The sequence below is a fragment of the Ascidiella aspersa genome, chromosome 6 (assembly GCF_963924565.1).
Source record: "Ascidiella aspersa chromosome 6, kaAscAspe10.2, whole genome shotgun sequence".
Lineage (NCBI taxonomy): Eukaryota > Metazoa > Chordata > Ascidiacea > Phlebobranchia > Ascidiidae > Ascidiella > Ascidiella aspersa.
In genome coordinates, this window is record NC_139452.1 from 23306739 (window position 1) to 23450917 (window position 144179).

At 35.5% G+C, this 144179-nt stretch overlaps 11 protein-coding genes across 13 annotated transcripts in view; 7 read left to right on the forward strand and 4 right to left on the reverse strand.

Annotated features, from left to right (window-relative positions):
* Positions 1-3587: 3587 nt before the first annotated feature.
* LOC146140867 (cytochrome P450 2B19-like) lies at positions 3588-8270 on the forward strand. Its single transcript, XM_083391581.1, has 7 exons — positions 3588-3666; positions 3741-3850; positions 4797-4918; positions 5803-5927; positions 6486-6630; positions 6783-6946; positions 7214-8270. Exons 2-7 carry the CDS (start codon positions 3840-3842, stop codon positions 7532-7534), a joined length of 888 nt encoding a protein of 295 aa, XP_083247707.1. The 5' UTR covers positions 3588-3666; positions 3741-3839; the 3' UTR covers positions 7535-8270.
* Positions 8271-9346: 1076 nt separating this feature from the next.
* On the reverse strand, positions 9347-11179 carry LOC146140868 (C-type lectin mosGCTL-1-like). Its single transcript, XM_083392727.1, has 3 exons — positions 10909-11179; positions 10553-10688; positions 9347-9925 (listed from the first exon to the last, which is right to left on the reverse strand). Exons 1-3 carry the CDS (start codon positions 11177-11179, stop codon positions 9634-9636), a joined length of 699 nt encoding a protein of 232 aa, XP_083248853.1. The 3' UTR covers positions 9347-9633.
* A 5246-nt stretch (positions 11180-16425) lies between these two features.
* Positions 16426-18215, forward strand: LOC146140869 (cytochrome P450 2J6-like). Its single transcript, XM_083392728.1, has 4 exons — positions 16426-16545; positions 17008-17152; positions 17506-17669; positions 17898-18215. Exons 1-4 carry the CDS (start codon positions 16426-16428, stop codon positions 18213-18215), a joined length of 747 nt encoding a protein of 248 aa, XP_083248854.1.
* A 2562-nt stretch (positions 18216-20777) lies between these two features.
* LOC146140870 (cytochrome P450 2B1-like) lies at positions 20778-25170 on the forward strand. The gene is made up of 9 exons (XM_083392729.1): positions 20778-21062; positions 21440-21510; positions 21791-21890; positions 21956-22065; positions 22397-22518; positions 22959-23083; positions 23643-23787; positions 24184-24347; positions 24853-25170. The coding sequence occupies exons 1-9, from the start codon at positions 20778-20780 to the stop codon at positions 25168-25170; spliced, it is 1440 nt and encodes a 479-aa protein (XP_083248855.1).
* A 5488-nt stretch (positions 25171-30658) lies between these two features.
* On the reverse strand, positions 30659-39853 carry LOC146140871 (cytochrome P450 2C8-like). Of its 2 annotated transcripts, none has more exons than XM_083393045.1 (9): positions 39480-39853; positions 39250-39395; positions 38905-39004; positions 37456-37511; positions 36611-36732; positions 34887-35011; positions 32866-33010; positions 32551-32714; positions 30659-32008 (listed from the first exon to the last, which is right to left on the reverse strand). In XM_083393045.1, exons 1-9 carry the CDS (start codon positions 39759-39761, stop codon positions 31691-31693), a joined length of 1458 nt encoding a protein of 485 aa, XP_083249171.1. In that variant the 5' UTR covers positions 39762-39853; the 3' UTR covers positions 30659-31690. The 2 variants fall into 2 exon arrangements, with proteins under 2 accessions (XP_083249171.1, XP_083249172.1); XM_083393046.1 differs by having other exon boundaries at positions 37402-37511.
* Positions 39854-51289: 11436 nt separating this feature from the next.
* Positions 51290-53992, forward strand: LOC146140872 (cytochrome P450 2C2-like). The gene is made up of 5 exons (XM_083392730.1): positions 51290-51399; positions 51786-51839; positions 52510-52631; positions 53371-53495; positions 53945-53992. The coding sequence occupies exons 1-5, from the start codon at positions 51290-51292 to the stop codon at positions 53990-53992; spliced, it is 459 nt and encodes a 152-aa protein (XP_083248856.1).
* Positions 53993-60270: 6278 nt separating this feature from the next.
* On the reverse strand, positions 60271-77416 carry LOC146140873 (uncharacterized). Its single transcript, XM_083392731.1, has 16 exons — positions 77340-77416; positions 75057-75121; positions 74517-74629; positions 72478-72615; positions 71761-71959; positions 71218-71335; positions 70543-70677; positions 69667-69786; positions 68499-68739; positions 67686-67850; positions 66603-66759; positions 63824-64044; positions 62268-62355; positions 61667-61749; positions 60895-60973; positions 60271-60449 (listed from the first exon to the last, which is right to left on the reverse strand). The coding sequence occupies exons 1-16, from the start codon at positions 77414-77416 to the stop codon at positions 60271-60273; spliced, it is 2178 nt and encodes a 725-aa protein (XP_083248857.1).
* A 29158-nt stretch (positions 77417-106574) lies between these two features.
* Positions 106575-111521, forward strand: LOC146140874 (cytochrome P450 2C42-like). 2 transcript variants are annotated; one of them, XM_083392065.1, is made up of 7 exons: positions 106575-106714; positions 107261-107360; positions 107738-107847; positions 108796-108920; positions 109552-109696; positions 109847-110010; positions 111067-111521. In XM_083392065.1, exons 3-7 carry the CDS (start codon positions 107844-107846, stop codon positions 111382-111384), a joined length of 756 nt encoding a protein of 251 aa, XP_083248191.1. In that variant the 5' UTR covers positions 106575-106714; positions 107261-107360; positions 107738-107843; the 3' UTR covers positions 111385-111521. The 2 variants fall into 2 exon arrangements, with proteins under 2 accessions (XP_083248191.1, XP_083248192.1); XM_083392066.1 differs by lacking the exon at positions 106575-106714 and adding an exon at positions 108511-108680 and having other exon boundaries at positions 106903-107360.
* A 4662-nt stretch (positions 111522-116183) lies between these two features.
* On the reverse strand, positions 116184-125493 carry LOC146140875 (trypsin II-P29-like). The gene is made up of 7 exons (XM_083392732.1): positions 125390-125493; positions 123654-123869; positions 123118-123221; positions 119808-119969; positions 118456-118579; positions 117380-117567; positions 116184-116260 (listed from the first exon to the last, which is right to left on the reverse strand). Exons 1-7 carry the CDS (start codon positions 125491-125493, stop codon positions 116184-116186), a joined length of 975 nt encoding a protein of 324 aa, XP_083248858.1.
* Positions 125494-132017: 6524 nt separating this feature from the next.
* On the forward strand, positions 132018-133923 carry LOC146140876 (protein cornichon homolog 4-like). Its single transcript, XM_083392091.1, has 4 exons — positions 132018-132113; positions 132566-132747; positions 132926-133066; positions 133292-133923. Exons 1-4 carry the CDS (start codon positions 132042-132044, stop codon positions 133329-133331), a joined length of 435 nt encoding a protein of 144 aa, XP_083248217.1. The 5' UTR covers positions 132018-132041; the 3' UTR covers positions 133332-133923.
* Positions 133924-138938: 5015 nt separating this feature from the next.
* LOC146140877 (WD repeat-containing protein 26-like) overlaps positions 138939-144179 on the forward strand; it is an 18026-nt gene continuing 12785 nt past the window's right edge. The window contains exons 1-4 of the mRNA XM_083391099.1: positions 138939-141717; positions 142297-142453; positions 142595-142731; positions 143999-144096. Coding sequence (XP_083247225.1) covers positions 141494-141717; positions 142297-142453; positions 142595-142731; positions 143999-144096 — 616 coding nt within the window. The 5' untranslated portion in view covers positions 138939-141493. The remainder of the gene's footprint in view (positions 141718-142296; positions 142454-142594; positions 142732-143998; positions 144097-144179) is intronic.

Consider the following 144179-nt stretch of genomic DNA (forward strand, 5'->3'; position numbering starts at 1 on the left):
TTCAGCCGCAGGTATAGCACTAATGGTTCAGTCGCAAGTATCACTAATGCCAGTTGAATAAATAATTTGTTTTGATATATGTTCTGCTGTGTTTTGTTCTAAACATACTTTACAGTTATTTCTTTCATAAAAAATTAGTGGGACACAGAATTTGTTTGCAACGTAAAAAGGCCACGAAAGAAAAAAGGTTGAGAACCACTGTTATAATATAACGACTATCAAGAGTAAGCCTCGTTCTTTTTGTTGAAAATGAGTCTAACTATAATTTTATTTAAAATTTAGGAAAGCGTTCGGGCGAAAAAAGGCGTTAAGCGAAAAAATGCGTTTACGCATGGTCACCATGAAAGGTGCAATGGAAATACATTGAGTTAAAGATACCTGGACAAGATAAGAGCAAAGCGCGAAAAAATTACCTTTACGAATAGTTAAAATGGTAAAATACGAGGAATGGTCTTCTACCCAGTTTATATATTTATGTTTTGCTTTTTAATGTCAAACGCTCATATTTTTTGCGCTTTTTAATGTTTCTATAGATCCCTATATTTTATGCTAAATTAAAAATAATCCTAGATCCGCGCCTGTATTACAAACATATACAGTGTGGTTTTATTTACAAAACTAAATAGCTAACAAAAATGGTACTGCAACTATTTTAGCAAACTCAAAAAGCAACAATCAAATATCACACTTAGACCCATGCTGTTCATCGTTTATTTTTATTATATAGGGCCAAATCAACAAGCGCAGCACAGAACAGAACACACAGGAAAGTATCAGCCGTTAATCAACTTTACAGTCGGGTATGCATTGTCACTTCCACTAACATTAACCTATTGCAACAAATCTAAGCGTCGCTCTGTGTATGCACGATTGCATCAATTTACGCCGATTTGTCACAAAATACGTGTAGCCCACATAAGCATAACTAGGTAAATGATTTTGTTTACTGTGCTCTCTAACGGCACATGTTTCGAGGGCTAAAATATTGTATTGTCTGTTTTATTTTAGGAATAATGAGATTTTACTTCTCGATATAGTTTTTGGTCTACAGTACGATCAAAATGCAGCAAATCACGAAAGTTCTTTCTACCTTGTGCACAGTCGATGTTTGATGTTTTATTTGTTTACTGTGACATCACATTGAACCACTTAGTAAAAATACTAGTAACGGTACAATGGTCAAGTTCGCACGTAAGAGTTATACATTGTGTTAATTTTCGTGATTGGTATTCTAAAAATTAAATTGTTGCGTCATGTAAACGTCATTAGACGACTGCTTGCTTTTTAGTGTGGCTATTAGCAGTGATGGGATTCAGCCAGTGGCACCATCGCCGGAACCTGGGGTTGCATCCTTTTCTTGCAACTATTTTAATTTTAAGAATAGGTTGCTAGATAGTTTGGTTTTAAAGAATGTGATAGTGAAAGAAAGCTTTTGTCAGCAAGTCCTGGAGTGATAGAAAATAAGACTTTTTGTTTCAGAACTGGCTAAAAAGTATGACTTTTTGGCGCTGGTCTGGAATCCTACCTCGACGCACATTATTTGGGTTAGGGTGGGTCAAGTATTATTAATAAAGAATGAATATAACAATACCTGAACCACCCGCACCCAAACACTAACTCGCCCCCTAACTCAAATTTTCTGCGTTTATTTTATAACTGTGGTAGGATTCTAGACCAGCGCCGAATTTTGTGATAAAACCAACTGACGAAAAAAATTGAATCCACCGGTTAAGAACCACTGGTGTAAGCCTTCGCTTTGAACAGGTTAACTTTGCAATATAAGAAAAATGGAGTTTGAAACGTTGCACTTAAACGTGTTAACGTGGTTGAGTGCAAAAAGCGCATTGCTGATGTTTCTACCATTGTTGTGGCTCTACTGGTACAGAAGACCGAATTCGAGATTTCCTCCTGGACCAAGGGGTGTTCCCATTTTGGGAGCCATACCCTACCTGTCTAAGTATCCAGCGAAAGACTTTAAAAGATGGAGTTTAGAGAAAGGGGAACCTGTCATTTCTGTTCGCCTCGGTCGCGAAGAAACTGTCGTGTTAAATACATTCGATTCAATTAATCAAGTAAGTACATGTTTGATTCAACGAGGACGGATTAATATTGTGTGCAATTTGCTTACTGTGGTGTTGAACACATTTACTGTTATGTTAAACACATTTGATTCAATTAATCAGGTACAGGTAAGTATACGTTTGACTCAATAAGGATGGATTAAAATTGTGTGCGAATTTATTCTGTTTTTTCAGTGTTTTGTCAAAAACAGCTCTAAAAGCTCGGGTCGGCCGCGTAACGAGGTGTTCAATATAGTAAAGCAGGGAAAAGGATTTGTTAATTTGGATTACGGCGAAGTCTTCAAAGCTCAAAGGAACTTCGGATTAAAATGTTTGAAAAAGTAAGCATTTGAAAACTTTTAAACAAATCTTAAGAGATGACAAACGTTCAAGCACCACTTTTAATATAGTTTGTGTTATTTGTCGGCAACTTCACAATTCGAGAAATGTTGAACTTACAACAGTAAAGTTTTTTACCAAAAATATTTTAGAATATAAATTTATATTTGTAAGATATACTAATTATTTTTTTGGAAATTAAATATGTTTAATATGCTTTTATAAATTACCTAAATGCCTGGCACTATGTATGTCAATGGCGACCAGCGCAGTCGCTATGCTGTACCTATCAGTACCACTGCTATAGTCAATTATTGAGCATTAGTTTTACTAAGACGTTCTTTTAATTTTAATAGAAAATGTTATTCTATATTACTAAATAATCCTTGACCTTCACACCTAACAGCACCAATTAAGAAGAAATTAAAACTTATCTAGACGGAATTTTCGTATATTTTTCGCTGTGATTTACTTGCTGAGACTATACTCCAAATCCACGAGTCTCAGTTAAAAAACGCAGCTGTCCAATTTTAAAATAAAACGCTTCTCCTTTTTTATTTTTTAAAAACTAAATATGCTTTGCGTGGTGATAATCCGACACTTTTAGACTAGGGGCCGCATGAGAAACAAAAAAAATGTTGCGGCGAGCCAAACCAAAAAGAGAAGCTAAAATAAATTAATAATATTTGTACAAAACATTAAACATATATGTATTTTATTGTTTAAAAAGTTGTAAAATGAAGGCAAAGATGATTTTTCCTTACAAGTGACAAACATTCAATAAAAAATAAATTCAAGGTAACAAAACGTACGTCGGCCTGGTTTTACAGAAAAACACATTAAGAAAAAAGTCATGGCGCGGGTTTTTTTGTTTGACGTACCTCCCGCAAGCCATAGTTTTTTATAGTCGAATGTCATGCTCTGTCCAGATATTAAACTCTATTATAAACAACGTTTTCAATATCAGTCACGCAAGAAAGCAGTTAGAAAATCAATATCTCTATTGACAAAACTTGCTAAATAAGTTTGTCCTTGACATACGTGACGGGATGGTACCTAACAAACGCTTAGGTGCTTCTCATAGTATCGTTTGCTCCTCTTCAATAACCATTTACTCACTCACACGTTATGTACTAACTTAAATCTAATTTAGTCATCTGTTTGCAGCAAAGGTTTGGGAAAGAAATTGCTCGAAAATGAGGTAAACGCGGAAGGAGACATTTTCGTTGAATATATAAAAGAAATTAAAGGACCAGTTAACTTTAAGGTAAACACAAACATTCTCAACTAAGTTTGCTTCGTATGAAATAGAATGTTCAATAAACGCGATATGCCTTTCAGAAATATCTTTATTTCGCAACGGCAAACGTGATATCCAAAACAGCGTTGGGTAAAAGATATCAGTATGACGATCCGGATTTTCAAAAGCTCCTGTTAACGATGGGCCATCTGTAAGTTTTCTTGTAATATTTTTACTTGCTTTGAAATATTTCATTACGATAATTATTCCCGATATTTTGGGTATAAGTCGTCCGTTCAGATACCACATCACGTTTTTAACATTAGCCCGTCAGATATACCATGTTACTAAACTTGTTTAGGCAAACGGTATGTTTTCCAGGTGACACGCCAAGATTTGTTCCTGGGCTAGAAACGTAGGCACGTTGTTGTTTTCAAATAAACCGTTTTAAAGTGAAAATCTATACTGTGATCGTAAGCCATAAATGAAATGCACGCATCACAACCGATATCCCCTTATATGGAACGAATTCTTATATGATTACTTGGCATTGTAGGTTTAGGCTTTGATTCTATATTATCTGACATATTATCTGATGATGTTTTTTAGTACTTTAATGCAGTAAAAACAATAGATCATAGAAAATGTTTGAGATCACGTTTTCACATGTTTAAACCTATCCAGTTTTGAAATTACTAAAAAAACGTTTTCCGGAATAATGGAAAATGTTTAAGCCTTTTGGTAAGAAAAGTTTATTTTCAAAAAAGTTTACGGGAAATTTTTTTATATTTTCTCACCGGAAAGGCTTGAAACTTTTTTTTAGTAATTCTAAAACTGATTGCGGAAAAAAGTTATACTATTCTTGGGAGATGAGATCATAAATTTACGCAATAACAGTTTAAAAAAGCAACCCCAGGAAACCTGAGGCTGTCGTTTGATGTCGTGCATAAATATGCTACTTAAATGTTGGTTTAAATATATTCAATGGCTCAATGGCTTGGTAAAACAACACTATTTTTTACGGGCACGGTAATCTTCCAAAAATTGTTTATTTTACTGGAACGAACACAGCATTTCTAATAGCTGAACGCCGTTCCGGACCCTTTCGGCTTACTTTCACCAATCAATATGTCCCATCGTAATATTTTTATTTTTAGATTTTCTCACCCCAATGATTCCCCGAAAGTGGCATTACTCTCGAGGTTTCACTCACTCCGCTTCTTTTCTTCCTTTTCCGCTGCGTTACATCGTCACAGCGAAAGAATGAAACTCCTATTTGGTATAAATCAGGGGTGTCCAACTCAAACATGCCGGCGTGACAATTTTTATTTTATAACTTCTTCCCGTGCCAAAGTTTCGTAACCGAACCAGTTCTTTTTAATCATAAAAGGTCTTTTTTACCAAAAATAAGAACGTTTATTTAAACTTGAAAATATATTGTGAACAAACAATGGTATATTGTGAACAAACAATGGTATATTGTGAACAAACAAATTGGCTGTATAACAATTTCTTTGTTCACAATATACAATTGTTTGTTCACAATATACCATTGTTGGTTCACAATGTCGCGTGCCACATTTGACACGCGTGCCGCTTGTTGGACACCCCTGGTATAAATAGACACACGTATTCAATGTCGTCAATTGGTTTGTTCGTTTGTTAATAAAAAGTTTTGCTACAATTAAATGGCGTGGCAGACTTCAAAGTTCCATGAGCATCTAATCTCAAACAACTTAAATTTGGGTAGAAAATATAAGGCTGTTATATTCTAACGGATGTTTAGAATAAAAATGGTATGAATAAATAATTAATTTTAAAACAATTCTAGTAAACTTGAAAAAAAAATTAAAAAAACGTGTCGCTTGTTAAAAATAGTTCCGAAGCTGCTGTGCTGTAAACTTATAGTTGAAAAAACTTTGCTGGCTGCCAAAAAGTAATTCTCGTGTATTGTGTAACGTACCATTGCACAGGTTGGATATTAAACTAATTACAAATATAATTACTGTAGATGTATACAGCCGTAGGTTCATGTTCCGAAATTTGGATAGGGCCTAGAAAATATCCCAGATTTATGATATAGAGATTGAAATAAGAATTAAGGTCTGTCTATCCTTATACGAAATAATACCACGTCGATCGTGATCTTGTACATTTTTGCAGACGTAATGCAACAGAACATTGAAGAACATAGGAGGAATCTTGATGAACATAACCCTGGTGATTACATTGATGCTTTTCTGGTAGAACAAAAAACTGGACAAAACTCAAAAGAAAGAGGATTTACTGTGAGTAGCCTAGTTTAATACCTTTTTTAGCGAGACATCAGAATATACTACATTACTACGCGCTACTCAGAACACCATTTAAATCAATGTTACACCCTTTCAGTCCGCGACCGACTTTCAATTGTCATTTCTTCTATTACTAAATCAGTAAACCCGTTTCATTGTAAGCTAAATTTCGCATAGCAAACAATGAAAATATATGAATAGTATGTAATAGGTTTTTGTGACTATTATTTAATGTGATTAAGCCGATTTGGATGAAATATATTTCATTAAAGCGCTTCAGTCATTTTTCCCGCTTTCAGTCATTTTTTTTCAAACACTGAACGGCAAATTTCGTTAAAAACAGTCACTTAGGGGGGCACTTAGGTCATTTCTCTGCAAAAGCGTAGAGAAAAGAAAACTTAAATTGTTTGTCAAAATAAAACGTAAAGAGTTGCGAAAAGAATAAAATATTTTATGACTAGGTTTTGAAATACCTATATTGTATAGCGAATAACCACCTTGTTGATGGCGTGTAATGGTTGGCGCTGTGTTTAGCCTGTTGTCTATTCGCAGGATCACCAGCTGGCAATTGCCTGTCTTGATTTGTTTATTGCTGGATCCGAGACATCCAGCACAACCCTTTGCTGGTTGTTTGTATATTTCCTAAATTTTCCGAAATATCGCGAATTGATTAAAAATGAGACTCTAGAAGTGTTAGGTAAGTACTTAGGGTCAAAATCAATCATTGAGTGAATCAGTAAACCAATTAAAGATTGTTTTGTGTCATGAATCACGTAATATGCAACTAAACTGAATGAAAAAGAACAGCTGGTTCAGTGATCTCAATTGACTGTAAGCGTGACTTTTTAGGTTTATCAGGTTTACCAACCATGGAAAAAAGAATCGACATGCCAGTGACATGTGCTTTTATCCAGGAGGTTATGAGGATTAAAACAATCGCACCTTTGGGAGTTCCTCATAAATCAACGGCGAGCATTGAAATAGACGGATACGTTATTCCGAAAGAAACAAAAGTAATAAATCAAACCTTTTCACGACAACATTTCGATAACAAACTTAGCCAAAATTCTGAACAAAAGTCTCTGCGAGTTACAAAACATAATATAATTTCCGGAAGCTGATTGTAAACACGACATAACATAGCCTTTTTTCGAAAAGTTGGACAGTTTTGCTGGACTGCAATTTTCCTTTGGAGTTAAGTTTACTCAATATCTCATTTAAAAATCGTTGGTTACAAGTTGTGGTACACTGAAGGGTTGTCATTCATAATTTTTTTTCAGATATATTCCAACTTGCATGGAGCACACATGGACCCGAAAACATGGCCGAACCCAGAAAGTTTTAATCCGCATCGACATATCGACGAAAGTGGAAAGTTTGTACCGTCAAACAAAATTATACCGTTTTCTATTGGATCTCGTTTCTGTCTTGGAGAAAGTTTGGGACGAGTTGAAATTTTTGTGTTCTTTGTAAAAATCGTTCAAAAATTTAACGTACGATGCCCTAATGAGGACCGCTTGCCGCCAATCGACGAGGAAATTATATCATCTTCCCTCGTTACTCCATTGGAATGTATATTGTCACTTTCATCAAGAAAATGAGTGGTGGTTTAATATATAAAGAACTGTATGTTTTCTTCTGAAGTAAATTGGAACATAATTATTATTATTAATATTATTGTTTTTGACTTTTCCTATATTTATTATATTACTATCGTATTATCTTATTATACCATATGTTTTTTGTCATTATCTTTGTTGAGAGTTCCGCTGTGCTCAAACAACTCTTTGAATATTCGTTCAACTATATAGTGTAGAAATATACTATTGGATAATTCTTATTAAATTTACTGCTAACATCCTTGACGTCGAACACAATTATAAACATAACGTTCGGTGTAGCTCTCAAGTATAAAACTGATATGTGATGACGTGATAGCCTGGGGAAAATGGGACATGGTAACAAAAAACAGCATTTTTTAGAACGTATTTTTACCGGTTCGACATACTTGCAAAATTTATCTATACGGAACGACGTTCCAAAATGTGCCGGGTTTATTTTTCCTACTATGTCTAACAAATCCTTTAACTCAGGGGTCGGCAACCTTTATGGTCCTGCGGACCGGTGTGAAACTTGAAATTTTTCGCGGACCGGCTTTAAAAAACAACAAAATGTAATTTATTACAACCTTTTTTCAATGAACTAATTTAAATGCATACGTTTGTTTCTTTTCTGTCTGAACATCAAAATAATAAATCATTTTGACACACAGGTGTTTTTTCGTTTTTTTTCACAGAGCAGTTTTGAACGCGAGAGCTTGATACTAATTGCGATTTTTTCTCATACCAATCAATCATGGAGAATGTTTAAACGAAAGTTAATGTGTTTATATAAAATAACTACATTTAACTGTTTTTGACTTATTTCTTAGATTTTGGGTTTTTTACGTACTGTTTAAGTTTAAATAAAAGTTTTAATCTGGCAACCCTGCTGCGGTGGTCGGCAACCGTTGGTCCGCGGACCGGTGCCAGGTTGCGAGGAGTTCGTTACCGGTCCGTAGCAGGGTTTAGATTTATTTGTTTTTATTTAAACCCAAAATGTACGTAAAAACTGGAAACAAGTCAAAAACAACTAAATGTATTTTTATATTGAAAACACATTAACTTTGGTTTTAATTAAAAAATATATGATAAAAAATCACATTTAGTATCAAGCTGTAATGAGGTTCAAAATAGTAGTGTGCTGTGGCCGCATAAGCTATACAGCACGTCACAACATCAAAAATGCATATTAAATTGTCAAATCTAACATCTCGTAATATATCGAAAAATGGGCTAAAATATCATCTTTCTTTGATGTTCAAGCGTGCTCACCCTAAAGTGCAATAGAATAAAATCATGGAAATAATGTTTATAAACAATGTCCCACAATAAAATGATTGATTATTTTGATGTTCAGGCAGGAAAGTTTTAGAAAATAACGTATGCATTTCAATTGGTCATTGAAAAAAGTGGTAGTAATTTCCTTTACTGAACATTTGTTGTTTTTTAAGGCCGGTCCGCGACAAAATTTCAGCCCTGCTTTAACATATAATTTATAACCTATTTTATCAGGGTTTAATTATTCCACAATTGTTAAATCGTTTTATTTCCTTAACTCCTGTAACTTTTTTTATAACTTGTATTCAAGCCATCGTAAAGTTCCTTCCACCTTTTGTAATAATGAAAGGTTTCAAACAAGTTCCATTTAACACGTTTGCTAAAACTCGAAATGCTATTTTTTTAGCTAAACAAGGCCAATGCTATGCTGAAATGTCAAATTGTAAGTTTCAAAAAAGTATTATCATCAACTTGAATGCAAAATTACGTTTTATAACACCAAGGATATATTTTTAATACATGTTTTAATACCCCAAACAATTTGAATACATCTATGCCTATACGGCCCAATCTGTGGTAGTTTAATAAAATTACGAATTAAATATTTTAACAGTTTTCTGGTTTAAATACAAACACGAACTTCGTTGTTCATATGTGATAGATTATTTAGGCAATAGATAACAGGTTTAATTTATTTAGTAAGATAGCTCATTGGCCTTATAAATGCTATTTACAAAGATGACACACATGCCACAGGTTCATAAATGAGTTTTGTTAAACCAAATATCAAAACGAACCAATCAACATCGTGTAAAAGTCACTCAATTGCCACTACACGGACAATTATATTCGCAAATGACACCTTTTTTTCGTCTTCTGCAATTGTTGTCATCTATCCCGTAGTACCGGTACCCATCATTTCGATAGATGAAGGCACAATCGGCATTACCACCACCGATGTTGTTAGGTTCTCCAGGAAAATAGATGCTGTTTTCGGGAGTGGACGCGACTCCGTCAACCCAAATCCAAGTTCCCTCCTTAGCAGAATCGGTTAGTCCGATCCAATAGTGATGTGAAGTTCCCAAGGGGCGTAAAAGATTGTCAAAAATGTACCTGTAACAAAGCAGAATAAGGAATATATAGTGCGATGTTATGCCGCTAGAGATTTGGAATTTCCTTAAATGTGAGAGTTTACCATAACTTAAAGCATTGAACCATTTTCTTTGCTGCTCGTACCCCTTTATCAGGCCAGAGCGTTCTTCGTACCCAAAAAAACTTCTGATGGAATTTTTCAGATATATATTGCTAAATTACATTGATTTAATAACTTAATTTAAAGTTAAACCGGTAGTTCACTAAGAACTGCAATAATAAAACAAATGTAAATATTAGTATTCTGTTTGTCACTGCTCAGTGAGATATTTGTTGCTGCTTCTTTGATAAAAAGGCAGCACGTACATCATTCTCTGCAGTTGAAAAAACGCATTGCTATAAGACAATGAGGTTGCTTGACATGAATTATTTCTAGCTAATTGATTGTTTTTTCAAAGCAAAGATTGTAATGGCATAATATCAGTTACATCTCCAAAACAAAACTGTAGTGTGAAATCTGTTATTAGAGGGAATCCGTGGCCGAAGGGTCTTTCGTTTAATCTCGTACCCCCAAGGGATACTAGTACCCCCAATTGGGAATCCCTGCACTAAACTGATATCGAAATTGTATAGGCTAAGATTCTTTACTTGCGTATAACTGGGTTTCTTAGTCCATGTGTTGCCAAATCGGCTCCAATCGACTTGCAGTAAGCTCTTGCCGCCGACCAAGTTCTTGTAGAAGTATCGACGTGGTATTGTCGAGATATCATTCCCATTACAAGGTCTGAAAGAAAATGAAAACTAAAGGAATTTGTAGTTTTGCATAAACACGGATGATGGTCAGTTCACGAGAATCATATTAAGCTATTTTCAAGCTTGAACGTTCCAAACAAAAATATAGCTTGCATTTTGTTGTCAAATTAGTTATTGTGCAATTGGTCGTCTATATTTCAGCAAATTTTAGTCTCAATAATTTTTGGGAATTGCACAATTTTATGTTTTACCTGTTAGTGACTGAATCTTCAGATTCTGTTGTTCGAGTTCCGTTCGGTTTTGTACCCCAGGGGATCCTGGAGGACCCCTCAAACCATCGAAGCCCCTCTCTCCTTTCGGTCCTTGCTTTCCTGGTCTTGCCACTGAACTTGTGTTGGGACAACTGGATTTCCACAATGATCGAGCAGGTTTGCATAGTAGGAGTTCATCATCACTTTGACCACTTATTGCACATCCTATGTATAAAATGCACAACACAACTGACACTATTGGATGTTGCATGATTTACGCTCAGCAATTAAATGAAGGCTTGATTCATGCAACAAGTGCTTTATGGCCGCTTATTGCAACACAATCGTTTAACTGCTTCCGGGCATTAGGCTAATTGCCAGTAAAGCTTATCGCTCCCATTCAGCAGCTTTATGTTCGCCTTTAGCCTATACTTGTGATTGCTTTAGAGTTCATTTGGCGCTTACGATATTGCCTGCATTTTATGACGATGCATGTATTGCTAAACAAACAAAATTATATTTATTTTAATAAAGACCCGATGTGTGTTTCATTTATATAAATGTGTACTATAGCGAAATTCGTATAACTTTGTGTTGCACAATATGCAACATTTTGAAATATTTAACAGTAAAATAAACAACAACTACCCTAAATCACCGCGCATGGAGAATACACATAGACGCCGGTCAACTTTTTTTGTTTGAGGTATTGACGGCGAGCTTTTTGTGACGCCACTAAAACAACAGGGGTGGAACTTGATTCTTGTTCGTAGGGCTGTTAAAATTGAGTTACGTAATGTCATAAAACAATTAATCTTAAACGTGTTGCTTTCGAGCGAAAATCGTGCGCAAATATGCAGTAAAACCCAGGCCTTTAATTTGCGTATAACCTTTTTCTATCACGCCCTCATTTTGAATTGTCCTATGCCTGTATCATTTAGAACAATGTTTCGTATTTGTCGATTTAGTGAGATAACATAAAAATACTAAAGTCGATTCCCAATCGCGCAAAGCACAAAACTGAAGCAGGCGGTTTAATTGCAAGTCTCATTGAACTAATTTGCCTCGGCCAATCAACCTCGCTATTGCTTCAATAAGTATTGTTGTAGTCTGATTACAAATCCACAAAGTTTTTGTTGGCTATTATGGACAAGCCGGCAAATGCCGGCAAGCACAACCACTTACTGTATTGTCTAGACAAGACTGGTTATATTGATATAAGGTTTCGCATATATAAGTTAAAAGTTTGCATGAAAGAGGAAAGGCGACACCAAAAAGCGGAAATGATTTATAATCCAGCGCCTTTTTGGCAGCCTGGAACTTTAACAATAACGCGTTCACACAGGTGAAATACTTTTATCTATAACGGAACTATGTGTCACGATATAACATTATTCATGTGTGAAACAGCCGAATGCTTTGTTCTCAGTGTAACAGCGAGTGTTTGGTAAAAGGCGTGAAAAAGTGACAAATCATAAATCGTAACATATTTGATAAATACACAATACTATAAATTCCAAATTATCCACTAATTATTACCTATGACGCTACAAAACAAATTACGAATATTTGGTTTAAATTAACCCAAGGTTAATTTTTATTAATTAACCCAAGGTTAATTTAAGACAGAGCACGGCGCATTTGCCTTCTAACCAGCTGATTTTCACCAATATGTTTTGAGGGCCAAAAGCTCCACGGCTCTAAGGCTACATAGAAACTGCGTAAACAATTTAAAATCTACATTTAGTTTATCTTATTTCACAAGGTGTTAAACACCTTAATACAATTTTCATATACATAAGAGATTCGTGCGAACGGCAGTAGTGGAACCTATTAACGCTAGCCTTTTGACACACTAAACAAATATGTAGAATCAATTATTCAGGGACTTTTTGTCAGTTATCCAAGTTCTCAATTTGTAGTTTAAATAGTTCCGTTATTACAGCCCGTTTCAATAAAATGTTTATTTTTAATGGAAAGAGAACTTGCAGTGGTATATGCAGAGAGAATTTAACTAAAAATGTCAACAAACAGGGAAACAACAAAAATTCGCCGAAAACGTGGGAATTTTCGAAGTAAATTGTGAGAATTGGCAAGGAATATAGTTTAAGGGAGGGCATGGTCTGCTGCCGAACAATTCTGTACAACTTTAATATCCATTAAGGGTACCTGGTTATTTATTATAACATAATTTAAATCGGTAGTAAAATGTAGCCTTCATAATTAAAAGGGGTTCAAACACCGTATAATCTAGTAAAACTTAAAAACTTGTAAATGACAAAATCGTGAACCAATTGTGCAGTTGCTTAACTACACATGGGTAATTTGTATGTAAAGTAGCCTAGACGACAACACAGGGCAGCAAAAAATAATGGAACCATTAGAAAAAAAATAATGTGCTCAGAATAAGGGAGCACACCCTTAAGGTGGCGAGCCTCCCGGTTAACAACCACTCGTATAATTTAACAAAAATTGGACTTTGTACAGTTTAGGATTCACGTGGTGAAAAATAACATAGTAGCTTAAGCATATGCATAGTGCCTAATTATGACCCTAATTATGAAGAAAAAAAACACATGTTTACAGAATGAAGAATTCCTTACCAGTGAAAGACCTGTCTCGCAAATGTTTCTTTGCAAAAATAAGCTCATGCGTTTTTTCTTCATATACAGTTGGTATACGCTTTGTTAATGGGCATGTTTTTGTCAATTAGATCTTGTAATGGGAATGATATCTCGGCAATATCACGTCGATACTACAGAAAGAACTTGGCCGGCGGCACGAGCTTATACTGCAAGTCGATCGGTACCGATTTGATGACACACGGATTAAGAAACCCGATTATACGCAAGTACGTTTCAAGTTTTTTTTGACTTACAGGGTTGGGTGTTTGTATGTTAATAAACCAACATTTCGTAACAAACTATCAACATTTTTGTTTATTGCTTGTTTTAAATTATGTTTATTGCTTGTTTCAAGTTCTTATTTGCCACACATAGGTAGATCTGATCAAGTACAGTTGTGAGAAAGCTTGGCAATGTTAGATTGCCTTTTGCCGTCTAATGATACAAGCATTTATCACAACATTATCCGATTGTGTTCCAAAACCGAATCAATTTTCCATTTTAAAATGGTTCTTTATTTAAAGGTATATAAATAAATGATTGTTTATCAAATGCAACAGCTTGCGTATAAGAAGTTTAACTGCAACAGACTTGATAACCTCTCCATTTTTTCCCTTTAATGTTTAACTTTGAAACCACAAACACACATCCTAACTCACTTAACCCTTACGCCAATCAGTCAGTCAGTCAACGCATTGCGTTTCAACAGACAAGTATGCAGCTTGAAACTTTAGAATTGAATTTATCAACGTGGGTTACTGTGCGAACCGCATTGCTAATGGTCGTACCATTGTTGTATTTCTTCTGGTACAAAAGACCACATTCGAAGTTTCCTCCTGGGCGAAGGGGAGTTCCTGTTTTTGGAGTAATTCCTTTTTTGTCTAAATTTCCAGCAAAAGACTTCAAAAAATGGAGCCTAGAAATTAATCAACCAGTTTTATCGGTTCGACTTGGCGGCAAAGAATGTGTGGTTTTAAATACATTTGAGTCCATCAATCAAGTGAGTTTGTCGGCTGGTAATAATGACATAGTTTTGTGAACCTTTTGTATTTTTATTAAGTTGTTTACTTTACAGTGTTTCGTAAAGAATAGTCTTATTAGCTCCGGTCGACCGAATATCAAACCGTTTTCTACAGTAACGCGAATGAATGGGATTATAAATAAGGACTTCGACGAAATTTTTAAAGCCCAAAAACATTTTGGGTTGAAATATTTGAGAAAGTAAGTTAAAATTTAATTTAATGGCACGCATATGAATGTTAATACAACAGTTTTTCTTTTAAAACGTTCATTTTCAATTTTTCTTGCTACAAATCTATAAGCAAAACTATTTTAGTCGATAAATTTGTAATATTATTATTATTTTTAAATTGAATTTCGGGTCTAAGCTTGTTCCAGCACTGTCAGTTGTTGTTCTTTCATCTATATCGTAAGATTAAGATCTAAACAAACTTGTTTCAGATCTTTTTACAGTTTTTGGGGTCTGTTTGAATTAAAACTACGTATTTACAAACGCGGTACCTTATGACAAGAAAGGGGATTTACCGATGTAATTTGCATGTTCGTTGTCAGAAATGCAATTTTAAATAAAATAAACGCACTAACTTAGGTATAGTTAATAATGTATCGTTCAATTTTGGAAATAATTTTAACTTAGCTCTTTCGGGTTAAATTTTCCAATTTAATAAATATTGAGGCAACTTCATTTAAAATATGTAAGCCTAAATTAAGGACGGATTAACCTGAAACACTACTGACAGGTTAGCATTTATCCTTCCATTTTCAAGCCAAAACAAAGAAAAAAATCCGTTCGGCTTAAGGTTCCGGTTTCTATATTCGAAAGAATCTAAATTAGTAATAAATCAGCGTTTAGTTTTGTTTTGTTAACCTTGTTGCTGACAACCTTAATATGGTGCTACATTGCGGTAGGTATAAGTTTATGTAGAGTTTTTCCACTTTGGTGGTCAGCAAGCACTTTTTTATGGTTTTTATCCTCAGCAAGGGATTAGGTAAAAAATTGCTAGAAGATGAAGTGAATGCTGAGGGAGACATTTTCGTTGAACACATGGCAAATATGGAGGGTCCTGTCAAATTTAAGGTAAATACAAATATTTTCTTAATTTTTCGCTGCATAGGCTATTAGTAAGAATCTTAAGCAAACATGACATGCATGCTACATTCAGAAATACTTATACCTGCTGACTGCAAATGTGATATCCAAAACAGCTTTGGGTAAAAGATACGATTATGACGATCCAGAATTCCAAAAGCTTCTTTTTACTATGAATCAATTGTAAGTATGTTATAAAGTAAAAATGTTGATGTTTAATTCTGGTAAAATTTGGTAAGTTTTCGCACAATGCTTATATTTTAAATCTAAAGAGAGTTCCACAACACAACAAAAAAGTGATTACTGTTACGTTAAGTAACGTCTTAATTTATAATGTCGAAGGTTACAAGTACAGGGACACTTATATTGTTTTCTTATAAGCACTTTGTTTGTTAACTAATAGTCATATAATACAAACAAACCGAGGGCGTTTTGCAGATTTTCTGACCCAAATGATTCTCCCAAGGTTGCACTTATGGCGTTGTTCGCTCCACTTATGTACATCCCCCCATTTTCTGGTGCCATGCGTCGGTTTACGGAAGAACTGAAGTATATATTGGGTGATAACGCTATAGCAAGCGATTAATAACACTTTCTTCAGTAAATTCAAACAAAATTTTGGAAGATTACCCATTAAAAAAAAAGGATTTTATGAAAGCTATTGTAATATTAATTCTATGTAATTCATATTTGCTCAAACATAGTACCATCGTACCATTTGATAAAATATTAGACGTTTCAAATCCGTTAACGATTCCCCACCGTGTTAATAATTCAGACGTAATGCAACAAAATATTAACGAGCACAAGAAGAATTTCGATCAAAACAACCCCAAAGATTATATTGATGCTTTTATGCTCGAACAAAAACTTGGGAAACAGGCAAAAGAACTGGGATTTACAGTGAGTAACTTTTTATAAAAAATGTAAATATACATATTAGAAGTAGAAATACATATATTTTTTTTATAATTAATACAAGTGTTTTGACATGGCTGTATAGGTGTTCGCGACAAGCGAAAACATAACTCGACATGCAAAATTTCTTTAACTATAATTGAGTATACCAACCCGAATGTATCACTCTTCGAGAAAATGTATTCTTAAATCTACTTTCCTTTACACTGAACGTTTAACCATATTTGCGAGGCATGACTATGCAAAAAGTAGAGTTGAAGTTGTGGTTAAGCCTGGCTTATCGCCATGTTCAAGATAACACGACCTAATGCGTCATTTTCTGCTGCGTTCGTGCTACTTCACGTGTTATACGCCTGCGAAACTAGATGATGTGGTGATTTGTACCTGCACCAATACACAATAAAAGGATGGTTGGTACAATTTAACAAACTTGTTATTTATCCGCAGGATTTTCAGCTGGCCGTGGTCTGCCTTGATTTGTTTGTCGCTGAGTCAGAAACGTCGAGCACAACACTTTGTTGGCTATTCGTTTATTTCTTAAATTATCCAAAATATCAACAGCTAATCGAAAACGAGATTGCAGAAGTTTTAGGTGAGTTTCACCGATTTACGATAACCACAGAAACCTTCTGCTTGCGCTCTTATTCAATCCATGAATGATGAACGACAAATAACTTTTAAAGATCACTGGAATAAAGACTGACATCAAAAGCCTGGCGACAAAATAATTATATTTATTAGTTTTAAATATACTTCCATTATTATGACAAAATTATTTCATTTCCGGTCGTGTAATAAACGTCTTATGTCGTACATTTGTAGTTGACTTTATTCAAAGCTAAAAAAATCTATGGTTCTTGAAGTTAGAGTATAATGATTTTGTCAGTAGCCGAGGAATTTTATTTTTATATTAACTATTTTTAGTTTCTAACTTTTATTTTTTAGGTTCATCAGGTTTGCCAACTATGGCCAAACGATTGAATATGCCAGTGACATGCGCATTTATCCAAGAAGTTATGAGGGTTAAAACACTAGTACCCTTGGGAGTGTCCCATAAATCAACAGCAAATATCGACATGAATGGATGTGTTATACCAAAAGGAACACAAGTAATACTTGTAAAACCTAACATTTAACAAAAATTTACTTTTGTAAAGTATAGATAGATAAATAAATATATAAAACGCCTAAGTTTAGTCGAAGCTGGATATATGGTTGCCATCTAAAAAATATCGCCAATATTCATATTGAAAAAGAGATAATAGCAGTTGGTTTACTGAATATTTGCTTAACTGTTTATTTCAACTTAAAAATATTAACTATTTAACGAAATATAGATATTTTCCAATTTGTACGGAGCACACATGGACCCGGAGACTTGGCCAAACCCGGAAAGATTTGATCCACATCGACATATCGACGAAAATGGAAAGTTTGTGGCGTCGAACAAGATCATACCGTTTTCTATTGGATCTCGTTTCTGTCTTGGAGAAAGTTTAGGCCGTGTTGAAATTTTTGTTTTCTTCGTAAAAATTATTCAAAAATTTCACGTTCGGTGTGTCGATAAAAACCGCTTGCCGCCAATTGACAACGAAATTTTAAGTTCTATTGTCGTACCGTCAGATTGTACAGTTTTGCTTTCTTCAAGAGAGTAGTGCGACATTTAATTTTAAATTCGTAATTTGGAGGAGTATTATTGCAATAAAATATTTTGTATAAAGTTTTTTTTTTCACAAATAAATTTGTATCGTGGTAACCAATGTTAACATTAATTCCTTATCTGTTTAACAAAACAATCGTTTGAAGTCGTCGTAAATATAGCATCAGTTTTGGAAACGGCGATTATGCTAAATTCTCTATATCAGGGCTGACAAAAAATATGAGCCTATTCCTATAACACTTAGCTTACTGTTGTAATCGAAGGGGTCACATATCTATCACCACGTTTCTTTCCTATGTACACACATAAACCTTGCTTATAGTTGATTATGATCAATGGTGACAGAGGCGTAGCTAGGGGGGTGCGGTGGGGTACATATGTCCCCGGGCGCCATAATGAGGCTTTCAAAAGCCAAAATATGGCCGATTCTTCTTTAAATATACAATGTTGTATCAAAAAGTGAATCGTTTTTTCGTATAAAGTAAAGTATATTATGTTATTGTTATAGAAAATTTGATTAAACATGGAGGAGGGGTGCCAATTTTATAGTTAGCCCCCGGGCGCAAAATACCCAAGCAACGCCTATGTGTACAGATTAACCACACTTAGTAAGCTATATACATAAACGAGAACGGGGTTAAGCCAAGTAATCGCTATAGAACGGAAGTAAAATTAAAATGGAGAAGTCAAATTAATAAAAAATGCTATGTAATTGCTGTAAATAAACGTCTACTGTACAGCTAGTGTTGTAAAGAAACATAAAAGGATACGAGTCGAATCCTGCAAAAACAGTGACAGATCTGAATTGTCACTGTGAAACCGATTTCAAAATCGCATACGGCCTGCGATGTTCGTTATCGGTAACTTGAGCCAATGTATTTCAGGATAAGAATACTAAAGAGTATTTTAGGTTAAGTTACAAATGAAATATACCATTTTAAAACATGACATATAACCCTTTTTCAGAATTAATAAACGTTGGTTTTTACCGGACCTTTCCACGAGGCATTTTTTTAAGTATAGAGTCTATAGTTGATAATAGAAACAAGATTAACCGTTTTATGAATGGAAATTTATAAAAAAAAATCGGAAGTCACAGGAAGAAATTCAGAAGTCACGTAAAACAAACCTATAATATACCGTATAAACCGCAGTGTTATAAACAAGTCATTCTTAAATGACTTTAAATAAATACCTTGAATAAATAACTCAAGCCTCAGTCCAATCGAGATTTGCCCAAGTCAGGTCCCAGTCAAGTCATAATTAGAAGAAATCGATTCCAAGTCAAACCCTTATCATAAAAAAACGTCAAACTAAGTTAGTCAAAAGTTAGGCTACTGTTTTAGGGTTAAGAAAATATTTCTTTAGTTTTGGAGTATTATCCATGAAAAACAACAAATAAGGCATTCTACATGCATGTTCTTTAAGAAGTATTGCCATCTACATGAAACCTTAAAACAAGTTGACCTTGAACGATTTAATTATCTTCGCCAGTTCTGAAAACAATGCAGTTAACTTTTGCAGGAGTAATAGTTGTTTCTTGAAAAGAAAGAGAGTGCAGTAGAGAAATAATATGACGACCGGTGGCTCTTTTGATTTAAAGAAATTCTCCAATAGGCTTAGTCGGAACGAAACGGCGTTCTGGTAAATAATTGCAAACCGATTGCGCATGTACACCGTTGCGTTCTGGCTATTATTCATCACTGCCCTAAACAGAGAGCGGTTAATCGGATCCAGGCGGCTGTCCTGATAATTAAAAAAATAGTTACGTAACAGAAAAACAACCGTTTTGTAAATGTTGAAAATAGGACAAAAAAAGGATTGGAGTAAAAAGCAGGACATTTTATAAAAATAAGTACAAAATGACCCCGTTCTAAAACGCTGCCGCCCTTTAAAATAAGTACAAATGCAAGAAATAAGGACGGTATTGCAAACCTGTCTATAACGCACAATATTCACCTTACCAGGACCTGTTAATTATTAATCAAATTTAAAGCCGCCCTACAGCGCAGCGTGCAATGCAGAAAACTTACTCAAAGGAAATATGTATTTTCCTAACATCTCTATTTGCTTTTTAGCGAGTGGTGGCTATTTAAAGTTGACACAGACCCCGATAAAGCTAATGTACCATGGACAGCGAAGGTTTCACATTGTTCTGGCGGTTATATTAATCCGTTGAAATTTATTGCTCATTGTACAATATCAGAATAAGTTTAATGAGTTTGAGTTAAGTTTATAACAGAATGAGTTTAAGTGGAGTTTATACCCACTGTTTAAGCCAATTACTAACTACAAGGGGTTGTTTATTAAACCACTCAGCGAAAACGCTACCAATGGTGACTTTAACTGCAACTACAAATTTATATAGGGTGTCATCAGCTGTTTTGAAAAAGTTTGGTCAGAAAGTTTAAGCACCTGTATGTTACCAGGATGTTACAACACAGCATATTCTAAACCTTACCTTGCCTTCTTTTCGTCTATTTAAATGCGAAAGCATGCATGGTGTTTAACAACGTCATATGATTTAGTCACTTAATGCAAGCAGCAGTAAGTAAATATGGAGATTGAATTTTTGTTTCTGAACGTATCATCGTGGTTCATTGTGCGGAGCGCACTGCTAATTGTTCTACCATTGTCGTATTTGTTCTGGTACAAAAGACCTCATTCCAAGTTTCCTTCTGGGCCAAGGGGAGTTCCTGTTTTCGGAGTCCTTCCTTTTTTGTCTAAATTTCCAGCAAAAGATTTAAAAAAATGGAGCCTGGAAAAAAAGGAACCTGTTATTTCGATTCGGCTCGGAAGCGACGAATGCGTGGTTTTAAATACATTTGATTCCATCAATCAGGTAATATTCACCTTTTGATAGTTAGGCTACATCTTTAAAATATTATTAACTTTCGATATTATTTTACAAAATGCATATTAGATCACAACGGTTTGGAGAGAGCTTCTGTGTTTAAAAGCGAAAATGCTATAAGTGTCCGACATTATCATATTTTGATATATATGAATGGTTTAGACTATTTTATATTTCTGTTTGATTTTCAAACTTCTGATATATAACATCAATTAAAAATACAATGATATAGCAGGCGTGGATGCCGAACGAAATTGCGATTTTATGAATATTCATTAATCATTTTGCAGTGCTTCGTAAAAAATAGCCTCATCAGTTCTGGTCGACCTTATATCAAGATATTTTCACTAATAACACGAATGCAGGGAATTATCAATATGGATTACGGCGAGGTTTTTAAGGCGCAAAAACACTTCGGACTGAAGTACTTAAGAAGGTGAGCAATATAAATTACAAATTTATGTCTTCTATATATAAATAAAAAAATATTTAATATAATTATTGCCAAACTTTCGTCGTGAAAACTTATTTAAAATCAATGATTACCATAGTTGCGTTTCTAAGAATTGTGAAAGGCCAATTTTTTTTTAAAATACTGTTCATTTATCAAAATACAATATTACATTTTTTTAACCGCCAATGCCTGATAAAAGTACTTACATAAAAAATTAGGAAAATTTAAGTTAAACATATTTTATTCGATTTTCTTACCCCAGCAAGGGTTTAGGAAAAAAATCACTTGAAGATGAAGTAAATGCCGAAGGAGACGCTTTTGTTGAATATATTGGAAACATAAAGGGTCCGGTAGATTTTAAGGTATAAACCTAAACCTACTCCTAATATGAATACAAACGCAGTAATAAATAAATTTTACATTTTAGAAGTACCTTTACATGGTAACAGCAAACGTCATATCGAAAACAGCTTTGGGAAAGAGATACGATTATGACGATCCAGACTTCCAAAAGCTCCTCTATATCATGAACCAAATGTAAGCTCAGAATAATATATTTTGAATTTTGAAATTATACTAAAAAATGTCATAAACAAAATAATAATTTAAACACTAAGATCAATTTATTCATAAATAATGCAGAAAAAATGCAAAAAAAGTAACAAACGAATATATAACCATGGCAAAAAAAGTATTATTATGGTTTTCCTGGTAAAATGATATTGTATTCAAATAGATCCTAAAAATCACGTTCACCATAATTTCGAACTTTATAATGTGATTGTAATACTTTATTAATAATTTTACTTTAGTGTACACTTAACGAAATATTACTTAAATTTCACACACAAAATGTAAACTTGAGCAGATTTTCGGACCCTAAAGATTCACCAAAGATCGCTCTGATTGCGATGTTTCAACCTCTTGAGTATATTCCACCCTTTTCGGGTGTAACACGTCGGTTCAACGAATCAATTTTATACATACTAGGTATAATTATATTATTCTCAAACAATTTTAAAATACGTCAATTGTTTTATTATATTCTTCCATCTTATTTTAAATTCGCGCTTGATATTAAGAAAGATTGTATGACAATTTTTACGAAAACTTTCGATACATTATTCAAATTCTTAGATTTTGATCAATAGGCTCGTCTGAATAATCTACAGCTATGGCGATTGTACTTCAACTTTAAGGTGTATTAATAAATAAATGTGAAATAACGAGATTTTAAATAGCTCAAAACTGATCCGACTTGAAAAAGGATGTTAGTTTTACTGGAAAAACGACGAACACTTAAACCAATTTTTTACCTGACGTCCATTTACGTAAAAATGTATTATACTTGCATTTTCTCAAACGTTACAACGTAAAACGTAAGGCTTGTAATAACGCAAACTTGACGTTTTTTTCGACAATTTACGCAGACGTAATGCAGCAAAATATTGATCAGCATAAAAAGAGATTTGATCTAAACAACGTGCAAGACTACATTGATGCTTTCCTGGTCGAACAACAAATTGGAAAACAAGCAAAAGAACTTGGTTTCAATGTACGTCCGACGATTTTCGGACAACTTTAAGTAATTCGAAACTAATTACAGTTTTTTTTAAATAAATGCTGCCTTGTTGACAGAGATGTTAAAAAAAAGTTTATGTGAATTTCCCCTTCTTATCATCGGATTGTAACAAATAATTTCCAAAAAAACCAACACATTTAAAAAAAATATTTTATGATTTTGACACCAACTCTAATTAAGAGCGTATAACGTTTAATGAATTAAATACTGAATGAAGGCCATCCTATTAATATCGGTTCATATATGAAAATGTGTTATTGCTATTTTGTATGTAGGCTATTAAGCAGATTTATATGTTTTCATGGTATACTGTGCAACGAGTCTTACATATACTCGGATCTAGTCTTGCATGATTCCGTGTTTATGTGGGATGCACAACTTTCGTTAAAGCATGTTTGCGACTGTGTTACACTTGTAATTACACTACTTCACAACAGTTCACGGGATGCGGCATTATGGCTTGCTTTGAGTTGCACCTACGCGATGAAAAGTTCGCTACTATCGATGTAATGAACTTGTCAAATGTTTGCAGGATTTTCAGCTAGCTATGGCTTGCTTTGATTTGTTTATTGCTGGGTCGGAAACTTCCAGCACGACCATGTGTTGGATGTTCGTTTATTTTCTCAACTACCCTAATTATCAACGGTTGATTGAAAACGAAATAAACGAAGTGTTAGGTAAGTTTACTTAATAAACTGTAAACATGTTTTTTCTGTTGCGAATGAGGCAACATTATACAGTTCACTAACTTGTTTGCATTGGAAATTATTACAGCTCACTAACTTGTTTGCATTGGAAATTATTACATCCCATTATATGATTTGCTTTAAAATGTTTTACACCCCGTAAACTGACTTGCATTATATGTAGGTTATTACTATCGTTGTGATTTGTAGAAACGTTCATCATTCCCGTAAAATGTCGGAAACAAGAGAACACAACTATATTACACTGTCCGCACAACTATTTTACCGAGATGTGTCTTTGACTTATTTTTGCAGGGTTTCCTCAAACATGTAAAAAATTCAAAACTCCATAACATTTGTATTCATTGTAAACTTTTGCATGTTGAGGTTCATCAGGTTTGCCGACTATGACTAAAAGAAAGAGCATGCCCTTTACCTGCGCTTTTATCCAAGAAGTGATGAGAATTAAAACACTTGTTCCGTTGGGATTGCCACATGAATCAACAGCCAACATCGAAATGAATGGGCATGTTATACCCAAAGGAACAAAAGTATACTTCTCAATATCTTGGGCTTGTACTCTTTGTTGTAAGGAAAGAACACAGCAATAATAAAACTAAAAAAACTTCACTCACCCTTACTATATATTTAATAAATTTTTAAATGGTTTTAATGATGTATAAACCAATAAATATCTTGTTAAGGACAGTTATGTTTTATTTACTACTTTTAGAAGTCCCGAAAATCCTACAAACTTCTGGATTTGAACTATTTTTTGTTTTGTTAAATCACTAATTAAATCTTCTACGACTCTGTTGCCGATTTCGGACTTTGAATAATTATAAAAGTTATGCACAAATAGTTTCTTCTTGTAAACTTTAAACAACACTTTAACTATTATTTTACCATTATGGGTGATAAATATACATAATATCATCTTTCGTAATGCTTTTATTTTCTGTAAAATAAATTTACACTGCAAAATCAATATAAATAGTATAAAAAATAACACATATACATTATAATTGTTTCGCATATTATTTTACTACCTGTTAGATATATTCCAACTTGCATGGAGCACACATGGACCCGGATACTTGGCCAAACCCGGAAAGGTTTAATCCGCATCGACATATTGACGAAAATGGAAAGTTTGTGGCGTCGAACAAGATTATACCGTTTTCTATTGGATCTCGTTTCTGTCTTGGGGAAAGTTTAGCGCGTGTTGAAATATTTGTGTTCTTTGTAAAAATTATTCAGAAATTTCATGTTCAGTGTGTTGATGCAAATCGATTGCCTTCAATCGACAAAGAAATTGTATCTAACTTGGTACTTCCCACAGAATGCTCAGTTAAACTTTCCTTTCGAGAGTAGTAGTAAGACATTTACGCCTAAAGTTGACTGTTTTAATTTTACTTGTTTTAATTTTACGTGCAAACTTTCAATATTTTATAAAATGTACGTTCCGGATCAACTGTAGAATGCGTGATTAAATGCTTCCAAGTAAACTGAATCGCTTCTATGTGCTGAATAATAATAAAAAAAGATTTACAATCTGGTGGATATTTGCTTGGTCATGTGATCTGGTGACTCACATATATAAAGCGATATAAAAATCGGCAAAAAAATTCAGTTTAGCAGTTATCCACATGTCAATTCCTTTTGATAAAACATTTTAGTTTTTAAAAATACGAATTATCAAAATGTGAAATTTGAACAACTTTTTGTCTACATGTAGGCCAGTAACCAAGATGAAAAAAACCAAAAAAAAATTCAACAGAAGTGTTTTTTGTTTGCTCATCACTAAATAGGTGTTAAAAGTTTAAACCATGCCATTATTCTCAGGTTTAGTAGCTTTTCACTTAGATTTAATAGACTAATGTCCTTTTTTACGACTTGTCCTTTTTGAAAAAGCTTACATGAATATTTCACTAAATAAATATGTTTATCAGGCCTATATTAAACAGTGATAAAAATTGAACAGTGATCATATCGCATTTTCAAAAGTAAATCATTCCAAACAAGGCAACAATGTTCTCCACTCTACTGAGTTATTGCTTTTGTTACCGTGTTAGTATTAAATACATACAGTATAGCAATAGTGTTAAATCATGGATGATTCAATATTGAGGGAATACACAGCACAAAAAATTTAATAGATCGGCAACTTTGTCCGGCCAAACGCAGTCAGCTCCTTATTAATCAGGTAATCAAACAATATATGCTGTCTTTTTGATGTTTTTCAGGGTAAAATCGGCGCAAAGTGCTTAAAGGATGTTCATTGTTCAATCTTGAGTCGTTTTCTAGATCTAAAGCATAGCCTCAATTAGGTCGTTGCTTCACAATTGCCTCTAATGAGTTCTCTCGTTTTATATATGGATATTTACAAGCGAATAAAGATAAACTGCTTTGTAGCAGCAGTACCCCATAGCTTTTGCGCAACTCATTTGCCGACTGTCTAAACATCTTTATGTGTTTTGTCCAAACGGCAAACATGTATCTAGTTTACTTAGGCAGTTGTCCATTCAGTCGGTCAATTCATTAAATTTCCAGCGTACAATATGGTTCCCGAAGCCCATGAACGGCGGAGCGATTTCAGGGCACTTGAGGTGACTTTTTTGGGAAGGGCAACATAGACCGCAGGTGAGCGTAGCGAGCCGACATATTGGGGGTCCGGAAAAATTTTTGAAAAATTTTTGCGGCCACGCCCTCTAGATTGACTTAAAATGGTACAAAAAATTTTTTAACAAATGTCAACCATGTCATTTAACGATTTTTTTGCATTTTTCCGTAGCTCAAGCCCTACTCCTGTCGGCCCTGTGGGCTAGTAAAGGTTACTTGAATTTTCTAATTTTTCTATTTTTACGTTGTGAAAGCAATATATAATTTTTCATGAAAAGGGCACTTTTGCCCCCCCTTTTGATAGTCCTTAGGTAATATTAAAGCAGTAAATACTTTTTTGTGGAGAGAGAGGATATCTATATAGGTACATGTTGAAAGTTAATTTGATTAATTTGGTTCAGCGTACTGGCTAGCCATGAGTGTTTTTCTTAAAAATGGCGATTAGAGGACCTTTGGAACAGTCTGTTCCATTGGTCTCTCGATCATTTTGTGATCGTATCCTTAGATTTTAAGGATAGTAGGCTATAGTATACCAACTTTTAAGACAAGAACATCTAATAAGGGGTTGTTCACTGAGGACCAGTGCTGCGGAGTCGGACTCGGGACTCGAAGGAGTCGGACTAGAGACTCGAGGAAGACCACGTAAAACTACCAGAGTTCCGAGTCCGACGTGCGCAGTACCAAAAAAATACCAAAAATTGATATTGTCGTCAATTGCAGTTTGTAATAGCGAAATAGCATATTGTGGATGTTTTCGAACCAGTTATTGTAAGTGGATGAATTATATGATATCCCTATGAGTGGATTGTTAAATATACACCGTATTTAGTTACGTAAATTGGCGGAACATAGGCTGTAAAGTCAGAGTCGGACTCGGGACTCGACGAAATCGAACATTTGACTAATATTATATTTCCAGATATGTTTTCATAAAAAAGAAAAACAATTGGTATAATAAACCCGGGTTACAATTCTACCGGAAATAAAAAAATATCATTATTTTTTTTTGTGGTTTTACTTTATTTCTTAAAATAAATTTTCTTATGCCACTATTTCTACACCATTACCTGAGTAGTTATGCACTTAATGAATACTCAGCGCAGTGGTTTTACATGCAGTCATGTACTGTTCCATAGGTCTCATGAGGTGCTCCATAGGTCCTGTGGGGTGGAACCGATGGAACAAAAAGTTACGTTTTTTATATTTAAAAAAAAACTTAGAAGGATATGTCGGATTTCAAATATTTTTTTCATGGAGGTACCCATAGTTGTAAGCTTTCCAAAGAAAATAACCGGGAGTGTTTTTGAATTGTATTTCGAAAGATATTACCGAAAAAAAAAACCGTTCCATGGGTCCAGCACTTCCTATGCAAGGGTTTCTCAATATAGATAACACCGAATGTGTTTAGGGCGCAGAAACATTTTGTGATTAAACTTTTTAAAAGGTAAGAATTTCACAATATTGTTGTATTTCAAGCGTATACAAACGTTTGTTAAAAGCTCTTTCGTCAATTAATTTAGTTCTTTTTAATGATCTTTTATAAGCGGCTTATTTTATGTGTCTTTTATTCAATAATTTAGATTTGAAATCTTTAAAAATAAAATTTACGCAAAAGATAATGTTTACAAAACAATTTATTAGAACCTTGTTTAAATATGCCCATGCTAGTAGGCAGACACTAAAAACAATACGCAAAGCAAAACGCAAATGAAAAGCTATAAGGATGACGACGAACAACTCAGTTGTTATATAAGTTATATAAACAGGTGTTGTTGCATTCCCTAAAGAAGGCATCTTGTATTATACAGTATAGGTAGCCAATACGTTGAAAAAAATAATAAGTATAGGCTACCGGAAGGGTTTATTTTTAGTTGAACTTTGATTTTTATATATCTATTAAAAAATGATAGCTATAAGATTGTTGTTTCTCCACTGCAATTATAGCCTACTGTAATTTACGAAATATGTGACATTTAAGTACTAAGTCTTCTCTTTATACCATTTGTAAAACAAATGGGAACTCTTCATGTTTTTTTTTTGTTTTGTTTTTTTTCTGCAGCAAAGGATTGGGAAAGAAATTCCAAAAAGACGAGGTTAACGCCGAAGGGGACAGATTTGTGGAGTATATAGAAAACATGAGAAAACCAGTTTACCTAAAAGTAAATTCAAACGTTCAAAACCGTATTGATGACCAGTCAAAATCTTAAGCAAACACAATATGTTACTTTCAGAAATATCTTTACCTTCTAACAGCGAACGTGATATCTAATGCAGTGTTGGGTAAAACATACGACTATTGCTAACCATGAACCAACTGTGAGTTTTGACTTGATAAAAATCTTTAGGTGATTTTGTTATTTAGAACATTTAAACCTTATTAAATAACTGTTTTTTACAAGTTTATATTAGTAGCCTATTTATTCGAAGGTTTTAAGAGGAAATTTGTTAACCTAAGTGATCCTGCGAAATAGTTAGTATTTTATGTTTTCAATTTATGGTTGTGCAGATTTTCCGATCCCAATGATGCGCGCAAAGTGGCATTAATTGCTATGTTTTCCTCTTACGTAAATTCCTCCGTTTTCTGGTGCATCACGTCGGTAAAACGAACGAATGGCGTATATAATGGGTATAGTATTCATTTATAATATTTCCTGTATATTTTCTAGCGATTTGAATTATAATAACATGAATCGAAATAAGCCTACTTAAATAAAGGTAGTAAACAAAACTAGAATTAAAACTATACATAGTTAGACCAGTGGTGCTCAACCTTTTTCTATTACGCTTCTTTTTGAATCGTTATGTGCCTTGCACCCCTCGTAGCTATTGAATAAACTTATTACTAAATTCTTTTAAGAATTGGTCGAATATACGTCGGTTAGATATTTGACAAAGCCTCCAGGACTAGAGTTTTTGAGCAAGGTATTATACCTTAGAAAGCACAACCCCAGTAAAGTTCATGATTTTTGCTTGGAGAAAAGGAAAGGAAATTTACAAAAATTAAATCAATATGTTTTGTAGTAACGCGACATCCCAACAAACAAGTCATTATAAAACACTGCTGTTCTCAAGCGATCGCAAATCGTGCACTAAGCTTGAACGATAATTGCGGTGAGTGCGAAATAATTGCATTTATCACGACTAAATTAGCAAAACATGTAGTAAAAAGAGGCCTGTCGTGATTGGCAAATCAAATATCGGCGTACTGCTCGGTATAAAGCATTTAATATAACGATTTGGAACAAACTGCACAAATATTAATTTAAATATGGTCATTATAAATTTCGACAATATAATGTGTATTTCAATTTTATACTACACGCACGGGGAGCCAAACAATTACATTGCTAACATTGGAAATGTGTAATTAAGGGGCAGGCTATGGTCTCCCACAATGTACAGCGTAATGTCTCCATCTATATAGCCTAGTTTGGTCCGATAATTCTCAAATATCATTCGAAAAAGTTAAAATGACTCTTAAAATTGATTAAAAAAGTCAACCCATCAAACTTAAAAATCGCAAAAATAAAAACCATTTTTCTTTGCATTTGATGTTAAAAAGACTGTTTACAAAAACAGGTATATAAACATAAAACCATTTCTTCAAATTTTACAGAAATAGGCATCATCAGTTTCTTATTCAAAAGGAATATGTAAAATTTTAAGAAATGGTTTTATGTTTTATAGCTGTTTTTTATAAACAGGCGAAAGTAAGAATCTGTGTTTTACATTTTATTGTCTGCGGAAGACTCTTTACTTCCGAAAGTGTTCAAGCCATTTTTGTTTACGTAAACTTAATTTTTTTACGTAAGGTACAAGTCAACTTAAAACAGACGAAGCAGCAAGAGTAGAGTAAATTACCACAGAATCGTTTGCTAATTTATACCACGAAAATAAAACCGTTACGTTCTAAAGGGGTTCTGAAAACTTTTTTACCGCAGACCCTAAAAATATTTTTTGCTTCGGACCAATGGGTCACTTTTGACGTTTTTGCATCTGCAGGTTTTTCATTTACCTCGTAAAAAAGGATTTTGAGGTCATAACGTGAAGTTTAATCTACCCTTCAACATACCACAGCATTTAACTCAAAATGTAAGAAGAGAAAAGTTAAATAAGTGCACCTACTTTCAAATTATTTAACAAATCAATCGCTTTAAATTAAACTAAATTAGTTTTGGACTCCGCCGAAGTATTTTTTATATTTAACTCTGTTTTGTCACTACATTCGCCGAGATGATTTCTAGATTTTAATTTGCATGAAGAAAAAAAGGGCGACGGAAATGTTTCATAACACGAAGCCTCTTTGGAAGCCGGGAACTGTGACAGCAACGTGTTCACACAGGTGAAATACTTTTATCTGTAACGGAAATATGTGTCACACAAAAACATTTATCTTGTGAACCGTGCCGTGGCTCATTTCACAGCGAAAACGGAAAAACCCAAAGGCTGAGATTCTTCGTGACAAAGGCAATAGAACGCTATAAATATTCCATTACACGTGATTATACATTAATAATCATACAACTCTTTGTAGATACTTCCCTACAGCTTCAAAAAATGGCATAAACCCATATGTAGCAGAAAATCAGGATACAAAAATCATTAAAATTAAACCATGGAAGTTGTTAAAGCCTGTTTAACATATGTGGGAATACCCCAAGGAAATACCGGAGGAGAATCGTAAAAATACCAACTTTTTTGGCGCTGCATTTAACGTATTTCTAGTAGGCTATACAAAAAACACAAGTTTGGGTTATATTTTTTAAATATTGGACATACAAATAGTAGAACAATTTGTGAAACACGTAAAATAAGAGTATAAAACAATATAATACAAATATTAATTACAATAGTATATTGCGATTGGTCCGCAGATTAATAAAATAAATAAATGCGCTCTTAAAACTCTTTTAATATGGAAACATGACAGTAACCCTAATGAGGCAGAAATTGTTGCATGAAATTAGGAGTTAAGCAACACTTATATGTTTCAACAGGGGAACATGACCATCGTACTATCACCTGGAACGACAAAACCCTTATCCAGAGGTACTTTTTTGCTTCATATTATGCCTAGAAGCAACAATACATGATGCTTCAATTATTTTTTATACAGCAGCATTTAAATATTTGCATGCAAAAAACATACAGAAGATAAAACGCTATATTTTTGAATTGGTATTATTTAAGCTATACTTACAATTTTATACAATTGAATTGACTCCTGATGGACAATGTTGCACAAAAAGCGAAACTGATTTTTAAACGGCAATTAATCTCTTTCAGAAAGTAATACCGTACAGTCTAGGGGACTTGCAAGCGAACCAATAATTTCCTTATTAGTTGGCGGCAAATAATTTTCATCCGCACATCGAACATGAAATTTCTGAATAATTTTAACAAAAAATACAAATATTTCAACACGGGCTAAACTTTCCCCAAGACAGAAGCGAGATCCAATAGAAAACGGTATAATCTTGTTTGACGCCACAAACTTTCCATTTTCGTCGATATGTCGATGCGGATTAAAACTTTCCGGGTTTGGCCAAGTATCCGGATCCATATGTGCTCCATACAAGTTGGAAAATATCTAACGTTGCGCAAAAAAGCATCGTTCATATTGCCAATATATCTACGTTACGACTTTTTTTATCAAAGTTTTTCGTAAAACTATTCATGTTTAGTATATTTTTTATAAAGATGTAAATCACCTATATATTAAACACATACACCTTAAAGTTAAAATATATCTGATTGAGATCATTTTCATTTGAGCATTGTAAGACGAGCTTACTTCCTGTTATATATACTACATTGTTCTAAACAACGCATTTTGAATGACAAATCATTCTCAAAATAACTCTAGACGAATTTATACCATTTGTAAACTAGCTTATGTCTATGACAAATCATTTTTAACAAGTTCAAGTAATTAGTGTTGTAATGACGGTAAAGAATGGTAAGGCTAAGTCTTTTGGGCAACATGACTTTACTTAAGTCATATCAATAAATACCTTTACTTTAGAGTAAGTCATTTTGCCAACACACTAGCAGGAGCAATATGCAACATACTGGCGATGCTTGGCAAAGTTCAACGAAATACAGCAATTAATAAAAAAAAAAAACACCAACTTTTGTTCCTTTGGGTAGAAAACATCCATTCAGTTCGATGCTTGCTGTTAGCTTATGAGGGACTCCCAAAGGTACAACTGTTTTTATTCTCATAGTTTCTTGAATAAAAGCACATGTCACTGGCATGTTCATCCTTTTCTCCATTGTTGGCAGACCAGACGAACCTAAAACGGACGATGTCGATTATTTAGAGGAAGTTTCATACGTGAAATATATCATATCATACTTATTACATGATCGACAATTTCAATTTTATGACAAACAATTTTTAACAAGGCCTGGCATCTTATATATATCGGGCACGGGGAACCTTACCCAGAACGTCTGCAATCTCATCTTCAATAAGTTGTTTGTATTTCGGAAAATTGAGCAAATAAACAAACAACCAACAAAGTGTTGTGCTGGAAGTTTCAGAACCAGCGACAAACAAATCAAGACAAGCAGCTGCCAGCTGAAAATCCTACAAATATTTATAAGTGTTACACAAAATGAAGTATAGCCAAATACCTGTGATTTCCACAATAAAAACTGCTTGTTTAGAAATTTAAAATTAAATTTAATATATACCATTTTTATTTGTATTTTGGAGCAACAGCTTTTTAACATAGTTACGTCAATCGCATTAAGTAAGCTTAGTTTCCTTTAAAAGTAGCCTACATCGTTCTGGGTCACTTGTCAGGTATAGTGTACGAAGTAAGTTTTTCCACATGTTTTTAAAACCATTTGCGTTTCCCGAAGTAAATTTTTGTAAAATACAATATGGCGGCATGCGAACTTGCCCGTTTTTTTTAAAACAGATACTTAGGTTTGTTTGCTTAGTGTTGAAAGTTGTAACCGCTAATTTTTACTCATTTACAGAAATTAACGTAAGTGTTTATTTACAAACAGAAAATATAATTTGTGACATCTGCAGTAACATTTACACAAGAAGTAAGTTCTCTAAATTCTACCCGAGAGCTGAACGCGTATACCACTAGGAATTCTACGTTGGTAGGCCTAGGTGTTTCACGGGTGTCCAGCTATAGCAGGGGTCGGCAACCTTTTTCTAGTCGCGGGCCAAAAACAACCTCAGAAAGATCTCTGCGGGCCGCACAAAATCTTAACTAAGAATTATGTTATTAAAGTGTTAGAACAACTGTGAATCTAGCGAGCCTCGGATTGTTTTGCGCTTAAAACGTGTTTAATTATATTTAAGGCGGCAGTAAAGCGTTGACGCAAAGCGCGAAAAAAGCGTTTGTTTGGTTTAAAATCCGAGTTCACACATCGTCATCCATACTACTAATGAAAAGTGTAATAAAACTACTTTGAGGAAACGCGATAACAATGGGTAAACTTGTTTAGTGTTTGTTAAGTTCGGTCGCACCTGACGAGCGAAGCGAGCGCGTTTTTTTGGTATACTGGCATTTCTTTTAAATTTCTTACATGTTTTTATTACATTGCTGATAAGAGTAAAATGTTAAAAATATATGTGCAATATTTTTGAATACGTTTTCCGTTTGTCCGCGCCGCCCTTGTCTTTCAGGCTTTCACGCCGCAACGGTAAAGCGTGAACCTATAGTTTAAAAGACAGCATCAAAACTAAACAAACGGAAAGTATAAAGATCATTCGCGCAAAGCTCGAAAATTTTTATCACAAGTTAGTTAAAATTGTCAAAAAGTATGTGAAATGGACTCGTATCTAGTTTTTCAAAGCGGCGGGCCGGATGAATTACACTGGGCCGTAGGTTGCCGACCCCTGGGCTATAGCTTTAAAATTTAAAGTAATGCACTTGCGATTTTAACGTGTTTATGTTAGGTTTACATCAGAACAATTAGCTCAATGTCTCCACGTAACAATGAACTGAAAAAATAATGGCGGTATCAAATGGGCCACCCGAGTCGAGTATGGATCGCTTTAATTCGGCCTATATTTGCACTTATACGGCTTTAAAAGCGTTAGTGGATAGCCACCAATGCAATAAAAACATACTGCTTTTTTGTCAGCCGTTTGCCAGTAACCACTTGTGCGGAGGTTGGAAAGTGTTTCCCGCGTGGAATAACCTAGGTGCATTAAGCCGTATAGTGGATCAGTGGCTATCCACTGCAAGGCTTAAAGGCCGAAGTGAAATTACAACCGGCTTAAAGCGATTCAAACTATAATCGGATGGGTTGAACAGTTCAAGCTGTTCAGCAAGTTTTCGGTACTCTATTTGTCATAGGTATAGTAGTTTCGGAGTTATAATAAAGAAAAGCACCAACTGTTCGCTCTGTTCGCTAACTATGTTTTATGGATTTTGTAGGCAACAAACGAGAACCATTTATAAAATTAAATTTGATATTGATACTAAAATGCTCACTGTAAATCCCTTTTGCTTTGCCATTTTTCCATTTTTTTGTTCCACCAGAAATGCATCAATGTAATCTTCAACGTTGTTTTCGTCGACACTTTTTTTATGCTCGACGATATTTTCTTTCATAACATCTGCACATTTATAGAAAGCCTACAACAGGGGTTTTTAAAATGGGTATGCGAGAGAAATTTGTAGGTTACAAAAGGAAGTTTATTTTACTGGCACTGGCGCTTTTCTGCAATACATAACAGAAATCTTTCTTAACGTTTATGTGACGAGTAATAAAACTCTTAAGCTGGCTAAGAATGTTTAAGCTAAAATAACCATATTATTGAATATGCCTAATGACCTTTTGCAGAAAAACAACAAATCAATACTTTGGGGATGCATGTGCGACGTGCGTGTAGCAACATAATAAATTTGTCCTTTAAAACAAATGTGTTGTTTGGAATTGTTTTTTCGCCTTTGCAAGTCATTTTTCAGGTTAAATTAATTAAATTTATCGAATACTACACTGTTTTGGAAAGCTACTGGCCAGCAACTTTATTGGAAGCGAATTCAAGGTTTAAAATAGCCAATTCCTAGAAAACATAGATTCCAACCACACAAATAAAAAAAAAATTGGAGGACCGGGGAACATTTATCGCGAACCAGCGGTGAAGAACCACTGATCTAGACCTCGTAAATTCGTTTTGAGAATAATGATAATGGCTTCTTAAACGTATTATACACTAAGGAGTCTTCAGTAGACTAAACGCATTACTCGATAAATGATGCAACAAGGCTAGGCTAGAAAACAAGACTGTAGTGAGGTTCCAATCAACGATATCCCTTATACCGGGGATCGCTTTACTACATGAGCTACTCAGGACACCAATGCTTAATGCATCCTGTTAATACAAACAACTTTGCATTAAAGAGGATCTACAGTACCATATCAAGTCAATAAGGGATAGTTCACTTTCGTGTATCTTCAATTGACTTGATGTTGTATTAACATGTTGTAGCAATAAATGGTGTAACGGCTGGTACTCGACTTATTCAGTTGTTTATTAAAGGCTGCAGTGTATTGCTTCTAGTAAGTCTTAGCCCTTATTTAGTATTTATAGCCAACCATTTCGTTGCGCAGGTCATAAATACGATCTAAAGTCCTACAAAATGCACAAGTTAGTCATACTGTATATTTAATTATATGGGATGCTAATTTTATGCGAAACTTTGCTGGTGCGTCGTTATAAGTGTTATTGTTTGGGTTGGTAATGAAAGGTTTTTGGACGATTTCCAAATTGGGATTCCCGCGAATATTAAAAACCTAAATAGTTAACAAATGCTGCAGATTTTTTATGAAATTATAAGACTTAAGCAGAAAGCTTTTCAGTATGGTTTAACCAGGGTTTTCAGAAACTTTAGTTTGTGAGCTCTTCATTTTCCTCCCTTTTGCCACCCTTTACGTTTAATAGGGATAAACTAAATGCTTTTAGTTGTCAGGTTTTCCGCACACAATTTTGGCTAACGATTATGTTTAATCGCCGATGGAAAAGTTATGGTTTCCAAACCGAGAATCACGTGTTCTGTTTTCTTATGTTGTTATTTTTATGTAGTACATTTTTATGTATACAATAATGTACATGCAAATAAATAAAAAGGGTATGCAACTAAAAAATGTTTGAGAACCTCCTGGAATAAAGCAATATAATAAGTTCAGACAAACATGTAATACTATAACATACCTAGCATGTAAGATATGCCTTCGTGTAATCGACTCACTGCGCCAGAAAAAGGGGGTATGAATGCGAGAGGATAAAACATCGCTGCTACAACTACTTTGGGCGAATCATTGGGATCAGAAAATCTGCAATACAATGTAAATCGAAGAGTAAAACGGATCATTTAGACAGAATGGAATGATTCTAATAGTCAGATTGTATTACATGTTTTTTACATTATGTGGCTCAAAAAGTTGTGTTTTTTTAAGTCTGATTGTCAAATTGTAATCCATTCTTTTACATTTTTTTATTTTTAAACTTGAATATTCAATCGCCATACATTTATAAGCTATTAAAATGGTAAGTAAAGCTTTATTGAAAACATATGTCGAAGCTAAAGCTGAATTTATTAAAAATACATAAAACATATCAGGTAGGACTTGTGCGATTAATAGATAGTAATACGATTTAGCTCTGGAGTGTATAGTTAAATGTCCATCCCTATCAAAACGTTTGCCTACTAAAAACGAAGATGTTTAAATTACATGTTCCTATAAAAACAATTTAAGAAATATATAAGTTTGATGGGGTATTGTAAATATAATTATTATTTATGGGTTTTGCAGAAATTAACAAAGAACACATACATATGCCCACTACTCTTCAGTGGCTTACTTTAAATTGTGTTTCGAATTTCTGAAAATATCTTGTTATGACAAATCTCAGTTTACTAAAAAATATGTAAGAAGCAAAACATAAAATATTAAATTAATGGCGATTAATTTATTGTGTCAAAACAAAAAACGGTAGCTCACAATTTGTTCATGGTAGTGAGAAGTTTCTGGAAATCTGGATCGTCATACTCGTACCTTTTGCCCAATGCCGTTTTTGATATAATGTTTGCAGTTAGCAAATACAAATATTTCTAAAAAAAAGTGTCCCGAGTTTATCTCGTTGTTTATCTTTAATAATATATTGCAACAAAATTATGTTCATTATGTATACATGTCTGTAACAGAAAGTATAAAAATGGTGGGATGTCCGATATTCCTATTTAATTGCGATACCGATACCCAAGATTTAAAAAAAAAAGAACTGCAATCCGATACCAAGTGACGTCACTACTTTATGCTCAAACAAGCTAAATAGCGAAATTAAAACATTAAAACGGCTTTTTGCCAGGTATTTAGTCCAAAATTTGCTTTAGTATGAGGACATTTAGTTATCGCCAGTTGTTACCTTACTTTTTTGTTTGATAAATTATTACATTTTAAGATATATTTGCTTGGTTGGGTTGTAAATCACATGGCTAAAATTCCTATGTTAATTTGGTATAGGAATGGCACTAATGTAACCGTAGTAGTCGACTGGAACCGATGCTACCACTAAGCATCGGCTGTACGCTCCGATCCAATATTTATCAGACATCATTAAAAAGTAGCACTGCTGCTGAGGGCGAACCAAGGAGGAGAGCTACTAGGCCATACTCCCAAAAACATACTTTTGTGTCGAATTTACGAAGTTAAGACATATTTTTAATGTCATTAGAGATGTAATTTGCCCAAAGACGCCATGCATAACATAATATGTTTCGTTACATTGTGACTACATCAAGCAAGCATGCATGCATACCTTAAAACAGACTATTATACATTACAAAATGTGATATTTAAATATTTACCTACTGCTCTGTCATGTAATATAGCAGATTGTCAAGTTAAGTTATTAGGTTTTGTAGAAAAAATAAGCTACAATTTTTTTTGATTTTCTTAGTTTGCTGCAAGTTAAATGAATTTAAGAACCTCTACTAAAGGATGTAAGCCAATGTTGCATCCAGTCTTCACTTTAAGAACATTTTCTACTAGGCAAATGTTTTTTGCAGTAGGCAAGATTTTCTTTAGCATGAATTCTTTTAAACTCATTTTTTACCTTGTTTTTCCTATGTAGACATTTAAGACAAAAAACATACATAGCATGGATAATGAAAACCGATAAAAAAATAATTTACAGCAAAACATGTATTACATCACAATTGTCAATCTGATTTGATTTGAAGTTTACTTGCTTTAAGCTGCAAACATCAATAAAAAATGGCCAATATAAAATGCTCAAACCGTTGTAGCAAAAAATGTGAAGATATTTTAGTCTTTAATTTAAGAATGATGTTAGTGCGCAAAAGACAAATTTTACTGTGCAATTGCAAAGTTGCGCACCTTACAGAGAACAGTGGTTGTAGCTGGCCAGCATGAAATGCTACATGTTGACTTATACTTTATGTGTGTGCAAGAGTGCATGTTGACAGAACTGTTTGTGTTTACCTTAAAGTCAACTGGACCTTTCATATTGCCAATAAAGTCCACAAAAATATCACCTTCATCGTTGATTTGATTTTCTAGCAGTTTCTTTCCCAGTCCTTTGCTGTTGAAAAATTAGTTAGCAATTAAGTTTGGCAAATGCCATCTTAACGAAACATGTGACTTTCGATAAGCATAAGGAGAGTAAGCATAATGCACTCATTTCAGAAACTGTGTCAAAGTTCAAACTGAAAATAAAAAAATAAAAAAAATGTCTGTTTTACTTTTTAAATTAGACATATAGCCTTTTTCGCATACGTTTAAAGCAATAAACTTTAGTCTTAAATTTGGTAAAAATTCAATTCCCACCTTCTTAAATATTTTAGCCCAAAATGCTTTTGGGCTTTGAAGGTATCACCATAATCCAAATTAATGATACCCATTTGTTGTGTTATAATTGTAAACACCTTAATAGAAGATCGACCAGAGCTGCTGTGATTGTTTTTCACAAAGCACTGCAAGTGGATAAATTTTAAATGTTTCGATTGTTTTAGTTGTTTTAAACCATTTGAACAAACTTACTCGACCACTAGACTTACTTGATTAATTGCGTCAAACGTGTTCAAAACAACAGTTTCTTCGCCTCCAAACCGAACTGAAATTACAGGATCACCTTTTTCCTGGCTCCACTTTTTAAAATCTTTTGCAGGAAAGTTTGAGAGGAAAGGAATTACCCCAAATATAGGAACGCCCCTCGGTCCAGAAGGAAACTTATTCGGACGCTTGTACCAGAAGAAATACAGCAGTGACAAAACAATCGGCAATATTGTTCTCACAGTTAGCCATGATGAGAAGCTCGCATACAAAGTTTCAAGCTCCATGGTTTTTCACGGTCTCTCAGTGCCCTAAATATGCCCTGTAGGGTTGTTCATATTTTAAAAGTTTAGCTAATCAAAGTTTTTCCCATGGTTTGGACCTTCAAAATAGGGTTGCCAAAAAATATTAGTGAAATTTGGACATGATTTTGTCCTCCTCAAAGTCCCCAAACTTTTGCAGTTAAATCATCAAAATATGAGAATTTGTTATTGTTAAAACTTGCTAAATAGGCTGTATTGTAACCAAACAATGGCAATAGTATTGTAAAATGTTATTTGTAATATATTAACAATCAACATGCATACACAACACAAAAAAGCATTGCAAATTAACTACAATAAATTATTTGATGTCTGAAAACAATCGCCGGTATATTTCTACGACGTGCAGGAGGCTATCAAAGTATCTGCTGTGATGTCAGTGATGAGTAATTATTGTTTAACTTGAACGTGCTCTCAGCAGCACCTTTAACAACAGTATTTACAACGTTTGGAGCAAACTAATTGTCTTTATCTTGTGGCCAGTCACAAATTAGAAGCCTTAGCCAGTTGCACTGAATATCCAGAGAGCAAAAAAAACAGCACTCTTGGCCAACCAAATTTTTAATTTTAGTGCTTTCTGTTACTGTTGAACACATTACCGTCAGCCCCTGGCAAAATTTACTTGGCTTCTGTGAATCCAAAATTTTGCTGTTTTACGCTGCCTTTCTTGCTTCGTCCGTAGTAGGTGTTTACTGAACAAGAGAAATTATCACAGTTTCTTTATTGAGGTACCAATGATGCTTCAGGAAACTGTTTCGGTAACCTCTTTGACCTGGTTGTCATATTTTGAATACTCTTTCTTGGTTCGCAAAACGGCACGTAATTTATTGGAGCAGCAGAACAAATACTTGTTTTTAACAAAGATACAACATAAAACAAGCCAATAAACTGGTTGATGTGCTCCAGCTGGTTTACAAAATCTTGTAAGTAGGCCATAGTCAACCTGTTTTATCCAAATCTTGGCAGTATAGGACCCGACTTATCTACCGAGCGGCACCACATATCCCAACACTGTTTGAAGCTCTGGTGTCAAATATTAAAGCTGTGAAAAAGGTGATCAAAATCTTCGGTGCTGGTCTAGAATCCTACCACAACGCACATTATTTGGGTTAAGGTGCGAATTAGCATTTGGGTTTATATGGGTCAAGTATTATTATTAAATAATAAATATTATAATACCTGACCCACCAACACCCAAACGCTAACTCACACCTTAACCCAAATATTGTGCGTTGATTTCATAATAGTGGTAGGATTCTAGACCAGCGCCAAATCGTCTTCTTACTCAAAAAAACAAACTAGAAATGCACTGATAAGGGACCACTACAAAGAATGTGTGACAAACACTCTTGTAAATTAAAGACATTACCCAAAGTTTTTTTTTTTTCGTTGATCTGGTGTTACACATAGCACTTGATAGATGAGTCATATGTGGATGAAACAATTGGGCTAGAAACAAGATTTTGTTAACCAGCTAGTAATATCAACCAGTTTATTGCCTGTTTTGCTATAACTTTATCCAAAACAGGTATTGGTTCCGATGCTCCAATAAATGAAAATGACCTGACGTTTTTGCAAACCATGAAAGAGAATTCAAAATATGACAACACAAGTCCAAGAGCTTAAAAAGTGGACATTTGGTGCAACTGGCTGAGGTTTACAGTTTGGGACTTGTCGCAAAATAAAGAATACAAAGTGAAGTTGTAGTACACTTCATAAATATTGTCAAGTTGTTAATGATGTAACTGACAGACTAGTCAAGTTAAACACTGATTACTCATCAGTAATCACTGACACCACACCACTGATGATGCACAGCAGCACGATACTCGTACAAGACGTAGAAAAACATCGGCAATTGTTTCCAGACTTTTAAAAATCAATTTTTGCAAAAAAATTTTTTTTTTAACTTATTTGCAATGCTTCTTTGTGTTATATATGCGTTTTTGTTATTAATATATTATAAATATCATTTTACAAAACTATTTGCCGTCGTTTGTTTATAATACAGTAAAGCCTATTTTGCAAATTTTCATAACAGGGAAATTCCCATATTTTGATGATTTAACTCAGAGAGTCCATCCGTTTGACTTTTCCGGTTCGGGTTCGGTTCGAGTTCAAGGATTTTTTCGCCATACAGTTTTTTACAGTTTCGAGCAATTTAAAAGTTCCGGTTCAGCTCCGGTTCGACCATCGTTATTTCAAAACCAGTTCATAAAGTTCCGGTTTGGATATAATATAAGTTGCGTGAAATCTAAAAATGTGGGTTGATAAATGTAGAGAATAATCTTTGAATAGTAGGCATTCAATCAAAGTAACGTAACGTATACAAAAACAACAACTCATTATTGAAATATCTAAAAAAAAATCAACGTTTTTTTTATTCAACATTCAAATTTGTTCATTAAATTTTAAACATGGCATAACTCGACTATTTAAAATACAAGTTGTGACGTCATGCTGGAGTGAACCGCTTTTGTTAACAGGTTCGGGTTCGGTTAAGGTTCATGTTGTTTCAAATTATTCGGTTCAGTTCCGGTTCGGCTCCTTAAAATCTTACAAAAAACGGTTCAGTTTCGGTTACGGTTCGGAAAAAATTGACCCAAAACCGGTTCATAAAGTTCCGGTTCGATTCCGGTTCGACTACCTGATTTAACTTCAAACTTTAAGGAGAACGAAATCAAGATTCAATTTGAAACATTTTTTTTCAATTCTATTTTTAAGGTCCAAACCGTGGGGAAAAAATCCGATTAGCTAAAATTTTCAAAATTATTCAAAATCTAAACAATCCTACCCAACGACCTGCTTTCATTGCAAGAATAAAGAGGCTGTGGGTTTTATCATTGTTTTGTTTGTTTAATCATAGGTTTGCTGTTTTTCTGCTTTGCTATATAAATTTTCTCGCCTTTAACTTGCCATTAGTTTTCGGTGATAGCGTCCATCATTGTTTTGTTTGCAGTAATTTGTTATTGCTAAGCAGAAAAATCTCACTGAAAATGTGAAACCTCTAACGAATAATTTTATTTGAGCGAAGCAATCACAAATAGTTTTTAAAAAAACCGTGACCGTACAGCCCACAGTGGCAACTGGCAGCGCAGCAAGCTGTAAAAACGTAGTTCACATTAGAACAATGTTAAACTATGACATCACAATGCACAATTCAACTCAACCAAGCAATCTCGTGAATGAACAACTAATTGTCGCTTGTGATTACGAGAAAACAATAAACGTGTTGGAATTACGTTAGCGTAATGCCACTTTGCTCGCAAACGTCGAGCCTGATTTTGGCTTTCTGTGTTTTTTACCACAATTAGGCATATGCACGGCGCATAGTTGTTATTATTGTGTTTGTTAAGCTTGGTTAAGAAAATTAAGTTGCCTAAGAATTTGAATGCACAAAACATGTACTTCTACAGGAGGGCTGTGTTGATTTTTTGTTAGGTGCTTTGCGGTCCCAGAAAATTGTCTCACGGACCCCAAAAGGACCGCGGACCCCAGTTTAAAGACCAATGATCTAAGCATGTAAGCACAGTTCTCTTTGAAATCCGGATAGCGGAGCTAGTGGTATGCGTGAGCGATTTTTGCAGCTAATTAGAAAGCGCGTCCGCCATCTTGAAGAGGACCAACAGTGAAATATCTAAAAAAAAGATCAACGTTTTTTTTAATCAATATTCAAATTTGTTCATCAAATTTTAAACATGGCATAACTCGACTATTTAAAATACAAGTTGTGACGTCATGCTGGAGTGAACCGCTTTTGTTAACAGGTTTGGGTTCGGTTAAGGTTCATGTTGTTTCAAATTATTCGGTTCAGTTCCGGTTCGGCTCCTTAAAATCTTACAAAAAACGGTTTGAGAACCACTGATCGCAAAAATTGCACTACGGCTTATAGAAGAGGTAACTTAATATAGTCTTTGTGTCAATATTTTATCAATATTTTGCCGAATTTTAAGGGAATAATGACGTATTGGTAGGCTTTGTACACATAACTAATTATGCAGAATAACTTGATTTTTGTCCTTTGTAATGGAAATATACTTTATTTTTACTGCCAGCAGAAGATGTTATTTCTTATTGCAACAAGGAAACGCCAAGTTAGTTAAAATGAAGTTGTATGTTCTATAAATCTTTGGAATGGCTTGTTTGATCAGTTTAGTTTAGGGGTCGGCAACCTTTCGTATGCGGTATGCCAGTTTGTGAATAATGTTAAAATACGTACAACTCGCGTGCCAAACATTTTTCTATGTTTGGTTTTGTACGGTCAACAAGAGGGCTCGCGATTCAGTTACAAACAGCCCGAGTCCGACTACTGCCAAAAATTGAACCCGAGTGAGATTCCCAAGTCGACTTTGGCCAAATGTGCAATTTCGTCGAGTCCCAAATCCGGCTCAGACTCCACAGCTTGTATTTCACCGTATTGTCCACTCATAAGGCTCATGAAGCATATGCCATCATATGCTATTCCACCTTTATAATTTACAGTTAGCTTTCTTATCAGTTTCGAAATTTAGTACTGCGCATGAGCACACATCGAACTCGTTTTACCTATAGTCTTACTCTAATCCGACTCCATTTAACGCCCACAAAAAATAATGTTAAATACAAAAGTTAAGACATTGATCAGGACATGAACTGTAAATGTGTGCAATCATTTAGTTAGCGCTAATGTTAGTGATGTAATCATAATGTTGATATTGTGATATGTAATGGTTGCACTTTCTTATTGAAGTAATATAACTTGCGCGTTAAATCATCTCGCATGTTAGGGGTTGCCGACCCCTGGTTTAGTTCATGTATTTAATATGTACATTTCACTATCCTGGTTGGTAACGCTGTTCTGACAACAACATTGCTTAGCATTCATCTTCATATAATACTAACAGCAGCAGTAAGTACACAGGTTTAACTGAAGCTATATGCATAAGTAAAATCAGATGTTTTATTTAAATGCTTTCAATATCTTATGGTTGCCTTAATTAGATGAATTATCACTTCCGGTATTTTATGTGGTGTTTGACAGTTTTTAACGGCCTGTCCCTAACTGGATGTCGCACTCAAGTTGAACATAAGTATTTATTAGTATGAGAATGGCCGTGTTGCGCGAACGCCAAGAGGGGTCTACACTAACACCAGAATTCGCATTTAAATTTGCTGCGGTAAAGTATGTTATATTGTAAGAGCAATAAGCTGTTTTACCAAGAGGAGCCACTTCGAACAATGAAGTTGCACATGTAGCTCATCTCGTGGGGGAAAAGCGACAAGCAGCATGGTGCAAGTCGCTTCACCAGCAAAGCAAAACAAGCCAATATGAACGAATTCTGTATTGGAGATATTGCTACCGCTAGAAAGAAGTGGATAGGTACAGAGAGCTAAAACGTTGACATCACACTATACCCAATGTGCGAGACGAAAATTAATACCGTGTTGACGACTGCAGGCGTGCTGCGCCAAGGCTGACTTCTTGGCGTCGTTGTTGTTCACGTCGCTAATATGTTCTTTCCTGCGTGTGTTGAGCGATCTTCCTATCAATTTTGATTGGGGCGCTGTTGTTGCAAGAGAGAGCGAGGCATATATACCAAAGGCCGGATATACGATGAACATCAAAATGGACGTTTTGTTTCCAGCGCCGTATACCGACAGGTGCTAAAAGATAACCACTAAATTGCGCGTTTTCTTATCTCTTTATATTTTAACGTTGTTTTATCGCTGTTAATTTTGAACGCGTCTCGCATATTTTTATCACCTTTTTTCTTAGTGTGATTTTACTTTGCGTCCTGTTGACTTTGTGTGTGAGTCCCTGACGAAGGCTTGCCGGATAGTAAGCCGAAACGTTGGTTAAAGAAATATATGGCAGAGGAACCTATTTTAAATATGCTATGCCTGGTAGCAACAGCATATTTATTAATATTAACATTGTTAAAAAAATATACATTTAACGAACGAAACAAATAATAACCAAACGATGTTGTGAGTATTTGGCAAAAAGACGTAATATTAAAACCGGAGAGTGTTTATAAATTGTTTATTTTTTCAAAATTTAGTAAAACAAAAAGTATAAACATAGAGATTGCAATGTTTTCCCGAACTGGTTTTAATTCTTGCTTTCTTGTTAGCAAATAAAGTTCCCGAAGTCATGCTGAACTTTAATCTTGGTACTGTAAAGTGAAAATAAAAAAAAGAATTAGGAATTTAGGTGTAACATGGATAGTGACCTTCTTGTAGATACTGTAAAAAGGTGTATCTTTATGGAATCAAAAACCATTGGCAGCAGGTTTCTGCATGTCGATCACAGTTAACGCGTATATTAACAATAAAATTTTTAAATTTTAGTTTTATTGTTCTTATAGATACGATACGATCGTTTGATCTAAGCATAGTTAATGCAGTACAAAATGTTAAAATAATGTAAATGCCAATTGTCAGATTCAAAGCCGATTTATTGTTGTGCTAAAAACAGCTAACGAGGTAACCTGTTTTTTCTTAAAAACTAAGTTCGTTAAAAATGTCCCAATTTTATGCAAAGTAAGCAGTACGTTTTTGTGATGGACGTTTAACACTTCAAAGATCAGGATACGAACCGCGGGTCACCAGTTAAGAAGCTCTGCAGTAGAAAGGTGATTTATCCATTTTCTTTCCTGCAACGTGTTTAGACAAGTTCGTGGACTTGTGGCGCAATTTTATCAACTTCCCCTAAAATTCTCACACCAATTCAATTTATCTATTTTTTGGTTTTGAGAAACTTATGATCCTTTGCGGACGCTTTATCGTAGTAATAAATTTTAAGGAAATATCAGGAGATGATAATACATTTTACTACCGGAATTTAATTACCGCATTTGAGTTTAAATACGAAACGCAATCATTTTGCGACGCTTATGGCAAGTTGAAACGACGCACCAGGCCGTCGCGGCGCACATTCGAGAACATCTTTCGTATACTGATGAATTGCGCTCATTACAAAGACCTAATGTTCCAAGAAATGTGACACTTAATTTGAGAATGAATTTAACAATAGCTGTGCCCTGATGATGATTAGCTCACGTGCTTTACGCAAAAACTAAGTTTTTTCTGGAAAAAACTAAACCGCGTTATTTTGCCTAGCCCATTAAACAGAGACCTCAAGACTGAGTTTGATACTTGTCATATTTTATTGCAAGAATAAAATTAAACAACTTCTCTTATATTTACCGATTTTTTGTAGATCGATTACCTTATTAGTTCTGCTACAAACCACGGTAAGTGTCGCATGACCAATTTTAATTTCTTGTTATTTTTTACAGTGTGAAAATAAGTACCCAGTACATCCGAAATTGTTCCAGTTTGGGCTTGTTTTTTATTGTGTTATTTGGTCTAAAAAAACGAAACGGATCTTCATGAACCGGTTTTTGGTTTTTTTTTTTCCTGAACTTTAACCGAACCTGAACCGTTTTTTTGTAAGAATTTAAGGAGCCGAACCGGAACTGAACCATAATTTAAAAGAACATGAACCTGAACCGAGCCCGAGCTTGTAAACAAAAGCGGTTCACTCCAGCAGGACGTCACAACTTCTATTTTACAGAATTAAGTTAAGCCATGTTTGAAATTTTATAATAAAAATATCGATACTGATTAAATAAAAAAACGATTTTTTTAGATATTTCAATAATGAGATGCTGGTTTTTATATGTCACGTACCTTGGCTTAAATGACTTACAGTTCAAAGATTATTCTCTACACATTGGTTGATTCACTTTTGTAGATTTCACTTCTATTGTATCTGTACCGGAACTTTAGGAACCGCTTTTGGCTTCAATTTTTAGCCACTAGTTATCCAGGTTGCATAGAGATCAGTGCTTTAAGTCAGACAAAATAGAAATATTATACTGTTAATGAAAATGGAAATCTTTGTATGATTTTTTCAAAATATAATAAATCAGCGGGCTGCAGTCAAAAGATAGAAATGTAAATAACATTACCGTCGGAGTAAAACGCTGTGTGGCATAATGGCAAAATAGGAATAATACTTAACATTCATTATAACGCCTAAATCAAAATAAGTCCTAAAACATTAATGGCCAGAATGATACTGTTTAATTATCACGCAGTAGGCTATACTAAAAAAGATCAGTTGTAAAACTGCGTCCGAAATAAGTTGGTTATTTAATGTGTTTAATAAGATCTCTATCCAAAAAATTAAAAAAAAACATGTGTTTTTTTCCTTAAATTTGACTTTGATGGCAATTTTTGAAATGAAAACCATAATGTCGAACAATGCTGCCCTCACACTGTGATTTTTAACTATCGGCTGGTATTACATCAAAAACAAAATTCAGTGCTGTATGTTTCTATGACTTGGCTTATTGCGACAAAGTCAATATACTTGCTGAGCAAACACACAAGCCTTCCATTCTGGCAGGAACACGAACCGTATACAGGGCACTGAGAAAGTGTGCAAGAAACATGCAGCTTGAACTTGAAACTTTGTACGAAAGCTTCTCATCATGGCTAACTGTGAGAACAATATTGCTGATTATTTTGCCACTGCTGTATTTCTGCTGGTACAAGCGTCCGAATAGGTTTCCTTCTGGACCGAGGGGCGTTCCTATATTAGGGGTAATTCCTTTCCTCTCAAACTTTCCTGCAAAAGATTTTAAAAAGTGGAGCCAGGAAAAAGGTGAAGCTGTAATTTCAGTTCGGTTTGGAGGCGAAGAAACTGTTGTTTTGAACACGTTTGACGCCATTAATCAAGTAAGTGCGTTTGCTTGAATGAAGTAAGTGCGTGTTGCTTGATTGGGTTAAAACATATATATCGAATGGTTTTCTACTTGCAGTGCTTTGTGAAAAACAGTCACAGCAGCTCTGGTCGACCTTATATCAAGGTGTTTTCACTAATAACACGACAGATGGGTCTCGTTAATTTGGATTACGGTGATATATTCAAAGCCCAAAAGCATTTTGGGCTAAAATATTTAAGAAGGTAGGAAACTAAGTTTTTTACCAAATTTATAACTGAAAGTCATTATACGTTAAATTATATCTATATAAAATGGTCCATTTGTTTTAATATGAGTTTTAAAAAGTTTGTACATATCGAACAAGGCTAGGTTTAAGTTTCAAAGGTAAAACAGACAAACTTTTGTCAGTTTATAGTTTGAAATTTAACACAATTTCTGAAATCAGTGAATTCTGCCTACTCTCCTGATGATTAACGTACGTGCGATATTTGATTAAAAAAATGTTTGCCAAACCTGATTTTCAAGTAATATTCCCACAGCAAAGGACTGGGAAAGAAATTGCTGGAAGATGAAATCAATGACGAAGGTGATATTTTTGTGGACTTTATTGGGAATATGAAAGGTCCAGTTGACTTTAAGGTAAACACAGACGTTTGTGCCAATATGCTCTGCTGACGACGGCTCAAGCATAAGTAAACATTTTACTTTTCACAAGCTACCAAACTGAATCACATCCTTTATTACACTGCTCCGCAACCTTTTTTCACTTGCGGCACACCAACAGAGTTTAAAATTTTTTGCGACCTAATTGCACCAAAATACCCAAGACGACGATGATTGTATGGGCTAATGTCCAATGCAATCGATGGAGGATGGATTGTGTATATTTATATGCGCCGAAGGCGCAAATAGTTTGCTTTTAACATTACCTTATCATCTAATGTTAGACTTTCAAAGTTCAAAACAAACAGCTCAAAGTCTTGGGACTTGGTTAACCCTCACGGTGCCTAATGAGAGAATTGTAAGGGATTAAGAAAAAAAGGGATTAAGAAAAAAATGGGCATCAGGAAAATGAAACGCACGAGAAGATTGTATTTCGTTGTACTTTAATAATCCAATAGTATTCTGGGGCACAAACGAAGATAGAATTGCGCCGCAACAATTAAGATAAAAAATGACACTGGAAACCGAGGCGGATAATAAAAAACGAAAGCATGGATTTGATGTCTATGGATAATATATCTGGGGTCTCGCGTCTCTACAAAAGCTTAAAAAAACCTTTGTTGTATTGTTTAGTTTTAGACGCTCAAATGACCTGCTAGTTGAGTTTGTTTCAAAATTATTTCAGAATTTAGATTTTTTGGGATTGAGCGTAACAATAGGTTACAAAAAATTCAAATATAAGAAAAGTCAGAAGTATTGCATACAAGCAAAATGCCCGCCTAAACTAAACGTTTTAGGTATTAATAGTACAAAAGTTTATACACCGTATGTGAAAAAAAAACGCAAGTAAAAAGTATTTTTACACCGCGGCACACCAATCATGGTCTCGCGGCCCACCGGTTGCCGAGCACTGTTTTATAATAGTGGTTCTTAAACGTTTTTAATTTGCAGCAAACTAAGAATAGAAAAAAATCGTTGCGCTCTTTTTCTACAAAAACCTAATAACTTTACTCGACAATCGCCTGTAATACATGACAAGGCAGAAGGTAAATATTTCAATATCAGATTTCTTATTTACAGTATCTTTATAAGTTTCGTATGCTTGCTTAAATACCCATTTGCAATAGGAATATATTTTTCTTTTAATCAAACTGAAAATTTGCAGCAGTATTATGCTTTTTCGTTTTGAAACGATAAAAAATAGAAAAAATTCAGCGATGTAGTCACAAAGTTACAAATCATGCTATGTTATGAATGGCGCCTTTTGGACCAAATAACGTTTCGTGAAACGGACATAACAGGGTAATGGGCCTAATATTAAAAATATGTCTTAACTTTGTAAATTCGACAAAAATATAGTTTTTTAAAGAGTATGCCCTAGTACAGGAGCAGGCAACTTCTCCGGTCGGCGGGCCAGATATGAGAAAATGAAGTACTTGGCGGGCCGGATTAAGTACTGCCAAAGCTTGCATGTGTTGGCGCATAGTTGCGGCTAAAGTTGTACTATTTAAACACGGCAACACTTTTATTTCACATCAAACATATTGCTTTCTTCCCGACGTAAAATATAAACTAAGTACAGAACTTGGGAAACCAAAAATCAGTATGTTAGAATGTTATAGGATGACAATATTTCGCTACTAAAAGCATGAATACTTTGTAGCGAAATATATTCATCTTATAACATCCAAACATTTTTGATGATTAATGTGCAACCAAAATCGTTTGTTTTCACCATTCGGATTCAGGCAGATTTTGTCATTCGAAAGAAAATTCTGATTATTGCCGACTTGAGTGAAAAAGTATTTTTACATCCAATCCTTGTTAAATCCGCGACACTCTTCGTCAAACTTACGTTTCTTTGCAAATCCATGGGAAAATATTTAATTTTAAATATAATGTTAGAACAAAACAAAGATTCTAAAAACACAAAGAAAACAAAGAACTAAAGAATAAATAGCAATCACTATTATTTGTGGCAGAATGTGGCCGCGGGCCGCAACCGGAATTTGTCTGCGGGCCGCTCAAAATCCCATCGCGGGCCGTATGTTGCCCGCCCCTGCCCTAGTAGGCCCCTTCTTGGTCCGTCCTCTGCATTAGAGCTACTTTTTAATAATGTCCGATAATATCGGATCGGAGTCAAAGCCGATACGATCCAAAAAACAAATTAACATCGGAATTTTAGCCGTGATTCACGATCCAGCCCAGCGAACCAATGTTGAAAGGTAAATTTATCAAACAAAATAGTAAGGTAACAACTCCTAATACTATAAACGCAAACTTTGGATGAAGGTAAAAAGCCCTTTGAACGCTTTAATGTCGCCATTTAAATTGTTTGAGTATAAAGTAATGACGTCACTTGGAATCGGATCACGATATTTTTTGTTAAAAATCTCGGATACCATCCAGTATCAGAATAAAATAGTTATATCGACCATCCCTACAACTTTAATACTTTCGGTTACAGACGTGTATATTGTGGAATGAATAGAATTTTGTTGCAATACATTAATAGAGGTAAACGACAAATTAAATTCGGAACCATTTTTGTTTAGAAATATTTGTATTTGCTAACCGCAAACGTTATATCAAAAACGGCATTGGGCAAAAGGTACGAGTATGATGATCCAGATTTCCAGAAACTTCTCACTACAATGAACAAATTGTGAGCTACCGTTTTTTGTTTTGACACAATAAATTAATCGTCATTAATTGAATATTTTACGTTTTGTTTCTTACATATTTTCTAGTAAACTAAGACAACATTTTTTTACATTTTTCAAGAAACGTCCAAACACAGAACAAATTAAAGAAAATCAATAAAAAGTAGTGAGCATATGAATGTGACTAAGTATTAACTGCTACTTAGTTATTTTTTGCGAAACCCATAAATAACAATTATATTTATAATACCACATCGAAGTTCTAATATCCCATCGAATTATTTTTTTTAGATATTTTATTATTTTTAAGATAACAGTTGAATAGGAATGGACATTTAACTATAAACTCCAGAGCTAAATGGTATAATACTATTTATTATCCGCACAATTTTTACTTGAAATGTTTTTCTTTAATTAATTTAGATTTTGCTTCGACATATGTTTTAAGTAATGCATTACTTAACATTTTAATAGCTTGTACACTTTTGGCTTTGGACCTATTCAAGTTAAAGAAAAATGCCAAAGAGCGTAATACATGCTGACATTCAGAATTGCCTAAACAAAAACTTTTTAAAACACAACAGAAAAAAATGTAATGCAACCTCACAATCAAAATCATTCCTTTCTATCTAAAATAATCTATTTTACTCTACGACTTATGTTGTATTTCAGATTTTCTGATCCCAAAGATTCGCCTCAAGTAGCAATAACGGCGATGTTTTATCCTCTTGTATTCATACCCCCTTTTTCTGGGGCTGTGAGTCGATTAAACAAAGGCATCTCCTACATGCTAGGTATGTCAATGTATTTCTGTCTGTCTGAAAGTTTTATATTGCCCGATTTCAGGGGGTCCTCAAACTTTCTTTTAGCAGCGTACCCTTTCCATTTATCTGCTTGTACAATATGGCGTACCACATAAAAATAACCACATAAGAAAGCACAAGCTCTTGTGTGTTTCGCGCAAGCATGTGTAGCTCATGTGATAAAGCGATGCCGAGGTCTTTAGTTCGAACCCCAACGTAGGTTAGTTTTTTCTAGCTTATTCTTATTTGTATCATTTATCGATAAATGCAGTTAGTCTGCTGAAGACACCAAGTGTTCTATAGTATTTGACACCCTTGATTCGCTTCCAATAAAGTTACTGACCAATAGCTTGACAAAGCTGTGTAAAATTTGATTTGTCTTAAAAATACAAGAATGACTTAAAAAAAGGCGAAAAAAATAATGCCAAACAGCACGTTGATTTTGGGGACAAATTTATTGGTTTGCTACATGCACATGCATCCCCACTAAAAGCATTGTTTTGTTGTTGTTCAGCAAAAGGTCACTGAACAAAATCAATATGGTGATTTTATCTTAAACGCTCTTAGCCAGCTTTAAGAGTTTTCTTACTCGTCACATTAACTTTGAGAAAGATTTCTTTGATGTGTGGCGGAAAAGCGTCAGTGCCAGTAAAATGATCTTGCTCGTGTACCATCGAAATTTCGCTCGCATACCCATTTTGAGAACCCCTGCTATAGGCTTTGTGTGCAGATGTTATGAAAGAAAATATTGACGAGCATAAGAAAAGTGTCGACGAAAACAACGTTGAAGATTACATTGATGCATTTCTTGTGGAACAAAAAAATGGAAAAATGGCAAAGGAAAAAGGATTTACAGTGAGCATTTTAATATCAATATCTAATTTATTTTTATAAACGTTTGTCGCTTCTCGCCTACAAATTTCAAAAACAGAATTAGGGAACATTATTAAACATAATAATTAGCGAGTAATAGGCGCTTTCGTTATTGTAACTGCGAAACTATACTAATCATAAAAGAAGAGTTCCGTTTGAATCCTCCTACCCAATCCGACTAGTTCGGATCGCTTTAAGCCGGTTTATAATTTTACTTTTCTGGTCGTGAAGCCGGGCACTGGGTAGCCACTGATCCATTGGTGGATGGGTGAACCGTTTGATGCTCCAACAGGTTATTTTACCCGCCCGAAACCCTCATGAAATCCGCACAAGTGATTTCTGGCAAATGGCTAACGGGAAAATCAGTTTTTTTAAGCGATCCAAGCTGGTCTGTTAGGGTGACCCACTTGATACCGGGATTATTGTTTCAGGGCGTGGTAAGGTGCTATGGCGACATTGAGCTAATTGTTCTGATGTAAACCTAACTAGACCTAAATAACGTCAAAATTTAAGTCGAAATCACAAGAGCATTACTTCAAGCTACAGATGGACGTTAGCACAATAAAAAATAAGACCTTTGCGTTGTTTCCAAACCTGTGGAACAAGTAGGCCCACCAATATACAATATTTCTAGGTGGTGCGCGTGCAGCTTTGGGGTAGGAAAATTACCTCGTGTGTAAATGCTACTGCACATATAGTCAAAGGTTCTATTTTCTATTTGCAAATAAACACTTAGGTTACTTTCTGTAAATCAGTAACAGACAATAATTAGCAGTTAGAACACTAAGCAAACAAACCGAAGTTTTTTATCTTCAATGACTAAGTTTTTTATCTTAAATGAGACTGGCAAGTTCGCGAGACGCAATACTGTATTTTGCAAAAAACATAATTTTGGAAACTCGTAAAAACTTACTTCGGACACCTGACACAGATCGATATATGTTACTTTTATAGAAAACCAAGCTTACTTAATACGATTGACGAAAATATGTTGATAAGCTGTTACTGCAAATTACAAAATAAAAACATTACAATTTTATACGGCATGGTATATAAGAAATTTCATTTTCAATTTCTAAACAAGAGCAGTTTTTCTTGTGGAACTGGCAGGTATTTGGTTTAACTTGAATTTGTGCAACAATTCTGAATGTTTGTAGGATTTTCAGCTGGCAATTGCCTGTCTTGATTTGTTTATTGCTGGATCTGAAACTTCCAGCACAACACTTTGTTGGTTGTTTGTTTATTTCCTAAATTTTCCGAAATACAAACAACTTATTGAAGATGAGATTGCTGACGTTCTGGGTAAGTTTTCCAGTGCCTGATATCTGTATGATGCTGGGCCTTGTTAAAAAAAATTTTTTTCATGAAATAAGAATTGTCGATCATGTAATAAATAAGATATATTTCACGTATGAAACTTCTTATAAATAATCGCCGCATTCGGCCGTTTTAGGTTCGTCTGGTTTGCCAACAATGGAGAAAAGAATGAACATGCCGGTGACATGTGCTTTTATCCAAGAAATTATGAGACTAAAAGCAATTGTACCATTGGGAGTTCCTCATAAGCTAACGGCAAGCATTGAACTAAATGGATGTTTTATACCCGAAGGAACAAAAGTTAGTGTTTTTTATTAATATCGGTATTTCAGGGAGCTTTGCCAAACATGCGCAGTGTGGTACATATAGCTCATGCCAGTGTCTAGCATGTGCACCGCCCAAAATACTCCAGATCAGTGGTTCTTAACCTACTCTTACTGCGACCCCTTCGATAATTGACCTGTGCCGTTTGCACAGAGCATGTCGCCCAACGCGCAACCCTGTAGTGAAATACGAATGACGGTTAGCGAGAAAAATTCGCAGTTTTGCATTATAAAAAGTTAAATATTTGAGATTTTGAAAAAGAGCAAATTGAGTCAATTAAGGGCATCAAAAATTAACGTGAAATCTGTTACATTAATAAAATTATTCCATTCCACGAAAAACTCTATATACAAACACACCATAATCGAAACTAATACCAAGCAATTGTTTTACGTTTAAAAGTTGAGGTAATATCGTTTTGACAAAATGCTTTCTTATGAAAAACAATCAAGATTAATTGAATTTATTTGCCTAAATGACTTAAGTCTAAAGTAAAGTCATGTTGCCCTAAAGACTTAGCCTTAACTTAAGTCATTACAAAAGGATGGCTTGAAAAATGATTAGTCATAGACTAAAGCTATTTTGCAAATGATTTAAGTATGAAAAGAGTTATTTAGAGAAATGCTGGATTGGAACTTGTGTCATTTCAAAATGAGTTGTTTGCACTTTAGAGCAATGACTATATGACATGAATTAAGCTTAAGTTTAACTTAACAAGATATATTTTAACTTCAAGTCATATGTGTTTAATGTGTTAAATTATTTTACATCTTCATAAAAAAAAATTAAACAATATAAAGTATAGTTTTATTAAAAAACTTTTTTTTTAAAGCAAGTCGTACTTGTGTGCATTGATAATTTGAACGATGTTTTTTCGCGCACATTAGATATTTTCCAACTTGTACGGAGCACACATGGACCCGGATACTTGGCCAAACCCAGAAAGTTTCAATCCGCATCGACATATCGACGATAATGGAAAGTTTGTGCCGTCGAACAAGATTATACCATTTTCTATTGGATCTCGTTTCTGTCTTGGGGAAAGTTTAGCCCGTGTTGAAATATTTGTGTTCTTTGTTAAAATTATTCAGAAATTTCATGTTCGGTGTGCTGATGCAGATCATTTGCCGCCAACTGATAAGGAAATTATTGCTTCGATTTTAAGTCCCCTAGACTGTACCGTATTACTTTCTGAAAGAGATTAAAGTTAATTGTCGCTTAAAAATGAGTTTCGGCTCGGACATAATAATTTCCATACACAGTAAATCGATATGTGCAACATTGTCCATTAGGAGTCAATTGAAATTTGATTATTTTCGATTATATTGTAAGTAGCTTAAATAATACCAATTCAAATATATATCGTTTTGTCTTTTGTACATTGTTTTGCATGCAAATGACTAAATACTGCTGTAATAAATAATTAAGATGTAATGATAAGCGACATAACACATTTTTGCTTTCTGCCAACAGCATATTTGAAGTGTTAAAAACTTGTGTAAAATTAACAAAAATCTAGTTTATGTGAAAAACCCCAGACCAGAAGTCTATACTTAGATTTTTTGCGGATTTCAGTTGCTTGACAAGCCTTTTTTTTTACATTTTTCACAAAAATTTTAGAACCGGACCTTAAATTTAAAAACACAGTATAGTTTTAAGTTTCAGGAAAACCAGGGTGGGCAGCCTTTTTCTAGATGAGGGATAAAACCAAACTCGGAAAAGTCTCTGCGTTCAGTTGAATTTTAACTGTGTATAGACTTTACGGATTCTATTATACCAACCACAACGACTGTTATCCAGGGATAAAACTACAGTATTGTGCAATTTAAAGGGGTCTCGGTCAATGTCGTATACGAGTGCGTGTAAAAGGAACTTGAGCCTTTCGGATTTAAGTTGCTTTGACAGGCCCCTTATTTTTTACATTTTTATTAAGTTTAGGTTGCCCATCCATTCTTTTAGAATATAAAGTATTTGTTAAAGACTATTGGATTCGAATGAGATCCAGCTTTTTATCTTGTTCAAAGCGGTAATTTTAAGGGAGGAAGTGAGTCCGACTCCGGCCAAAAAATAAACCCGAGTCCGAGTGTGGCCAAATGCGATATTTCGTCGAGTCCCAAGTCCGGCCGTGATAGCCTGTATTGTGCCAATTTACTAAAATAACGTTAATACTCAGCAATCCAAATTAGATGTCGCATTATTCATTCACTCACAATACATGGCTGGAAAATATTTCACCATATGTTAATCCACCTTTACCATTTTTATTTGGCGGCCATAATAGTTTTAAAATTTGGTACTGCGCATGCGCATGTCGGACTCGGGACTCGGGTAGTTTTATGTGGTCTTACCATAGTCCCGAGTCCGACTCCGACTCCGCAGCCCTGTTATAAAGTATTTTACTTTTTGCACAAATTTTAATGTTCAGATATTTCCAGCTTGCTTCAAAAATCCCGACTTACATAAATATCAATCACAGTAGTTAGTTTATGCCAGCCTACTTACATATTCCACCGGAATCCATCGCAATTGAACACATATGTGTATTGTGTACTGTGTATGTATCTTTACTTGAACATACGTAGCAAGAATATCAAAGCCCATACAGAATAATGTTTCATTTTTGTTGAAGTTTTTGTCAATAAATAGTCGTGGTTTGTGTTTTAGAAGAAAAATAACTTTACAGTTGTATGAATTATATTACTTTTTATGCATGTTACGTTAAAACAATGATTCAACTTTTTTCGCTTGCAGGACAGAAAAAAATCAAAAACTATTCACGACGCACAATTCACAAAAATTGAAAGTTTCTATATCGCAGGGCAAAAAGTAAATATCGTAATATTGTCAGTTTTCTAACGAATAATGTTTATTGAATTTCTTTCAAAATGATACTATTGCATGGGCTTTGATATTCTAACTACGCCTTACTAGGCCTACAAACTCTAGCCATTATGCTCCAAAGTTAACCATATGTAGTAAGTTTTTTTTCTGGAATAGACTTTTAGTTATTTAACCTTTTAAAAGTACCAAAGGCTGAAATATACTGCCGCATTTTTGCTATAGTTAACCTTGAAAGTTACCGGACTAGATAAACTAATGTTGTCATCGATGTCCTTAATATTTTTTTGCTGTAATTTTTATTTTTTATTCACAGAAAATCTAATTGTTTGATCGATACGTCTTACTACAACTTCTAAACCAGTAGTTGTTAACCTTTTTTTCTTGTTGCACTCCTTTCAAATCACCAGCCAATTCTCGCAACCCATTCTAAAATTGCTTAAATACCAAAATCATTGTAATTTTTTGATCAAAATCATGGTTGTAATAAACAGTGTAATTTGTTAGCAATGGAAACCGTGGTGGTAGGATTCTAGACCTGCGCCTAAAGTTATTTTCCGAACACAGAAGTTAAGCGGTGCAGTTGATAATCTCTCGAAGAAAACTGTTTGAGAATGACTGGCAGTGAATGCTACTGCAACTACATCAGTCGTTCGTCATAGACGGAAAGCTGGTGCAAATTACTTCACATTTGCCAGAGGCTCTGCACGGTTTAACATCAACGCGCGGTGTAAGTGAATAAATCACCTGCATTAAGTGTCGATATTTGCATTTCCTCAACTGTTTATTTTTTGCAAAGTGATTACGCGATAGCAAAGTATGGGGCAATAATATTTAACTTACCTAACTTTGGGTAAGCCATGGTCAATTCTCCAAATCCCAGCGGGGGTTAATTGGCAACGATGCCCGATAGTATCCGATCGAAACCGATAGTCGATTTTCAAGTGAATGTCTGCTACCTGACATTTTCCGATACTCGATATTTTGGACAAAAAGTATTGCAATTTGATCCGATACTAAATGACGTCATAACTATGCTAAAACAGCATTAGAGATAAGGCTAAATTATTCAAAGGTAAATTTTTTAGATTTTTGTTTCAAAACTTGCTTTTTTTTCGAAGTTTTTTTATCTCGAGGTGAAATGTTTTTGTTGCAGTTAATTTGAAGGTTTGATCTCTGCGTGTGATCGCAAATGATGGCTGAAAGTCCTGTAAACATGCGTCGAAAAAATCCGATATCCCTTAGTATCGGACGAGAACCGATACTATTACTTGATATCGGTTCCAACCCGAGATTATCGGCCATTCCTAAAAATGTTCGTGCTAGTCAAAAACTAGGGTGTTATCGGTATTTTACAATTTCAACCATGGTTTGTAATATATCCTAGCTCGTTTAGTTTATTTTGGCCACGCTTAATTGCGAATATACGCGACACTAGGCTACTTAAAGAAAATTCTTAAAAAAATTGTGATCTAACAGTCGACAGTAACCTCGCTTATAACGATTAAGCAGGTTTTGGCTTAACAACCTAACAATATGATTATGACGTCATTTGGTATCGAAATTTGTCTAAAATATCATATAAAAAGCGAGAATGTTTAGTGCACATGTGGAACAGCAAAATATGAAGTTACATTTCACACAAAATGAAAAGTTACAATTCTTTGCGTAATAAGTAATAAGAAAAACGAAGCAATACACACACACACTGACACCTTATACAAGGGGGTAAAAATTGAGGCTTTTCTAAATTTTAGAAAAGATAAAATTCGCTTCAACAAACTGTTAAAGTTCTATGAAAAACACCAAGTTTTTGTAGAGAAAAGTATGAATGTAAATCTACAGTTTGTACATGTTGATTGAAAGAACAAAAACACATGAGTAAAAAATGGTTCGGATTTCCGAAACAAACAATCAGGCTTAAATAAATCCAGTATTTCATGGCAGCCCAAATATCAAGCATAAGTGTAGCAGCGAAGCTTTGGCGACTTAATTACTTCATTGAACCTTTTTTAAGCGAACAAAACATTAGGTTGAAAATTAATATAAAAAATAAAGTTCAAAATTTATTTGAGCCTCGTCTTCGCGTTGTTTATCCAATATTTTTACGAATTTTCATAAATCCTGCTCATAACTAATCTCAATAAATCTAAGTTAGTCGGGGACTCGATCAATTTACACCGCGACACATTTTTGAGAAACGCTGTTTTAATATAAAAACACATAAACCTAAAACATCGCATCATTTCAACAACGTTCATGTTTAACCGTCCAACATTTAATAATTATTGGACGTCCAGACCGTCAACGAAGCCGAACCGACTTGTTGTGAGCTTACAAGGCTGAGATTGATGTCGAAATCATCCATGAGTTGCTGTGCTTTGTATTTTTGTGAGACCACCACACACCTTCCCTGCTTCGTTTGACCAACCAGCTCGTCCATACGATTCAACCAGGCTAAGTGTGGCGAGAAATTCATGAAAATATAGCTTAGTTTTGCATCCGAAAAACCTTTGGGTTAATAAAGCAGTATAAACAGGTTTTAGGATAAATTTGGAAATTTAGGATAAATTTCTCCAAGGTCCAATAATTTTATGCTATAAAATTATTATAAAGGCAAGATTTTTATTTAAATAAAAAGTCTTAACTACCAACTAATATATATTACAGTATTATTGAAAACCTATTAAAAATAAGTCTTTTTAATAAAACACTTCATTTTTACAGATGTCAGCTTAAAAATACCTTTAAACTTTTCAATTATTTTATTTTTTTAACAAAACATAATAATGACTTTATATGGCATCAAATCAGATCGCGATACTTTTTGTCAAAAATATCGGCTATCGGAATGAAATATCAAGTATCGGGACAGCATACTGCTGAGTCATGCTTATCTCACCTTTTGGGTTGGCGCACCGGTCGAGGTTAAGGTTCACGATGAAGTCAAAGTTCACCAGCTCGCATGGAAGCCAACTTAGCTGGAACCGGACAACTAGGTCAGTCGATGTTTACACAATTTGTGAGGTTTTAAGAACCGGTAATTAGCTAAACAGCTTCATTACTGATACCTAATTTTTTTTTTTTGTAACATAAGGTAATGGGTTTTTTGAACAAATATTTTCCGAACAATATATATTTTTGTTGGACTCTTTACGAAAACACCTTCAATAATTAACTTTTGGACCGATTTTACGACAAGATATCGGTCACGGTACGATAATATCTACGTTATATCGTAAAACATAGTTGAAATAAACAAATAAACCACCCTGGTAGCGCGGATCTAGGATTTTGGTTTGCTGTTCGATATAATCGTTCCTTGATCGATATCATGTCGTACAATTTCATTAAATTGCGCCTGGGCTAATTTTTGGCTGACTTCATAATTAAAATTAGGCAACGTCACAATCATATTATATTTATATATTGTATATATATATATATATATATATATATACACCTGCAATTTATAACTAAAAATATGTCACAGTAAAATAAAAATAAAACATTTAAATCTAATGTAAATTAAACTTTTATTGGAAGTTTTATAAAAAATATTCGGATATTGCAAAGAATTTTACGGTGAGTGAATATCTAGGTCCATTCGAATCTTACCAAGGAGTATATTTGTCCGTGTGTGTGTGTCTATGTGTATTTGTGTGTGCACGAACCTGTTTGAACGAAATGTTGCCCGGATTGGCTTCAGCTATATCCTCGATAATGTCCGTTTTATGTTCAGAGAAAACGTTGTCAGCTGAAACGAGCGAAAACATGAAAAAAATCCTTGCTTTTACGCCAAAAGCATTTATTCTAAAGTAAACTAACATTTGACGATTTTGGAGCATAATGGCTGGAGGTTGTCGTCAAACGTAAAATGAATATCCAAGCCCATAAAGAAGTAGGTAGCATAATTTGCATAATAAAAAATAGAATATACTTGTTTGCAGAAGTAGGGGTCCCCACAACAAGTCAAGACAATCGAAGCAATATACACACACACTGACACCTTATACAAGAGTAACTTAAAAATTGAGGCTTTTTTAAATTTTAGAAAAGATAAAATTCGCTTCACCAAACTGTTAAAGTTCTATGAAAAAACACCAAGATTTTGTTGAGAAAAGTATGAATATAAATCTACAAGTATGCACATGTTGATTGATGGAATAAAAACAAATGAGTGAAAAATGCCACATCCATCGAGAAACATGCTCAGGTTTTCATTAATCAGGCAGAAATCTGCCATAACCGGCAAATGGTGAGAATGCAACTCACCGTTTGAAGCGTTGAAATTCCAACTTCCCAATTTCTTCGACTTATTTGCGAGTTCAATGCACTGAGCTGAAGTGTCACACCCGACCACCTTCATACAACAACGTGTTACCTATACACGCGCACTTGTGTTGCTACAAACCTTAATGATTACTTTGCCAAAAATGTCAAAATTCGAGCTCGAGCCAATGTAAGGATTATTTACGAATTGTTGAATAGGTTTAGGTTAGCGATTCTTCAAAAACATGTATTCCGAAATTGCTCTCACGAATTTTAATTTTCTGTATACTTTTTTTGTCGCGATAACTTCTCTGTTTGTCATTGTTTGTACTGGTGAGCAATGGCGCATTCTGTCAAAACAGAGTTGGATATGAAACAATCGTTCCCGTGCTGGCTTCGCGTGTTTGGGCGTGATGAAAACATATTGATCTTAGTCTGTAAATTGAGCAGAATATGATGATGAATATGCCAGTTTTTCTTTTGTGTTGGTTACCTAATATAATCACGCCAACCTACGTAATATTTTGAAACCGCGCAACGAGATTTTATTTTTGTTTGGACACAAATAAATGTTAATCCTTCGTTTTAAAAGTTTTATAATTTACTGGCAAATTGCAGCGATCATCTTATACAGGGGCCAGCAACATACAGCCAGCGGGCCGGTCCCAAACTGGACACAAAGTCATGCCTCATATTCTTCAATACTTTAACCTTACGAAAAGGCAAAAAAGTTAGCGCTTCGCGCGAATCTCGTTTCACTTTGATGCAAATCTTTCTTTCGAGCGAGTTTTTTCATACCACCGAGGGGCATGAAAACTGGGGAAACTATTCGTAGCATGGAACTTTCTAAAATTAAAATTTCTACAAACCGTTTTTCGCGCTTTGCGCGTTGCTACTCTTTTTTAGTATAAAGTTTGTTTTCAATTGCCTAAAACATTTCTTTCTGATCCTGACTACGAGTGCTTAAAAAGCCACACGTTAACAGAACAAAATTGTTGGTGGAGTTTTTAACGGCCCGGTGAGAACTTCCAATGTTTGGTTGTGCCCGCGAGTAGCAAAAGGTTGCCGACCCCTGATAATTTAACTATTCTGTTTTCGCTGTGCACGGAAAACCCAACTCGTTGAAGTTATCAGTAAATTAGGGATGTCTAATACTTGACATTTAATCTGATGTCAAAATGAATCGCGATCTTACACCAAATGACGCTTGTGCGATATAAGGCGTTCATAAAGCTTTGCCAAAGTGTTTTTCGTATTATAAAAGGCCGCTAACCGATTGATTACGACCAGTTGTTATTCACTATTCATAGTTGAATTTATCTTTAAACTAGAAAACTCTGCCTTGAATTGCAAATCATGGCTTAAATTCCTGTGTTGATTTGGTTAGGTACCGATACAACTCTGGTATCGGACAACTTCCGATAATATAACTTGGTATCGGTTATCGGACAATTACCGATAATATAACTTGGTATCGGGTATCGGTTCCAAACCGATATTATCGAACGTCCACAAAAAAAACTAAAACACTCCATCAAGACTGCGTTTCTTCTTATTACCTCACAATGTTTTGACAGTTGCATCGCGAGTCTCCCGGTTCCACATCCCACCACCAAAGTCCTCCTCACAACATCCGCATCAACCAGGGACACTATCCTGGAGTAGATCTTGGTGGAGGAGATCTCCTGGTGGAGGACCTTCCTCAGAACATTATGCGTGTCTTCGGGAGGAGCGATAACAATAGGATCGCAGAGAGGAGGAAGAGCAGAAGCAAAGCTTCCTGGAAGAAAGTGAGCAATAAAGGGATGCTTCCTCATGAAAACAAACGAACTTTTCCATAAAGGCTGGATTAATATAAACATATACTCCATAAGACCGAAATAGGAACAACATCAACATCTGGCTAAAACAAAGGAATAAGACCAAAACAAGACTAATACCTAATAGTCGCAGTACCAGACTTGGACAACTAGATTTATTTCAGCTTTTTAAAATTAGATTAGAATTAAAATTAGAGCCTTTTAGTTTTTCCAAATTAGATTAGAATTAGAATTAGATCGTTTTGAGTTTTCTCAAATTAGAGTAGAAGTAGAATTTCCGAATTCCTAAAAAAATCAAATTTCAACTAGAATTTGAACTAGAATCACATTTAATTTTTACAACCTATTTAATTTAATCGCAATTTATCCTTATAAGAACGTGAATGGTAAATATGTGTGTGCTAATTTTTATGCCTTTTAATGCTTTGTAGCCTGTAAAAATTACATAAAAGTCGTTCCAACCAGAAAATTTTAATTTAAATTCTGTGTTTAAACTGAGAGACTAAAAATGCCGTTGGACAAAGTAGCATTTTTGGTAAAATCCAAATTAGATTAGAATTAGAATTAGCCGTATTTTGCTTTAATTCTATAAATTAGAAAACAAGAATTATCTAGTTGTTCAAGTCTGCGCAGTACCGTCTAAATCAGAATAAGTCCTAAACCCGTCGAAATAAAACCTCAATGGTCAGGCCTATAGAACCTTTTACCCAACTCCACTCTAAGTACATCACTAACTCCCTAATAATTTCAACCTTAACCAGTTTACTAACCCCACCCATTACCCACCAATAACACCAAGCAGGGCCAAAAATCCAGTGCCAAAACAGCGGCATCTAAACGTTGACACCAACACGGCCGATGCCCGACCCATGACCCCGATCGTGCCATACCATTTACCTACAGTTTCAGGCGTTATTTGGGCCATTTAGGCCTTATTCCGACGAATGTAGGACTTAGTCCCATGAATTTAGGACTTCTTCCGGCAGATTTAGCTCTTATTTAGACGGAATATATCTAATTTTGTCGTGTTGTTTTACTCCGGATTTTGCTTTATTATGTCGTTGGTCATAATTATATGAAATTATAGATTATTTTACTTTACATATTGATGCCTTGTAGATCTTATTGCGTGTTTCCCTACATACCAGTGGTTCTCAAACTTTTTAAAAAAACTTACGAAACGGTCCCCCAGCATTTTTTTTAATTGCTTACGGTCCCTTAAAAATATACCCAATAAACACAAAACAACACGTTGTTTTTAATGGTATAAATGGGAAGGGTGCACTTGCTTCTTTACTTTATGCTCGGCTATGTTAACCTCTAACGAATCACTTTATTTTAGTGACTGACCGTACAGCCCACAGTGTCAGCGCAGCAAACTGTAAAAACTTAATTCTCATTAGCAGAACGCAACATTATGACGTCATAATGGACAACTCAACTTAAAGTAGGCAATAACGTGAATGAACAACTAATGATAATAATCAGCTTGGTTTGGAAACGTAAGTTGCCTAAAATTTTTCTTCGTCAGGAGCTTCGTGTTGATTTCTTGTTAGATGCTTCACGGTCCCAGAAAATTGTCTCGCGGACCCCAAAAGGACCGCGAACCCCAGTTTGAGAACCACTGCTATAAACACTGGCGACTGCTTTAATAGTGCTCGGTGGTACGATTCACTTTCACCAAGTTTGCTTGTGAGACCATAATAATGACGTCAATAGTTATCAGACACTTTGGCCTAAAATATCGGGTTTTGAAAAAAGTGAGGATGTCCGATAATACCGGATCGAAACCGGTACCCGATACAATCTGGTATTGTCGTTAGTTGTCCGACACTTGCTTGTTATCGGTGTAGCGTACTTATGTTGCTTTTAACCTTAATGATTACTATGTCAAAAATGTCAAAATTCGAGCTCGAGCCAATGTTAGGATTATTCGAATTGTTAAATAGGTTTAGGTTGGCGATTGTTCAAAAATGTTTTTGCATTCCGAAATTGCTCTCACAAATTTTAATTTTCTCTATACGTTTTTTTGTCGCGATAACGTCTCTTTTTGCGATTGTTTGCAGCCTACTGGTGAGTAATGGCGCATTCTGTCAAAACAGGGTTGAATAGGAATAATCGTTCGCGTGCTGGCTTCGCGTGTTTGAGCGTGGTGAAAACATGTTGATCTTAGTCTGTAAATTGCGCAGAATATGATGTTGAAAATGGCAGTTTTTCTTTCGTGTTTTTTAGTAACATGTTATGATTTGATAAAAAAATTGTAAGTGGATTTCTATATTGCCGAATATTAATACTAACTCTTGTTTGGTGATTATTATTAGCGCTCATTTATAACGCAAAACACAATATATTCTAAAATGGTCCAATTGTGGTGATTGATTTTCTTAAGGACAGAATAGGATTTCCATAAACCCGAATATAGAACTCATAGTGGCTTTAGTTATATTTAAATATTAAACGAATAGATATATAATTATGTAGCGCTTCCAATTTAAACGTTTAAATCGTACTTTTTTACCTCTTTCCGTCTCCTTGCTAATCCTGGCCACCTTGATAGGTGTGGCGCCCCCTAGTGATCGGCACACTCGGAACCCTGCGTGTTGCATGAAGTGGCGCCGGAACCCGACCCGGTAGAATCGTGACGCACTGGTGCCGCTCGATATCCAGCTGCCGCCCTGAAATTACAAGTTCCTGTGATCACTTAAACACTTTCGGGGTTAGGGACCTGCTCTTCATTGATATAATACCGTTCCTGAATATTTATAATATAAACTACAGCTAAATTTGTGGTGCTATAGTGTAATTTTTTCTCAAGCCAATTTAGGACCGAAATTGAAGCCAATTTAGTACCCGAACTTAACAAAATTCAAGTTGTCAGGTGCGCCGCAAGCAATTGGAAAAAATATTCAAAAAAAATGTAGCTTGGTCGAACGCGTCGAATATGTGTTACGTCATTACAGTAGCTGTCGCACACAAGCGGAACATTCAAATGACCAGTTGTTGTCTGGATAAGCCGAATAAAGCGATCTTTCACGCAAAAAATTAACCTCCATCGCTGGCTGGGAATGCAATTAACAATTTTTTAATAAGTGTTCTTGTGACTTTTTTACTGAACCATTCGATCGAGGGTCTCTAGAAACTATTTCAGTCGATCGCAATGAAACATAAGTTTGCAACACCTGTTACAAGGCATTTTTTCTTTAACATTCTTTCGCGGCGATACAAATTTTAGGCGCAAGTGTAACAGCGAAGCTTTAGTGGCCCAACTTTCTTCGCTGAACTATGAGTAAGCCTGCTGAATCCTGTTTCTAAAACTTGCCTGCAATGAGGTTCGAACTCACGACCTCGGTCATACCGGGACCTTCGCTCTAACAACTGAGCTACACAGGATCAGAGGGGAGGGAGTCGAGAAAGAAACATAGCACAGTTGCCTGCTGCACCCTGTTCGTAAAATTAGTCTTCGGTGAGGTTTGAACTCTCGACCTTTAGCCAACAATTCTTTTCACTAAAATAAAATTCGGATAAAATAAACAAAAAAACCTAATACCGCAAAGAAGGAAAAAACACTTAAACGTTTAGCCGAAATATATTTGCATCTTACCACCATTAAAGCGTGATCCCCGTTAAACGCGTTGGTCGAGAAATCGCTGTAAAGTTCGTGTACTTTAAAGCCTGGCAGAGGTGTGAAGTTATCTTCCAGCCATTGCCAAACGTTTCCCATCGTATCGTGGAATCCGCTCAAAGATGGAGGATAGAAATCGACTGGCTGTCAAAAAACCAATCGATTTTTAATAAAAATGTATGAAATGTAGCATAATAATAAATTGCAAAGCCAAAAAGGTCGAGTAGATCGCCATCATCTTGATTCAGACGTTTCGATAGATCTTGTATCATCTTCAGTGAATGATACAAGCTCGTATCGAAACGTCTTAATCAAGATGATGTCGATCTACTCGACTTTTTTGGCTTTGCAAATTATTATTAAGCTACATTACCGATCCGTGCATAGTCTACGAAAGTATGAAATGTTTTCAAAAAAATACGACAAATTATTATCTCCTGTTATAACCTAATGGTGTTTGAAAAATACTACGTGGTAAAATTTTGTCAATTTTTTAAAATATAATTTTAAAATGTTTTTGCATTCTCAAGTACAATTACAGTACCTCCCTTTAATATATATTTGTTATTTGTTTATTAGGCATATTTTTAATCACTGGTAAACCTATATGATTTAACAAATACAAAACGAGGACAATTATGTTCCTCAAAATACTGCCCAAAAACAAATGTTGTCAAGTACATGTTGTAACAGTTTGCCTTCACCAGGACAATTTAAGATCCCAATTGTTTACTCTTGGATCTCGTTCTCACAAAAAAAATATATAACTTGATTGAAATCCCATTAACTTACAGTCGAAGATCCAAAGTTCAGGTTGAAGTTAATCTTTGCACTGGCGTCGGTCGAATATATCGGATCAGAGGTAGGTTCTTGTGACGTAAACTGGGGAAGGTCACGGATGAGTGAGAGTTCCGCTTCGGTACACAACCTTGAATGGTTCCCCTTCCACGCGCAAAAGGCTCGAGCCTCGTGGTGGTTGACCTCTACGGGGAAGTCCAAAGGCAAGTCCACGGCGCAGAACATTAAACGCAATCTGAAGCGATTTAAGTTTTGTTTTGTTTTAGTTTTAGCGGTTTGGAGGCTTAATTTGTCATTTTTTAGTGTTTTATTTGCAAAAAGAGGACTAAATGCGATATAACTTAAAGCCGCGAATGAATGTTAAATTTTCAACTTTTGCATTAATTCTGCAAAAAGAGGTAATCTTTTGACGGTAAGGTGCCAAAACAGTAGCACATTTGACAAATAGAAGTTTTTCAACTTTCCACCGTACATTGTGAAGTTTTAAAACAGGTAGGTTTCAGCAGAAAACAGTTTTTCGGTTTTCACTTTGACAATTAACACAATTAATATCACCGAGCTATAGCGTTTATTTTGTCAATTACTTATATCAAAGATATCACGTGTTTTACTTCTTCAAATACCAAACACGTGATTTAGATTAGTAACTTTCATTTGCTTTGATTACATCACTGTTTTGCATTATATCTTTGCTTCGATTTTGTTTGTTTTACTTGCGTTCAGTTATTTCGAATCTTCCAGTTTACAACTATTATGTGCAAAAGGTTGTTAAAACTTGGAACGTTTGGGTAACTGTTGTATTCAAAGTTAACCATGTTTGACGTTTAAATACTCTATAAAACTTCACTGAGTAACTAAGTTTCGCTTGGCACTTTTAATAGGTTTCAACATATATATATTTATTTCGTCAGCAAAGGTATCGTCGGTATATCTTGATTTGAATAGATATACTGACGAAAAAAAAATATATATATATCTTAAGATCCTTTAATTGCGTGCTGCCTGAATTACTACTTTGCGAGAGTATTCTGCTACTACTGGTCAGGAATTAAGGTCGACATTTATATTGCAAAGGTCAAGCTGAATTCAAATATCACACATCCAGTGCAATATTTAAAAAGACAAATATTTAAACATTTAAACAGATAAATTCTTTACTCACAAGTATCCAGTGCCGCCATTACTTCGTCCATTTTTCCTCCCCGAGCATTGTGACATGTTTGCTACCGTACCTGCGCCGCGCGACGGACAATTCTTGTCGCAAATCCAGAATATCGGGTGCCTATGACGTAACAAGCAGAATGTTATAATAGCATGACTGGACGTATGAATAGACTCCGGTATGGTGTCTGGAATTGAAATCATATCAACTTTGGATTAAACCCCGTTGGAATGAAACATAAACAACCTTACTGAACCGAAGTTTAACTTATCACAAACTCTGCAAACTATTGCACACTTAACTCAAATTGTAACCTTCTAAATACCCAGACTTAATCCCAAACAAGGGCAAATGCCTATGACGTAACAACCAAACATAGGATGAAACTTGACTTGGCAGAAAAGTAAAGTAGTAAGTTGTTATTTTGCGATTTTTAATTCGTAGATATTAAATAAATTTCCAAACTAAGGCAACTTGTAGAAAAATTCAAGAGAAACAACTTTGCCAGAAAAACCTATTGGCTATCTTCTAAAATTATTGCAGAAGTCATGAAGCAGCACACGGTCAAAACTTGAGGTTTGGTGAAAAAAAATTCAGCAGTTAAGGGGTTAAAACTCACGCTGAGCCGCTCCAGAATGGCGAATAAAATCGGTTGTGATGTACCGACCGATGAAGAATTTTGCAGCTTACACGTAGCTAGGAAAGCAGTTTAGTTTTGCATTTTAGCTAGAATGCTATTCCTACTGTCCTCTAATCGCGGTAGTTTAAAATATTACACTTGTCTGCTAACGAATCGCCGCGTTGCTGAAGCCAGCCGTTTTCTTTCTCGACGTAATGTGCCAAGTATTACGTCGTCATGACATCATTGTGACGTACCTTGCCTTGCAGTATTCCTTCCAGTGCCAGCCCTCCTCGCTCCAGTAGCTTTGTTGGTTGTAACCTCCAGCTTTAACGAACCCAAGCATCTCCCGGTTGCTTGTAAGGTATTTGGAAGCTTCAAAGTCGGGAACTCTGGGCAAATACACAAGTGTTTGGTTTGATTTGTTTAAGTGAGTTCTGTTGACGTGGATTTGGTTTGTTTTTTCCTAAATTTCGTTTTTTTCATGATTTTTTTTTTCATTTTAATTAAAAGTATTTTGTTTTTCTGGTGGACCCAAAAGCTTGTAGAAACTGCGATTGTTTTGTCTAAACATTTCATTTTTTTTATTTTACTTTGGACAAGCAAATCAAAGGATAAACACAAAATTGCAAAGTACAAATTTTATTTTTTTATTTAAGAACATTGGCCACAGCCTTTGAGGTAGAATTTTAAGATTATGTTTGTTTCCTAACTTTAAGTCCTATAATTAGATATTTGTACAGATTTTAAAAATTTTCACCCAAATCACATCGCAAAAGTTTCATGTCTTTGTTTACTAGTTTACAATTATGATTTAAAATAACCCCTTGATTTACCAACTTCTATTTATTATTCTGAAAAAGCGTTTCAATATTTGTTTTTTTAAGCACTCGCCGAAATCAAACATACTACAGGGTAAACCTTAAACTCACTCCATCGTTAAACTTCCATATTCGTTGTCCCAACCCCATAGCGGTAAGTTGGGTTCCTTACCAATGTTCACCGACCCACCTTCCTGGGCTAAAAGTGGGTTCGACATCACAGGGGTGCCTGTAAAACACAGCCACAATACTTGAGCAATACTGGCGCGAGGTACGAGTTAGTTGAGAATAAATATCAAACCCCTTACAGAAGTATGTAGCATTTTGTGAATTTCATTAATTGCACTCCCTCCAACCATACACAACATTTGTATCAAGAGGTTTACCAATTGAGCAAATATCGGATCAATGAAGATTCCAACAAACCTCGAAACCCCGGTAGTATACCACTCAACTTAAGTCATTAAAATGACTCAAATCTAACATGATGTCACTGACGCTAGACGAAGCTCGTATTACGTCAAAATTTAAACCATCTGACGTCATATACTTGATCTAATGCTTTGTTGACGTCATATACTTAATTTAATAACTTGATGACGTCATATACTTGATTTATTAACTTGGTGACGTCATATACTCATTTCGACACACCCGAAGTGAGGGGTGCGTTCACCCAGCCGGGGGGGTTAGTTAGCATGTGTAGGGGGAGTTGTCGGATGAGGACTGATGATGTCTCAATGTGGAGCCTCTGATGCTCGATCCCCATCCAGAGCGACCACCAACGACTCCCCTGGCCCACTGGGAGATTCAGGTCGGAGGAACGGATTACTGAGCGCACAACATCACGAACCTGCAGCAAGATCAAAATGAAGAGGTTTGTGAATATATATTCGTCGAGTTAAGGTTCGAAAGTACTTTTGACATGTATTGCATTTAAAGTCTGTATTTATAGAAATCAATGTCCTGTTTCGTAGACTTGTTTGTGAGAGAGAAATTAAAAATGGTCTATAATTAGTTATCAAGGTGCTCATTAGTAAGAGGAAAACAAAATTTGAGGGCCATTGCTTGAATGCGTTATTTTGCAAACAAAAGAACTCAAAGTGAAAAAAAAGGGAAAATACAGAATAAAATTTTGTTAAAAGAAATACATTTTACAAAAACACACGTATTTGTGCATTCGTTTTGAAAACAGTATATATTTAATATAAATATATGTATAATATATATTTATAAAACAGTTTTTACATCATAGCGATAAAGTACGCTTAAAACAAAGTTACTCATTTTAAACACTTTCAACTTGAAAACAAACCCATTAGTTCTGATGTAAATTTCAACCTATTTAATAATCCATTAGGTGTCGCCCACCTTCATCCTGTACTCTCTGACGTCATAAAGGGATGGCCACGTGATGGAACCCCCCAGTCTGTAGCAGGAGGGGTCGTCCCAAGCCATTTCATCAACCCCCGTTTCAAGGATTGTCTCCATCTTTTGATCAACTCGCTCCTAACAAATAAGCAAGTAAGTGGTACAAAAAGGAGGAATGTATTTCGAGTTGGTCAGACGACTCAGGCCTCTACAGTGATCCGATTGAAATAATTTTTTTGCTTAGTTTTCTTTCTCAAGTATCATATTAAACCTCTCTAAATTTTCAAACGACAAAATCTTGTGTGGTTAATTGCGTTTATTTTTGAATAACACATATAGGACATCATTGATCAACCCGGTCCTGGCAAGCAAGTAAGTAAGTAAGTGGTACAAAGAAGGAAAAATGTACTTTAATACTAGATCAGAACCAAAATCAGGTTAAAATACTGGGGCGGTAAAGCCGAATTTCCATTGGTACCTCAGTGTTTAATAAAATAATTCGAATTGGTCAGACGACTCAGACCTCAATATTTGCGTCGATTACAATTTTTGCTTAGTTTTCTTTCTCAAGTAAAAACTCTGTTTGTATTTTGAATAACAGATATAGGGCGTCATTAATAACCCGGTCCTGACAAGTAAGTAAGTGGAGCCGGAAATAACGTTGCAGAATTACGTCCAAAACAGGTAACTTAAAGTCATTCGATGACATACTTCAACATGCAACTAATATCTTAGTTTAAATGCATTTAAGTTCCTGTCCTTGCAGCAATTTTTGGTATCAGACGGCCGTTCCGGCCAGGGAAGGGATACCCGCAACACTACATTAACCATCAAACAAAATAAGCACGTGCCGAATTTTTGTCTTACTGTTTGATGAAATAATGCGAGTTGTTCAGACCTCAATAGTGGCCCGGTTGAAATTTCTTTGCTTATTTTCTTTCTCAAGTATCATCTTAACACTCTCTAGAGCAGTGGTTCTCAAACTTTTTAGAAAAATTGTGCAGCGGTCCCTCAGCAACTTTTTAAATTGCTCACGGTCCCTTAAAAATATACACAAAATAACATTTGTTTTTATGGTATCAATGGCATAGGTGTACTTGCTTCTATGCTATCAGCTCGGTTATGTTAACCTCTAACGAATCACTTTTTTGTGTGAAGCAATCACGAACAGTTTTAAAACCGTGACCGTAGATCTTACATTGACAGCGCAACAAGCTGTAAAAACGTAATTCTTATTAGCACAATGCAATACTATGACGTCACAATGGACAATTCAACTCAAAGTGTACAATAACGTGAATGAACAACTAATCAGCCTGCTTTGAAAAAGTAAGTTTCCTGAATTTTTTTTGCACAAGAGGCTTTGTTGATTTTTTGTTGGGTGTTTCGTGGTCCCAGAAAATTGTCTCGCCGACCCCAGCTTGAGAACCACTGCTCTAGAGTTTAATATCTTATGTGGTTTATTGTGTTTGTATTTTGAATGACACATAAAGGGCACTAAAGTATCAAGTTCCCTTTAAACTAAAAGGCATAATCCGGCCCTGAATGTCCGATATCTTTCTTAACACTAAATGCAGCACTTGTACATTTAGACGTGTGTTTTAGCATCACAGTTCGTACATTTTTAACGCAGTTAATTTGCTATTTTATTAGTGGTTAATTGTGGTAACCTTTTCAGCAAGCCTACCTTTAGCAGATAAACTGTTTCTACCAGGCATAAGAATAATTATCGAAAAAAAACAGCTCCTTTGGTAATTGTAATTGTTAACCAACGTTTCTGCAACCAAGTTTCACGGAATATCAGAATAACTGAACTTAAAATTTACGTCATCAATATGGCCAAACAAAAAAATGTTTATAAACATGCAATGATATTGATGTTCAGGGTATTAATCCATAATTTACTGTTGCGTTACGAAGCTTTTAAATTTCTGGTTGAATTTTGGTAGTATTTTGAAATTTATCGTTTAAAGTAAAAATATCGTTTGATCTCAAAACTTAGCTGAAAATTAAAATTACCATAGATGTGTTTTTAGTACCTTTAGCATTCGTCCAAGTATAAGTTTGTTGACGAAGACGACTGCTGTGTGTCCATAATAGAAGATGAGTGGTAGTCTGAGCCTATCGGGAACCATGTAGAAGTAACTCTCATCTAAATAAAACGATCTTGTCGGTTGAAAATAGGGATGGCTGACAATATCGAATCGGAGCAAGGTGCAAGACTTTAAAATTCATTTTCACGCGTACAACATTAAGAGTTTAAATACTATAAAGCCCAAAATTTGCATCCGGCTAACCAATACGAATAAATATGTTAAAATAATGTCACATAGAATTGGAACAAATTTGTGTGTTGTGATAGTTACATGGTTAATATTACAGTTTCCTTTTTAAGATTTTCTCAAAACCAGCCTGATTTCTAACACGGCCAATATAAATTAATTTTTGTTTAAAAAAAATCGCCAAATCGTAAAATATTAAGTTGACGTTTTAAGGATTTTAACTTTTCTGTATTAAACTCTACAAATGTGACAAGCAGTTAGTTGGGTAGCATTGCTGTATATTTTTCCGTTTTTCACCTTTTATTGAAGTGAACAGCCATTCATCCAAACTGTACGAGTTCTCAAAGTATTCTAAAATATCTCTGCAAAAATACGCTTGTCAGAATCAATTAGCAATAAATACACCCCGGTTTTGTCTTGGTATCATAAAAATTGTCGTTTAATCCTTATTATTATTATTTGAAATGCAAAATTTTGTTAACTTTTTTCGTTGGTTAAAACATGGTGGTCCAAACCCAGGCCCGCGGGCCACATCTGCAATTTTTAGGGAGGCGCGATCTCCAAGTTAACATTTATTTTTTTTAGAATGATTCTAATGGTTTCGTCACTCCTACAGCGCTGTACAAATTCTGTTTTTGCCAACATTGAAATTGCCAAAAATATTTTCGCCCTTTTGAAACACGATAACGCAATGTTTAATATTTGCACTCGACATCACAGCCTTACAACTGTGGAGTAAATGCCCCCACAACACGTTTGTCTATATCAGCTCGGTAAAAATCAATGTGTCGAGCACACAATTTGTTGTGTGCCCAATGCGAAAATCCTCCTGAATTTACAGGTCAGCGCCAATTCAACCAGGTAAGGCTCTTTTTTTTTTCGCGCTCTGCGCGACCTACTTCAGTATTTTCCAGTTATCTCAGTGATGTTTAATTGAAAATTCCGAATTGTTTTATGCAGGGGGGCGCGAGGCATAGAAAAATTACCAAAGGGGGGCGCGGCTGATAAAAGGTTAAGAACCACTGGTTTAATCAAAGAAATATAACTGACCAACAATCATCGCCAAGCATATTGCAATTGTTTGATTATAGGCCTAGTTACACTATTAAATAACTTCACCGGTGTTTTAATCCAGGGGTGGCAAGAAAGCTTATTTTTTATGTGTTAGACCGTTTGAAAGTCGCAGTACGTCCTATGGAACTTTCCAAAATGACTGTTTTGCGAACTTGTAGGTTACATTTGCCTTTTGTTTTACGTCTTTTTAATGGATCAGTAAACATAACATAAAAAGTACGACCCTATATAACTATTTTAGCCAATTTAACGTAAATGAACGATAAAATATATAGCGCTTCGGGAAAGTATTATTTTACAGGATTTCACTGTGAGTAAAGGTTAACGCCCTGGACCTTTCCATCGTGCAATTCTAGCCAAATATATCTAGTTAAAAACATTCTACGCTTATAAATGCAGTATTCTGTTTTGTCAAATACGCAATTTTTTCGCGCTTCGCACACACCATTTTGCCAGCAGTCTCATTATCACATTACTTTTGGACGATGCTTTCTGTCGTCATCTTTAACCATTTCATGCCCCGACCTTACGAAAATCGTTGATCGCTGCTAGCACGCATGTCGCATATATAGCCTACTTTAAGTGACCCGCCAAGTATATCAAAGAAATATTGTGGCCCGCGATGCTGTCAACCTTGGACCACCCTGGGTTAAAATATGCAAAGAGAGAATAAAATGTTTCTAATGTTAGGGCCATAGTGCTATTTTTTAAGGCTTAGTACACCAAAAGCCATAGCAGGCTGTTAATTAATAATGCAAGCAAGGCAAGCCAGAAAAACAACTAGGACTTGTATATAAGTTTTTGGAAACTTAAGTCATTTCACGATGACTTGTTTGTACAACATTGTTTTTACCATAAGGTGTTTATAAACAGAAAATAACTTACAAACACCCCTATTTATTGTTACTCAATGTTTTTTTGATAAACAAGTATGCAAAATGTTTGCCTTTTGACTTGTAATTGAACAAGTTTTGTTTGAATTAAACAAGTCTTTTATATTTCTGAAACTAAACTAAATTAGAAGATGGTTTTTCAAGAATATATTTCACAATTACATTTAGCAGTAATATTTGGAATATAACTTCACAATCTTTAGCTGCATCAAAAATCATCTCACCTACGTTATGTGTTTCAGTTGCTTGAAAAATATTTAAACTTATGTTATGTTGATTATTTTTACAACTATAGAAGACTAGAAACCTTTAGTTACATAAAAAGGACCTAATAAAATATATATTGCACGATTTAAATAGTTTACAAAATGTTGTGCATCAAGTATATATAAACAGTCTAATAAAAACATAAAAATTATCTTCACATAAACAACCTGCAAAATGCACCTTTGGGGTGTAATTATCCTTTGATTAGAAAGTACTGTTTTATAGGCTGTATTGTATCGTCTATTTACGGAAGAAGTCAAAGGGTTGTTTTTCATTGATGGTAAGCATCGTCCGCAGCGTTATTTCGAGTCAGTTTCGGTGGTTCAATAACACTGGTTAAACATACTTTTTAGTGCAGTTGTCCAGTCGAACAGGTGGCAAAAACCGAGTGGGTAGGGGACCTGTCAGTACTTCAGGCTTCATTTTATTTCCGTCGACAAAAAAATAACCCAGCCGTCTTCCTGTGAAGCATAATCAAATTACTAAACGCCTTTTCGAACTATAAATATAGCATTGTGCGAACGTTCTGGGTAGAACAATACGCATTATTGACGTCATTATAGTTATTGAAATTGCAACAATGCACAGCTTATTCAATACACTGTTAATATAGTTTCAATATGCAATGTAGCAGCACTTTTCGCGCTACTAAACTATAGATCACATAATTTCAAACAAAATTTCTTTTTTTCTTTAGCTATGAATTGCATCATACACCGGATGTAAAAGTAACATTTTTTTGTTTTGCTTATTGCTAGTGCTGGTTCTAATTATAAATATTTTCGTTTGGTTAAACCAGTGTTTCTCAACCTTTTTCACCCCAGGGCGCACTCGTAAACCTTTCAAAACGCGGCGGCGCACCTGACGAGCGAGTCGACTGCTAACTCCTAATTTTATCAGGGAGTCGAACCGGAACCGAACCGGAACTTTATGAACCGGTTTTGGGTCTATTTTTACCGAACCGTAACCGAACCTGAACCGGTTTTTATAAGAATCTAAGGAGCTGAACTGGAACTGAACCGAATAATTTGAAAGTACTTGAACCTGAACCTGAACCTGAACCTAAACCGAACCCGAACCTGTAAACAAAAGCGGTTCGCTCCAGCATGACGTCACAACTTCTAGTTTACAGAATCAAGTTACGCCATGTTCGAAATTTTATGAAAAAAATATGAATATTGAATGAAAAAATCGTTTATTTTTTATTTTTTAGATATTTCAATATTGAGTTGCTGTTTTTTAATAAGTCACAAACCTTAGATTAAATGACTTGTTTAAAGATTATTCTCTACATTTATCGACCCACATTTTGAGATTTAACGCAAATTATATTGTATCTGAACCGGAACTTTATGAACCGGTTTTGAAATAGCGATGGTTGAACCGGAGCTGAACCGGAACTTTTAAATTCCTCCGAACCTAAACCGGAACTGAACCGGATTCTGAAAAATCCTTGAACCCGAACCGAACCTGAACCGGAAAAGTCAAACGGTTCGACTCCCTGAATTTTATTATCTATAAAGAAGCCTGCGGAGTCGGTTAAAAATAACCCGACTCCAACTGTCAAGTTCGACTCCGGCCAAATGTGCGATTTCGTCAAATTCTGAGTCCGGCTGCCACTCAGCCTTTATTTCACCCATGTACGCAACTAAATTAAAGTAGATTTTCAACTTTCCCCTCATAGGGGTGTCATATATCTCATCCACCCACAAACCATTGCTGGAAAATATCCACCATATGCTATTCCGCCTTTTCAATTTGCAGTTGGCGGCATTATCAGTTTTAAAATTGTTACTGCGCACGTCGGACTCGGGATTCCGGACTCAGGCAGTCCGACTTTAGCAAAACAAATCGACCACGGTACGTAGAGTCCCACATCTGACTCTGACTCCACAGCCCTGCTTTAAAATACGATGTGCTTAATAAAACAGGCCTAAATAAAAATAAAAAAAAATAAAATAGGCCTTTTATGTTGTAAATTATAAAAACACACGGTATGTTGTTCAATGAAAACACAGAATAAGCCCCCAAAGCAACAACATCTAACTCGAAATAAATCCAAAATTTAACGGAATAGGATGGGCAAAATAACGCCCAAAACAGTAAAAACAGGGTATGGCCTGGGACGGTCAAGGGACATCTTCTTGGCATCGGCCGTTTTGGTGTCGACGTTTGGGTGCCCTAGTTTAAAATGCCGTTAGGGCGCCTCTGTTTTGGCACTGCATTGGTTGCCTCTGTTTGGGGTTAGGCGCGAGTAAGTAATGGGTAGATTAAGAATTTGGTATATGGTTCAAAGTATTAGGGGAGTTAGTGTTGAAGTTATGGGTGGAGTTTGGGGTTAAGTAAAATGTTTTAAAGGCCTTATTCGGACGAATTTAGGTCTTATTCGGACAAATTTAGATCTTATTTTGATTTAAACGTTATTACGAGTATTAGGTATTAGTCCTATTTTAGTCTTATTCCAAACTGTTTTTTATGCCGAAGTCGATGTTGTTTTAATTGCGGTCTTATGGCGAAAGCCCCGATAGATACATGTTGCAATAGTTCCTCTTTTTATTGGTTAGCCAACATCAACAATTGGAACTTTAATAGGGGCTACGAATCTAGTCATATTGCTCAGTGTTTATTCACATATAATAGCGACTATAGAGTTTGTTTACAAACATAGTCCTTTAAAAAAAGATAAAACTGAATGGTCATCTTTGATTAATGAATCATCTCCGAATAGCCTAATTTAACTTTTCCTATCCAAATCCCTATTTTTTTAAGAAAAGCTTTAATTTTATCTGTGGATGAGTGTTTTCAATTTGATTCTGCATTAACAATTTTAAACTATTCAAATGTTGGAACATGTAGTTTAAATTTTTTACTTTGAATTCCAGAATTGACAAACGCCACAATAAAATCCAATACATTGTCGTTGTAAGATCCAAGTGGCCTAAATCACAACCTCATCAGCAGAAAATGGATATAAAACGATTAGGCGCCGCCACCGCCTTATAAGGGCCATGTTTTTAAACGGCGGTGTTTGTAGACTCTGTTTTGAAACTGGACTCTTGGTCCGATAGGGGTTTGTGTATGTTATCTATTGGTCCTTTTTCGATCTTATTCCGAACTGTGTTTTATTCCGATGTTGATGTTATTCTAATTTTAGTCTTATTGCTGGAATTCAATTTTAGTCTCAAATTCTAAAATAATACAGAATTTTTGTAACATTTTTTCCCATTTTCTCGCGGCCCACCAGGCAACCTTGGCGCACCGGTTGAGCAACGCTGGGTTAAACCGTTCAAAAGGGCGCTTTGTAAACAAAACGATCGAGTTATTTGTCTACAGCAACAAATTTAACTGAGCGAAGTCCAAATGGATTAGACGTTCCAGGTTATAATGCCAAAGTAAGAATTTTACTTATTTTGAGTTTTCGATTTTTCATAAATTTACCTTCTAAAGAAAAAATGCTGCACTGTATCGCAAACTATACTGAAATCCTAAAAAAAAGATATCAGATTGGTATTGATATCACCCTTCGCCGAATTTAAAAACAAAATACACTGTTTCTTCCACTCAAAATTGCAACAAATGTCCGGCGTATGACAACACTTTTTGTTGCGGCCTGAGACCAGGGATGGCGAACCACCAACCCGCGGTCACGAAGTGAACCACCACAGATTTTTAATGACCAACTTGTATCTTTAGAAATACAGAAATGTTATCAATCATTTTCAGGAAAGGATAAATAAAAAAAAACAATTCTTCGTTAGATAGCACTATATTCTGTTTAAACCCAGACTGCTTAATCTGTCAACGTGCAAAGATGAAGTGTTTTAGGGGTGACGAGTAGGCCTACATTAACTGCACTTCAACATATGCGTGCAGAAAAGCATACAACTAAAAGCATTTTGTTTATTGCTGTAAATCCCACTAAATGACACTTAAAACGACGCAGCATCAATTAAAGCTTCACTTAAATTTGGCATATAATTAAATATATGAAACTTGTGCATTTTAAAAATATGGATCGTGTTTGTAACCCGAGTGATAAAAAGCTTCGCCATCCCTGTCCTAAACCAATGGTTCTTAATCTTTTTCGGGCACGTACCACTTGGTTTAAAACAAAATATTTAAAATAAAATAGCAATCATCTTAAAACATCTAATCGCACACCAGTAGTTGTATCAAAAAGCTTGGTAACTGAGCAAAAATCACATTATTAAAAATTCTCAACTACCTATCGGCATCCTTGTGCATTAGAAATGGCTTTGGCAACATCAGATGTAAGGGTTGGCAAACATCAGATGTAAGGGTTGGCAAACATCAGATGTAAGGGGTGGTACTAGTGCGTATCGAATCGTTTTTGTAGTATACTTCCATGGGCGCCCGCAGGGGGGGCAAGGGGGGAACTGTACCCCCCCCTGGAATTTCAAAATGTGATTATTAGTATTATTTGTAAGTGTAATATGTATTACTTATGAAGGGTAAAAATAATATTCACTATCCATTGCCCCCAGTGGCGTATCCAGTGGGGGCGAGAGCTCTTACCACCCTTTTTGTAAGTGATATTATCGTTTTTGGTTCGTTTTTGTCATGGTTTAACAAACTGTTCGAAGCGGCGTGCTTTTTAAGTAATTGGGTCACGCGTCTTAATCTAATGCGGATCCAAAATCGAGCGCAAAACGCCGTTTTTCGTCTTCAGTTTGGCCGACCGTAAACGCTGGATAGTTTTTCTCTTTCGTTATTTGTTTAGGTCAGTGGTTCTCAACCTTTTTTCTTTCGTGGCCCATTTACCTTGCAAAAAATTCTGTGGCCCAATAGAATTTTTATGAAAGAAAAAACTTTAAAGTAGGTTTAGAACAAAACACAGCAGAACATATTTCAAAACAGATTATTTAATCAACCGACAACGCTAAGTCAAACCTTATTTCTTTTTTTGTCGCTAAAAAACGTCGAGTTATACGCAGTATGTTTCTCGCTGTTCGGTCTCTGCGCTAATATCCGATGTTGGTGTAACATCGACATTTGTTTAACTGAAACAGATTCTTAAAAGGAGGTATAATGGTGACTGTCGTGCGCGTTTTAAAGTATAAATTTTTAAGTAAAGATAGTTAACGCAAAATTATGCTTTTTAAGCATACTCTAAGACCACGTGCTAAGTGTGCAATGGACACGACTTATTTTCCCTCAACCACAGCTTGTAATTTAGCTGACTTGGCACACAGCTCGGCGCAGATGTTGCGCTAATCGTGGCAAAATAACACACGGTAAAAACGATCTTCGTTTAGTATTGCACGCAGTGAAAGGCGTGCTTGTAATTTAGCGCTAGTTCCGTTCATGGAACTTGACAAGTGCGCTGCTGATAGTTGAATTATGTATGATTCTAACAATTAAACACACATATTTTAAGGTCTTGGTTTGGTTTTTTTCCTAAAGTTAACAATTGCACACTGTGGTTTCACAGCTGGCGCCTGACAGGATTGTCGATGACGCACGTGCTCGCTTTTGCTGGACGTATTTGGCTGTTTCTGAGGTTTTTTCTATCACGTCTTGCAATCACCATTCTATGACGTCATACTGTCACTGTTTTAAGACGTCATTATTCATTAACATCAGGCGAAAAAAGGAGAATTCCTTAAGTTGAAAATTCAGGACATCTTTTTTGATTTTCTGGTTACGCCCCTGATTGCCCCCCTGGAAAATTTTCTGCGGGCGCCCCTGTATACTGCGCCTTTTTCTTGTGGCTTCACGCTACAAGAAGTTTCGCGCTTGTTGATTTTATCTTGTTGCGCAACAATTGTGCCGCTATTTTTAGCATTGATGATTTAATGCAGTGCTTTACAGCCGGGTGTATCGTACACCCCAGTGTTTACCATACATTTTCAAGGTTGTACGACTTTGATGGGGTGCACAGGGGCATGACAAATAGCAAGCATGGCAATAGGCCAGCAGTTGCGTAACTTTGCCGCCTCTCACTGACCATTGTGAGGTAGTATTCCTATTATATTATATTATCGTGCGACCAGTTTGACCTGTAGTAACCTGTTGTTTTGAAGTGACTTTGTGGCTATTCGACATAGACGACGTTAAAGTAAGCATCTGTAGTTGTTCTGTACACGTTTAAGGTTTGTCAGCACAACATAGTAACTTAAGAATATCCGAATTAAAAGTTTGTGACACATTAGTTAGAGCAAAATATGGTTGCAACGATGCCTTAAAGCAATTTCAAAAGCCTCCAACTCAAAGCACACCGTGGGCCTCACATCTTGGTTCAGGGCCCGCATTTGGAAGAGTATAACTTGGGCTACATAACCAGTGAACTTCTTGAACTACGATCATATTTGGTTTAAATGGCAGACTTTAAACAGTTTAAAACTATACTGAATTTTGGGTATCGCTTGTCAACATTCCTAAATACCGAAATCTCAGTGATAATGCGATTTCCAACCTTTTTCGCATGCCCACGGTTTACCTTTGGTAGCAGAGATTTTCTCTTGTTATAATTAAAATAAAAAAAGAAATTCTATCAAGGATGTTTGTACGCTTATGATAGGTATGCTACGGATTTCCTATACTTGCAGCCTTGCTCATCCTTATTCCGATTAGGATTACTACAGATTCGGTGTATTGCATGGACTGGGGTGTAAAAGTTTTATAAGTTGTAAAAATTCGGTGTATAAGTTGTAAAAAGGGTGTACCATTCCAAAAAAGATTGACAAGCACTGGTTTAACGTAGGAGTGTCCAACCCGCGGTATCAAATGTAGCGACCTAATAATAAATGACCTAATAAGAAATGTCATGCAAGCCCTAGTCAAAATACTAAATTTGTTATTAGGCCAATTGCAATTGTTTATTCACAATATAAAACAATCGCGGCAATTAGAGCGCAATACTTCTAATATTATAACATTATGCTGTAGTGGAGTCTAACATTCACATAATTATATAGCTTGGTGTAAAGAAGCAAAAGTCAGCTTACCGACGGACACTTAGGTGCAGTAATGCGCATTTCTACTACACAGCTTTAGGCCAATCTAACTTCAGAGTTCGGCTGAAAACAAACGTTTGCAATGAATCAGTTAAGGTTGCCAATGATTCCATTATGGCCGGACATGTGGGGTGGGTATTAAAAAAACGCTCGACAGGTTTGGAGAAACTTCTTTTGGTGTGGCATGCGTGACGACGTAAATAATGGAACAGATTTATAGGTGATTTGTTGTTTGCATATCGCGAAGTTCCTCAAGAATCAACGGAATTTCCACTCTTTGAACTACGGTACTTTACGGGAGGACGGTTCGCGGTCCAATGACCGTACTAAAGGAAATGTGGACTAACCCAAACAGATAGTAAGTCAGGTCAAGCTATCGGTATGTTATCGATCTAAGGAAAAAGATTGATACGACTCTAGCACTGGCCAAAGAAGAGCTCAAGAGAAAAATACAAGAGGTATTATAACAAAAGCCCAAACCAAGACGGATGGAAGTCGGCGAACAAGCTCTACTACTGCTGAACAAGTTGCTTCTACAGTGGAAAGGTCCATCCATTCACAGTTGGCGAGAAACGAGGACAGTGTGATTATTTGCTGAATGTGAATTAAAAAATTGTGTTTTCCATTCGAACAGGCTTAAAAAGTATGTCTCTAGATGCCTACCACCGGCAACTAAAATATATCACTGGTCGACTAGGGTTGTACGGCTGTGAATGAAGATAACACAACCACGATGACGTCACTACAATATATCAAGTTTGGCGAGAGTTGACGGCGAAACAAGAGAGGGAGGCGTTAGCTGCTACAAATGCTTACGTGGACATTTTTAGCGATTAACCGGGAAATGTTGGTTTTCTCGAACATCGCATACAGCTCACGGATGATCGGCCGGTGCGCTCAAACCCATATACCGTTCCTTACCACATGAGGGACAAAAAAGAAAAAAAAAAAAATTAAAGAAAAAAGATGGTTTTAATCGGATTTATATCGACTATAATAAGTTGAACAGGATATTCCTGTTCGATCCGGAACCGATGCAAACAGCGGAATAGTTGTTCCAAAGACTGTCTATCATCAAATACTTTACTAAACTGGATCTGGCGAAGGGGTACTGGCAGGTACCCGTTGCTAAGGAGGGCTTTCACAAAACAGCTTTCATTACGCACTGCGGTACGTACGAATTTCTCAAAATTCCATTCGGGGTGCTGGTTAACTCGGGAGCGACTTCCGTTCGCGCTATGCGCTCTTTCTGAAAAGGATTAAGCGACGTTGAATGCTATATTGACGTACAAATCAATTTACATAGAGATAACTTGAATAATATTGACATTAGCTTTGAAAATTAACGTTTTAAACAGGTTGCCAGTCAAACGAATCTATGTAATGTTCAAATAAAATTATAAGGTTCGACAACCTCCTTCATTGGCTTTTCATTCCTCTTTTTTTATCATGACAATAAAGTTACGTTTGTGTAATCGTTCTTAAAACATTTTTCATCAAAATAACGACAACAAACAACCATATTTCAGTTTATGTGGAAATCTGATTAATACAAAAAAAAAACATAGCAACCTTTATCGGCATTTATGAGAAGGTATCTGTGCTACATTTGACCCGTTCTTCAATGTATTTTGCACCAAAACCTCAACTTAAGACTTACCATTCCTGTTACAGTAGGATATAAAATTACTTTCCACCCAGTTTCATAAATGTACTCGAAATGATATTTAAACGTGACATGGTGACCTCATAAAGGGCGGTCTTAAATGGGTTTTGCGCTATTTCCCGCACTAAAGATCGGCCATTTATTGACCACTGATATGTGGCGCAACATTTAAGATAGGTTTGATCGATGTACTCGACATGATTTTTAAACCGAAGTTTAGGGTTTTTTTTTCAACAGCCCCCCCTTAACGCACCAAATTCATAACTTAAGATCGGCCTTTTATGGGTCCATGTGGGGCCTTTTATGGGTCCATGTGGGGCCCTTATATCCTCTAAAGAGTCAAACCTTTTGTACTCGACATGCAATTTAAAGCTCTGCTAGCTCCTGGGTTATATAGTTAACATGTAAACATTGTCAAATTGGCTTAACACTGTACGGGGTTTCAAAGTGCATTAGGGAAATATAGTTATGTGGTGATTCGACCTATTGATTTGATTAGAGCGACGCAAAGCATTGCCGTCCTTCAAAAACAATGATAATAAGCTTGTGGCGTTCGACGATAGTAAGCGTTTTCGTAATACATTGTTCAAACGAGGCAAGCAAAATAAAATTAAAGCCCCATTTTCTGCTTATAGTGTAAGGCGTCATTTGAAAGTTTGCAAATATAGTATTTTTTTTACATTTAGTCAGCAAAATAAGATTAAATAAAGTCTTAGTCTTTCTTGGCATGAAGCCACCGGTTTAAACTTTACTGCTAGTTCCAAACCTTTAAGACAACCAAGTTCGGCTTTAAATATATCCGGATACTTCTCGCAAATTTTCCGTGGAGCTTCCTGGAGATGAAGATCCGGGTTTGAACATACGTCGGTAGAAACTGTGATGACGAGAGTATCTTATTTGTCCTTGTAGAGAACCTCGTCTAGAGATATATTCAGCGCTTTGATAGCGTCTCGACCAAGAAGATTCAAGTTCGGAACTTTAGTAATCAGAAAAGGTAGTGTATTTTCCTTTTCGCTGCTCCGATACTTCGCTTTGCAATGAAGGAACCAAGGATTGGCAAAGGGTGCTTTGTCGCGGATTGGTAAAGGGAATCAGGCTTCTGTAGCTGTGGTTCTCCCAAACTCTTCCAAACTTCGGCAGACAAGAAGCTCCCTCCTGCCGCAGTGTCAAGTTCCATCAAACAAGATTTAGAATTGATTAAGATAGGAATCTCTAACCTTGGTACTCAGAATCCCGACCTGCAATGGCCCGGATGGTCAACCGGTCGACCCATTTGACTTGCATAGAGGCCATCTGCTCCTTTTTACGGCAAGCAGATTGCAGATGACCGGTGTGCTTGCAGAAATTGCAAACAGCGTCCTTGTAACGGCATTCAGGGGCAATATGACAGACTTTACCACATCGGTAACACTTCCCCAGTCTCTTGCCTTCCACTTTGCTACTTGGGTGTACGCAGGGGTGATGATCGCCGCTTGTCGGGTACGTAGTCTACGAAATTCGCGCACTTTGTTTACTACAGACCTCTGTTTCGTTTCGTAAACCGTGTCTTTAGCTACCTATGCGGCATCCTCGGTTTGTATAGCAACTTCTATAGCGCGGGAAAAGGGCAATTCGTCGCATCGAATCTTGAAGAGCTTTAAGCACTGCTTCGTTATTGACAGAGCAGATGAAACGTGTGCGCAGCGACTCATCCAATGGATCCTCGATTGAGGAGAAATCGCATGTGCTGGCGTCTTGACGGATCCGTGCAGCCAACTCTTGAATGGATTCACCCGGCTTGCGTTGCATGTCTGAACATGATACATGATCGTTTTAAAACGTCTTTATTCAAGACAATGTCGTTCTACTTAACGTTTTCGGCTTTGCAATACATTACACTGGCCAACAAAATAATTTTATCTTTGAAGGTAAGAACGATTTTGAAGTATACCAGGGGCGCTGAGCTCGAAAATGCCATTAGTTTTTGCAAATTGGCTCTAGTTTTTAAGATATCAGCGTATTTAGATAATTTTGGTACCTTTTAAACGCTAGGTTGCTTTTTATCTTAAGGAACAGCCTATATTAAATGATGTAGTAAGTCAATCTGCACTAAAATCACAACAATGGGCAGAAGGTAAAGGCATGGAGAGATTAGCTAAATGAATAAGTGCTGCATCAATCTATTTTTTCCATATATTCAACACAAAAAAGGCCCATTTATTCGTATTTTTGTCAGTTTCTCCTAACATAATGAAATTTGTGAGACTAAACCTTCTTACACCACTTTAAAACTTGAACAATAAATAGCAGTCATTTAAAATTAACAAACCATGTATGCCTAAGCCTACATAGACGACAGTTTCTGAAAACAGAAGAAATGAACAAGCACTCAATTTTTTTCATTTACCACGGAGTATTTAGAGCAAAACACGTGCGACTCTATAGTTATTTACTCAAATTAGCAAAGTCATCTGCAGGAAAGTCCTCCTGTAGGACTTTTGCCTGTAGTTTGTTGTGGACAGCTTCGCATTAGGCACCAGCAGTAATCTGACATCATGTGACACCACTTCTATCTTGAGATCACTCTTCAATTAGTTTGATATCTTATATTAATAATAGCATTTTCGGACTCAGCGCCCTTTATAATAATAATAATAGCATTTTCGGACTGAGCGGCCGATATACCCCTAAATCGACCTAACATATCATGCCTTTTGAAAAAAATATTTTTTTTGTTGGCCTGTGTTATCAATCATAATGCAACATGGATTTTCTTCAATATACCTTTCAAAAGAGCATCACTTTTGAAAGTAACAGTATTACTTTTGCGCATTTAAATACGAGTCGCGATGGATTCAACAATACTTACTTTTAGTAATACGTACTTAAGTTACAGTTGGACATCTTTAGTGCCGTATATTTCTATGACTTGGCTTAAATTGACAAAGTCAATATACTTGCTGAGCAAACACACAAGCCTTCCATTCTGGCAATGAACACAGGCCGTATACAGAGCACTGAGAAAGTGTGCAAAAAACATGGAGCTTGAATTTGAAACTTTGTACGAAAGCTTTTCGCCATGGCTAACTGTGAGAACAATATTGCTGATTATTTTGTCACTGCTGTATTTCTGCTGGTACAAGCGTCCGAATAGGTTTCCTTCTGGACCGAGGGGCGTTCCTATATTTGGGGTAATTCCTTTCCTCTCAAACTTTCCTGCAAAAGATTTTAAAAAGTGGAGCCAGGAAAAAGGTGATCCTGTAATTTCAGTTCGGTTTGGAAGCGAAGAAACTGTTGTTTTGAACACGTTTGACGCAATTAATCAAGTAAGTGCGACGTTTGAGTAAGTTCGCTTGATTAGGTTAAAAAAATACATATAAAATGGTTTTCTTATACTTGCAGTGCTTTGTGAAAAACAGTCACAGCAGCTCTGGTCGACCTTATGTCAAGGTGTTTTCACTAATAACACGACAGATGGGTATCATTAATTTGGATTACGGTGATATCTTCAAAGCCCAAAAGCATTTTGGGCTAAAATATTTAAGAAGGTGGAAAACTATTTTTTTATCAAATTTAAAACTGAAGTTTAAAGTATAGCTATATAAAAAGAACTCCATTTATTTTAATAGGGGTATTATAAAATTTATGGCCTACATGTCAAAAAGGCTATGTTTAACTTACAAACGTAAAACAGACAAACGTTTGTCAGTAATTTGAACTGTAACACAGTTTCTGAAATGAGTAAATTATGCCTACTCTCCGTATGCTTAACGCACGTGCGATTTTTGGATTAAGAAGATGTTTGCCAAACTTGTTTACCAACTAATTTTCCAACAGCAAAGGACTGGGAAAGAAATTGCTGGAAGATGAAATCAACGCGGAGGGTGACATTTTTATAGACTATATTCGGAACATGAAAGGTCCAGTGGACTTTAAGGTAAACACAGACGTTTGTGTCAACATGCTCTGCTGACAACGTCTTAAATATTATGTCAATATCGCATGTCATGGCAGCTACAACATTGGCTCACGCCTTTATAGTACCGGTAGTGGTTTTTAGACGCATTTAACTGGCAGCAAACTATAAGAAAAAAAATCGTGACTCACTGTTTTTACAAAACCTAATTAACTTAAGGTGACAATCGCCTGTATGATCTAACAAGACGGGGGGGGGGCGGTCGGTAAATATTTGAATATGAGATTTCTAATTTACATTTTATAATAAAGTTTTGTTGCAATATGTTATTAAATGTTAAACAACAAGTTCAACTCGGAACCACCTCTTTTTAGAAATATTTGTATTTGCTAACCGCAAACGTTATATCAAAAACGGCATTGGGCAAAAGGTACGAGTATGATGATCCAGATTTCCAGAAACTTCTCACTACAATGAACAAATTGTGAGCTACTGTTTTTTGTTTTGACACAATAAATTAATTGCCATTAAAATTCAACATTTTATGTTTGGCTATACTTAAATATTTTCTAAACAACTGAGATTTGTGTAAAAGATTTTTTCAGAAACTTCGAAACACAAAATAAATTAAAGAAAGCCACTAAACTAAAGGCTAGCAAGCATATGCTTGTGTTTCTTAGTTAATTTCTGCGAAACCCATAAACAAAAATTTTATTTTTAATACCCCATCGAAGGTATATTTAAATTGTTTTTTTAGAAAGCTTATTCTTTTTTATGCAGCATTTATTAGAAACATGTAGGTTTTTAGTAGGAAGACGTTTGAACAGGAATGGACATTTAACTATAGACTCTAGACTAGAGAATAAGCAATCAGACTTTGCCTAAATAAAAACATAATGAAAAAAATGTAATGGAATCTGACAATCGGAATCATTCCTTTCTATCTAAAATCATCTGTTTTGCTCTTTGATTTACGTTGTATTTCAGATTTTCTGATCCCCATGATTCGCCTAAAGTAGCATTAACGGCGCTGTTTTATCCTCTCGCATTCATACCCCCTTTTTCTGGGGCAGTGAGTCGGTTGAACGAAGGCGTCTCCTACATACTAGGTATATTAATAATTAAAGTATTACATGTCTGTCTGAATGTTTTATATTGCTCTGTTTCAGGAGATTCTCAAACTTTTTTAACTGCCTACCTATTTCTTTCAACTTCATGTATGGCGTACCGCATAAAAGAACGACTTGAGAAAACAGAACACCTGACTTTCGGTTTAAAAACCTTAGGTTTTTTTATCTACAAAAAAACATAATCTTTAGCAGAAATAAATTTTACCCTGTACACTACATATTTTTTACGATTTTAGGTTGGGTGGTACGAGGGCATAAAAAATGTTCAAGGATCAACAACTGGCCTGCAGTGAGGTTCGAACTCACGACCTCCGGTCAAGCCGGGACCGTCGCTCTACCAACTGAGCTATGCAGGCTCAGAGAGGAGCGAGTCGAGAAACAACCATGCGCCAATACTTGCACATTTTGTTAGTACAAGCAACTTCACACTGGGGAATTATCAGTCCGTATCAATCAATGAAAGACACACAAACATATGTGTTTAATAACATCTGTGATCTAGCCCCTCGGAAGCTGCTTTATGACCAACGATTACGGCTTCCGTATCAATAGTACACCGAAAAGCCATCGCAGACTCGCCGAATCTGTCGATCTATGATGCAAGCAGAGCAAGCCAGAAAAACAACTGGCCTGCAGTGAGGTTCGAACTCACGACCTCCGGTCAAGCCGGGACCGTCGCTCTACCAACTGAGCTATGCAGGCTCAGAGAGGAGCGAGTCGAGAAACAACCATGCGCCAATACTTGCACATTTTGTTAGTACAAGCAACTTCACACTGGGGGATCATCAGTCCGTATCAATCAATGAAAGACACACACAAACATATGTGTTTAATCTGGCTTGCCCTGCTTGCATCATAGATCGACAGATTCGGCGAGTCTGCGATGGCTTTTCGGTGTACTATTGATACGGAAGCCGTAATCGTTGGTCATAAAGCAGCTTCCGAGGGGCTAGATCACAGATGTTATTAAACACATATGTTTGTGTGTCTTTCATTCATTCATTCATTCAAGGATCAAGTCACAAGTTACAAGTTACTTCAAAATGCGACGTCATTATAGTTACGTCAACACTTGATACAATTTTTGATTAAAATGAGACGAAAATCTCACGTGTACAGCATAAAAAAATGCCTCAATACTAGAAACTATACCGTTACACCATTTCTTGCTACAATCGGTTAATACAGCATCGAGTCACTGGAAGATACATACCGAAACGGTCCCCCAAATTTCTCCAGCGGTTTCCCAAATTTTGGACTTGAAACACTTGCGGTCTCTTGAAACTACTTAGCGGTCACCCAAACCAAACCTTAAAAAAACCCCTGGTCATACGTGAAGGCTACCAATATGAACCAGCCTATTGACTTGATATGGTACTGTAGATCCTCTGTAATACAAAGTTGTTTGTATTAGCGGGAAGCATCAAGCATTGGTGCCATGGTTGTGTTTCGCACACATCCAGCTTGTGTATAGCCCAATTGGTAAAGCAACCGAGATAGTTAACTGTAACCTCAAGGCAGGCTAGCTGTTTTTCTAGCCTGGTCTTGTTTGCCCTAATTATCAAGTAGGCCTAATGTGATTAGTCTACTGAAGACACCAAGTTTACTGTGATAAAATCCGTAGGCCTAATCATCGATCTAAAAACGACTTTAAGGTCTTAATTCGCGTTACTTCACCGCTGGTTAGCGATAAATTTTTAAGTTTTTTTATTTGCGTGGTGGAAATCCATGTTTTTTACTGAGTTTACATTGCTTAGATAACTTGATATCAAACAAAACATTGGTTTTGGACAAAAAAATTATTGGTTTGCTACACTCAAATGCAATCCAAAATCATTGATTTGTTGTTGTTCAGCAAAAAATCATCAAGCATAAAAATCAACATAAAATGAACCTGCTCGTGAACGAAATTTGTCTCGCACACACCACTTTGCGAATCATTGCTATAGGCTTTGTGTAAATGTGCAGATTTTATGAAAGAAAATATTGACGAGCATAAGAAAAGCGTCGACGAAAACAACGTTGAAGATTACATTGATGCATTTCTGGTGGAACAAACAAATGGAAAATTGGCAAAGGAAAAAGGATTTACAGTGAGCATTTTAATATCAATATCTAATTTATTTTTATAAACGTTTGTCGCTTCTCGCCTACAAATTTTAAAATCAGAATTAGCGAGGATTATTAAACTTGGGTAGAATTAAGGAAAATTACTCCTATATAATTGTTACTGCAGATGTCGAAATATATATTTTCTATTTGCAAATAAACACTTACGTTCCTTTTCATAAATCTGTAAAAGAACAAGAAAACCGAATAAGTTGCTATTTTAAATGAGACGGGCAAGTTCGAATGCCGCAATATTGCATTTTCCAAAACCTTAATTTTGGAAACGCAAACGGTTTCAAAAATCGCAAAAACTTTACTTTGTGCACTACACCTGACACAGTTCAATATATGTTACTTTTAAAGAAAACTCAGCTTACTTAATGCAATTGACGTAAACCTGTTAATAAAGAAATTTAATTTTAAATTTCTAAGCACAAGCAGTTTTTCTTGTGGAAATGACAGGTATTTGGTTTTACTTGATTTTGTGTACAACACTTCTAAATATTTGTAGGATTTTCAGCTGGCAGCTGCTTGTTTTGATTTGTTTGTCGCTGGATCTGAAACATCCAGCACAACACTTTGTTGGTTATTTGTTTATTTGCTAAATTTTCCGAAATACAAACAACTTATTGAAGATGAGATTGCTGACGTTCTGGGTAAGATTCCCTGTGTCCGCTATCTATAAGATGCTCCGGGCCTTGTTATTAAATATTTGTCATAAAAAAAAATTATAAAAAAACTTCGTTTAAATAATCGAAATATTCGGCTGTTTTAGGTTCCTCTGGTCTGCCAACAATGGAGAAAAGAATTAAAATGCCAGTGACATGTGCTTTTATTCAAGAAATTATGAGAATAAAAGCAGTTGGACCTTTGGGGGTTCCTCATAAGCTAACGGCAAGCATTGAACTAAATGGAAGTTTTCTACCCAAAGGAACAAAAGTTAGTGTTATTGTGTTTTGACTAATTGCGGTATTTCGGTAAAATTTGCCAAACATGCGCAGTGTGTTGCATGTAGCCTACACCGCCTAATATTCTCTAGATCGATGGTTCTCAAGCTTTTTAACCGCACTCCCTTTGGTAATTAATCCAAACCTTGCGCAAACCAATTGTGAAATACGACTATAACAGGTTAGCGAAAAGAAATTCGCAGTTTTGCATTATAAAAAGTTAAATATTGAAATATCGGGAGAGGAGCATGCGATATTCATAGCATGTCGAGTCAATTAAGGACATCAAAAATAAAAGAACCTTAATCTAATCTGTCTGATAAAGGTGCATATAAACAGGCTTAATGACTATATAACAGGAAGCTAGTCGACTTAAAATGCTCTAATAAAACTGCACTTTACCAGATATATTTTAACTTCAAGATGTATGTATGTTATTAATATATATATATGTATGATTTTATCTTTATAAAAACAGGAATGTACAGTTTTATGAAAAAAATTGATAAGAAAATCGTAACTTATATATATTGGCAATATGAACGATGCTTTTCGCGCTACTTTAGATATTTTCCAACTTGTATGGAGCACACATGGACCCGGATACTTGGCCAAACCCGGAAAGTTTTAATCCGCATCGACATATCGACGAAAGTGGAAAGTTTGTGGCGTCAAACAAAATTATACCGTTTTCTATTGGATCTCGCTTCTGTCTTGGAGAAAGTTTAGCCCGTGTTGAAATATTTGTATTCTTCGTTAAAATTATTCAGAAATTTCATGTTCGGTGTGCTGATGCAAATTATTTGCCGCCAACTGATAAGGAAATTATTGGTTCGATTTTAAGTCCCCTAGACTGTACCGTACTACTTTCTGAAAGAGATTAAAGTTTTATGCCGCTTAAAAATCAATTTCGTCTTCGATATAATGTTTAGCATATGTATCAATATGTGCAACATTGTCCATTAGAAGTGAATTCGATTTTATGATTATATTTTCGATTATATGGTAAGTAGTTTAACTAATACCAATTAAAATGTATACTATTTTATCTTCTGTATATTCTTTTACATGCAAATAATTGAATACTGCTGTAACAAAGCGATTTGAACGATGTAATGATATATATAAACCGTTGCTTCTAGGCGTAATATCAAGCAAACAATCCCTCTGGACATGGATTTCATCTTCAAACATTTCGACGAGTTTCTCACACTAATGGATATAGGCAGCATAAGTAAATAAACTTGCTTTCTGCCAACAGCATGTTTAAAGTGTTGAAAAAAACTTTTGTGAACTTTGTGATCTAATTTATGTATGAAATCCCTGAGGAGGAGTGTTGCGCCCCCGCCGCGACCTGCGCACTGGGGTCTGACCCCTGACCCCATACAGTTGCCCGGCGGGACGCAAACGCGCGAGTTCTTGTTGTTTGCAAAGGTTTCTGGTCAGATATGCTACCTGTCATAACCACAACTAAAATTCCAATCAAAAGTATATTGTTACAACGAATTAAAACGTTATCAAATAGCATTAGTGAACGTTATTTTCAAGTTAATGTGAGACAGACAGCCACCGCCTATTGCAGCGACTGTCGGCTAAAACTTCTCTAGAGAAAAGGCTCAAAACAGCTAAGAAACGACGTGTATATAGCCAATACGTAGGAAGAAAAAGAACACGAAAGTTACGTCATATTTGGCCAATAAGACTGGCCGGCACTCTGAAAACATGGCTAGGCATTACAGCGGCCTTTCTAAGGCCAATTTGTAGCGGGAGTCAGACGCCAGCGAAACAAGTGGCTTGTTTTGCAGAACGTGAGAAAATCGCCCACAAGACTGACAGTTATAGATTACGGGATTAAAAGGTTACATGTCAAGTTTGAAACGAGGCGAACTGAAGCAGGAAAACTTAGGAATTTTACACACAACAATACGGAAAACTTTGCATCATCAAATATGATATTATGTAACTGATGAACATATTTGGCAAACGAAAGCTGAAACGCGTAATCTAAAACCCTATTTATCACATCGTAAAATCACTTAATGAACTCTAAGATTTGGCTTATGGCAATTAATTAATTTGGGTGTTTAAGTGTTGATAAACACGTAACAAGGAGTCTATTCCAGAGTTTTTTTTCATTTTGTTCAAACAAATTTTGCAATGTTGCCATAGGGTCAATGTCGTATACGAGAGGAAGAGAAAAGAACTTGGGTCTTTTGGATTTCCGTTGCTTTACAAGCCCCTTATTTTTTACCAATTTAACAATATTTTATTTGGTGACAAAAACCTTTTAAATACCTGAACTTAAGTTTTTATACACAGCATGCTTGTTTGTTGTAGGCTACTTAAACAAGGGTTGGCACTGGACAGCCTTTTTCTAGTCGAGGGCCAAAACCAATCTCAAAAAGTTCTCTGTTGGCCCCTCAATTTTATCTGTGTAGATTTTACGAATCTTATTATATCAACCGCAATGACTGTTTAGAGATATAACCATTATCTTGCAATTAAATGTGTGCCTGTATGACTACACGTTACAGTTGGTGCACGAACACATGTACGCAAATGGCAAAAAAATATTTATAAGGACTGGCCTTGTGCCCAGTTTGTAAATTAAGTCACGGGCCGCATGATTTACGTTGGTCTGGTCCGGGGGTCGTAGGTTTCCCACCCCTGTACAAAACTTCACTTATTTATTTTAGAATATAAATAAAGCAACTGCTGAAGATTCCCTGATTCGAAAGAGACTCTTATTTTTAAGAGCGGAAGTAAAAATATTAATAGTACTATACCGGTGGTTCTCGACCTTTTCGTGGCCTATTTACGTTGCAAAAAAATTCTGTGGCCCAATAAATTTTTATGAAAGAAAAAACTGTAAAATAGGTTTAGAACAAAACACAGCTGAACATTTTTCATAACAGATTTTTTATTCAACCGTGCATTAGTGAGATACTTGCGGCCGAACAATAAATTTACATTCCTTTTTATTGATTCCCCAAGTCATTATTAACAGCTACCTCTACTATATTGTCTCTTACTTTTGTTAGTGTAACACAGTTACCTAAAAAGCGTTAGGCCTCATGACAAGCCGTGTTAAATCTAAAACTTACAAAAGTTTTGAAACACATACCGGTCCCATCAGGGATGCGGAGTTGGAGCCAGACTCGGGAGTCACGACTCTAATGAGTCGTAGTAAGTCGGAACCGACAAAGACTAGGAATCATAAAGGTGGAATGTCATAGGGTGAAAAAATGTTCGTTATGTGGGTGGGTGAGTTGTATGACACCCCAATAAGTAGATTTCTATATATCCACTACATTGGCTATATGTGGATATGTGAAATATGAACTTGTGGAATAAGGGCAGAGAACAAAAGGCGAGTTGAGCACTGTTAATCATATTTGATGTCTTGTCAGTTTCTTCCATTTTCTCTACGAAGTGATTTCCAGTAAGGTTAAAAAAGTTGTAGGCAAACACCAATACGTGGGTGTTTGAAGTTTTATTCAGGCGGAACAATAAATAAATAATTCAGCTTTTGCTGCGATTTTTTAATTGCAACAAATATTTACACTGCACATATGGCTTAATAACTAATCGATTTTTTCTTTTTTACAAGCGTTTGCATTTTACGATTAATATTGCATCTAAAGGGTGTGTATATAATGGACCCTTTAGAATTGCTGATTACCCAAATAAGATTGCATTAAGAGGGGAACATACAATATAATCCATAAACCAACACCAGCTGACAGGATATTATCTATAACAGTACTTCGAATGATTAACTGAATCGGTCGATTAAGATGCAAGCAAGGCAGGCAGACAAGGATCACAACTAGCCTTCAGGTTCAAATTCACAACCTCCGGCCAAACCTGGGAAGTATCTCTACCAACTAAACTACACGGGGTTAGTGGGGACTAGAAATGCTCTTAACAACGTAAACGGAGTAGCCTACCCCCTAGATCAGACCTGAACAAACCCCAGGCCGTAGGTGGGGTCCAAATACTTTAAACCAATTTTTTGCCTAATTTTATAATATCATATTGAATAAATGCCACTTTGTAAGGCGTCCTAACCTTACGTTAAAATTCGCTATATATTAGGTCAGTGGTCGGCAACCGCCGGTCCGCGAGAAGTTCGTTACCGGTCCGCAGCAGGGTTGCCAGATTAAAACTTTTGATTTAAACCCGTAAAAGCCGAAAAAAGGCTAGGAAAAGTCAAAAACGATTGAAAGTATTTTTATATCCAAATCACAATAACTTTCGTTTAAATATACTCCATGGTCGATTGGTATATGAAAAATCACAAATAGTTTCAAGCACTCGTGAGGTGCAAAACAAACCAGTGTGCTGTGAGCATATAGAGCAGGGGTCCGCAAACAGGGGGTCGCGACCCAAATTGGGGACGCGGGACCATCCAGTTTGGGTGGGGAAGCCTTAATATATTTGAATAGCGGCCTATAATTGGTATTTTTTTTAATTGTGTCCATTAGTAGGCCTACACTAAATTATATACAAGAGGGCCGTCTTACTTTGAGCGCGAGTAGAATTGTCACGCGAATTATATACACTGAGACCCTTTAAAATGTCGTGAGCCCTTACTTCATACCAGGTGATGGGATAGAGCGTTTGCAATCCAACACTATTTTGGCCTTTACCACATCAAGCTGATCTGCGGAGCAGGAATCTTGGTTTACTTCCCAATAGGCCTATGCGTTTTTAAAAAAACTCTGTTTCACGACTTTTTTCCGTTTTCTTTAACCAAAGCGTCTTGAGCACGTGTTCTCTTAAAGTTAAAAAATGCAAACTTATCAGATTACGATTTTTTTTTCTTAACGCAATATGCAATGAGCATTTTTGTCTCAATTAATATTAAAATTCTTGCTAACATAAACTGCTTAACCAGGTTATGCAGTTTTTTACGAACTTTAACGTTATAAACGAGCTATTATAAGATGCATTACGCCAGGGGTCGGCAACCTTTTTCCAGTCGCGGGCAAATAACAAATTAAAAAGGTCTCTGCGGGCCGCAAAAAATTTAACTAAGAATTGTGTTATTAAAATGTTAGAACAACTGTGAATCAGACGGGTCTCGGATCTATTTTGCACTTAAAAACGGTTTTAATTACATTTAAGGAGGCAGTAAAGTGTTGACGCAAAGCGAATGAAATAAAACTACTTTGAGGGAACGCGATAACATTTAAAGTTAATCCAAGGCGCACATGGCAAGCCAAGCGAGCGCGATTTTTTTTGGTATACCGGAATGAATTTTAAATTTTTTACAAGTTTTTATTACATTGCCGAAATAGAAAAATGTTAAAAAATATATATCCACTATTTTTTTAATACTTTTTCCCATTTTGCGCTACGCACTTGGCAGCCTTCCACGGCGCAACGGTAAAAAATCACTGATCTAGTTAAAAAGGCAGCATCAAAACTTAAACAAACCGGACATAAAATGAACATTCGCGCGAAGCAAATTTTTCGCAATATACGTAGTTAAAATAGTCAAAAAGTATTTGAAATAGACTCGTGTCTAATTTGTCAAAGAGGCGGCGGGCCGGATGAATTACATCGGCGGTGTTGTTTTTTAAGGGCCGGTCCGCAAAAAAATTCAGTTTTAAACCGGTCCGCAGAGTAAAAAAGGTTGCCGACCCCTGTATTAGGTGAATTTCAGATCCCGTTTTTGACTCGGCCCTCCAATACAGTCGTTGTATGTCATCCAGCCCGCTGTTAAAAATAATTTAATTGTCCTCTACTGCCTAGGCATGCACCATTCCCCTATACACAATTGTGTTGTTTAAAACCACGCATAGTCTTTCTTTATATGTCACAATTGCGTGTGGAAAAGTTATTTGAAGTCAAAATTTTTCATTTTCGATCTATAAATTTTTCATTTTAGATCCCATAGGTTATGATATTAAATTAGTCGATGCTGAAATTGTTTTATAGACTTTTACGTTCTTTTCCACGTTTAATTTTTCTCTTAGTTTTCAAACATTTATATTTAGTGCAATTGTTTTAATGAGTTGAACCAATTGTTTGAATTTGATTAGATGAAGATGTTTTACTGGTTTAATATAGTTTGGTTTATTGCTTAAATTTAGATTTATTAAAAATTGTTTGGCTAAAACTCCTCGAATGATAAAACTGTAACACAAATTAACACGACAAACGAAATGCAAAGTTTTATTGCTTGCAAGTTTATTGTAGTTCTTTTCACGGTGACGGTTGAAAGTAAAGTCCAACTTTTTGTGACACATGGTGAAAGAAAACATCGGTGTTCCTGCAAAAACCAAGTATATTATTTTCAAGTACGAATTCAAGAACAATAAATTACCTTATTGCTTCTTTTTTGTCGATAAAGTAAGCCACAAATGTTTTTACACAAACCTATATACACACAGCGTGTATGTTCATTGTTCAACCAAAACCTACATCCTGCAAAAAACTGAAAACTAAGCCTGAATAGAAACAATTGATTAAGTACCTGAAAAACAAGAGTTTGAACATTAGTGCTGACCAAAACCCGAGGACGGTACACTGCAATAATGGCTAGCCTCAAAACAACTATTTCTACTACTTGCCTAGACAGAAACTCGCATTTTGAAACGCATATATCGGTCAAGCATTTTCACATGACCGAAACTGTGTAGATTTGTAATGATAGGCAGCACTATCTAATCTGCTGCAATATAGCAAGCCTACATTGTCGTTTACGCAAAGCGTGTCCGACAACCAGATTAGTAATCATATACAAGCATTAATTACCTGGAGTCATATTCATGAACACGATAGCCCCTGCTTTCTTGATAGATGTATCCGTTCCCTCCGACGCAGATCGACTTGATCTATTAAGACAAAAACAATTTTATCCAGACACACAATTAAAATAAGAGTATCGTAATGGTGCAAATATATTATTAATATAGTCATATGTTATTTACAATCCTGACACAAGGTATAACCTTTAATCAGAACTTCGGACAAAATGTGGAGATTTGTAATGATAGCCAGCACTATCTACTCTTCCGCCATTCATAGCAAGCCTACATTGTCGTTTACGCAAACCGTGTCCGACAACCAGATTAGTAATCAAATACAGGCATTAATTACCTGGAGTCATATTCATGAACACGATAGCCCCTGCTTTCTTGATAGATGTATCCGTTCCCTCCGACGCAGATCGACTTGATCTATTAAGACAACCACAACAACCGTTAAATTCCGTGATAAATTAGATCGGACAAAATATAGATATTTTGCTCTACCGACAATTTTTTTTTGGCAATTATGTATAAAGTAAAATAGGAATAAGTCCTCCCCTATTTTGGTCCAACATTTCCTAATGGCAATGAATGATAGTAACTCGGCCTTCGGTTACAAAATTACCAGAAAAAAATAAACGCTTGCAAGACATATATAAAAATGACGTTGCATCTAAAGAAACGTCGTTTATTTAAATGCTATTGAAAAATGTGTTCTTAAACCGCATCACTATATTACTGAAACCTAATCCTTGTTTCAAAAAACCTAAAACTGGGGCGGACAAGTTACATTATGGCTGATCAACAAATTTAAATTCACGAAACATTTTTTACCGTGATGTAGATGGAAAAACACTTGGTTGGGTTTAATCGGGTGTCCGTCTGGTGGAGGTAAAGAGTAGCTGTGTGGTCTGTAACAAAAAGTATACTCGCAATATATCGCCTGAAGTTTGCGTCTAAATATAGGAGCATATAGCTCACCTTGTTCATTTAATGACAAGTTCACCTTTCAAATTGGCTTGTTGTTTTCTTGACTTGAGTGCAGATTCATCTTGGCTTCTTATACCTTAAGCTTAATTCAGGCGCAAAGTTTTACCTTTACACGCACAGGCGAAAATCGCGGCGAACTTGCAACGCTAGCGGCAAATATCCCTATACCTGTGTTTGATCGTTGCTCGCTTATTGTTTAACTCTATCCCGTATCTGTCTATTCAAGTTTTAGTGAATTGAACCCTTAAACGAATTTTAAAGATAAATAACTAATCGCCCATAAAAGGCGCCAGCCTCAAATTAAATCAGATTAAAATAAACCAAAATTAAGAAACAAATGTGACTGTGGAGCAATTCTGCATTTTCTTTTCAAATTATGACTAACAGTTCCAAAATAGCTATTTCATAAAGAAAAAAGGTTAATTTCAAATGAAAATTTGCAGATTTTGCGTGCTTGTCAACTTCGATTGAAGGATATGTGAAACATAAACTTACACTAATATTTTTGATTAGAGAGAACTAAAAATTGTTTTCTCGCAAAAGAGTTCGTTACGTACGTCGTAATACATATCGCCGCGCAGAAAACCCGCATAAGCAAGAAACCGTAATCGTCCGTTACAATTAACGTCGAACCTTAAGTTTACCAAAAGTTAAAACGGCAAAATAAAAACGCGCCGCATCCAGCCGTGACGAAGTGACGCGTCGATTGCGTCATACCGAAACCGGAACGTAACGAACAAAAAAAGTTTACGCATTTCGTATAGGCAAGAAACCGGAACGTAACGAACAAAAAAAGTTTACGCATTTCGTATAGGCAAATGGGCGTTATGTGCAAAAAAATTGCAGGTGCAAAGCCCACGTATGAAAAGACATGGAGCAACAAGCGCACTGTTTGCAGCAAGTTATTTACAGCTGCTTTAAACAGTAGCGCTCGGAAAAAATGTTTTGCTTTGTCCGACAATCGAAGTTGACCCGCGCCACAGCCACTAAAATAATAATTGTTACGTCACTTGGATATAAACGATGATGTGATGAATATTCTTCTTTTCAGGTTCTTGTGGTGACGCGGTGTAGATGATACGGGGATGGCGATTTGGGGCGCTGAGGTATTTGCTGAAAAATAATATTTGATAAACGTAATGCTTTATTTTGATTTACAAAAGTACGAGCACATACTGTGGCAATAACTTTCAATCTTAAGTACTGCAACATAGAAATCCCTGGAACGCTACTCTTACAGCCATAAACAGAGAATACCATTTCACACGATGATGAAAGAAAGCGATGAACTTTCAAAGTGCATATTTAAAATTGACTATTTTAAGGACATTTTACTTTGCCTAATAAAATATGGCAACGAATCGAAGATAAAATAAAAGGTTATAATTTTAAGTCTCTGTTAAAGTAGGTTAGTGTGAGACTGCAAGTTTTCCAACAGCAAGCCAAATCTCAAAATATTGCCAGAGCATAGTCAAGTCTAAGTCACAGCATTGTCATCAAACATAAAACATTAACGTTCAGTTTATTAAATAAAGGAACGCTTTACATTTTATCAGCGATATTTCGCATATCACACCATAAAAAACAAACCTAATGGCAAGTTAACATTTATTACATCAAATAATTGACCGAAATAACCCAATTTTAATAAAATGTATTCAATTAAACCAGGTAATTTGCGTAGATGCAAGTCCATATCATTATGCCAAACAAACTCAATTAAATAATTTGAAAACGGCGCCTTAAATGCACTTAAAAGTCAAGTTGCTAACTTTCTTAATTACACTGCCACAAGCGACCAAAGAGGTACTATCTAGCATTATTGCTCAAAAGACTTACGTATTTGCGTCTTTTTCATATATGACGTGACGTCTTTGGGCCGCGTGAAGTTCCGCCATCTAAAAAAAATCACAACGTTCAGTATCCAAATCGCAATTCAAGTAAAGCTAAACTTAACCATTGCCACCTTCCTTTTGCCCCAAAATTATTGATATGTGCTGCCTATCTGTTTTAGAACAGCGGTTCTCATCCATTTGGCCATGGCTCACTGATGGGCCATTAAGAACATTTGAGGTGGGCCACAGACCAATTTAAAAAAGCTAGATTTAGTTTCACTTGTATCACTTTATTTAATTTTACAGGAATAATGGCTTAGGGAGGAATTAAAAAGAGGCGAACTTCTTGTTCAGCCGCAAGTATCTCACTAATGCACGGTTGAACAAATAATCTGTTTTGAAATATGTTCTGCTCTGTTTTGTTCTAAACCTATTTTACATTTTTTTCTTTCATAAAAATTCTATTGGACCACAGAATTGGGCCACGAAAAAAAAAGGTTGAGAACCACTTGTTAAGAATAAAACAATTCGACAGAAAAACACGGAAATTATCAAATTGCATATTTCAATCACATACATGCCGTTCAATTTGTTAGTATAAAAAACTTTTCGAATCAAGTTAGATTTTTTAGGGTTAAATTTACTTTGCCCTATAATTGTGGTTTAAACCCCTTTGAAAATGCAAAAAAACATAATGAGGTAAAATATTTAGTTATTCAAAGTTATTTTTACCTATATGATGGAAAGTAGATCGTCTAGAGTTTTTCAAGGACGTCCTGGAGACTTTGACTGCGACCCCGTTGATCTTCGATAAAACAAAATAACGGTTCAGGCATACAGCAGGTAGCAAATATGTTCCAAAATCGATATAGAATGCGCCAGTGACTATAGCGTCACTATAAGTTGCTAAATTGTAGCTTTAATATATCGTCCTTGGTCCTTTGACACTATATGACATGTAGCACTTCTTCATTAACTTCAAAAGCGACCCTGCGTTACATTTGTTTCGGACAGATTTCCTCACTTTAAACTCTCCGAAGAGATTTCACTTAAGATATTCTTACTGCAAAAATGTTGGCTTGCCTGTGTCACGACAACCTTACGCTGACTATAGACTGACTCTAATTAGGCAAATCGGAAAACCTAATAAATCTCTCTTCGCCATACGCGTACAAAATACTACATCCTACAGTCAAACTTAAGATCACCAAGTATCAAAAACCTCTTTCTAATGTAACTGTTTTCGTTTTACCGATTCTTCCACACCAATTAGGCAACATTCCAAAGCGTTTTAAAAGCAACGGGCAATCAATTTACCTGGGGCAGGATTTTGCGACCTGCAGGCAAACAACTTCATCAAATACAACTTAAGCTCTGTGGTCATACATTTTATACCTAATGGTGGTGCAATAATTTGTCCGTAAAAATACAAAATCAGTAAAGTGAATGGGTGATAACCTAAAATTTTACGTATGCTACGATCGTACAGTTCTAAATACAATACATTAGTTTGCGATATTTCTTAATTTATATTTATTTTTTTTGGTTTTGGCATAATTGCATGTATACGGATGAAGTGTTAAATAGATTCATAACGACGTTTTTGCTGTGGCATACTTGCAGCAGTGGTGCATTAAGGCGGGGCGCACGGCCATCAATAAAGACGAAATGCTGTTTCAAGCAATAGGCAAATCGGTAATCCACTCATAAGGGTCATAGAACATATGCCAACATATTTTATTCCACCTTAACAATTTACAGTTCGAATTTGATACTCCACACGTCGGTCTTACTCGAGTCCCGAGTCCGACTCTGCAGCCCCATCTGACATCTAATTTACGAATGATCTGACATTGAATTTACGCATCTTGGGAGACGCTATTTAACCTAATTTCATAAGTTAAATTCTAAAAAGAAACTCTAGCCTGCTGAAAAACGAACTGTCGCGAACACAATGCTGTGCCCGCTGTTTTGGAATGTACTTTGACGCTTTTCAGCCGATACCTAGAAGTGTTGTCCCACAAAAACATACGTGCTAGAATGCCCTGCTTTAACGCAGTAAACGTCACACCACTGTTAGGGCATTTAACGGTTAGTCGTAAACAACAAATTGAACGCCTACAAAAATAATGTTAAAACCACAATTAAGACACTAATTTGTGAAACGAATTGGAAATGTGTGCAACCATTTAGTTGGTGTTAGTGATGTAATAAAAATGTAAATGATATGGTAGTGATATAATGGTTGCAATTTCTTAACCTTAACGTGATATAACGTGCGGGCATTTGCCGTGCCCTGAAAAACCATCTCGCGTGCCACTTTTTTGGGTGTCGACCCGTGGCGTCTTGTCTTGGCTCGCGAGTAGGCGAGGCAACCTAAAATTGAAGTCAGAACAAAAGCGTCATTTAGAACGCTTTTTTGTTGAATAAAGGATTCTAACTTCAACCAAACTAATTCGAGCCCCTCATTAGTCCATCTAGGCTACATTATGGTAAGATATAGACTTCGTAAATGTAATGTTTTTATATTGTTTATATCATATCATTATATATGCATTACGTCATACAATCATGTAACTTTTCCAAGTTAACAAATCAAACACCTTAATATGTAAGAAATCTCATATATCGCACAGAACCATTAACAGCATAACACCGAAAGGAATCATTCAAACTGTTTTAGAACCCAAATATGAACCGAAAGACTTTTCGAAATAGTGCCAAAGTTGTGAAATCAAATTTCTGTCATACAGCAGAACAAAATGAATGCTACTTACAAAATCGCGCATTGCAAAAGCAAGCCCGTGCAGATTTTATTGCAGCCTGTTTTCAGCTCACGACCTACCGACTTTTTCCCTTTTTCACTTTGCCAGTGCCGACACGCCCGCTAGACATGACTAAGCAATACTGGCGCAGCAAACAGGCTGAGCCCTGAGTTTGTCAACATGGCTTACTGCGAAAACAATATTGCTGGTTGTTTTACCAGCTTTGTACCTTTACTGGTACAAAAGGCCTAATAGGTTTCCTCCAGGACCAAGAGGGGTGCCTTTATTAGGAATTCTTCCATACCTAAAATTTCCAGCAAAAGATTTTAAAAAATGGAGTTTGGAAAGTGGTGAACCAGTTATTTCAGTTCGTTTTTGAAACAACGAAGCGGTTATCCTAAATACGTTCGACTCAATCAATCAAGTAAGTGTGATCAGTGAGTTTGTATCTTTAGAATCATTTTGCAACTCTAAACGTTTATACTACCTGGTTATTTTAGTGCTTTGTTAAAAACACTGTAAGCAGTTCTGGTCGACCTTATGTCAGGGTGTTTGCTGATGTAACGCAGCAGAAAGGGCTAGCTGACTTGGATTACGGTGATATCTTTAAAGCTCAGAAGCACTTTGGACTAAAATATTTGAGAAGGTAAGACCAGTAAGCAATAAACTATAATGTTATGAACATTATTCAACAAATTGGAAAAGTAGTGCCATTTTAAACCTGACAAATGTCGATTTAAATATTTGTGTGATAGTTTTTTTGTTTTTTTCGGGGGGGGGGGGGGGGGGTAAAACATGTGCGTTTATAAACTTGAAATGAAGAAAGACTGATTAAAAGTAACATAACAGTTTCAGGGATTTTTCCATTCGGTATACGTTTAAGGAACGCGAAAAAAACAGTTTACAACTACCGCATACCGCAACGCAATTATTTGGGTCGGTTATCGTTTGGGCGTGGGTGGGTCAAGTATTATTATATTTGTTATTAATAATACTGCTTGAACCACCTTAACCCAAACGCAGCATAACTCAAATATTGTGCGTTGCGGTTTGCGGTATTTGTAGACAGTTTTTTTGCGTTACTTTCTACCTACCGGTACCAATTCGATGCAGCACCAACACTTTAAACATGCTACTTGATGGCCGTTGTTCGTGTAGCTTTAGCTATGTTTGCAAACTGTGTTTCCAACAGCAAAGGATTAGGTAAAAAATTGCTCGAAGATGAAATTAATGCCGAAGGAGACCTTTTTGTGGAATTCATTGCCAACCTGAAGGGCCCAGTCGATTTCAAGGTAAACATAGCACATTACCTATTTTTAGTCTACAATTGTATTCTAACAATGTAAACTAAGAAATGAGGTCACTGTTTCTCGACTTATGGTTGAAGAAACACTGAATTAGATTATTGGGTCAGCTGCTTAGGCATGTGTTAGAGCTAGCTTCAACGCATTTAGTAATTGGTCCGTTTGGTGATTTTCCAAGTCTAAACGACTCTCAGAAAACGAACACTTTTATTCCAATATAACATCTTGATGTTGAAAATGAATAAAGAGTTATTCGAAACGTCCAAAATGATACCTACTTCTGTATGGGCTTTGATATTCTTATTATGCAGTAGTTTTGTTCCAGGTAACAATCTGTTTCACAAATTGATTGTAATTTATTTCAGAAATATATGTACCAACTGACCGCAAACGTGATATCCAAAACAGCTCTAGGAAAAAGATACAAATATGAAGATCCAGATTATGTAAAGCTGCTCTCAACTATGAATAATGTGTGAGTTGCTGTTATTTTTCTTTTTTACGATTTAATTTAGGCTTATAAATTTGGTGGTTGAAAGAGCTTTATTGATATTAATTTGTTTTTCTTAAAATGCTGATTTGCTGTCGTAAATCGTGTTGCATTTAGTGTTATTGCATTTAGCGTAAATCGTATTGCATTTAAGTTTGCTAAATTTCTCACCTGCTACAATCGACATTGCAATCCATTATTCTTTTTTAGTTCTGTATTATGTATTTGTTTTGATTCGGTTTTAAAAAATAGCCCTCAAGCACCACTTTACGCTGTAACTGAGTTACTAATCGTACAACGCACCTGTTGTCTCGGCAAAAAATTGTAACGGGTGCATTGGTCAAGTTTCGTTGACTAGCTGCAGCAAGTTTCGAAAATATTAGAATAGCCTACACGAAGTATTCATATTGTAAAATTAAAACAGTCGCAAACGAGAAATAAAGCAATCATAGTCACATTTTATCTTTGCCGTGATGCTTCAGGGAGTACGAGCAGTATTCCTAAGATAGTCAATCGCGACGCCGCATCGTGTTAGTTTATTTTTGTTAATAATTTATCTTTTTAATGATTTTCCATTTATTTAAAAAAAATTAAAAATAATGCATTCCATTAAACGGCGGTTTTCACGTCAGTTACATCTTTATTTAGATTTTCTAATCCGAAAGATTCGACTAAAATTGGATTGTTGGCGTTGTTTTACTCACTAGCCTACATTCCCCCTTTTTCTGGTGTGGCACGTCGAATCAACGAAGGAATAAAGTTCATGTGCTGTAATAAACACTACACTTTAAAACCGTGGTTGAATTCTGTATTTTAAGGTTTATAATTTGATTTATCAACGCATAATCAATCAATTGCAGTTGAATATATATTTTCCCATCGGATTGTTTGTTTCTCCTATTTGAATTCTACTAAAATCTGTTTGGTTTTTAGACGTGATGCAAGAAAATGTCGACCATCACAAGGAAAATCTGAATGAAAACAATGTTGAAGACTTTATTGATGCTTTTCTGGTAGAACAAAGATATAGCAAACAGGCGAAAGAACAGGGATTTACAGTACGCGTAGTTCTTTTCTTGTAGATTTTTTTTTGTCCTAGGAATGAGTTTGGTGGAAGCCCATACCTTTAAATACAGACAAGAACTTATTGTCAATTTTTTTAATTTTCCAGCGCACGGTGCTAATAGTAACAATCGCGGCAGATTTCTGACATTACGTATATTGGACAGTCATAACTTGACCAAAACCTTTACTACACGGCAGGGCAACAGGTAATTTAAACGCTAGCCTGTTTTTTAGCTGTCCATTGAAGTATAACATGCTTATCTATTTTTGGTACTAATCGGGCATCAGCAATGCCTTAGTCAGTGCTATAGGCCCGCAGGCCTGCACAACCTACGGACCACGGCCCACGCAAGGTTTACGATGGGATAACACTTTTCGGTTAATGGCTTGTATATTTTTGGCATAATTTTTTACTATATTTTCCGTTAAAAAAAAAATTATGTCTCCATTCGCAAGACAATGTGATAGTAGTTCACTTTGATTTTTTTCAACTTGGTTCAAAACCAAGTTTTCATATTAGCAGATTCTGTAACACCACTGTCCACTATACGTTTATAATATGTAGCGGTTTTATATGCAATAATGATGATTTAGACTGCTTTGAAACCGAATATATGTATACAGGATTTTCAGCTGATAGCTGTTTGTCTTGATCTGTTTGTCGCTGGTTCTAAAACTTCAAGCACAACACTTTGCTGGTTATTTGTTTATTTCCTAAAATATCCGAAATATAAACAACTAATCGAAGACGAGATTGCTAAAGTAATAGGTAAGCTTCCTAATGCATTTCCATAAACCTTAGACCAAAATGAATATTTGCTATAGCAGACCTAAATATCACACATACCCACATCTGTAAACTAGCCAATTTTGTCACAAATGAGAATTACTCAAGCAATCGTTTTTTCTGCCTTTTCAGGTTCATCAGGTTTGCCAACAATGGCAAAAAGAATGAACATGCCAATGACATGTGCTTTTATCCAGGAGCTTATGAGGTTAAAAACAATCGTACCTTTGGGATTGGCACACAAATCAAATGCTAAAATCGATCTGGAAGGATATGTTATACCCAAAGGAACAACAGTGAGTGCAATTTCAATCATTTTTGTTGTTCTATTCATATAAGTAAACTAGTTTAGCATATCTACATACCTATAGTTCGTGGGTAGACCCGAAAAAATATTCTACGTTTATTCTGGTTACAAATTTATTGATGTGCCGCGACAAATATGTTAAAACATGATTAAAGTTTTTATTTTAAACTAAATCGTTCGTTTTGAATTCTATAATTCAAACAAAAGACTGTCACAACCATCCCTGCTGTGACATCAAAGAAAGGTAACTTGTTTAAACCCTGTAAGAACATTAACACCCTTAGGATTTTCATTTGTAAAACGTGCCACATATCAAGGTGTTGTAAACATATGTATTTCAACTTTGTCTGACTATTTAAGTTACTCCATTAAAGAAATCGGAGTTGAGCGGTCATTCTTATGATTTGTGTACAGCATGAAAGACAAAGCCAATGCAAGCTAAAATATGACATCTCAAGCCTTACGAATGCACGAAAAAACACTAATATATATTTTTCACAGATTATGATTGGAAGTATAAAAACACTTTGTCAACAATAAAAATAAAATTAACTAACGGTAACCTATACTTTCCATAAATACCTCTTGACACAAGGTTAACAGCACCTATCTGTTGTAGAACATGAGGGTATCTTCGTTGACGCTAATACAGAACTCGTTTTACATAAATTTTGCACTTAATTTTACCAGTTGATATGATTTTATAAACAGATCTTTTTAAAGTAACTACTTGAAGGTTTTAAAATCAGCGCAATAAAAAGCTAGCGAGAAACGTTCATGGTATTACTTTACCATCGCATAATGACCTAAAACTAACAATGCATGTCACCAGGCCTAAAAGATAGTTTGCGCTTACGAACAGCCTTGCGCTTACAAACAGAGAAAAAACAAGGGATAAAGAACAAAAGTGAAGGAGTTAGTTTTGTTGACATTTTTATTTACTTTACAAAGATTCATAACCGCATTTAATCTATACTCATTTTAAAATATATATTATTATTATATTTATCGTCTTTATTAACAAAACGTTCTTGCTCAACGTTAGATAATTGCCAACTTGCATGGAGCACACATGGACCCAGCAACTTGGCCGAATCCGGAAAAATTTGATCCGCATCGACATATCGATGAGAATGGAAAGTTTGTGGCGTCGAACAAGATTATACCGTTTTCTATTGGATCTCGATTTTGTCTTGGAGAAAGCTTAGCCCGTGTTGAAGTCTTTGTCTTCTTCGTTAAAATTATTCAGAAATTCCATGTTAAAAGTATTGATGGAAATCCTTATCCACAAATTGACAAAGAACATAGAGGCTCACTTGTAGTTCCCGCAGAATGCATTGTATCACTTTCGATGCGTGATTAACTCTGAACTAAATTTTCGCAATGTCTTTTTAACAGGGGTTTAAATGTAAATTTCCTACCTCCGCATTTTTATGTACTGAATTAACATTTTTGTATGCGTTATAACCAATTTTGTTTATAACGTAATAAAAATATGATAACTGCCAACCTTGTCATTTTTTGTTTAATTTAGCTTTTATAAAAGTTTTCCTGTAATGCAAACTAGGGTTTTACCAAAAATGTTCAAATGGAGTTGTTGTATGTATTCAACAACGTTATGTTTTCCCGTTTTATTGAACAAACGACCTGTAAAAGTTATAAAGTATATATTAGTGGAGGCGCTCCAAAGATTTACGTTATACGACTAATGCACTATTAGGTTAGATTTATATTAAAGAATGAATTCATTCTTTAGTGATTAGTCTAAGTAAAGTGACTCGCTATATAATGCAGAATTTCATTTACCTCAAAAACGCCAGCTTTTCTGACTCTAAACGAAAGATTAGCTCTACAAAGGGTTAGACAACAGATTAGTGCGACAACATTTAATCGAAAAGAACGGATAATTGTAATGTATATATATATATTTAAAGGTATGTTTTATTTATATAAGGCACAACAAAACGAGTGCGAAAGAAAAAAAAGAGGCGAGATAAAACACATGTCAGAAAGCGACGTTTCAGCAGGGGGGCATTAAAATACAGTTGGCGATACGGGGTTACTTGTACTGAGCTTTAAAATAGCCCTGTCCACTTGCAGAAAAAGTCATTAATTTTTATATTCTTAGTTGCAATAAGCTTTCCGATATCTGAACCGATTTGACCATACTAGGGAACATATTGAAGTTCGGCACGAATTTGGCGTACTTACAACGGTAAATAACAGAACGCACACACAACAACAACAACAAACAAGTCAACGGGTTTTCAGATTGATCTGCCACATTATTAAACAGCGTATGAACAGGATTAGGGAGTACATCAATCAAAAGTTTCGCCAAAATCCAGGCAGTTAATTACTATAATTGTTACAGTTTCGAGCTCGCAACTGCTAGCCTAACTAACGTTACGCCGCTAGTGGTGAACTATAACAGTACCTTAATCGTTCGTTAAGAGGTATAATATAATTGGGTCATTGAATGGCAAAATTTAAGCGTTTTAAACAGCGCGTTTAATGTGTAACTTATACACGAATAAATCTTATCGTTTGAGCAAGTTTAACTAACACGCTGAGAGTAGCACTTGTTGACTTTATCTATTTTGACATCAATTCACGTCGAAATTAACTTACGCTATGTTTATCATTTCGGCTGCATAACCTGGTTTGACAGAAAAATAACATGAATTGCATTTCAGAACTTGACGCATTCGTCATATTATCTGTATAGAAATTCCTCTTATCAGTTACGAAATAAGGTTTTTCTTGGTATTTTGACCTATACAATATTTGCGAAAACAAGTATTATACCTGAATTCTGTGTGCCGCGGCTTACGGATGCACGAAAAAACACTAATACCGGTATATAGTTTCACAGATTATGATTGGAAGTACAAAAACACTTTGTCAACAATAAATATGTCAGTAGCGTTATTCTTCTCTAATTAAAACTTTTTTTGGCCTATTGGCAACATCCTTGTCTCTAAGTTACCTACTTCATTGGTCGTTGCCAAAAAGTAAGAGAAGCTGTCGCATTGAACATAACTGATGTAATTTGTTACATTCGTTTTTTTAATAAATGAGCACCATTTTATATATTTGGGGTAAATCTGATATTCATATTTGTTAGCAGGGTAAAACAAACCAAAAAGGTTAAGAACCCCTGGTCCACAGGGCTCTACTCTTTATTGTATTTTACACTTTACATTGCCTGTCTCTGACCTGTTAATTTACGAAAAATTTCGTCAACAATTAAATGTAATTTGTCTTCAGTGCCACTAGTTTTCAATTATTGAGAGGTTAAAACCGTAATTCTTTTACACTGTTTCCACACTTAAAAATGTTATTAAATACACTGCTTAGTGTGGGAATTATGTAAAAAACATTAAACATTCCCAACGTTTGGCTATTGAATTACCAAAACTTTAGTTTTGTTTAATGGTGCTGGATCTTCGCTTTTATGTAGTCCATTGGCCGAAACAGAGAGGTTAACTTCAAGGACAAAAGTCCTGAATGTCTCCATTAAAATATTCCAAGCCTATATGGGTTTGCCAGAAAAAATATCGATGTTACAGCAAGAACGTAACACATTTTGTTTTCGCTGGTTCGTTATCTTGGAGAATATGCTATCCTGTTAATAATAGAGACATGCTCATATATCCTGATGAATCTTGCGCCCTTTTGACGCAAACGATGGATGCTCTTCGCAACAACTCATTAATAATACAAATCGTTGACATCATGCTTTAAAAAATTGAAAGCGGCCTTAATGTTTGCTGCAATAAAGCTAAACTTTCGTTTAGAAAAATACAACGTGTGGTAACACATTAAAGTTAAGCTATACATTATTAAAATTGACGTAACTTTGTCCTATATACCTACTTTACCGTTGGGTTGTTTTGGGCCTAATTTAATATCATTACTTTATCTGTTTAAGGGTGTCATGCCGAGACAAACCTGAAAAATCTGGAGTGTCCCGGCTAAACTTGGACGTATGGTAGGCCTAAGTAAACGTTTTCCATTATAGATTTAGGTCTTTGCTCCTGAACAATATGACTTTCGCTATGCGTGATGTGCTGTAAATTTAGGCAATTGTTGTCGTCGCACCACAAAGCATTTGTGGTCTAATAAGCCAATGCAAAAATTGCCCAACAAGACAATGCAAAAATCACGACAGGCCTACATTATAAAACCATACAAATAACCAACATGCACTAACATGGTGCCTCATATCGAAACCACCAAACCCTTTCCTGAATATAATTGACAAATACGTACTAAAATAGAGTAATTAATACTAATGAATCAAATCTGTCTAGTACTAAGCAACACAAAAGCACAAGCTTTGCTTTAGTGCAGAACGCGATCAAGCATGCAAAAGCGCAAAAGAGATATGCGCAGCAAAGGTTTATCCCAGGGATGTCCAACCTGCGGCCCGTCTGAAATTTTTGTGCCGCCCGCTAGTCATTTTCACTCCCAAGTAGTATTTTAAACGTTCAATATTAGCCTAATTAAAATGTACCTGTCAGCTTGTAGGGGCGCACTAATTGTATAGTTTGGGTAAATATATATATATATATAACTCTAAGGGCCCGTTATCACGCCAAAATACTTAATCTTGAAACTTAATAGGTTCTGCGGCCCATTAAATTATTTCAAGTGTCAATGCGGCCCACTATAATAAAATGTTGGACATCCCTGGTTTATCCGAACGTTTTCCGCGTTTTGTAATATGATGATGTATGGTTGCCGTCTCTATATTTGTTCCGCCCATAACATCCAATCTTTTCATTTTACACTAACGGTATTGCAGTTATCGCATTTTTCTGTGCTGCTTTATTGTAAATGCTTAGAGTTACCAAGTCTGATTTGATTTCTGTATTTTTATTTGCAATGTATGCTGAATTCTGTAAACAAAGGAACAAATAAAAAAGGTAATAAAAAATAAGGAAGATGTGTCAATGCGCACATCGCATCTTTCTCAAAGGGATATTGAATGGAATTTAATTGGCTTGCATTTGTGTGAAAACCGTTTTAGCGCCAGCTTTATATTGTTCTTTATTTTATGTTGTACGTTGATTATTGGAAAAAAAATGCTTTTCGTTTTTGTTGGATCTGACGAGCAGGTTGCTTTATGACTTTGCTGATTTTCTTTATTACAGTTTTTCTCAACGCCAAATCCGACTTATTTGAGTGCGTGGAAGGTTCAAAGTGAGTCCGCGAACACATTATATTTGTTTATTTTGTTTAATTACTTTATACACATATTGCGCATATTCTAACCTTGAACCTCATCTCAGAATCATAATATTTTCAGGAATTCTCCACCTTTTCATGTAACGGCATTTTGAAATTTTGCACAGTATCATGCCAAAAAGTAAGATACAGGATCTTTTAAAATTGTAATTTGGACCAGTCAGTTATTTAGTTTCGTGGGAAGAGGACGCTTTTAAGTTCGTACAAGCAAATCATCAAACTCGTGAACAAAACACTGATTGTGGGAAGAAATCTCTTCAGTTGAAGTAACATAACGAGACTTACCATGATTATATCATTTTTACACTTTTCTTTATTGCCAACATAAACCTATATGACGCGAATGAAAACCTTAAACGAACTTTAATTCCTCGTGCATAATCCTGAAATGGATCCTGCGTTTCTGACAAATATTGCAACAATTGGTACGTTGATGTTAAAGTTTTTTTTTAATTAAAGAATGATTTGACTCTGGTGTATGAGTAAGACACTAGGCTTCACGGAAGTATTTTTGTTTAACTGAAAGGGGGTCTATAGGACAACTAGCTTGGAAAACATTAGTCTAACGATGGAAAACATTAACTGGTGTAAAGTCAAACATGTACAACCCAGTATGTTTTATCTAGATTTTCTTTTCTTTATTGGCCTGTTTGCTGAGTCATAGATCAGTCAAAATAATTTGACTATAACTAAAATGAAAAGTTTTTAAGAAGAAAAATGTGCCTTACAACATAATTTTTTGCAAAAAGTATAGACTAAAACTCTTTGTAAAAAACATAGATAAGCATTGTTCAAAATTGTTATTAAAAAAACAAAAAAGACATGAAAACACTGTAAACGAAGACGACAGAACAATCTCAAATGCTTAACTATATCGCCAAGGAAAACCAAATTAGATTTACAAGTATTTCAAGAAATACCAGAAAGTGCGAAAGAAAAGCAAAAGCTGATCAACGTCAACGATTGTACGAGCGGTGATGCACCACCTAAACATAAAAACAATCAGATAAAATAAAAATAAATAAATATAAAGATTCCCTAATAATTGCTGAAACACAGCAGTTTATATATCAGTTCAGTAAAAGGGGTTTCCTAAACTGGTTTTATGATGCCGTCTTACATAAAACACCGCATATGTAATTATATTGCTTTTTTCATTACAAAATACTTTGTATTTAGAAAAACACTGAGCCATTATAGAAATTACCCATAGATTTTCCAATCATTCACATTATTAAATTGCGAATATTTTGCGATTTGCAACTTTAGGGTTTTATAACTAATTTGTTTCCAGTTTGGGGAGTTTCAGCTACCGGGACCTATTTCGATCGATTAGCGCTGCGTTTCGTCTGAGCAAGCGGCACTGCTAAAAATTTCAAAAGACTTAAAAGATATATATATATTTCGCCAACTATATATATTTCGCCAACAAACAGAATTCTATTTGAATAAGATATACTGACGATGCCTTAGTTGGCGAAATATATATATATATATCTTTTAAGATCTGGTTAATGTGTCTGACATGAATTGCCAGCTTTGTTAGATTATTTTGCTGTTACTGATCAGGAATTAAGGTCGACATTTATCTTGCAAGGGTCAAGGTGATTTCTATTATTCACATATTCAGATCAACATACAATCGGAAAAGTGGTTTAATGACAAAACAGGATTGGGCGCGATGTCTAGAATATCCTGATTTAGGCTACAACTCGTTTCGTTTAGCTTTAAAAAAAACTGGTAGAATTCTTGACCAGCGCCCAGGATTGTTTAATATATCGGTTTTCTAAAGGAGGATCTAAGTACCTCCTTCAGAAAATAATCTAAAGGAGGTCCAAGTACGTGACAATTACAAAAGGCAGCGTAATGCGAAAAAGTAGCTCGTGCTGGTGATGGCTTTGTAATCCTTACAAAGCCATTTGGCTTCAAAAACTTTATACAGAAACTATCTCTAGCGCACACTTGACCTTCCAACTTAATGCGGAATATGTTAGATTACAGCTTTCACAACACGGTAATCTTAAATAACAATATAATAGCAAAATCCCCCATAATACAAAATCCCCAAACATCGAGGTTCTCCTATTTGCAAAATAAAGCCTTACCAGTCGTGTTGTGTATCCAGTCCGCGTAGTCGGATACCCGGGTGTAGATGCCGGGGCTAAACTTCCGCGCGCACCCCAGCCCAAAGCTGGTTATTCCCTGCACTAGAAAGGCGTCCGAACCCGGGTTCCTGCAGCTTAGTGGCCCTCCACTGTCGCCTTGGCACGTATCCTTACCGCCCTCGGCGTACCTGCAAAGAGACATGTTAGTCAAGTTAAAGCAACCGTACATTTATTTGACGTTAATAAAATCGTTAATAAATTTGTTTCTTGTTTTTATCAGTTTACGCTAAACATGTCATTTTCAATCAGCATTACTGCTCAAAGGAATTTCGTAAAACCCCAGATACAATAGTAAATGAAACAGAATATTTGGAGGTTGTAGTAATAAGACGAAGTAGGAAAATCAAAAGTTTATATACAAAAGACTGTAGCATTTCGAACGTTTTTATATTTCTTTATTTATTTTTAACATAGTGAAGGTCGAAATAGCGTTCATTTAATCGTATAAATTTGTAGCATATTTGTTAACTTTTGCATTACAGATTATCACATATTAATCTTACTTTTAAATGCGACCAAAGGACGTTATATGAGCCTTTGAATAAAGTAAATATTTGGTTATTGCCCATGTGAAGTGCCAGGCAAGAGATAAGCTGGGCTTGTGATACAAATTGTCAATTTGTCAATGATCTCACGATGTAACACGACAGCTCCGTACTACTGTATAATGCAAACATTTTCAAAGCAAACCACCGGGTTTTTAACGACGGTGCGGTCCCTATTTTATACAAATGTATTTTGGTTTAACTTGTTTTATATAAATCAACTATATGTCATGACTCACTTAGCTCAAAAATCAGTAGCAACTATCAAGCAAGAAAGTACTGGGATATTTTCCACAGTGATATACTTTAACATGAGTGAATCAAACATTAACTTTGGCGCGTTTCATGCTTAGCTGCATTTTAGTTGCGATTAAACACAACATTAAGCGGGGGTCGTATAACATGTTTGCTATGCCCTCCACTTTCTCCCAAAGTGACTATTTCCTAACTGTTGACAAAAAAGCAACTTACCCAGCGCAAACTTGACTGGGTTGCAGCTCCAGTCGGCCTGTGTACCACCGTTGGCAAGTTTCTTGGTCGACAATTGGCAGGCCGACTTCTTGTAGGACGGCCGGCGATGATTCTTCGTTGCCCTCTAAACAACATTTAGCCAGTTTAAGCAACTTTAAAAACAAACACTCCAGCACATCCACTTGCAAGTTGTGGATAAGTTTAAAACCTTGAGTTGCTTTTCACAGCATGAATAGCGTATCCTGGATTGTGTTGTATATTTTTGAAGTATACCTTAACGAAGCCAGTTGTAATTAAGGCATTGACTATCGAATTTAGAAAGTGCTTATTAGTGGGGAAGTTATATTCAAAAAATCTTCTGGCATGCATACAATAGGTAGATATGATCTTTTTGACACAGATTTTCGTTTTTTCTTGCCCGGACCAGGAGTTATTTTTTTGTACTTCAACCTCTTCCCAAACCCTATAACCTTATCATCCCAAACCCTATAACCTTATAACTTCAGAAGAATAAGCTTACTTGGACTCAAACAAACAACATTTAAAATATCTTACTAAATAATACTTGAACAACTTAGTTAGGCCAAAATTTTCGCAAAACTGTCGTCTATTTATCCACCTATTTAGTTATTCGATCCTGGGGAAATATTACATAGATATACAATTGATAATCCCAATAAACAGAGCCAACTCGACCATTTACGGTTTAAAGCGGTGGTTCCCAACCTCGTTTAGACACGGATCCATTTTAAAAAGATATTAAGCTTGCTAACTTTTGAGGAAGAACCATAACAAATCACTAAACTGTGGTTGGGCAATTTAAAAAGGGTACACCAATACCATGTTGAACGTCTGAACTATTTCTCTATTTGCTTTTTATGTCAACAGGAGCCGAAAACTAACAGTAGCAAAAGGAATGCGAGAGTTGGATATCGAAGACCAAATATTTTACGATTTGGCATAAAATTTAATGTGTAAAACTTGCTCCTACAATGCTATAAAATGAAGGTGATATAAGTGTGTCTTAGTTTTGCTGCTTCATGCTACCATTAGCCAGGACTTTTTAACAGAGGGTAAATTTTGACATTAAGTAGTATGGTTTAAGAAGTAATCTCAATTTCTGATATTTGGTATGTCGCTATCAGCAAAATAGTAAACCAATTAAAAACTCATAACAAAATATGAATACATATATGATGGCTTTATTTTGTTTTAGAACCTAAAATTATTTTTAAAGAAAGTTTGTCAGTTTTCAGTGCACTAGTAAACCCCTTGGGATTTTCTCACCTTAGGTTGAGAATTACTGCTTTAAGAGTTCATCAAATTTACCATGACCGGATATTTTTAATTACCTTCTAGAGTTCCCCAGCCGGTTACCCAGCAATCAGCGTCCACATTGACGTCCACTCCTTGCTGGGGCAAAAGCGCAGGTTGTATGTACTCACCAAACTCTACTGGACCCCCTGAAACTTTCATCACGCTTAAGTCGCTTTCGTATGTAACCCCGTTGTATTCTGAAAAACAACAAAAAAGGTTTATCAACTGGTAAATACTATAATTGCTTTCGGTTGTCAATCAAGAGCATAAACAAGCGGCATATAATCTAGACCAGTGTTTCTTAACCTTTTTTTTGCTCGTACTCTTTGAGCTTTCATAAAATTTCCTCGTACCCCTGTCTACAATGGTCGACGGAAGTATATAAAATTGTAACAATAGGAATTAAACTCAATGTATTTATAACTTACGTGTTGAATGCATGCATTAAAAACAACCATGTATTAAAAACATGTAAGTTTAACACACAAACAATTAGTTAATTTACTAATGGCTTTTATGTTGAACTGCTTTTGGCAAATGACGCATTCTTCACAAATATGCTTAAATAGAGCATAATTTCACACTGCATGTCGTATCCCCCTGCTTTGGTGCTTCGTACCACCAAGGGGTACACGTACCCCTGGTTAAGAAGCCCTGATCTAGACTCCTATTTAATCAGTAACAACAAAGCACACAAATGTAGCAGCCATTGAGAAACGCGGGTGTTCTCTGGCGTGATCCGATATACGGTAATTAAAATGTTGTTTAAATATGCATCCTAACTATAAATAATTATAATAGACGCTTTTTCAACCTTAATAAAAGTAAAAAAACGCCCTTTATTATTTTTGTAATGTCATATGCTGACTGTTTTCTTTGCAAATAATAAACAGATCACATTTTTTTTTCAACACGTAATCAACACATTTTTGCGAAAAAAACATATTGTCTGTCGCTCTGTAGTGCGAAAAAAACTTAGTTTCGTGCTTTAAGAATGATTTAACACTAGAATTACAGATGCGGTCATTTTGAACGTTTTTGATTTTCAATTGTTTATATCTCTGCTTAGGTAACCGTTAGAACAGCGTTTCTCAACCGGTGCGCCGCGGAAGGTTGCCAGGTGCGCCGCGAGAAAATGGGAAAAATGTTACAAAAATTCTGTATTATTTTAGAATTTGCGACTAAAAGTGGATTCCAGCAATAAGACCAAAATTAGAATAACATCAACATCGGAATAAAACACAGTTCGGAATAAGATCGAAAAAGGACCAATGGATAACATATCCGACCATTCAGATTAATCTTTTTTAATAAAGGACTATGTTTGTAAATAAACTGTAGTCACTATTTTCTGTAAATAAACACTGAGCAATATGACTGGATTCGTAGCCCCTATTGAAGTTGCAATGGTTGATGTTGGCTTTTCGCTAACAAAGAAAGAGGAACTATTGCAACATGTATCTAGCGGGACTTTCGCCATAAGACCGCAATTAAAACAACATCAACTACAGTTCGGAATAAGACCAAAATACGACTAATGCATAATACTCGTAATAACGTTTAAATCAAAATAAGACCTAAATTCGTCCGAATAAGGCCTTTAAAACCTTTTACTTAACCCCAAACTCCACCCATAACTTCAACACTAACTCCCCTAATAATTTGAACCATAAACCAAATTCTTATTCTACCCATTACTCGCGCCTAACCCCAAACAGAGGCAACCAGGTGCCAAAACAGCGGGGCCCTAACGGCATTTTAAACTAGGGCACCCAAACGTCGACACCAAAACGGCCGATGCCAAGAAGGTGTCCCTTAACCGTCCCAGGCCACACCCTGCTTTACTGTTGCGTTATTTTGTCCATTTAGGTCTTATTCCTTAAATTTTGGATTTATTCCGAATTAGATTTTGCTGCTTTCTTGCCTTATTCTGTGTGTCCATCGAACTCTAACTAACATACCGCTTGTTTTTATAATTTGCAACATAAAAGGCGTATTTTAATTTTTTTTTCTTTTTATTTAGACCTGTCTTATTAAGCACATCGTATTTTTAAAAAACTGCTTGAGTCATCGTATTTTTAAACGGACTGCTTGAGTCCCGAGTCCGACGTGCGCGGTAACAATTTTAAAACTGATAATGCCGCCAACTGCAAATTGAAAAGGCGGAATAGCATATGGTGGATATTTTCCAGCAATGGTTTGTGGCTGGATGAGATATATTACACCCCTATGAGGGGATAGTTGAAAATCCACTTTAATCTAGTTGCGTACATGGGTAAAATAAAGGCTGTAGAGAGCAGAATTTGACGAAATTGCACATTTGATCCGAGTCGACCTCTCACTCCGCAGGCTTCTTTATAGATAATAAAATTAGGAGACTGATGTAATAACAACTGCCAGCAAAAAACAAAATATCCAAACAAAGGTAGCAGTCGACTCGCTGGTCAGGTGCGCCGCCGCGTTTTGAAAGGTTTACGAGTGCGCCCTGGGGTGAAAAAGGTTGAGAAACACTGCGTTAGAATAATGAAACTTCCTGATTTTTCCTAAGTCTAGCGGTCATCTTTTGGTTTGTAAATTTTTAGTTGATTAGAATAACCGCAGTATGAGATAGGAATCGATTTACCTTAAATTACCGCCAACGGTAATTTTGACCACAAAGCAAATTCTAATTCCTCCACGAATTATATCGCCTTAAACGATAGCTATTTGTTTCGCTATTATTTTTAAACAACCATGGAACAATTGCTGCAGTAGCTGGTAACAGTTAGTCACATGTTAGTTCATAATTTTGACTCAACAATTCTCATCCAAATTCGATGGTTGACGGAAGCAGAAAGCGAAAGTAATTCTAAACTAATGTGGACTGTCGACAAAATAAAAAGCAAAAATGTGTTGTGGATGCTGTAGATTAGATTCCGGATAGTGTATAACTTGTGTAACACTTGAATGTGTAGATTGCGCTAAGCGCTGCTAATTTTTTGGTTCCTGTATACTTTGATAGCTATTTGTGGTCCATGTGACAAGCAGCATAATAAAAATGCCTGTTTGATATTTTTAACCCAATTAAAACTCATTGTTTTACAATCAATTTCAATATTCATGTTAGCTGTAAAGAAAACATACAAAAACAAATTCTCCTTACACAGCTAAAAAGCAGGTTGAAAGCCAACAATGCATCAATTCGTAGATAAGGCTTCTAAAGTATGTTTCAGAACATGATATATATATAAATGGACAAAGTAATTCTAGTGTTAAATGGCATACTACGTCAATTTTAAGTAGTCGTAACCTAAACGGTTTAAAGCATATATGTAATAACTTGGTATTTTTGTGAATCTTGTTTACCTGGATACTGAATGACCTCCTCTATCGGATATTCTCGAGATGAAGGTTCAGCTATTAGTTTGTTTACACTTCCAAAACGAACAAAAATCCTGTTTGCAGGCACACTAGAAATTCATTAATTAAAAAGTTATAGTTATGTATAGGCCTAAAAAAGTAAAAATAAAGTAGTTGCTTAAAAAACATCTGTAGTTGTCCAAAAAAAAGGAATCACAAATGGTTATCGTAGCGCTTCATAAAGAAAGAAAATTAGCTAAATCGTTTTGAATCTAAATTAAGCTAAACAAACTTGAATGTTTTTGTGTTGTGTTTTTGGAGTGAACTGAAAACAAAAAAATATTTTTTCTATCATTTAAATTTTAAATATTTGATTAGGCTACCAATCAACAACCGCCAGATAAAACTGTGCAAGTTTTGAAACAGTAATACGACTTGTTGCGGCTACTGTGTAACTGCAGTTTTAATTTTCTAACTTCCAAACGAAACGCGTTCGAAGCCAATTGACCACTCAAATGCATTAAAAAAATTCTTTGCCTTACCCAACTGTACAATGTGCAGCCGTCATCACCCAATGCTGATGAATTAAGGTACAGCCGCAAGTTAAAAACAGGCTATTACCGGAGGCTCTCAGAAGCATTCCCTGCCATGGCCACGTTCCAAGTTCGGCCGCAGAGCCACCAACTATTTTCGAGGCGGGTGGTTTAACTGTAGATGAATCAATAAAGGTAGTTTCAACGGACAGTGTTTTATTCAAACTTTATTTTTTTTAATTTTTTATTAGCCACAAAATTTAAAATGAATTGTGCATAAAGCAAACTGTTTTTTTTTAAAGGATTTTCATTTTATTTTTGCTTTTGAGCCTATTTCAATTTTTGGAAACACAAATTGGACGATTTGGTCAACAGAAAATTTTTATTTACACTTTTCTTAACGCCAATTTAAAACGTAATTTAGTATTTTATTTTCCACTTACTTTGTTGCTGTTGGCTTTTTTGTATAGCAACACATTTAGTTTACCACAACGTAAAAAGTGGTACCGCAAAACTTAAATTTTCACCACCCACGTTAGTCCATTAAGTGAACCCCTTTAAAGGTTCTGTATTACGTTGTGCCTAAGTCAAGTCATAATACCCAAAGACTAAGGTCAAATAATTTTAAAATAGTGACTTATTTTTTATTCATTTAAGTCACTACAACACTGGTAGGCTATTCTGAAATGAAAAAACTAACAAAGATGTTGATTTTGAAACAAAGTTTTATTAAAACTTAATCAATTTTCTCAATATGAAAAGATTGCCTCTTAGATTTCCAAACTTAACAAATTTAAACCAACTGTTTTTATCTATTACCGAAAGACGTTATCTGTCAAATATGATTCTTAAATATTTTACTTGTGAGTTGTTTGTACGATATCGGAAGTAAAACCGTTAAGAAATCACATTAACGATCTCCAGCTCCAGGTATAAATTAAGTTGATAAATATTGGGTTGATAAGTTGTCCTTAAACTCGTTATCATTTTTCAACAGCCCAGCAAATACAAAATACTATATGAAACACCATGATTGGTCGTCGGAAGATTAGTTCAATAGGACAAGCACACATACTTACGTGCGTCGCCTGAAACTTGTCTTTCAAAGGTTAACAGTGATAGTAAAGCTAAACCATAATAAACCGCTTGCATAGCAAAGTATAACTTTTAGGGACGATGCCCTCGACTAACTCTGATAATAAAATGCTGAAAAGTTAACAAAAAGCTGTTATTATAAAGATCCCCAACATCTCTGACCAACAATGCCATGTTTACCCAACCAAGCGTATTGTCATGTTACGGGGACTCTTACGACAGACTGAACAGTTAACGTATTACTTTTGGCATATAGAATGTCGCCAGAATGACGAGATTTAGTTAATGGTTAACGTTTGTTTTCCACCTCGTCGTTCAACCAAGTTAGAGTGGCGACATGTTGCGATGTATGCAATGGCATAACGAAATACACAACGTTTCTATAGCTACCAACAAGCATAAGATAAATACTTAAAGAATTCAAGGAAGATTGCATAAAGCGACAAAAAGTTAAGGCATGTTTTGGGTAAAAAATCCTACAGTATTATCAAATGAGAAAACAAATAAAGAAATCCAAACAGCTTGGAGATGTTAGCGTGTTCAAACTGCATAATCTCAACCCCACCTTCCTACGTTCAAGTTTCCTTTTTGCATTTGAGGACTGCTAAACGCCAGTTGCCCAGACAAATGTGTTTGCATCAACTTGTCACCAGCTTACTGGAAGCTCCACAACAACACATTCTGGCACATGTGGCTGGATGGATTCGCTCAAAGAGTTAGCACGCATAGCACCCTGTTGAACAGATACATACATTTTTTAAATACAAACAACTTTATCTAGTTTATGCACATAGACCTACAGGCTTTTAAGGGGTTTGGTGCGGAGAAAATAAAGTTGTTTCAAATAATGCATAAAGTCCAATATTTTAATTTAATTCAATTTTATTTCCTTGCAGTAACCGCGTTGCCTTGTTCGTGGAGTTATCTTTAGGCTACTTTTAACGCAACTCGTGTTTAATTTTTCGTTTCTTTGAGTGAAACCTTCTGTTTGTTTTCAGGCGATAGCAAACACAATTGTATTTGCTGCGTAGGCTACTGTTTTCCGAGAAGATAAATAAACTTCAATTGTCGTATATGTAGTGCTAGACTCTATACCAGCGTTTCTCAACCGGTGCGCCATGGAAGGCTGCCAGGTGCGACGCGAGAAAAAGGAAAAACCATGTCGAAATAAGAAAAAAGTATTTGGAACAAGACTTTAATGGAAAAAATAACGTTTTTAGTCTCAAAGGCTGGACTCCTTTAAAGATATGCAACTATAAAACCCATATAATAAAAAATGCAAGCAATTTAAGACAAATATAGGTACACCTGAAAAAGTTCGCGCTCGATTCGCTCGTAAGGAGCGCCGCCACGTTTTCATACGTCTCTAGGTGCGCCCCCACGAAAAAAAGGTTACGAAACACTGCTCTATACACTCACCTCGCATAGGTGCCCATGAGTTGGCACTTTCCTGTAATAGCGCGTTGTTTCTCAACAGAAATCTCGGTTCCTCTTTGATTTTATTGGGTCGTCGACTGCAGTAGCTTATGTAATCGTGGTTTGAGATTGGTTTTAAAGTCACGTTTTTCTTCTACATTTGAGAAAATTGCGGAATCATGCATGGCTCTTATTAACTGAATTCTTATTTATGTTAATGTCTAATGTTTTGTTCGAGTACAAAAATTCCAGTGAATAGAATTGGGTCGCAAAAGCTTTGCTGTTATTTTTACGCTTGATATTTAGGTCGCAACGAAAACGACTGAGAAACACCTAACTCATATGTCATGTGTATGGCTTGTATCGTGGTCAGCCTTGTGATTGCACTTTAGTCTATTCGGATTAAGGAGAAACGAACTGGGAACAAGCAAAATGCGTTACAAGTTGAGACACTGTTTGTACAACGTTTCGATGCACTGTTTGTACAACATCAACATTAATACTTTGTGTTTTTTCTATTGGTTCGACACAAGACCAATATATACACACCTATTGAATGCGATAGGTTGTGGCAAAACATAACCCAACTCATGACATAAGTAGATACGCAAACTGGAAAATAAATGTAGATTAAACCTGTATTGTGATTTGTATTCGTCAAAGTCCTTTATTAGGAAAAGTATAACACAAATGAATAGTAAAACAAACATTGGATACAAGCATTTTAAAGGCCCTAACATTTAACAGATTTTTAATAAAATGGTTGATATCGGTAATTAAGATAATAATGAAATATAACGTAGGCTAAATCTAAAACACCAGTTTCTGATAATGACGAAATAGGATCTGTATAGCTGTAAATTTTAACACGAAATCTTGAATGATTTTGTGTCCAGTCCATCAGATTGATGTCCAATAGACATTTTTGCAACTTAACATACATCGGATAAAACTGGATTTTTTTGGTCAGAAATAAAGTCCATGCTCAAAATAAGCTTGGTCAGGTTTCATGTCAAAATGTTTCATATATCACATCATATTCCACAGATGAGAGGCGAACGTTTTAAAATGGTAGAACTTCATAATGTGCAAAGTTGGCTTATACTCTACGAACCTAAACATGCGTGATGAAAGTCAGATGACATGTACAATTTACTCGTGCCCCCGCACATCTTTTTTAACACTAAAAATTAAAAAATTAAAAAAAATTAGGTCCGGTACTAAAAAAAGGTGCGACACCACTTCTTTAAAAAGGGGGCATTTGCAGGCCAGTCAATCCTTACCCGAATTGGATAGTGAGATGCTTTCTGCCAGTCAGTATTCAGTAATTCCACATCTGTTCACGTGTTAACAAATTGAATATATATACATTTTGTTCAACAAATAGCACACGGAGACTCGCAAAGACAACCACTTGCGACTCCCTTTTTAGGCGACCCCCAGGTTGGGTACTACTGATGTATAGTGTCAAATGTAGAGGCATATAGCTTTCTTTCTAAATTATGAAATTGTACCGTTCCTAATTATAAATCTTCTATAATTATGGTTAGGCGCAACAATATGGGGCGATATTGCGCACGTTTGCTTGAAATTGTTTGCTTTATCCCAAATTATCCGTAGCAGTCATATTTGATGTCGCATTTGCCGGAAACCTTTAAATTGGACAATGATAACCGGAGAAGAAATCACAGTATGAAAGAGAATACTAAACATGAAAAGATAACAAATACATTTTGTTTTACACTGTGTGTTAAATCGCAGTGCGCTTCTGAGGCTCCAAGTCCAACACCGCGATTACCAGTATAGCAGAATGCTGGCGACTTGGCGACTATGTCGGCAGAAGAATCAGCCAGAAAACCAAAGAAATTGGTGAAAAAAAAATCTAAGTACCGTAAAAAAAAACTTCCAAGATCCAATTTACAAAATACCTTTTGGTTGTTTCCACACATATTTATTCACATCTATTTTTTAAACGCGGAAACATTTAATACCGCTACTGGCAGAAATTAATTTTGTTGTGCCATTTTGAAAAAAGAAGCATGTTATTTAGTGAGGAAAAAACAGTGTAAGGCATATAGATTGTTTTTAGAAAGTACACAATTTTGATCAGAGAATTGTTATGTTTTTGCAGTTTTACTTTGATTTGGCAACTCCTATGTTGAGTTGAATTCCTGTATATTAAGTTGAATTCCCCATTCCTGTTAAATGTAGGCCTACAGGTATAACATTCGCATCGGCATATTAACCATGTACTTTTCACCAAGGCCTAAAGTAGGCTATATTTTTGGTTGTTTTAATAACGCAAACGCAATTTTCGCGCTTCGCGAGAACTAGCCTGGTTTTGCTAGGTTTATGTGTCTTTGTTAAATCTATCTATCCCAAAGGTGATATACATACGCTGTGACATGGTGCACTCTGAGTCTGACTGTGACAATTTCTATTAAATTTCAGTATAAATATCATTCTTTTGAGCAATATAAATTGAAAATTTATCCAAATTTATTCAAAGAATATTTTTTTGTGCATTTCAATCTGGTTTGAGCATGTTTTTACACAAGTTCTCCTGAAAACAGCTTATCTATGCAACAGTTTTAAAGTAAGAAAAGCACACATGTACATTGTACACCCTAGGCCCCAGGCAGGGGCGCCCGCTGAAAATTTTTTAGAGGGGGGCAATCAGGGGTCCTGAATTTTCAACTTAGGGTATTCCCCTTTTTTCGCCTGTTGCTAATGAATAATGACGTCATTAAAACAGTGAAAGTATGACGTCATATAATGGTGATTGCAAGACGTGATAGAAAAAAACAGAAACACCAAATACGTCCAGCAAAAGCGAGCACGTGCGTCGTCGACAATCTAGTCAGGCGCCAGCTGCGTAATCACGGTGTACATTTGTTAACTTTAGGCAAAAAACAAACCAAGACCGTGAAATAAGTGTGTTTAATTGTGGAAGAATCATACATAATTCGACTATCAGCAGCGCAGTTTTCAAGTTCCATGAACAGAACAAGCGCTAAATTACAAGCACGTCTTCCACCACGTGCAATACTTAGTGAAGATCGGTTTTACCGGCTGTTATTATGCCACGATTGGCGCAACATCTACGCCGAGCTGTGTGCCCAGTCAGCTAAAATACAAGCTTTGGTTGAGGGGAAATAAGTCGTGTCCATAGCACGTGGTCTTAGAGTATGCATAAAGAGCATAATTTTGCGTTAACTATCATTACTTAAAAATTTATACTTTAAAACGCGCACGACAGTCACCATTATACCTCCTTTTAAGAATCTGCTTCATTTAAACAAATGTCGATGCTACGCCAACATCGGATATAAGCGCAGAGACCGAACTGCGAGAAACATACTGCGTATAACTTGACGTTTTTTAGCGCGAAAAAAAAATAAGGTTTGACTTAGCGTTGTCAATTGTCGAATACTTGCTAATCACTAATCAGTCAACCTAAACCAGCGCTTCTCAACCAGTGGGGGCCATAAGAACATTTGAGGTGGGCCACAGACAAATTTAAAAAGCTAGATTTAGTTTCATTTGTGTCATTATATTGAAAGGAATAATGGTTTGGGAGGAATTAAAAAGGAATGTGAATTTATTGTTTCTCTGCGTTTTGTTCTTACCTATTTTAAAGTTTTTTCTTCCATAAAAATTCTATTGGGCCACAGAATTTTTTTGCAAGGTAAATAGGCCACGAAAGAAAAAAGGTTGAGAACCACTGACCTAAACAAATAACGAAAGAGAAAAACTATCCTGCGTTTACGGTCGACCAAACTTAAGACGAAAAACGGCGTTTTGCGCTCGATTTTGGCTTCGCATTAGATTAAGACGCGTGACCAATTACTTAAAAAGCACGCCACTTCGAACAGTTTGCTAAACCAGACAAAAACGAAGCAAAAGCGATAATATCACTTACAAAAATGGATGGTAAGAACTCCCGCCCCCACTGGATACGCCACTGGGGGCAATGGATAGTGTATATTATTTTTAACCTTCATAAGTAATAACATATTACACTTACAAATAATATTAATAATCACATTTTGAAATTCCAGGGGGGGGCAAGTGCCCCCCTTGCCCCCCCCCCCTGCGGGCGCCCATGGCCCCAGGTTATACCTTCGCATGCCCCTTATATATTTGATAATGACTGAATATCACAAAAAATTGTTCGCCTCCGTCGCAACGCTTTGTTGTCTAATTTACTTTTTAATAGCCTTGTTTATAGCCATAACGCAGCAAGGTTCATACATTCCTTAGGCCAATACATCATTTAAGTTAAAGAACGTAACCAAAAACCGAAAAATTTAGGCAAAAAATGCTTGTCACTAGAAGGCTGGCAAGATTCTGCCAGCCTATAGGTCTTACACAGTTGCAGTTCCAAGCAGGGCTGCCACTCCTTGGGATTTGTCCCAAGATCTTGGGATTTCAGCCTAGACCTTGGGATCTGGGGATATTCGTTCCATATCTTGGGAATTTTAATTCATTAGCAGGTTAAAATTACAAATATTATTTCTACCTATATTTAAGGACCTATTTCCTAAAAAGAATAAGGAAGTGTTGGTATGCATACACTTATTAGTGATTATGCATTGTGTTAGAGCGAGAAACTTGGTTCGCGCTCTATGTATTTACTTATGTGATGTAACAATGCTATTTATTTGCTTGTGTGACGAAACAGTTCATTTATTAGCTTGTGTGACGGCCTAAATGCTCCATGCCCAATCAGCGATAATAAGGGGCAAACCTACGGCCGGATCCGCCCGCAAATGTAGTTCTTCCGGCGCGCCGCCTATTTGACAAACGATAGATATGAGTCAATTTTACATACTTTTTGACAACTTAACCAGACGTAAGGGCGAAAAAGTTTCGAATCATCTTTGTGCATTCGGTTTGTTTACGCTTTGATGCTCTCTTGTAGAACTGCGCTTCTTTACCATTGTGGCGGTGAAGGCTGACAAGTGCGCCGCGGACAAACGGAAAACGAATTAAAACATATTAGACATATATTTTTTAACTATTTATAGCATTTTTGGCAATTTTTTTTTTGTATAAAAACGCTCGCCAGGTGTGCCCGGATTGACCATTTAAGTTGGACTAACCATCAAAGTTATCGTGTTTCGAAGTAGGTTTATCACAGTTTTCATTAGCAGTATGGATGACGACGTATGGACTCGAAAAAACAATTTACTGCCTCCTTAAATGTAATAGTGCAAAAAATCCGTGGCCCGCCTCATTTACAGTTGTTCTCTAACATTTTATGTGGCCCGTAGAGACCTTTCTCAGTTTGGTATTTGCCCGCGACTAGAAAAATGTTGCCGACACCGGTGGTAGAGCTTCAATACACATAGGTGCGCACCGCTAAGTCCGCCACAGTCTCTTATATTTCATCTTTTTTAATCTTGAGATTTTTTCTAATTCTTGGGATTTTTAGACAAGAAACCTTGGGATAAATTGAAAATCAGAATGGCAGCCCTGTTTCCAAGTACTTCATAAATGTGTTAGTATTCTATGTCGCGTAATTTAAAAATCAGTGATGCGAGTAAATTAGTCAAGCGAAACAAAATCTAAAATTAGTTTTTATTTTAATCTAAAGTTAAATATATTCAGCTGTATTAGATTAATTTCACAAATGATATTTTTTTTGTTTTATAAATGTGGTAATGAATTTTATTTGCTCTGTTCTGGAATACTCCAGAAGCTTATCATACAAGACTACGTTCAGGAGTCAGGACAACATGCCCTTGGGTTATAATACGATTTTTTGCTTTTCGACTTACTGCAAAGTGGTATCAGCTCGCAGTTTGCAACCACTTTTCAACATATGCATAAATTGCGTAATACTATTTTTTATTTTGCAGGAAATAGATAATAGCATGTAAAATGAGTGAAGCTCTTTTACTCTGTGTAGCCTTGTTGGACTGTCTTGTTTTGCTCGTCATGTCAGTTTACTATGTATCCTTTATGTAAAAAAAATGTATTTTACTATATATACAGATAATAATGTTTTATATCAATTTGATAAACAATTTCTTACACTAAGTAAAAATTGCATACGTATATAGTTAAAAACTGCAAACTAGAAAAAACTAAAACAGTGATGCAATTGAAAATTTGGGATATTGTGCGGGGGTCGGGAGTTGTTAATGCTGTTTCTGCTAAAATTAGTGCGGCTATAATTACATTATTTTTAAGATTCTTCCAGCTTAAAATGAAGTACTATTCTGAAAACTGTACGCTTGACGGAAGTTTAGCCATTTTTAGCTAAATGCATTTCACATTTTTCAGCTAAATGCATTTCACAGCAACTTTCAACAAAATGCTGTGTTACAGCCAAAGCAGTTAATGATAACACATGCATTCAACATTGCCTAGTTATTTTCCAAGACTTAATATAACCTAAACAGATTATCACCTTGTCTGACCTAGAGTGTGACTACTTGAATGCCTCTGCGTGCTGTTCAAGGCTTAATAGATGTGTTATTCCAGAAGTGGTGGCAGCATGCTTGATCCCCCTTATAATGCTCTTTACTGGCCATTGGATTGTTTTCCTGGTCAACTGCCCCCTTCCTGCCTATGTATTGAACAGGTAAGACTTTTGTATGACATATTTTTGTTAATTAGTTATTTTTTAGGTTTATTTTTATTAAATGTACAACTTTTTGTATACATCTAGTTTAAAGTTAAAAATTCCATAGTCATATTTTATCTTTATTGAATACAACTGTTTATTGTTATTTTTGGTAAATTCTGTTGTTGCTAATTAGGTATATTGGAATATCTGCTGGAAATATTGGTGTTTATGATCCGACAGAAATTCACAACAGGGGATTGCTTAAAAGCAACATGAAAGAAGCCATGGTTAAACTGGGCTATTATATCATTTTCTTTTTCCTATATCTGTACCTGTAAGTAACAGTTAACTAATGATTAATTTGTATTTGTTGAATACTTTTGTAAAGTGATGCTAGAGTTTTAGTATATTTCAAGTAATGAATATAGTTAAACAGGGGAGGTATTTAAAAGTTATAATTTAAACATTTTAACCCATATTGGGTTGGAATTTTTTAAGTTATGGCAGAACCATAATTTTTTCTGGATGCAATAGCATAATCTGTTTATATTTTTTTCAGATTTGTGTATGCTTTATTAAGAGGAGATTCGTCGTCTTGAAAAAAGCCATTTTTTAAAGAAGTGCCAAATTTTTCGCTACCAAAAAAGAAGGGTGTTGAAGGATTGCATGTCTGAAGTCATCAGAAATATGCAATATTGTTTTTTATTTGCCTTAAATCTTTATTAATGGGTTATCTGAAAGTTCAAAGCAATACCTTTTCATAGTTTTAACCCCCAAAAATTTGTGTGAGCCTAACTAAAATTTAACCTTAATATAGCTCGTTTTTTTTCTTCTTTTTTTTCAACTTGGGAAATATGAGCCTGCTTTGGTGTGTAGTATTAATAACCATTTTAACCAGGTTGAGTGATGGTGATAATATGAGGACTACAAAGTGGAGTCATTAACCAAGTAATACATACTCTTTTATAAAGTTTATATATTTTGCTGTAGGTTTAAAGGAATATTGATTTTATGTTTGATTTCGCTGTTTTTACCTAGTAAAATCGTACAATTATTTTGTCAGCAATAGATCATAGACTGCTAAAAATATAGTATTTTTTACGCTGTTTGTTTGTGTTTAAGTGCTAGAGGTCACGTTGGTAGGAAAGCGCAATGTTATTTGTCTAGGATGAATAAAATCGCTCTATTTGGCCCCGTTTGATAGCTTTAACCAAGCCCAAACAGAAATAATAGTTTAATTAAGCGCCAGCATAAACGCTAAAGATGTTATAACCAAATTATCGTAGTCCTTGACACATTGTGTTCTACGGTACGTTTATATCTAACGAGAAACATGGTGAATTGGACTTTAAAGGCTACCTTTCAGGTCGCAGCAGAACCGTAAAAAAACTATAAACAACCTTTTTTGTTACCTACCGGTACTATAACGAAAATATTCCATTCCCGATCTGTTTACAGAGAGTAATGTGTAATTAAAACAATACTTAAAACATCACCTCTGAAAGGTGTAGTTTCGGTTTATAGTAAAATGAGTCTTTTTGAACCTTTGTAAGTGCTGTTTTTCGGTTTGTGTTACCATTTTCAAAATGAAATTTTGACAAAAAAATAGATAAAATATATTTTGAGCTATACGCAAATCAATTTTTCATGGAACCCTGATGGTTTCTAAATAGGGAAGTTTTTAATATTTTACGTTTAAAGCAATTCAACGTTCCAGACAAAACTTTACTTTCTATAAACAGCGGTATAGTATTATGCAACTAAACCAAGTTTATCGCGCGAAACACACAAAAAATGCGTCTATTTGGTTTCAGTTAGCAAAACGTTTACCAGAGCTAAGACGTATAGCATTAAAGATTATCACTATATCATTTAGCAATCACGTAAAACGTTCGCACGAAACGCGAAAATGTATATATTACGTGAAATCTTTGTTGTTTTTTGATAAATGTTTCTCACGTTATAATAGCCATATTACAATGTTAAATAAAAAATTACATTAACTAGATATGTTTTGGTAGAAATTGCATTTTGTTGGTTATTTAAGTCCACGCAGCGTTAGGGTTTTGACACCAAGAAATGACAAAATATACACGGCGTCATGATGCCCAAAACACTGCCACGCCATACAGCAAAACATACCATAAAAGAACGAATAAACGCGCGAAGCGCAAAAAAATTAGTTTCCATAGTTAAAGTTCGCAAAAAATATAGTTTGACACTTGACAGGCATTCTCAGGGCCACATTTGGCACGTGGGCCTATAACACGCTAAAACAATAGAAAAACTCCAACTTAAAAATACAGTACAGGTGTATAGGCAGTGGTGGGATTCAGCCGGTTCTACAGAACCGTCTCACAAATTTTCAGCGAACCGGTTAGCATTATATGGTTACAGAAGTATTTTTGCATTTTATCTGATACATCGATTTTTGAGTTTGAAGTATGCGCACGTTTTTTTCTGCACGTAAAACAGTTATCGTAACAGTTATATTGACGTTTGCATGTACCAGTTATTTTTGAACTAATTTTCCTTTTGTGATCGTTTGTCTGAAAATTAAATTATTGCATCCTGTTCTTGCAACTGCAACTACTTTAATTTCAAGACTATAGGTAGATATAGATAGAGAGTATGTTTCTAAAAAAATTACTATTATCTGTTGGGCTAATTGCGCTATCGGATTACTTTCTATTATAGGCTTAAAATAAAAAGACAAATAAATTTACTAAATTCCTTGCGTAAAATTCCAAGAACTGAAAGCTCAGTGGAAGAATGATTAAGCAACTGAGTTTGCAACAGATGATATATATTCATCTTTTATGAATAATGCTTATGCAACTTCTGCTTCTTATATGCCTAGGCCTACTGTTAATATTGTGTCACCAGACAGGTGTAGTTTTGTAACAGAACCGGATAAAAAATATGACTGTTGTGATAGAAACGGCCATTGGGTTCGGGTATAGGTAAAACAATTGGTAGTAGGTTCGACACAAACTCAGATTCAGGCCTAGAAAATAAACAAAGAGTTCCGCGGCTGACAAAAGATGAGATCTACACGCATCCACAGCACAAGGGTGGAAAATGTTCCACCCTTTTTCGTCCTATATCTTCACGACTCACAATGTGCCGTTTTCCGGTGAACTCGTCTAAACTTGTTAATGCGCATGAGTAGGCCTTCGTCGGACTTGGGATTTGGGTTGTCTTATACTTAATTCGCAAATCCCACTTAGCAGCCCTGATTAAAGGTTGGGTAGATATTGGAATTGTGTAAACAGTTTATTTAGCTGGGCGCAGCAGAACGATAATGTTGCAGTGGAGAATTTAAAAAATGTCGACATCGATGAATGTTTCGCCCTTAAACTAAAACAAATTGACGCATAGGCTACACTATAGGTTATAGCTGTCTGAAACAGCGAGCAATAATGTAGCCTAACTTCTGATATTAGGCCTATATCAAAGTCAGTGTGATTTGATTTTACCACGTTTTAAATAGTTTGAAGAAAACGTCGTTTAGGTGTGAACATTTTAAGTGTTTGTTAATTGTGTTAATTGTGTGTTCAGTTTCAAACTCATCCGTATAATTTGGTCAAACAACACTTTATTTTGACCAGGGAGTCGAACCGCAAACCGAGCCGGAACTTTATGAACCGGTTTTGGGTCATTTTTTTCCGAACCGTAACCGAACCTCAACCGTTTTTGGAAAGATTTTAAGGATCCGAACCGGAACTGAACCCAATAATTAAAAAACAACACGAAACTTAACCGAACCTGTTAACAAAAGAGGTTCACTCCAGCATGACGTCACAACTTGTATTTCACAGAGTCAAGTAACGACATGTTCGATGTTTTAAGAAAAAATATGAATATTGGTTAAACAAAACGTGGATTTTTTACTTTTCAGAAATTTGATTAATGAGTTGCTGTTTTTTTAATACGTCACGTAAATTAGATTAAATGACTTATAATTCAAAGATTACACTCAACATTTATTGACCTGCTTTTTTGGATTTAACGCAAATTATATTGTATTCGAACCGGAACTTTATAACCCGGTTTTGAAATAACAACGGTCGAACCGGAGCTGAACCGGAACTTTTAAATTGCTCAAAACCGAAACCTGAACTGAACCGGATCCCGAAAAAATCCTTGAACCCGAACTGGCAAACGGCTCGACCAGTGTTCCCTCTAAGGTGCGCAATTGCGCAGCCACACCAGACAAATTGCGCAGTAAAATTTGCTTTTGCGCACTTAAATCTTCTCAAACTAAACCCAAAATCTTCACTTTTTTGCCACAAAGTTTGAGCATTTAGCATTGGCCATTTTTTCATTGATGTCTGTAGCTAAAAGTAATTAACTCAAATTCGCATTGACGATTGTGACGTAATAAATTACTTTGTCTAATCGGTTTTATCTTCAATGCTGTGTATGTTTTTTTTATCTCACGTAGAATTAAATGTCTACTCAGGAAAATCGAGAGACCGAACATAGCAGTGGAGTGTTTAACAATAATTCGGGATTATGAAACCGAAATGCATTTTTATGGACGTAAATTTTTAACACAATTACAGTTTTTACACGATTTAGGTGCAGATACAGCTGCGGGGTCAATAATGGCGCCTTCAAAGTGACAAAATCATCTTTATAAATGCAAATGAGCGGATAGTTTGTGATTTTTGATTGTGCACGAAAAAAGCATCACGCATTATGTTTGTAAAATTAAACATTTTGTCAATTTAGCCCAAATATTCGGATTTTTTTTCGCGCGATCGCATTGTTTTCCATATCCTCGTTTCATGTCGTCACGCTTTGTGAAGTTATCTTTAAAAGTTTCACTCCGCGCCCCAATACAAAAAACATTGATCTGCCGCGACCCCCGCCAACGCAGCCTTAAAATATTCTTTCGCAGGTTTTTTTTTAAGGTTTGGTTTGGGTGACCGCTAAGTAGTTTTAAGCAGTGAGTCGAACCGTTTGACTTTTCCGGTTCAGGTTCGGTTTGGGTTCAAGGATTTTTTCGGAATCCGGTTTTCGGTTTCAAAAAATTGAAAAATTTCGGTTCAGCTCCGGTTTGACCATTGTTATTTGAAAACCGGTTCATAAATTTCCGGTTCGGATACCATATAAGTTGCGTTAAATCTATAAATGTATAGAGAATAATCTTTGAATTGTAAGTCATTTAAGCTAAGTTACGTGACGTATTAAAAAAACAGCAACTCATTATTGAAATATCTAAAAAATAAAAATCAACGTTTTATTTAATCGATATTCATATATTTACATAAAATTTCGAACATGGCGTAACTTAACTCTGTAAAATACACGTTGTGACGTCATGCTGGAGTGAACCGCTTTTGTTTACGGGTTCGGGTTCGGTTAAGGTCCATGTTCTTTCAAATTATTCGGTTCAGTTTCGGTTTGGCTCCTCAAAATCTTACAAAAAACGGTTCAGGTTCGGTTACTGTTCGGAAAAAATTGACCCAAAACATGTTCATAAAGTTCCGGTTCGATTACGGTTCGACGAGACCGCAAGTGTTTCATTTAAATACCAAAAAGTTGCAAGTCCAAAATTTGGGAAACCGCTGGAGAAATTTCAAAACACCTTAAAAAAAACACTGTAATCTTGCGCACCGCAAAAATATTCTTGCGCACTTCATGAAATATTTGCGCAGTAGAAAATTTTCTTAGAGGGAACACTGGGCTCGACTCCCTGATTTTGACACACATGCAAACAATCGCAATTAAAAATATATATATATATATATATTATATATAATACCGTACATGAGAACTATTTTTAGGGATAGGTTTTACGCTACATGGGGAAATTTGTAGGGAGAGTATTTAGTGTCATTCGAATTATCAGACCATCATAGCTTTACAAGCGTTTTGCAAATTGTTTGGGTAATCTCATTAATAGTTGTGATATGATTTATTAACCTGACTCCGCGAGACGCTCCCTTCATTTGGCTGTGATATATATGCCTTTTTACAGTGCTTTGTAATGGTCAGTGGCGTTAGGCTCGCTACGCAGCGCCATCGCCGTTTGCTAAATTCTTTGTTCATTTACGCTATGGTGATGTCACCGGATCAGCTGATTCGCTGCTCTTTTTAAGAAAAACGGCGCTGACATAGACAAACAAAAGAGACGCGCGGCGATGCGTAGCGTGGAATAACACTAGGCCCAATCCTTCGCTGAGCCGAATAGCGGGGCCAACAGCTGGTAGGTAACACTTCGACAAACTCTCACTTTCAACCAATTTCGACTGTCTTGTGGTGATCATTATGTATGCCGAGTCCAAACTTATAATACGTAATTGCCGATCAAAAAACTAGAGACCGCGCCCTTGATCAGGTTAAAAATTCGCTCTGTTAACAATGTGTAACAACGGGTAATCGTGGCTAAAAACGGGTTCAAACTGTTGATAAGGATTATACATTTCGGTTTATAATATGTTGTCATTTTTGAACGTTGTGTTTTTTACCATCTGTTTTGTTTTATGTTTTGTTGTATTAAACATATGTAAAACAGTTTAATCATTTGGGTGCATTTTGTGTACTGGTAATAAAGTAAAATGCATTCTAAATGTAATTTTTTGTGTGATAGTGATTAAGATATAGTCTCAAAAGATGACATACTGTACTATTATAACAACTTTCATAGAACCGTTAAGTAGTTTTTAGTATAACCTATTTTCATCAATATTTGAATTCATAAAAACACCCACACTTCTGTGTTGCTTAGTCACAGCCTATTGGGTATTGTATGTTCAGGTCATATTATATTTATTTTGGTTTCATTCTTTTTCATGTTTGATCTTTTAAAAATATCCAACTGGTATACTTTCATCAGTGGTTCATAGCCGCCAGAAACTTTTAGACTTAGCATGGTTTTCAGAAATCCTGTTATATGAATTTTGCTTACGTTAATTCATTAATGTTTGATAAAGAAACTCGGCGCTGGTCTGGAATCCTACCACAATTATTAAATCAACGCACAATATTTGGGTTATGTTGCGAGTTAGCATCTGGGTGTGGGTAGGTCAAGTATGGTTATATTCATTATTTCATAATAATACTTGACCCACTCAAACACGCACCCTAACCCGAATAATGTGCGTTGTTTCAGGATTTTAGACCAGTGGCAGTAACTATTATAGAACTGTGTGTACACTGAATGCTTCTTTATATTATATGATAAAATTGAATAATCAATCCTAATTAATAAGTTTCGAAATTGGAAAAAATAATATTAAAAAAAAGAGTGAAGTGGGTCATTTGTCACACAAAGTTGATTTATGGTCATGCGTTTCAGCATTGTGTTGTTCATGATGGCAACAACTTCAATTACTTTGGCCATTAGTTCATATATGTCTTTGATGGGAATCATATTGCCAATTCTTACAGCAGCCCTTCTTAACAGGTGCGCCATGGACATTGCCGGGTGGCATGAGGAAAATACTAATATAAAACATATATGTATTTATTTAATTTCTTTCTGCTTAGCTCATTGATCCCACAGTACTTTCAATAACCAATCATTAAGCTTTAGTAAAAAAACTTGCAAACAAATCAAGAAAAATATCCATATATCTGAAAAATGTTAGTTCACTGCAAGAAAAAAAGCTTGACATAATGCCATAAGTGAGGCCTTTAAATTCATAATGAAAAGAAAAGTTTGAGTTTAACTGGCTAATATTTGAAATGAGACCTGCTTGTGCCACCAAAAGACTGCTCCATGCCACCCCTATTTGGTTGCAGGCTGCGGTTCAAAAGCGCTGATTTGTCTAACAATTTTAGGTAGTCATAGTTATAGTAGCAAAATACACTTTTGTATTTTTTAAAACATGTAGGTTTAGGGTGTAGATCAGGGGTAGGCAACCTTTTCCTAGTCATCTTTAGGTTGAAAAAAAATTCACTTTAACCTCAGAATTAAAATAATCAAAAAATATGATAAATAGCCTCTTGCCTATTTCTTTATAGAGGTGACAAGACGGAAAATATTCATTGACGGACAAAATTTGGCCTGCAGGGCGTAGGTTGCCCACCCCTGGTGTAGATGTTTAGCTGTTTTTTTTTAAAAAGCGGGTTTCCTGATATTTTACTTTAGAAAGGATTGGTGTGATTGAATCTTTTTCAAATTATGATCATTAAAACTATTTTTATTGGGGTTGTCACAAACTTGTATAATCTTTAAAAGTCTTTGAATTGATTTGACTATTGAAAAGTCTTTAAAAAAACCTTTGTGTTTAAGTCTTCGTAATTATAGTCTTTTGACAATATATATCTGCTTGCCGTTGTAAAACCAATATTTTTCGTTATTGTGATGACAATTGCACTTTTAACTGTTTTTATAGTCAAAAAATATTAACTCTCAAAGTTAGGTATTTGTTTTGAAAAGTCTTTGACTTTTTGTCATAAAATTTTTTGACAACCCTTCCCTGGCACTAAATTATATTTTTTACAAAATGTAGATTGGTTAGATCACTTATTTTGTGAATGAGCATTGCTGCTTGCTATCTGCCTCTTTCTCGCTTAGCATTACCAAGCCAAGATGTCTTAGTAGTTTCCTTTGTCCCAAGTTTTCCGATTTCAAACTTTCCTGATCAAATCCGCATCCCATTTACCAAGCTGCTGGGTTGGCAATCTTCATAGCGAAGGTCGAACCCTCAGCATTACGACGCACGAAAGACTGGCAACTTCATCGGAATCGTCATCAGACCAGGGTGGACTATCTCCGCCACCGAGTAAACGCCAACGTCTTCTCATGCAATCGCACGCCTCGGTGATGAACGGCTCCTGTGCTGAGAATGGAACCTCTGCAGCGATCAAGGAGTCGAGTTCCTCTTCAAAGCAAGGAAATACCACCATGGTTTCCAACGGAGATTGCCCAGTTGAGGCTACCAGCAAAAGCTCGCCTGTAAAATTGACTGAATCCGACATGGAGATTGTCAGAATTGTTGGCCAACATCTTTGCAATATTGGCCTGAAGTGGGTTCAACTTTAAATAATTTAATATCTAAGTTAAGATTTGAACTCCTAACGACTGCTTACTTTCTTCATTATCCTCTTTGATATTACTTTTGTATTAATTTAATATACATGTACTAATTCATTTAAAAAACTAATGGTTTTTTAGTGGAACATATTCAAACTTTAAATTCAATAAAATGTCTACCTTTATTTTTTAAACTCCTATTTTGCATATTAACTTGGCTGAATGCTAAAAAAAATTTGACCAATAAATTAGGAAATTTTTTTTTTTTTTTTGTAATGCAAAGCATGGTAAAAGATGGTTCTTGACATATATACATGCAAAGTTAGACTTATATTTTGTGCTTTTTTCTAAAACTATTCCAACAAATTAAACAACCTATTATTTAAACTTTTCTGCTGATTCATGAAACAATGAGATTGAATATGGAAAACCCTTTGTGTGCTTTACACTAAAAAACGTAAAAGGCAGTTGTACAGGCCTTTTACGCAGATTGCAAAATTTAATAATTCCCACAATGCAATCAAATCTGTGGTAAAGCAACACAACTCTAACTGAACCTGCTTTTTCTTCAGAAGTGCATCTGACTCTCTGATGGCTGAAGCAGGTTGCAAGTTGGAGCATGTTGCTGCTTCACGGTTTCGAGAGCAGGTCATGGAAGGACAGTGGACAAAAGTTGAGGCGACCCTGCTCGATATGAAATCTCTACTGAAGCATCAACGTTATTTACAAGTAGTTTGACCATTTCTTTTATTATTATTGAGTTGACTAAACATGTTCGGAACACTCTAAAGCTATTTTACTTTTTGTAACTTTTTGAAAAGTGTAACCAAGCAAACGCATAACAATGATATGCAACTTGAAAACTTTCAGAAAATGAGGTTTTTTGTTATGGAGCAAAAGTTTCTGGAGCTGTTGGAAGATAGGAAGCTTCTTGATGCTTTGACTTGTCTACGAAATCAAATCACGCCACTGAAGATATATGTTAACAGAGTGCACCAGCTTTCTGGGTAAATTACGCCCTGTTTGCTATACTTTTAGAAATTATGCTCTCATTTTGCATATTTTATGTGGGTCGGAATTTGTCATTTAGGTATATATATACTTAATTCCAATGTGGTATTACATACTTTTACTTATTTACTTGTTTAATTGGAATCCAGCAACAATATGATTACATTAGAATAACAATATTGGTGCCTTGAAGCAGAGTTTAGAATAAGATGAAATTATGACTAATAAAATTAATTTTTACCTAAAATAAATTTTTGACAAATTTCTGACCTATTAGTAATACATCAAAACAATGCTTTGCTGTATGAAGTATTAGTGTCTTTTAATCGCCAGTCACTAGTTTTTGATGTTTTACTGACGTAGAACCCAAAAATTATATATTTTTTCTGCTTTAGTGCAATTACGCAAAACTATAATAATTGCAAAGAAAGAATCGTGTTATTTTGTAAATTTGTTAAGTAAACAGTTGAGCTGAAATACAATGTAAAAAATTAGTATCGCGAAAACATTGTGAAGTGTCATGTCATTTGTATGTAGAAATCGTCTTAGCCCAAAAATAAATCGCCGTTCAAGTTAAAATGACACAGAATGGACAATCCTGTCAAATCAACTGTGTGCAGGTTTTTTTTAAGGTTTGGTTTGGGTGACCGCTAAGCAGTTTTAAGAGACGCAAGTGTTTTATTTAAATACCAAAAAGTTGCAAGTCCAAAATTTGGGAAACCGCTGGAGAAATTTGCGGTCCCCCAAAACACCTTAAAAAAAACACTGACTGTTTGTTACATTGAATTACTTCTTATATCAAATAGATACCCATTCATTCATTGCGATAAATGCAGTACTGACAAGTGACAAATTAAATTAACTAGTTGCATTTACAGAAACTATAACAGCTTTTGTAAATTACACTATTTCATGTTTAAAAATTAATTTATCATGTCAATTTTTCTTTAATAATGTTTAAACATATTTATCTCCTTGCCTTTGAAAGAAAATGACAAAAAATAATTAAATGAATCAAGTTTTCTTTACACTTTATTTGAATAACTGTACCATAACTCAAAAGTCTCTCCGTTGTAATGAATCCAGTCATTCAATCCTAAAAAAATAACTGACTTTGTGCATGCCAGAAAACAGAATGAATGCTTAGTGTCTCTATAATTAGATATGCAAGTATGGTATATATTTTATAAATAGGTATTTTTTGGTAACTTCACTACGTTATATTTAAGACAATAAAAAGTCCACTATGTTTTCTATAAACAGGTTTCTTATGATCGCCACTCCACATGATTTGCAAAAGGCAGCCAACTGGGATGGAAAAGGTGCAAAATCCAGAGCAAAACTTCTTGAAAAATTGCAAGGTAGTTTAGTTTGTTCACTAACTTCAACTTCGGCTTTCATGTGGACTTGCTCTATAGCTGACAAACTAGTTCTATGCGGTATT

Excerpts from the sequence above, each read along its gene's own strand:
- LOC146140873 (XM_083392731.1), bottom strand. The coding sequence starts at position 77,416 with ATGAAGCCTGAAGTACTGACAGGTCCCCTACCCACTCGGTTTTTGCCA. Across the intron at positions 69,787-70,542 it reads AAGGAATACTGCAAGGCAAG|GCACCCGATATTCTGGATTT; the intron begins GTACGTCACAAT and ends GTTACGTCATAG. Across the intron at positions 66,760-67,685 it reads GGGATCACGCTTTAATGGTG|GGCGGCAGCTGGATATCGAG; the intron begins GTAAGATGCAAA and ends TTGTAATTTCAG.
- LOC146140869 (XM_083392728.1), top strand. The coding sequence starts at position 16,426 with ATGCAACAAAATATTAACGAGCACAAGAAGAATTTCGATCAAAACAAC. Across the intron at positions 16,546-17,007 it reads CAAAAGAACTGGGATTTACA|GATTTTCAGCTGGCCGTGGT; the intron begins GTGAGTAACTTT and ends ATTTATCCGCAG. Across the intron at positions 17,670-17,897 it reads TTATACCAAAAGGAACACAA|ATATTTTCCAATTTGTACGG; the intron begins GTAATACTTGTA and ends AACGAAATATAG.
- LOC146140870 (XM_083392729.1), top strand. The coding sequence starts at position 20,778 with ATGGAGATTGAATTTTTGTTTCTGAACGTATCATCGTGGTTCATTGTG. Across the intron at positions 21,063-21,439 it reads CATTTGATTCCATCAATCAG|GGAATTATCAATATGGATTA; the intron begins GTAATATTCACC and ends ACACGAATGCAG. Across the intron at positions 23,788-24,183 it reads CGAAATAAACGAAGTGTTAG|GTTCATCAGGTTTGCCGACT; the intron begins GTAAGTTTACTT and ends TTGCATGTTGAG.
- LOC146140871 (XM_083393046.1), bottom strand. The coding sequence starts at position 39,761 with ATGGAGCTTGAAACTTTGTATGCGAGCTTCTCATCATGGCTAACTGTG. Across the intron at positions 39,005-39,249 it reads GGGCTAAAATATTTAAGAAG|CAAAGGACTGGGAAAGAAAC; the intron begins GTGGGAATTGAA and ends ATTTTTCAACAG. Across the intron at positions 33,011-34,886 it reads CAAAGCAAAAGGGATTTACA|GATTTTCAGCTGGCAGCTGC; the intron begins GTGAGCATTTTA and ends AAATATTTGTAG.
- LOC146140872 (XM_083392730.1), top strand. The coding sequence starts at position 51,290 with ATGTCCGATAATATCGGATCGGAGTCAAAGCCGATACGATCCAAAAAA. Across the intron at positions 51,840-52,509 it reads CTCACTACAATGAACAAATT|ATTTTCTGATCCCAAAGATT; the intron begins GTGAGCTACCGT and ends GTTGTATTTCAG. Across the intron at positions 53,496-53,944 it reads CAAAGGAAAAAGGATTTACA|GGCGTGGTAAGGTGCTATGG; the intron begins GTGAGCATTTTA and ends TTATTGTTTCAG.
- LOC146140876 (XM_083392091.1), top strand. The coding sequence starts at position 132,042 with ATGAGTGAAGCTCTTTTACTCTGTGTAGCCTTGTTGGACTGTCTTGTT. Across the intron at positions 132,114-132,565 it reads TCGTCATGTCAGTTTACTAT|ATTATCACCTTGTCTGACCT; the intron begins GTATCCTTTATG and ends TAACCTAAACAG. Across the intron at positions 133,067-133,291 it reads TTTTTCCTATATCTGTACCT|ATTTGTGTATGCTTTATTAA; the intron begins GTAAGTAACAGT and ends TATTTTTTTCAG.
- LOC146140875 (XM_083392732.1), bottom strand. The coding sequence starts at position 125,493 with ATGTATGTATCTGTTCAACAGGGTGCTATGCGTGCTAACTCTTTGAGC. Across the intron at positions 123,870-125,389 it reads GTGGAGCTTCCAGTAAGCTG|TTTGAATAAAACACTGTCCG; the intron begins GTGACAAGTTGA and ends AAAAAAATAAAG. Across the intron at positions 118,580-119,807 it reads CGGCTGGGGAACTCTAGAAG|AGGGCAACGAAGAATCATCG; the intron begins GTAATTAAAAAT and ends AATGTTGTTTAG.
- LOC146140874 (XM_083392065.1), top strand. Across the intron at positions 108,921-109,551 it reads CGAAAGAACAGGGATTTACA|GATTTTCAGCTGATAGCTGT; the intron begins GTACGCGTAGTT and ends ATATGTATACAG. Across the intron at positions 110,011-111,066 it reads TTATACCCAAAGGAACAACA|ATAATTGCCAACTTGCATGG; the intron begins GTGAGTGCAATT and ends GCTCAACGTTAG.
- LOC146140867 (XM_083391581.1), top strand. Across the intron at positions 5,928-6,485 it reads CAAAAGAAAGAGGATTTACT|GATCACCAGCTGGCAATTGC; the intron begins GTGAGTAGCCTA and ends GTCTATTCGCAG. Across the intron at positions 6,631-6,782 it reads TGAGACTCTAGAAGTGTTAG|GTTTATCAGGTTTACCAACC; the intron begins GTAAGTACTTAG and ends GTGACTTTTTAG.
- LOC146140868 (XM_083392727.1), bottom strand. The coding sequence starts at position 11,179 with ATGCAACATCCAATAGTGTCAGTTGTGTTGTGCATTTTATACATAGGA. Across the intron at positions 10,689-10,908 it reads GAAGATTCAGTCACTAACAG|ACCTTGTAATGGGAATGATA; the intron begins GTAAAACATAAA and ends ATTTTCTTTCAG. Across the intron at positions 9,926-10,552 it reads AGAAACCCAGTTATACGCAA|GTACATTTTTGACAATCTTT; the intron begins GTAAAGAATCTT and ends GCTTTGTTACAG.